At 33.6% G+C, this 125,382-nt stretch overlaps 1 protein-coding gene and 1 long non-coding RNA gene across 2 annotated transcripts; one reads left to right on the top strand and one right to left on the bottom strand.

Annotated features, from left to right (window-relative positions):
* Positions 1-38,665: 38,665 nt before the first annotated feature.
* Positions 38,666-99,333, bottom strand: LOC143062003 (uncharacterized). The gene is made up of 12 exons (XM_076233855.1): positions 99,033-99,333; positions 93,261-93,344; positions 91,198-91,423; positions 85,542-85,754; positions 80,527-80,709; positions 76,139-76,326; positions 72,093-72,174; positions 50,823-50,957; positions 42,963-43,115; positions 41,319-41,477; positions 40,160-40,348; positions 38,666-38,719 (listed from the first exon to the last, which is right to left on the bottom strand). The coding sequence occupies exons 1-12, from the start codon at positions 99,194-99,196 to the stop codon at positions 38,666-38,668; spliced, it is 1,830 nt and encodes a 609-aa protein (XP_076089970.1). The 5' UTR covers positions 99,197-99,333.
* Positions 99,334-105,273: 5,940 nt separating this feature from the next.
* Positions 105,274-108,735, top strand: LOC143063186 (uncharacterized). Its single transcript, XR_012974962.1, has 2 exons — positions 105,274-105,594; positions 108,663-108,735. It is a non-coding gene; the product is annotated as an uncharacterized LOC143063186 (long non-coding RNA).
* Positions 108,736-125,382: the final 16,647 nt, after the last annotated feature.

The following is a 125,382-nucleotide window of genomic DNA, read 5'->3' as shown; positions in this document are numbered from 1 at the left end:
ATGAAAATGTAAATTTTCGTTGTTTTCACGATGCTACTACGTCCTCTCTACGCTTCTACAAAGATCCCGCTACGATTATACCACGTTCTCACCGCGCTTATTCTGCGACCTCACTACGCTTATCAAGATCTTTCTACGCTCTTCACGTTCTCACTACGACCATACCACGAGTTATCCGATTGCAACACGATCTTACTTACTGCGATTATAACACGTTCTTACCACGATTATACTACGTTCATAGCGCGATCTTACTACGTTCTCAGCAATAACGTCAACATCGTGTTCCATATCAATACAGTTCAATTCCTTCTATTTCTGATTAAATCGTAGATTTCTCGGAAACAATACAGTCATGCCACCAAAATCTACCAGAACACGTGGGCATGGTGATGGGAGTTGATGTAGAGGCATAGGGGGCAAAGTAACGAATCCTGATCAAGCAGAGATGTCGGACCGACCAATCCAACCTAAATTACAACCTATTGCTGGTCAATAAAGCTCAATGACGATATTTTAGTGAACGATAGCAGAGATGACATAGATGTATCAATATATATATAGGAAGATATGGTATGAGTGCCAATGAGACAACTCTCCATCCAAGTAACAATTTATAAAAGTAAACCATTATAGGCCAAGGTACGGCCTTCAACGTGGAGCCTTGGCTCACATCAATCAGCACGCTATAAAGGACCCAAAATATTACTAGTGTTAAACCATTTAAACGGGAAAAATAACGGTCTAATCTATATAAAAACGAGAAGCATGGTTGAGCCGTTAGAGCAAATGGATAATTACATTCAAACAAACAAAATCTAGGGAGCTTTTTTATATATTTTATGTGAAAATGACAATGAGAATGATGGTCGTAGTGTGAACGTAGTCATGTCGTAAGATGAGCGTGATGAGGACGGCAAGGGCGTGCTAGAATCGTACTATGGTCGTGAACAGCCTGGTATTGTCGTAGTGGAAGCGTAGTTGGGTCGCAGTGAGAACGTGATGGTCGTAGTGAGGTCGTGATAACGTCGCTCTGTGATCGTAGCGCAGTCTCTCCAAATAGAATCACGCTTTCACTATGCTCTCGCTACGATTGTACAGCGACCTTTGCGATCTTACTACGATCTTAGTGCGCTCTCACTACGCTTCTTCTACGACCTGATTTCGCCACGACCACACCACGATTGTTTTGAACATGTTTAAAGTTGGCCACGCTCTTCACGATCTTGAAGACCTCACCACGACCGTGATAAGACCTTACTGCGATCTACACGATCGCACTACGATCATCAAAATTTGCATTTTTTTCACAGATCGTAGTGCGATCGTGGTCTAGTGGGACTGGTGTATAAGCTCATCCAATTCTGTAATACCCTAGTCCCACTAGGCCACGATCGCACTACGATCTGTGAAAAAAATGCAAATTTTGATGATCGTAGTGCGATCGTGTAGATCGCAGTAAGGTCGTATCACGGTCGTGGTGAGGTCTTCAAGATCATGAAGAGCGTGGCCAACTTTGAACATGTTCAAAACAATCGTGGTGCGGTCGTGGCGAAATCAGGTCGTAGTAAAAGCGTAGTGAGAGCGCACTAAGATCGTAGTAAGATCGCAAAGGTCGCTGTACAATCGTAGCGAGAGCGTAGCGAAAGCGTGATTCTATTCGGAGAGACTGCGCTACGATCGTACAGCGACGTGATCACGACCTCACAACGACCATCACGTTCTCACTGCGACCCAACTACGCTTCCACTACGACTAAACCACGCTTTTCAAGACCATAGTACGATTCTAGCACGCCCTTGTCGTCCTTATCACGCTCTTCTTACGACATGACTACGTTCACACTACGACCATCATTCTCATTGTCATTTTCACATAAAATATATAAAAAAAGCTCCCTAGATTTTGTTTGTTTGAATGTAATTATCCATTTACTCTAACGGCTCAACCATGATTCTCGTTTTTATATAGATTAGACCGTTGGTTTTCCCGTTTAAATGGTTTAACACTGGTAATATTTTGGGTCCTTTATAACGTTCTGATTGATGTGAGACAAGGCTCCGTGTTGAAGGCCGTACCTTGGCCTATAATGGTTTACTTTTATAAATTGTTACTTGGATGGAGAGTTGTCTCATTGGCTCTCATACCACATCTTCCTATATATATTGATACATCTATGTCATCTCTGCTATCGTTCACTAAAATATCGTCATTGAGCTTCATGGACCAGCAATAGGTTGTAATTTAGGTTGGATTGGTCGGTCCGACATCTTTGCTTGATCAGGATTCGTTACTTTGCTCCCTCTGCCTCTACATCAACTCCTACCACTTTGCCTACGTGTTCTGGTAGATTTTGGTGGCATGACTGTATTGTTTCCGAGAAATCTACGATTTAATCAGAAATAGAAGGAATTGAACTGCATTGATATGGAACACGATGTTGACGTTATTGCTGAGAACGTAGTAAGATCCCGCTATGAACGTAGTATAATCGTGGTAGGAACGTGTAATAATCGCAGTAAGATCGTGTTGCAATCGGATAACTCGTGGTATGGTCGTAGTGAGAACGTGAAGAGCGTAGAAAGATCTTGATAAGCGTAGTGAGGTCGCAGAATAAGCGCGGTGAGAACGTGGTATAATCGTAGTGGGATCTTTGTAGAAGCGTAGAGAGGACGTAGTAGCATCGTGAAAGCAACGAAAATATACATTTTCATGCCGCTCATACCGCGACCTCACCACGATCTAAATTTATTTTAGATCGCGGTGAGCGTGGTGCGATCGTGGTCTAGTGGGACTGGGGCTTAAACAACAACTTTCAATGAAATGTTGGATTAAGTACCCACTAAATGTCTGTGTTGATATGCAAATGATCCAAATTAAGGTCATGGAATAAATATTTGTGATTTTCACCAGAGTAGACCTTTTTTTAACTTAAAACATTGAAATAAATCATCCTGCTCCTTGAAGGAAGCCATTAATTGACCACCGCCATGAACTATTAAGTTTCAACTGTAATTTTCTTATTTTAAAGCATAGAAACAAATTTCAGAAAACGCTCCATGGCTGCGACAATTTTCTTGTTCATAGGCCCTGTCATTTCAATTAGAAAACGATTTTAAAAATACCAACAAAACGATGCCTTGAGTTCTTGAGGCATCATTGGGCCAATGCCAGGCGATGCCTTGAGGCATCGTTGGGCATGCGCCAGGCAATGCCTCAAGGGAATCGTAGGGGATGAAAGAGTTTACTACAAATTTGGAGCCAACGGTAAACTATCATAAATGTTCCTGTTTAAATTGAAACTACCTTTTGCCTAGCATTGGCATTAATTCTTTCCTTTAGCATTTCAAGCTGTGGTGACAGTATTTTATCTTTCACTTTGTCAGACAGTTTCCTTATATAAACTCTTATGGTTTTATCCAGAATGATGTCATTATAATTATTTAGTATCTTCCATAAATCTTCACTGAAATTAGAAAAAAAAAATATTTAATAAAAAACCTTATGAATTCATTATTTATATCATTTATGATTATTATACGACTGCAGTTTGTATAATGCTATGATGTTATCATCTATGGCGTCGTCGTCCAAAGACACATATTTTTTTTAAAGATTTATATATATTTTATTGAATTTTTTACATTTGTTAGTTTAAAACATCGATTACCGGTACCTTATCTCGGCCTCGTTAACATTAGTAATTTCATTTCTTCCCTATTTTTCTTCTCTCTTCTCTCCCTTTTTTAATGCAATAAATGTTTAAATGATTTTATTTAAATTTTAACTCCTCCTCCCTCCCAAGAAAAATTTTAAAAAAATTCGTAAGGGTTCCACGGAACCCGGTGTCTCGCCTACTTTTTCTGTTAATCGCAGACTCAACAAAAATGAGGAAAAACATCAATAAAATTTCCCTCATGATACTGTCTTTTGATTGAAAGAAGCTTCCAAGTTTGGGAAAAAAATCCAGGATAGTTTATGAATCTAATAAATGTTTTATAAACTTTAACTGCAGACTGTATGTAATGTTAACTGGAAGAAAAACTAAGTCCATTTATAAGTAAAATACGGAAAAAAGTGAATTTGTTTTTTACAAAATTTACTTCTGAATAATATCTTATGATCAGAAATAAGCTTTTGTCTAAGTTTGGTAGAAATCCAGGATAGTTTAAGAACATTATAAAAATTTTAAAAACTTAAACCACAGAGTGAATGTTTTGTTTCTGGCAAAAAAACTAAGTCCATTTATAAGTAAAATACGGAAAAGTGGAAATTTATTTTTACAAAATTTTCTTCTTGATACTATCTTATGATCATAAACAAGCTTCTGTCCAAGTTTGGTACAAATCAAGGATAGTTTATGAAAGTTATTAAAATTTTAAAAACTTTAACCACAGAGTGAATGCAATGTTTCCTCGCAGAAAAACTAAGTCCATTTATAAGTAAAATACGGAAAAAATGGAATTTTATTTTTACAAAATTTACTTCTGGATACTTTCTTATGATCATAAACAAGCTTCTGTCCAAGTTTTGTAGAAATTCAGTATAGTTTAAGAAAGTTATTAAAATTTCAAAAACTTTAACCACAGAGTGAATATATTTGTGGAAGCCGCCGACGACGACGGAATGTAGGATCGCTTAGTCTCGCTTTTTCGACTAAAGTCGAAGGCTCGACAAAAATGAAATAAGATAAAGTTAAATAACTAAGATAAACTTTAAAACACACTGAAAGTAATTAAGAAATAAAAAAAAAAAGAAAAAAAAGGAAAGGAAAGGGTAAAAATGTATGAATAGATAAATAAATATCAGGAAATACCAATGTAAAGAGGTAAATAGAAAAAAGAAATGAGAACCACTTGCATTCACTATCACTTTCTCCCAGTCTCTCATACACACATACAATTCTTACTTACATATACACATACATTACTTACTTATGTACATAGTTATTGTTTACAATTTTATGCATCAAAGTATAAACAAAATCTTATCCAAAAAAATAAAATTGCTCACAGATTAATATCATACTCTATAGTGGAAATATGTATTGTAATGGGGTCCAAAATTTTTCATATACATCAACATTATTATTTTCCTTTGCAATATAATATTCATATGACTGATATTGTTTTATTCTATTTTGAAAACCAACAATATTAGGAGTAAGTTCCTTAAACTTACATTTATATATATAATTTTTTGCTACTATAAATAAAAGATTTATGAATAAGCTTTCTGAATAGAAACCAAGGAATATCTGCTTTTTACGGATGGCAAAATCCCTGCTATACAATCTTATTTGCTGTAATAATGATGACCAAAATTGATATGTTATTGGACAATCATAGAAAAAATGTACAATATTTCTAGTTTTACAAAAAGTACATGAACTAGAATCTTTCTTATTTATCTTGTACAAAAAAGAGTTTGTAGGAATTATTTGGTGCAGTATTTTGTATTGAAAACTTTTTAAGTAGGTATCTTTGCAAGACTTCCTTAGTAGCATAAAATATTTTTGCAAATTTTCAATTTCTGAGTCTATCAGCTGCTCCCATTTCTGAAATTTTTCAAGGGGAGGTTGAAATATATGATCAATAAGACTCTTATACACAAATTTTGGTTTCTTATTATTAATAATCTGAGTACAAAAAGCATCAGAGATGTTGACATTTTCAATCTGTTGAGAATCACAGTATTCTTTTATTTGATCTTTAATAAATTTTGGAATATTGGAGATTAGACTGTAATATTTTAGAAAATAATTTGTGAGAATCTTATGTCTAATCTTTTGAAATGTAAAGAAGTCTTTGTTTTGACCATTTACAAGGTCTTTTATATACTGTACACCAAAGTCCTTCCATTGCATATAGTGTTATCTGAAAGTGGCACAAAATTTAAAATATCTAGCAATAATATATCATTTGTACAAGCCTTAGTATAAGGCTTTGCAGTATGTAAGCAAACTAATACATCTTTCCAAAAAGGATTCTTAACATAGCCATGAATTTCTAGCAGTTTTTCTTTTTGTAAAGAAAAGACTCTGTCACCACCAAATTTGGTTAATTCAGACAGTAATAATGTCTGCCATGATCCCTCTAAATTCAAAAGAAGTCTCCTAACCCAGCTTATTTTTAGATACCGGTATGTACTAAAAGATGACAAATGCACCATGTTCATACCTCCCTGCATAAAATCCCCAATGAGTGTATTGCGTTTTATACGTTCTAATTTCCCATTCCAAATAAAATTATAAAAGAGAATATTTAACTCTTTAATTTTAATCTGGGAGAGATTTGGTAAAGCTGTGAAAAAATGAATTATCTTTGGTAATGCCAGAGTCTTAATAACAGTAATTTACCCTAGCACTGTAAGTTTTCTGTGTTCCCAAGCCTTAAGTATTGATGACATTTCCTTGATTTTCTTTGTGAAATTTATATCTAACATAGCTTGTAAATCTAATGAAAAATCTATTCCTAAAAGTTTGAAATTTGACTTTGTCTATTGAAGATTATAATTAGGACAAAGTATATGGTCTGAATATTTTTTGGTTCCAATCCAAACAGCTTTGGTCTTGGATGCATTCATTTTTAGCCCAGATAATAATAATCTTTATTCTCATAAACCATAAGGTACAACGGTACAGAGATATACATACATATAGCAATGAAAACAAACTTATTTATAATAACATCTTGTACACAAACATACATACACACAGGCATACACTAACTATCGTTAAATACACACATACACATATATCAGTATGTACAGAATATACAAAATGGGGGTTATGTTATCGCCTAGAGAACAAATGATTTATTTATTTGGCGTATAAATCTACATAGTTTTTCTAATTTAATTTGTTAGTACAACTCATTATTTCTTTAAATTTCAAAATATTTGGCCTTTGCCACAAATTTTTATCAATTAGTTTTTTTCTGTCATTTTCAAATAATTTACATTCCAGAATATAATGATATTTGTCACCAATACAGTTATCATTACATTTCAAACCATTTCTATTTTCCCTTTCTATACCATTCCACCGTCCTGTTTCTATAGGAAATCTATGATTTGTGGTTCTAAACTTACACAGCGTATATATAGATATCTTTATCTTCCAATATATTTAAAAAAAACATTTAAACTGAAGTGTCTCCTTAAATAATCTATAATTTATAGATTTTGGTGAATTTAACATAAGTGAATGCCATTCCTGTCTAAATTGATCATGTAGGCGCATCTTTATCGAAGGGATAAGCCAATCTGAGCTAGGAAAAAGCTGAGTTGTCCAAATATAGGAAAAGCCAGTATTATCAAAAACGTTTCTTAAAAACTTTAACCATGGCGATTCAAAATGATTGTCGACCGACAATTTGTATAATAATTGATAAGCTAAATGAGACAGTTTTGAATCCTTTCCAGATAAAAGTCGTGTCCAAAATGCAATAAATTTTAGTTTGATATCGAGTTGAACTGGAAAAATGCCAAGTTCACCATAAATCATATAGTTTGGGATGAACTATATCTATATCTGCCCCATTTAAGGACAAATTCAAATCTGCACAAGGCCTTCCCCTGGAAAATACCATGACTTTGGTTTTGTTAACATTCACCTTCAGTCTCCATATATATATATCGGTACTCTCCAAATTTGTTTAATATTTTTTGTAAGTCTTCTTTTGATTCAGACATTAGGACCGTATCGTCTGCATTTAGCAGAACAAAAAGTTTCAGGTAAATGTTTAACTTATCTTCTAGTAAATCTGAAATCACGTTAAGACCCTGAAGATTTTCCGTTATCTTGCAAATCGTTCAAAAATAAGGCAAACAGAAAAGGCGACAAATCCTCACCTTGCCGTACACCAATATCACATGAGAAATAGTCTGATTTCTGTTTATTATATGTATTACAGGATTTAATATCTTTATACATATTTAAAATAACATTATATATTTTCCCTTTAATACCATTTAAAAGAAGTTTATACCAGAGAGCCTCTCTCCAAACTGTGTCAAACGCCTTTTCAAAATCGACGAATGCACAAAACAGATTTTTATTTCTATATTTCAAAATTTCAAAAAATGAGTATAGAGCAAACCAACTGTCAGTTGTCGAGTATGATTTTCGACATCCAAATTGATTTTCATTTAGCAAGAGTGTTTTTTCAGAGAAAAGACATAATCTTTCATTAAGTATAGCTGTAAATAATTTACAAAGGCAACTCAAAATTGTTATCGGACGGAAATTGTTTTGATCAAACTGGTTGCCTTTACCTTTATATATAGGTTTTATATTTCCAATTAGCCAAATATCGGGCAAAACGCCGGAGTCAAATATGAGATTAAATAGCTTCTCATAGATCGGAAGAAATAAATCTGCAGTAGATTTCATGTATTCATTTACTACATAATCTTCACCACAGGCCTTGTTATTCTTCTGATTTTTAATGCATTTAGCTATTTCTTCTCTGGAAATGTAGGCATTAATGTGATCGTTTAAATTATCAATATCAACATTATCAAATATATCTGTATTAGACATTTCTGGACTAGGAGGTTCTTCAACCGTTTGGTTCAGTTTAAAAAAAAAGTCGAATAAGTCCTCGAGCGGAAGATTTGGTTGCTTTTTCTTTTTACCCCTATTCAAAAGGTTCCAATACTCTTTCGGGTCAGAAGTTTTCATATATTTAAGTTTACTATGCATTTGCTTTCTATACTTTTATCTATTCGCATCGAGTGTCTTTTTATATCGTTTCTCTGTTTCTGAAACCTCTCGTTTAAGTGTATCTGTTTTTCTAAACTTAAGCTTTCTTTTAAGTTTACGATAGTTTTGTCTTTCGAATCTACATTCTTTGTTAAACCAAGGTTTATCTCCCTTAGGCTTCTTATTTGTAGATTTTCGTTTTTGGGTATCTTTTCGGGAACCAAAAGTATTCTTTGCACTTTCAAGAGACCTTGTGAAAAGAATCAAAACATTTTAAAGTCTCCTCTAAAGATTTTTCCTTTCCATCCAAAACAAGAAATGTGTCATCAGCATACTGGCTCAACAATAACTCTTTGTTGTCAATATAAATACCATGGATGTCAGATGTAGATTTAAGTCTTAGGGCTAATAATTCAACAGCTAAAATAAATAAATATGGGGATAGGGGTCACCTTGACTACAGCCTCGCCCAAGATTAAAGAAATTTGACAAATTACCATTATTTATTACACAGCTTTTAGCTTCGGAATAGAGAGTCTCAAACCATTTGCGTATAGATGGTCCGAAATTAAAGTTTTTTAGAGCTTTTACTAGAAAATCTCAATCAACAAAATCAAATGCTTTCTCAAAATCAACAAGTAACAGTAAACCAGTCATATTATGCCCTCCAGATAGTGCATAAGATCATATAATAAGCGAATGTTTCCCCCAATGAACCTATCTTTAATAAACCCATTCTGAGTGTCACTTATAATAAAAGGCAATACTGGTTTGAGTCTGTTAGCTATAGCTGCTGAAGCTATTTTAATGTCAGTATTCAGTAAACTGATGGGTCGCCAATTACTCATATATCTCCTATCTTTTCCATCTTTTGGAAGGCAAGTAATGACACTCTGATATTGAAAACAAGAAAAATTTCTATGCTCATACCCAAAATATAAAGATCAATATACAAATGGAGCGAGATCTCTCCAATTTTTTTTTTTTTATAAAAATCAACTGTAAATCTATCGGAACCAGGACTCTTACCATTTGTCATATGTTTCAGTGCCAAAGCACATTCATCAAATGTCAAGTTACCCTCACACAGATCACTTTGTTCCTGTTTGAATTTAACATTATGGTTATACAAAGAGTTGTCTTCCCTGACAGATCTTCTGCTTGAATACAGAGTTTTATAAAATTTCTGTTGTTCAAAAAGAATGCTTGACTGTTCAGAAATATGTTTACCTTGGTCATCAATCAATTCAGCCATTGTTGTTGTTGTTGTGCTGGTAAATTCCTCCGTTGACCTTGGAGCACCCTGTCGTAAACAGGTATAAGGTTACCAATTGAAAAGATTGGTGGTGGTGTTCGGGAAAAAAAAAATATATCACTAAAAGTTCCTTTGTCTAAACTATTGTCTCACACGATATAAAGTTCACAGATTGTTTTTATAATTTATTAAGGTTCACTGCCCTAAGATTGTGCAATTCATAAATTAAATTTCTGCTGATTTCTTCAATGTCTCTGATAATGTCACTTTGTATTTCAATATAACCCATTCTGGTTAACATTGAGCAGTCCAGAATACAGTGCATGAGAAGCTCTTCGTCGGTAAATATTTCTTCTGCTGTGTCAGTACTGATTTTCCTAGCCAAAATCTGCTTTAATAGAGATAAATGCTTTGAACGTGGTGACTCTAGTACTGTGCATTTAAGGATGAAATGGCATCTGTCCTCAGTGTGTGTTTTACAAAGAAGGCAGGTTTCAGACACTGCATGTTGATTGAATCTTTTGCGATCAGCTTGGAGAGTATAGGTACCTGTGAGAAGGCGAGCTTTGATTGTGGCTTCTGAGATGTCCCTGATGTTGTTCTGAGTTGTTTTCCAGATATTGTGTGGATGTTTGGTAGCCAGTTCTTGTAGGTTCAGATATTTTAATGATTTTTTCTTTTCAATCTCATCTCTCCAGGACTCTACCCACTATTTGTTGATAGCTGAATCGATTTGCTTCTTACATAGGGTTTTACTTGGTGGATTGTTCATAATTTCGAATGCTGTTGGAAGGCTATATTTCTGTAGGATGATCCTTATATGTGTAAACAAGCTGTTACTTGTTTCATCCTTCATTGCTAACTGCCGTCTGGCAATCTCATGTTCTATGAACTCTGATTGTGAAGCAATGTTGAAAAAGGTTTCAAAGAGTTTCGCTCTATATGGACTGTAATTGGAGTTGTCCCTAGTAAAGCATACACTGCAACGTTAGCGCATCTGTCAGGGAGCCCTTGGATCTGTTTCAGTAGTTTCCGCTCGTAGATTTCGAAAGCGTTGAGTTCTTTCTGCTGTAATTTTACTACTTTAAGTCCATATGTTATTCTGGGCCTGCTAAATGTTGTAAATATTTTATTCGTTACTACAGGATTGATACCATTTTTCCCGTGTAAGCCAGCACCTAGTAAGGCAGACATTGTACGTCGTCCTTTCTCTATTCTGCTTTCGATATCATTTTTCTTGTTGGCATTTCTCACTATCCCAATATGAGTATTTTCCTGGACTTCTGCTATTGTTTCGTTTCCAATTTTCCATTCCTGTGGCTCCCTTCCTCTTTTGGTGTTAAAGATCAATGCATCGCTTTTGAAGGAGTTTATTGTGACTTTGTCTATTTTGGTTGAGTCGTTCACTATATTCAGTGCACACTGTAGATCTATAGGGTTGAAAGCAATCAGAGCAATGTCATCAGCTACTGTAGGTGCCCCGATAAATGAGTATTTGGTGGTCGAGTTTATCGAATGCCTTTTCTGCGTCAAGGGTTGGTTACCACTCCAGCAGAGATGTTTTGGTCACAGGCTTCATTAATACCTTCTGTTACTACCAGACCAGCATTAACAGGTGATGTCTCTTCTGTAAACCCCCCGCTGTAATCTACTTTGTGTGGCTTTTAGTTCATCATTTGTGTCATCTTGGAGAACAGTTTCAAGTATCTTACTTTTTATCTTAGTTTTTGGTTGAATTCTTGAGATTCCATAATGTTATTGTATTTGGTTTCTCTTATTTTGGATTGTGCTTGTCGTTGGAGTTGTCTAAATTTCTTTTTCTTACTTTTCATATCTTGATATAGTTGCATGGTTGTTGGGGTTTCTTTGTGAACCAGTTGTTTTCCACTTGTGGTATGCAATTTTTGCCGCCTCTGAAGCTTCCTCTATTTCGTAGTTCCATGTCCCTCTGCCTTTTGTTCTTGTGACATTCTGTTTTTGAGCATTGTATTTTGGAACGGATGCAGTTCCTGCTTCATGTAGAACATTTGTCAGGTGCATTACATCTAGTGCAATGTCAAATTTACAATGTACAGGTGCCTTGTTCATTTCAAGCAGCTCTTCAATTGTTTGGTTGTATACTTGTTTGTCACATTTATCCCATTTTGGCTTTTTGAATGTTATTTGGTTGGCAGTGTCTGCGCGTACCCGCATGTGGGTACGAATAGTCAAATTGCCTTTCTGGGCTGCACGTACCCACATCCGGTTTTATAATAAAATGCCGTCGGATCGGGAATGAAACGTGAAATATATACGGAATTTGTTGCAATTAGTGAATAAATTGATTAAAACTACTCAGAATTTTTATAAATATACACATATATATATAGGCAAGTGAACAGTTTTTTCTCAGTTAGTAAATATTCTTAAAATGGAAGAGAGTGATATTATAACTGTGGGGAAGACATTTCAGACTTATAATGAATTAGAAAGATTTGTACAGAACTATCAGGCGTTAATTAGTCATACAATTGTATAAAAGAAATTCGCAGTCTATAGCAGCCGCAGAGAAAAGAAGAACCGGGAGCACAAAAATTAAAGAAGATTTAAAGTATAACAGAATAAATTTTTCCTGCATTCATGGTGGGGAAAAATTCCAAACAAATTCGACAGGAAAAAGGCCGAATACAAGGTATTTGTTTTAAATTGTAGTTTTTAATCGAATCATTGCCGCGCTTCTTTTCAGTTTTCTTTTTATGTCGATTATTTCTAGTTTTTGTATTGTAAATCGTTCTTGATATTAAGGATATGTCTAATTTCAGTACTTTCCAAATGGAATGTCCTTTCCACATTAAACTTGGTGTAACTAAAGATGGGCAAAACCTGATTGTGAGGGAATCACACCGTTCTCACAATCATGAGATCAATAACTGTCTATTTGAGCATCTGCCTAGACAAAGGAAACTAGATGACCATACACTAGAAGGTGTCAAAAACATGCTTAAAATGAAGGCAAATAAAAAACTCCTCCAATATGATCTATCGTCAACTGGGAAAGTAACCTGAATATGAATACCTGAAATATTTTATTATATTTCAGGTGCAACAGTAGAAGTAGTAAAAGATGAATCTGGTGTTTTGAATGGAATATTTTTCCAGGATAAACCAATGCAAAATTTCTTTGATAAATATCCTGAAGTCTTACTTATTGACGCAACATATAAATTGAATGACTTACGACTGCCTCTTTTTGTTCTTATGTGCGTTGACGGAAATGGCGAAAGCGAAATTACAGGGTTGTGGATAGTGACTGATGAATCAAAAGACACTATACAAAATATGATGCAAATTTTCAAAAGGTATAACCCTAAATGGGAAAATGTAAAATGTATTATGGCGGATAAAAACACGAACGAAAGAGACACATTGTGTCTAGAGCTTCCAAGTGCTGTCATTCAAATCGGTCTATTTCACGTATTGAAAACATTTAAACGTGAAATTACATGTGAAAAATTGAAAATGTCAGCCGATGAGCGGTTACATGCGTTAGAGCTGCTTTAGAAGCTTACATACAGCAAATCTGAAACTTCATACTTTGAACTGTATGCAGAATTGAAAGATACTCATTTACATAGAGTTTTAGAATATTATGACAAAAATTTATTTTCTAGTTCTAGTTTCTTCCCATATAAAGTAGCTTGAACATTAATATTTGGTGACATATTCATAATATTTTCTAATTGTTCAACCTCTTTTTCAAGCTTAGATGTATGTTCCCTATCCTCTCTATTTTTTCAATACTATAAGAAATGGACAAAGTCCTGATCTTCATCTTCAGGATTTCAAAAAATAATTGATCATTACATGTAAGTTTAACATCGAGACAATTTTGAATGTCACCTGAAAGATAATACTCAGAGATAGTGTCCTTTATACATGTCTTAATTTTCTCAACATACTCAACATCTCTTACAAGTTGTGAATTAAATTTCCAATACCCCTTTCCCCGCTTAGCAAGACTGGCAGAAAAAGTAAAGACAATGGCAGAATGATCTGTCTTATAACCGGTTATAATCTTCGTGTTTTTCATAAGAGAATATATGTCCTCAGTAACTAAGAAATAGTCTCGTCAACTTTGTTTAATAGGAGATGGTTGACGCCAAGTAAAATTTCTGTCAGTAGGGTGACATGTTCGCCAAGGATCCAATAATTCTAATTTTTCAATAATTTCTTCAATCTTTTCACGAGATTTGGGATTTCTTTTATGTAAAATAATATATGTATCTAAATTGCAGTCCTGGACAACATTCCAATCACCACATAATAAAATACTAGTATTAGCATACAATGCTATTTTATGTAATATATCATCAAATAATAATGGTTCATCCGTATTATATCCATATAGACATACTTAAGTCAATCTCTGTTCATATAAAGTGATATCAATAACAATATAACGACCATTCTGGTCAAATTTAGTGTCATGAATAGTAAAATCTAAACCCTTTTTAAACATGATACTAACTCCAGCGCTTCTATTGTTATGATGACAAAAGATGCAAGTATTGCCCCATTCTTCTTCCCATATTTTTTCAACATCTTTACTGCTATGTGTTTCTTGAAAACATATAATTGAAGCATGTTTGCCCTTTGCCCAATCAAAGACATCCAATCTTTTCTTCTTATTAGAAAATAAACCCCTTACATTCATAGATAGTATAGTAATATTATTATCTATTCCCATAGGTTATGTATATATAATTTAAATTTGGATGTAAGACGTCTTCTGATTGGCTGACGTTATTTGTTATGAGCCCATAGACATAATTTAGTCATGTGGCCGTGACGTTATCAACGTTTTTTCATGGTTTTCTACGGTTTAAAATGGAATTTAGAATTAAATTATAAGAAATGACTGTAATATTTTTTCTGTCTATTCGAAATAACATAAAAATGTGGTGCACACTATTAAATAACGCGCTTGTTATCTTGAAAAATATTTTGAATTATCTCCTTTATCCTCAAAACTTCCAACTATGCTCATAAACAATGGAATGGAGATGTAACATAAACAGATGAGACCAACATTTTTACAATTAAAAAAAAAAGAGGTAGAGTTATCTCACTTCTTAAGATCAATATCTCAAAACAACTCATGAAGCTGTTTTCTTTCTAATTTTCTCTTCTATATTGTCAAACAAGTCAAACTTTATTCTTTGGTTACCACTTTTACTGTTCTGGAGCTTCCCATAAACACTACAGTTATAAAACCAAACATTCTCTACTTTCCCAGTTAGGTTTAGTCTTGACATCTGTCCTAAGTTCTTCTGGGTGATATCATCATGGAACTTTATATCTTTTTTCAATCCTTTTTTGCTCCTCATGATCTTAATTTTCGTATCTGTGTTTCTTACTTTGGCATTGATTGGTCGTATTTCCCCTTCTGGTCCGAGACCACAATTATTTCGTAGTGCATTTCTTTTAGAACATAAATGAAAATAAAAAAAATCCCACCTGCGCTTTCTCAAAGAAACTTTTACAGTGTGTTGTACTACTTTTGGGACAAATTATATCAAAATTATAGAAAACTTCATCGCCTCTAACTCAAAATATGGACAATTTTATCTTTAGGGCGTCTTGAAATCTTTTGACAGCTTACGAAGTGCTATTTTTCAACCTTTTTCACCTGGACCAAATCACTACTTTCCTTTAAAATTCTGGACCCAAATTTTTTTACAGTGTAATTTCAACCCCCTACTTGCAATATGAAGCATTAAACATGGAGAAATAAATTTGGAAGGGGTATAAAAATTAATGGCAAGTAACCCACTGTCAACACTAGGGACTATATTTGTGAACAACGAAAATCAAGGGACGACAATTGTGGTCTCGGACCTAATAGGATAGAAAGAGTTGACAAATCTTAAAACAAACTTGGTATGATCAAAGTTTAATGAATTATAACACTGCTTACAAAGTTTTATGACAATAGGATGTATATTATAGACAATAAGTTAAGTTCTATACTCATCTTTGCGTGTAAAATTTTGACGTTAAAATGGAAACATTTCAACTATCAACATTTGGGGCTTTAAAAATTAAAATATTGCAAAACAAGAATGTGTCCACAGTACACGGATGCCCCACTCACACTATCATTTTCTATGTTTAAAGGACTGTGAAATTGGAATAAATTCTCTAATTTGGCATTAAAATTAGAATGATCTTATCAAAGGGAACATGTATACTAAGTTTCAAGTTGATTGGACTTCTACTTTATCAAAAACTACCTTGACCAAAAACTTTAACCTGAAATTTGCACTATCATTTTCTATGTTCAGTGAACCGTAAAATTGGGGTCAAAACTCTAATTTGGCATTTAAATTAGAAAGATCATATCATAGGGCACATGTATACTAAGTTTCAAGTTGATTGGACTTCAACTTCATCAAAAACTACCTTGACCAAAAACTTTAACCTGAAGCCAAAAACTTTAACCTGAAATTTGCACTATCATTTTCTATGTTCAGTGAACCGTAAAATTGGGGTCAAAACTCTAATTTGGCATTTAAATTAGAAAGATCATATCATAGGGCACATGTATACTAAGTTTCAAGTTGATTGGACTTCAACTTCATCAAAAACTACCTTGACCAAAAACTTTAACCTGAAATTTGCACTATCATTTTCTATGTTCAGCGAACCGTAAAATTGGGGTCAAAACTCTAATTTGGCATTTAAATTAGAAAGATCATATCATAGGGCACATGTATACTAAGTTTCAAGTTGATTGGACTTCAACTTCATCAAAAACTACCTTGACCAAAAACTTTAACCTGAAGCCAAAAACTTTAACCTGAAATTTGCGCTATCATTTTCTATGTTCAGTGAACCGTAAAATTGGGGTCAAAACTCTAATTTGGCATTTAAATTAGAAAGATCATATCATAGGGCACATGTATACTAAGTTTCAAGTTGATTGGACTTCAACTTCATCAAAAACTACCTTGACCAAAAACTTTAACCTGAAGCCAAAAACTTTAACCTGAAATTTGCACTATCATTTTCTATCAGTGAACCGTAAAATTGGGGTCAAAACTCTAATTTGGCATTTAAATTAGAAAGATCATATCATAAGGAACATGTGTACTAAGTTTCAAGTTGATTGGACTTCAACTTCATCAAAAACTACCTTGACCAAAAACTTTAACCTGAAGCGGGACAGACAGACGAACGAACAGACGAACGAACGAACGAACGAACAGACGGACGAACGGACGCACAGACCAGAAAACATAATGCCCCTCTACTATCGTAGGTGGGGCATAAAAATACTTTTTAAATGCCTTAATATATAACTTATCATGTACTAAAAGCAATAGAGTACTCATTTGATTTATCAGACTTGGAACGAACGAACAGACGAACGAACGAACGAACGAACAGACGGACGAACGGACGCACAGACCAGAAAACATAATGCCCCTCTACTATCGTAGGTGGGGCATAAAAATACTTTTTAAATGCCTTAATATATAACTTATCATGTACTAAAAGCAATAGAGTACTCATTTGATTTATCAGACTTGGCATAATTATTCAAAAGTCAAATTTATATGAGTCTGTGCCTAAAAATTGAGGTTTTTCAATGAAGGGGGGCCTTACATGAAGATGTAATATTTTCCAGCAATTTTAAATTTGTGAAGCTTTTTGGTTATAAATAATCCTTACATATGTTTTGAAAGTACTTTAAATGGAAAGAAAAGTTACAAATAACATATCATATTAGTTTAAAAGGGTCTTAGGCCAAGTAAGACTGGAAAAAATTTAGGGTCAATTTAGGCCGTGCCACATATTTACATTAAAAAATGCATATTGAGGCTATAAGAAATAAAATTTTGTGTTTTTTTTTTATCATTTCTATACTCATGTGACATGATTAAACAAATCTGAGCACAAAAAGACTCTTGCAATTAACTTTTCTTACAAGCAGTATGGTCTGATACAAAGATTTTTGCATTTTTAGGGAAAAACTTGCATGCAATTTATTCTCAACAGGCTTATATTTAAACCACTTGCTATCATACAGAAGAAAAGAAAGACATTATGTGAAATGGAACAGGTACAATAGACATTGTAAAGTGTTTTTGATACAAATTTAGTGAGTTCTTTATTATGAACTTCAAATTTTATGTACCAAGCTCCCCACTTTTGACTTCATCCAAACAGGGCGCTAGACAAGGGTCTTTTATAAAACACATTTTGCACATATTTTCTGAGATAATCTTCTTTTCTGTAGATTCAGAGTTCATAAATAAGTAAAAGAACTAGATAAAGGCATAGAAACACAAATATTGACACATGAAAACCTGTCAGATAGAAAGTCAGGATGCCATTTATGCATCAATATTGAAAAAGCTATAAATGCCTATTTTGACCATAAAATGCCAAAATTGGTCATTTTTGCAGAAATTCTATAAAATAAAAGTTTAAATCCTTTAGTTTCATGCTATTTGACAGATTGACACCATCAAATCATTTAGGGAAGTTGCCAAAGTACAGATTCTATATTTACAGATTTCACCTCTTAGGTCCGAGACCACAATTATTTCGTAGTGCATTTCTTTTAGAACATAAATGAAAATAAAAAAAATCCCACCTGCGCTTTCTCAAAGAAACTTTTACAGTGTGTTGTACTACTTTTGGGACAAATTATATCAAAATTATAGAAAACTTCATCGCCTCTAACTCAAAATATGGACAATTTTATCTTTAGGGCGTCTTGAAATCTTTTGACAGCTTACGAAGTGCTATTTTTCAACCTTTTTCACCTGGACCAAATCACTACTTTCCTTTAAAATTCTGGACCCAAATTGTTTTACAGTGTAATTTCAACCATTTGCAATATGAGGCATTAAACATGGAGAAATAAATTTGGAAGGGGTATAAAAATTAATGGCAAGTAACCCACTGTCAACACTAGGGACTATATTTGTGAACAACGAAAATCAAGGGACGACAATTGTGGTCTCGGACCTTCTTTTCCAGGAAGGCGATGTATGGCAATTAAATAAGTAGGCTCCAAATTAATCTTCAAGTCTTTTTTGATAAGGTTGATAAATTAAGCATGTAGATTTTCAATGTTTTTTTTCTGGAATGCGAATGTTGTGCTTCCTTGAATATTGCTTGTTGTAATTTGCAGATTTCAAAGCATCCACACTTCTTAAATTACAATCCTCCACTTTTTCATCCAACTCCTTAATCTTAATTTCTTTCTCCCTTAGTTTCTCCTTCAGAAGGTGATTTTCCAGGTTTAGAGAATCAACATTGTCTTGCAACTGTCTTCTTTTTCTCTTAACTTACTATTGAATTCTGCAGTGATAGAATCTTTTAGTGTATTCAATAATTGACTAACAATACTTGTAACAAGTTCTTTTAAGTCGCTTTGTTTGACTAACGATTCTAAATCAGATTTGATCACTGTGTCCTGAAGGGATTTTTTAATATCTTTTAAGTCTGAGTGAATGCTCATAATGTCAATGTTGTCAATACTTTCCTCAGACACATCTGAATGGGTTTGTTTGTTTCGCTTTGGTGGTTTTTCTTGTTGATCTTTGTTACCTCCAGGTTTTTTGGCATTTAACAATGATTGTACAGTCTTGGCACCTGCCTGGTTTTTTTAATAGTTATCCCATAAGGACGCGGTGTGTCAGTGAAGATCATCCCGATGGCCGGAGGCCAGAGGGTGATCTTACACTGACACACCAAGTCCGAATGGGATAACTATTTTACATCCCAGCTTTTTTTTTAGATTAGACGAAAACCCATTTACAATTCATAAAATCTAGTTTAGAACGCCACACAACCATTATTATATACTTTATATATTACTATATGATGTATACCCTTTATGACCCCCTAACACGATGAGTAGATATCAAACAATGTCAACTCGCCCCACTGGCCAATCGCCCCACACTATATCGCCACTTTATGAAAAAATCGCCCCACTCTTGTAACCGACTCGCCCAACTTTAAAAAAGTGTAAAATCAAATTGAACAATCAGTCTGACAACTCATTTATTTAACGAAAAGGGTTTAAACCCCACTGAGTAAAGGTCTGCCAACTCGCCCCAGTTATAAAATATCTTGCTTCTTTTAAGTATGTTAAATTTCTGATAGTTCGTATCCAGTAGTCCTGGTGAAGTGGTATGTGTCGTGGCTTGATATGCTAAAGGTCTTGAGTTCGAATTCCAGCATATACACTGGATTTTTTCTACGTGAATTTTGATAGATAGTCTTCTCCGTATAATTAATTATAAGTTTTATACTGTTTTTGACATTCCCGCCAAAATGTTACAGAAAAAGGAAAGCATGTATAACAAAGAAACTTAAACTGGGGTGATCAGGTAGGGGTGATCCGGCTCAGATCACCCCTGTTAGAACAAAGGAGCTGGGATGTAAGCCTAGAGACATATTGTGGTAGTAATGGATAACAATGGATACTAATGAAATTAAATCCAATTTTGCACACAAAAAATTTATACCCTCTGTATCTTTTTCAAATGAATATATTTTTCACAATTAAGTCCAGAAACAGATAGACACATTTGGTTTCGGAACAATAACTTTTGTTTAAGTGAATGGATCTCTATGAAATTTTACCGAAAGGTTCAAAACCACAAAAAGAAGGTTGGGATTAATTGTGGTGACTGTGTACCAACAGTTTAGGAATAATGGCCCAAAAAGGGCAAAAAAACAAATTTTGGTAATTGTAAGTGTACAGATTTGTCTGAAATTGTACCACAAGGTTCCATATCACAAAGAGAAGGCTAGGATTGAGTTTGGGGCTAATTGTCCGAAATGTTCAGGAATTAGGGGCAAAAAAGGGGCCAAAAAATAAGCATTTTTCTAGTTTCCGTGTTTAAGTGTAGGGATATCTCTAAATTTGTACTACAAGGTTTCATATCACAAAAGGAAGGCTGGGATTGAGGTTATGGGTAATAACTCCAAAGAGGGGGATTTGTTTTATTCAAATTAAATTTCATCATGAACAAAACTTCATGGGTTAATTTGTCACAAAAAAGCCAACAAAATGATTGCTTGAGGTATGAAAGATCAACTTTTTAGAATTAAAATTTAGTTTTGTAAATTAAATACTCATCTTCATAAATTTAGATATCAGTCCACTGGCTGCATTATACAACCGGAAACCAGCCAGAAAAAGAACCATGACCCCGTGACAACCTCTCGCACCTGACACCTGTGCGTCCTAAACCTTCATCATTTATTCCTTAAAATGCTAGGCACTAAGGGGATAGAGGGGAGGGGGAGGGACCTCTGATTTATGAAGGTGAGTATTTAATTTACAAAACTAAATTTTAATTCTAAAAATTTGATTTTTATTACATTAAATACCTCACCTTTATAAATTTAGATAACAGAATTTAACGAAGCGCTGAATCCCCATCACTAGGAGGAGGAAAAAGCAACCTGTTGAGCAGCAACTAAAGGCCCTAAAGAATAGAGGTTGTCACAATGAAGAGGCATGGACCGTAAATAATGGTTGTAAAAGGCAATATCAAACCTCCAAAAACCAGCTGACATGATTTCCGACATAGAGGAGGAATTAATGAAAGTGCTGGATAGCACCTGTGGAAAGTTTGCAACGGAAGATTGTAATATTTCAAATAGATTGTAAATGTGTAGATTGCATGGTTAACTTTTTTTTTCATACTTAAATAAAAAGAAAAAACTTTTATCAAGAAATAATTGTAACAGGATGCTGCTATGAAGTCTCCCAAACAAAGCTCTCAAAATTAGTCATACAAATTGGTCTGGTCTAGTAAAGTGATATGCACAAGTGACATCCATGTATTACACCTGCATGTCATTCAAATCTTCTTGAAATCATGTACAGTAATATTCATGATTGAGGGGTGGGGATCTAGACAGTTTACAAGTTCTCAAACAGGCAGGAGGTAGGGGTAAGAGTGACCCCAGGGGACTAGCCTGTTGTTTCATCTGATTTGTTTTATTATTATTCCGTACAAGAATATATGTTGTTTCAGTGTGGGGATTTCGACACTTTTCAAGTTTTCGAAAAGAAGGGGGGTATCTTAACTGTTTACAAGTTCTCAAAACAGGATGGGGTTGGGTTACACCGAGGGACTCTCCTTATATTTCATTTTATTCGTTTTATTGTCCAATACAAGAATATATATGGTTAAGGGTTGGGGATCTCAACCGTTTACAAGTTCTCAAACATGAGGGGTTGGGGATGACCCAGAGGGACTCCCACTATATTTCATTTGTTTTGTTTTGTTGCCCCATAAAAGAATATGTATGGTTTAGGGGTGGGGATCTCGACCGTTTACAAGTTTTCAAAAAGAAGGGGGGTCGGGTCACCCCTGTGAACTTCTTCTATATTTCATTTGATTTAATTTATTGTCCCATACAAAAATATATGTGGTGTGTTGGTGGGGATCTCAACTGCTTACAAGTTCTCAAATAAAAAGGGGGTGGGAGCGACCTCTGGGGACTCGCCTTCTTTTGCATTTGATTTGATTTATTGTCCAGTAAAAAAATATATATGGTTAAGGGGTGGGGATCTTGACCGTTTCAAAGTTGTCATACAACAGGGGGTGGGGCTGACCGAAAGGGACTCCCATTTTATTTTATTTGATTTGTTTTGTTACCCCATACAAAAATATATATGGTTTATGGGTGGGGATCTCGACCGTTTCCAAGTTCACAAACATGAGGGGGTAGAGGCTGACCCAAAGGGACACACACTTTATTTCATTTTTTTTGTTTTTTGCCCCATAAAAGAATATATATGGTTTAGGGGTGGGGATCTCGACCGTTTACGAGTTTTCAAAAAGAAAGGTTGGGATGACTGACCCCTCTGGAGTTTCTCTATATTTCATTTGATTTATTTCATTGTCCCATACAATAATATATATGATATATGGGTGGGGATCTCAACTATTAACAAGTTCTCAAACAACCAGGGAGTGAGAGTGACCCCAGGGGACTCGCCTTTTATTTCATTTGATTTGTTTTATTGTAACATATAAGAATATATATAGTTTAGGGGTGGGGATCTGACTGTTTTTAAGTTCTCAAACATGAGGGGTTGGGTCGGGTGACACCATGGACTCAAACTAAATTTAATTAATTTGATTTGTTTTATGGTCCTGTGATCATTACTGAAAACCATGTGTGTCTGTCATTTACTGTTTTCAAGTTATAAAATTTATTATTGTTATTGAAAATTGAAAAAAATCCCATAGGGTTCTATAGTAAATTCCTCCCTTCTGTTGGCCCCTCAAAATACAACTAAATAGACCCCAAGAAGAAAAATAATCAGAACTGAGCAAAAACTTTGTTTAGGAGTCTTAATAGCAATTAGTATAATTAAAAACAAATTGTTCAGAGAAAAAAAAATGTATTTTAATATGAAAGTTGTAAAATTAAGTTTAAAATGCCATTTCAATCGTCAAATGATAGCTTATTGTAAGCTGATTCCAAAAATATATGGTTTCTATACAACATTTTTTAAATAAGGGAGATTATTTGTTACTTCCGATTTGAAAAATGTTACTTCCGATAATATTTGAATATTTAATTGACACTGATTCCAAAAATATCTGGTTCTATATACTTTAATATTAATAAAGTACAAAAAATAGCTACTTCCGGTTTACACAAGGTCTCTTCCGGTAGTCTCAAGGTTAAATGGTTTGATATCTTTTGCCAAAAGTCTCATGGCTTTATCATGTATACATATGGGGTAAAAGCAAAGGTGTTGGAAAAGAGGTGAAAATAAGCCAAAATCAAAATTAGGAAATGACCTTGACCTTTGACCTTGACCCTATTTTCTTTTTTTTTTGGACCAAGGACCTGAAATCAAAAGAACCTAGGTCTCTATCACTTATGGTTTACCAATCACAATCACATTTTAACTATTTTAAATACAGAAGGGGAAATAACTCTCTTATGGAGTTTCCAGACCGATTTGGTCAAAATTATTTTTTAAGATCCCGAGGATATAACGAGCATATTGGTGAAATAATTTTGTCGTAATCTTTAACGGTTGCGAGGGAGATTTGTACACAAGAAAAACAGTGTTTGGGGAGATAACTCTTACAATAAAAAGTGTTCGGCTCAACAGGGTCAGTTTCAAAATCGTTATAACTGTTCAATATCATATGCAAAAAATCTAAGCGACATCTTGTGAAACAAAAAAGCAACATCAGAAAAAAGTAGCGGAAGAAGAAAAAAATAAATAATTAAAAACCAATTGTTCTCTGAAATTAAAAACCAATTGTTCTCTGAACAATTGGTTTTTAATTATTTATTTTTTTCTTCTTCCGCTACTTTTTTCTGATGTTGCTTTCCACATCAAAGAAATTTTGATAAGAAGATAGTTTCTTCATACTGATGCGATAAATAATGGTTTAATTATATTTTTGAGTGATATAAGGGAGATAATATGCTACTTCCGGTGAAATGCATGTCACTTCCGGTCTCAAATGATAGCTTCTTTCACACTGATTCCAAAAATATATAGTTTCTATATATTTTGTTTGTAGAATGGGAGATAATTGGCCACTTCCGGTTTGTTGGAAGTCATTTTTAGTCTCCAGTATTCAGTCAATGTATCTATAGGACAAAATATATGGATTCTGAGTACTTTTATATGAAAAAAAGTTGCAAAATAGCTACTTCCGGTTTTCTCAAGGTCACTTTCGGTAGTCATTTTTCAAGGTCATTTGTCACCTAACCTTTTGTACAAGGTGAAATGCCTTTATAATGAACTTAGTTGAAGTTATAATCAAATAACCTCATATCAAGACATTTCAGGGGCACTAACTCCTATAAGATGCCATTAAATTGTATAAGACTTAATGTAGCATATCTTCATTACAATAAAGCAGACATTTTGCACTTGTTCTTTTCTATGTATCTTTCAAAGTGTCGGAGAAAATGCAAATACAAGTAAAAGTCACATTTGAGAACTTGACCTTGACTTTGACCTTGACCTCATTTTCTAAGTTAGGACCTAGGGGCCTCAAATAAAAACATTTCAGGGTTATACGGTTAACTGTTTATGACTTAAAAAAACATACCGACAAATTTATTTTGTAAAGGTAGATAACTCTTATAAAATTTCATCGAATCGCTTCGATCCAAATTAGCCAAAAATTCCTGAGGATGTAAAGAACAATTTGTAAAAGGAATTTTGTCGCTATCTTCTTTTGTTACAATGAAATGCACACACATAATAAACAGTGAATAGGGAGATAACTCTTACATTTAAAATGGTTTGCCTTAGCAGGGTGAAATTTAAAAGCGCATAAACTATACTATACCATATGAGAAATATCTAAGCAACATATTGCGAAACAAACATTTATCGCAAGAACAAAATTTGGCGGAAGAAAAAAGAAAAATCAGAAGAAGAAAAACAATAAGTCTTTCCACAGAAAAGTGGAAAGACTTATAATCAGAAGAAAAACAATAGTTCTTTCCACAGAAAAGTGGAAAGACCTAATTACGAATTTTGTTATATTCCGATTTATAATGCCGAATATGTAAAAGCCCGAGTTTATTAGCTCACCTGGCCCAAAGGGCCAAGTGAGCTTTTCTCATCACTTGTCGTCCGTCGTCGTCCGTTGTTAACTTTTACAAAAATCTTCTCCTCTGAAACTACTAGGCCAAATTTAACCAAACTTGGCCACAATCATCATTGTTGGATCTAGTTTAAACCAGGTGCTCCGCAGGGCGCAGCTTTATACGACCGCAGAGGTCGATCCCTGAACAGTTGGGGCAGGTATGGACAAAACATTTAAGCGTGATACAGCTTTGAATTTGGATTGTGATCAAATTTTTGACATTATATGGTTTTTTTACACAAAACAAATGTCAAGATTTTACAAATCAATTAAAGATTTCTTCTTCAAACTTATTTAAATCTAAAATTAAATAGTTGACACAGCATAGGTTTCTGACACAGAATGAATGTGGTCTAATGAACTTAACATTTTTTTTGCCTTTGAGCAATTCACTATGCTGTTGAATATTAATCCTGTCAAAAAAATGTTTGAAGAAATTTTCTTTTTATTTATGAAATCTGAAATGAGAACAAGTATGGACACAACTTTTAAGTTTGATACAGCTATAAATGTGGATTGTGATTAAATAGTTGACACAACATAGGTTTATGTCACATTATGAATTTGGTTTAAGAAATGAAAATTAGAATTTAAAGTTTTTAAATTTAATATTAAACTATTATGGTTCAATATCCAAAATGTAAATAGTCATGTCTGGCAAATGTCCAACATACATTATCTAAAAACATTTTAGATAAGATAAGGAAAAAAAGCTTCATCAGCAACATTTTATATTGGCAAATTTCCAATGAAGTTATTTACATAAAGTTATTGGCAAATAAAAATAGAAAATGACATCATAGTCATGTCTGGCAAATTTCCAACATATATTATCAACTACTATTCTATACAAAGAAAGATAACTCCAATTGAAAATTAATTGCTATTGCACAATATTGTGCAATTAGATATTTCTTGCTATTGTGCAATACTGTGCAATTGAAAATGTCTTGCTATTGCACAATACTTGATATGGAATCCTGATTTGGACCAACTTGAAAACTGGGCCCATAATCAAAAATCAAAGTACATGTTTAGATAAAGCATATCAAATAAGCCCAAGAATTTAATTTTTGTTAAAATCAAACTTAGTTAATTTTGGACCCTTTGGACCTTAATGTAGACCAATTTGAAAACGGGACCAAAAATTAAGAATCTACATACACAGATAGATTTGGCATATCAAAGAACCCATTTATTCAATTTTTGATGAAATCAAACAAAGTTTAATTTTGGACCCCCATTTGGACCAACTTGAAAACTAGGCCAATAATTAAAAATTTAAGTACATTTTTAAATTCAGCATATCAAAGAACCCCAAGGATTCAATTTTTGTTAAAATCAAACTAAGTTTAATTTTGGACCCTTTGGACCTTAATGTAGACCAATTTGAAAACGGGACCAAAAATTAAGAATCTACATACATAGTTAGATTCGGCATATCAAAGAACCCCAATTTTCAATTTTTGATGAAATCACACAAAGTTCAATTTTGGACCCTTTTGGCCCCTTAGTCCTAAACTGTTGGGACCAAAACTCCCAAAATCAAACCCAAGCTTTCTTTTATGGTCATAAACCTTGTGTTTAAATTTCATAGATTTCTATTTACTTATACTAAAGTTATGGTGCAAAAACCAAAAATAATGCTTATTTGGGCCCCTTTTTGGCCCCTAATTCATAAACTGTTGTTACCTCAACTCCAAAAATCAATCCCAACCTTCCTTTTGTGGTCATAAACCTTGTGTTTAAATTTCATTGATTTCTATTCACTTATACTAAAGTTATTGTGCGAAAACCAAGAATAATGCTTATTTGGGCCCTTTTTTGGCCCTTAATTCCTAAACTGTTGGAACCAAAACTCCCAAAATCAATCCCAACCGTCCTTTTGTGGTCATAAACCTGGTGTCAAAATTTCATAGATTTCTATGCACTTAAACTAAAGTTATAGTGCGAAAACCAAGAAAATGCTTATTTGGGCCCTTTTTGGCCCTTAATTCCTAAAATGTTGGGACCAAAACTCCTTAAATCAATCCCAACCTTCCTTTTGTGGTCATAAACCTTGTGTTAAAATTTCATTGATTTCTATTCACTTTTACTAAAGTTAGAGTGCGAAAACTAAAAGTATTCGGACGACGACGACGACGACGCAGGACGACGACGACGCCAACGTGATAGCAATATACGACCAAAAAATGAAAATTTTTGCGGTCGTATAAAAATGTGTCTGGTGACCCGGCCAACCAACCAAGATGGCCGCCATTGCTAAAGATAGAACATAGGGGTAAAATGCAGTTTTTGGCTTATAACTCTAAAACCAAAGTATTTAGAGCAAATCTGACATGCAGTAAAATTGTTTATCAGGTCAAGATCTATCTGCCCTGAAATTTTTAGATGAATCGGACAACCTGTTGTTGGGTTGCTGCCCCTGAATTGTTAATTTTAAGGAATTTTTGCTGTTTTTGTTTATTATCTTGAATATTGTTATAAATAGAGATAAACTGTAAACAGCAATAATGTTCAGCAAAGTAAGATTTACAAATAAGTCAACATGATCGAAATGGTCAGTTGACCCCTTTAGGAGTTATTGCCCTTTATAGTCAATTTTTAACCATTTTTCGTAAATCTTAGTAATCTTTTACAAAAATCTTCTCCTCTGAAACTACTGAGCCAAAATAATCCAAACTTGGCCACAATCATCATTGGGGTATCTTGTTAAAAAATGTGTGGCGTGACTCTGCCAACCAACCAAGATGGCCGCCATGGCTAAAAATAGAACATAGGGGGTAAAATGTAGATTTTGGCTTATAACTCTAAAACTAAAGCATTTAGAGCAAATCTGATATGGGGTAAAATAGGTCAGGATTTATCTGCCCTGAAATTTTCAGACAAATCGGACAACCCGTTGTTGGGTTGGTGCCCCTGAATTAGTAATTTTAAGGAAATTTTGCAGTTTGCTTATTATCTTGAATAATATTATAGATAGAGATAAACTGTAAACAGCAATAATGTTTAGCAAAGTAAGATCTACAAATAAGTCAACATAACCAAAATAATCAGTTGACCCATTAAGGAGTTATTGCCGTTTATAGTCAATTTTTAACCATTTTTCTAAAATTTTAGTATTCTTTTAGAAAATCTTCTCCTCTGAAATACTGGGCCAAATTTAACCAAACTTGGCCACAATCATTATTTCGGTATCTAGTTTTAAAATGTGTGGCGTGACCCTGCCAACCAACCAAGATGGCCACCATGGCTAAAAATAGTACATAGGGGCGAAATGTAGATTTTGGCTTATATCTCTGAAAGCAAAGCATTTAGAGCAAATCTGACATGGGTAAAATTGTTTATCAGGCCTAAATCTATCTGCCCTGAAATTTTCAGACAAAACAGACAACCTGTTGTTGGGTTGCTTCTAGAATAAGTAATTTTAAGGAAATTTTGCAGTTTTTGGTTATTATCTTGAATATTATAATAGATAGAGATAAACTGTAAACAGCAATTATGTTCAGCAAAGTAAGATCTACAAATAAGACAACATGACCAAAATTGTCAGTTGACCCATTAAGGAGTTATTTCCCTTTATAGTCATTTTTTAACAATTTTTGTAAATTTTTGTAAATTTTTAGAATATATTTTCCACTGTAATTACTGGGCCAAGTTCATTATAGATAGAGATAATTGTAGCAAGAAGAATGTCCAGTAAAGTAAGATCTACAAACACATCATGATCACCAAAACACAATTTTGTCATGAATTTATCTGTGTCCATTGTTTAAGATGCACATAGACCAAGGTGAGCGACACATGCTCTTGAGAGCCTCTAGTTATAGTCCGAGTTTGTTGTGGGCGGAGATGAGATGAGATACCATGATTCTTCCGATACTCTCGGGCTTTAACATATTGAATAAACATTTGTAAAAGTCGTAGTAAGCGACGAAAAATGTTCATTGACTGTGTTACATTCATGAAATATTTTAAACACGGTATCAATTTTCTCTTCAACCGGAGGAAGGTAGGAAACCTTTGAAACCGGGAATATAGAACTCCCGTTTCGAGGCACACATATATGGATCTGACACATGTCTGGAGAATACAGATAAAATCATAACTTGCGTAGAAACTGCTGTCTCGTGTGTGTATTGATTTTACTTTCCGCGTAGCGCAGATCAGCGAAGTAGTGTTTGTTCGTCATTTTCAAATGAAGTTGAATTATTTGATTTATCGATGAAAATTCAGTACATTTTAATTCAAGCTGTATGCTTTTAAAATAGAAGATCTCAAAATTTCAAAAGCATCTTTCTATTATTAGTTTTCAAACACCAGTACTACATTATCTTGAAGTAGGACACACTTCCTAAAGTATGATAGTCTGTGTCTTTTCCGGTTAGAGGCCAATGCCTTAAGAAAGTTTATTGCTATAGCAAGCTATAGCAAATTTTCCAAAAATGTTCCAAGAAGAGGCTAAAGCTCTTACTTCATGTGCTTTAACTTGATGTTTAACTAAAACTTCAGAAGAAGCAGACTTATAAGCCAAAATGACAGTATTGCAAATCCAGGTAGAAATGGTTTTAGCAGAAATGTCAGAAATTCCTTTTTAAATAGGAATGAACAACCTAGAAGAACCAGCATATCTTAATTTAGCTGAAGAAGCTAGGTAAACAAGCAAGGCTTTCACTGGACACAAAACCTGATTATCCGCCGTGGGAGGTAATGCAGGAATAGTAATGAAACCAGAACCTTTATCAGGTAACTGGTTCTTTGCTAAAAAAGATGGATCAGTGAGAAGAGTAACTGAAGACTTATCAGCCGCAAAGCGGAGACAAGACTCAGAAATTAACAAGGCATGAATCTCACTCCTTCTGCGACCAGTAGCCAAAGCTATCAGAAAACAACATTTATAAGATAAAAATTTCAAGGAGGCTGAATGTAAAGGTTCAAAAGGCGGAAACTGAAGAACCTTCAAAACTAAAACTAAGTCCCAAGAAGGAACCAAACGCCTTTGACGAGGACTATTAAGGCAAAAATTTTATCAACAAAGACAAAAACTCATTGTCACCAAAATCAGAGCCTCCTGAAAGTGATATTGTTCTGGCTATGGCAGATCTATATCCCTTTATAGAAGAAGGAGAATAACCCTTTTCTTCAAAAAGATGAAGGAAAAAATCCGCTAACTGTTGGACAGTAACTGTGATAAGATCAATCTGTTTCGACAGACACCAAGTACAGAAAATTGACCATTTGGAGTCATACACTGCTCATGTAGATTGTCAGTCTGATCCTGAGATACGCTTGGTTGCTCCCTCAGAAAAGCCTCCCTTTCTGGGGGACTTCCTGACAGCAACCAAGCGTGCAGATGGAGATTCTCTAGACCCTGATGAAGTTTTCTTCCTTTGAATTGAGACAGTAGATCCTCTCTTCGAGAAAGACGAAGAGGCTTCGCACATCACAGAAGTAGTAGTTCTTGGAACCAAGACTGTCTTGGCCAAGCCGGAGCAATAAGAATGGTCTTGCAAAGATCCCTCTGAATCTTGTGCAAGATCTTTGGAAGAAGACGAAAAGGAGGGAACATGTAACTGAACATTCCCTTCCAAGATAGGGTCATAGCATCTACTGCCCAGGCTTTCTCGTCTGGAATGGGAGAAACGTAAGTCGCCAACTTGTGATTCAGACTGGTGGCAAAAAGATCTATATGAGGACGATCCCAACAAAGAATGATCACCTGAAAAACTGATGGATGAATTTCCCATTCTGTGTTCACTGGAACACGGGAACGGGAGAGAGCATCCGCCAGAAGATTTTGACTGCCTGGAACATAATTATATCGAGACTGTGACACAGAAGAAGAATTTCCTTGCTCAGATGATACAGAGAAAGGGAATGGGTCTCCCCTTGATTCTGAAGATAAGCCACTACTGTGGAGTTGTCCGTGGCAACCAGTTGTGACTGACCCTGAATCACAGCCTGAAACTGACGGAGAGAAAGGAACACAGCTCTCATCTCTAGCAGATTGATGTGTTCCTCCAACTGAGCACCTGACCAAAGGCCTGATGCTGTCCTGCCCTCCAGATAAGCTCCCCAACCCATCAGACTCGCATCTGTGAACAAAGTTAGGCTGGGGTCTAGAGGATCCAACAAAACTCCCTTCCAAAGATGTTTTTCCTGAAGCCACCATTGAAGATGAGGTAACAACCGAGGAAGAATTGGAACAGGTGCCTCCCACAACTGAGAAATTGGGTGCCAAAACTCCGACAGATACAACTGGGTTGGACGAATGTGTAGACGTCCTAGTAGAATGACATCCATGATCGAAATCAAGAAACCCACCAGCTGAAGCAATTGACAAGCTGGGACAGATGAAAACTGAGACAGAGCATTGACTAACTGACGTACCTTGATTACCTTCTTTCTGGAGGAAGCACTAGACACAAATCTGTCCGAAAATGTTCTCCCAGGAATTTGAAACTCTGACTGGGAATTATCTCTGATTTTTTACATGAAATCAAAAAACCCAGTCTCAGGAGTAAAAGGATAGACAAATTGGTGTGTTCCTCCAAAAGAGATCGGCAATGATTCTTGATAAGAGAATCGTCTAGGTAGGAGTGAATGAGTACTGCCTGAGTATGAAGATAAGACACCAGCGTCTGAAAAATCCTGGTAAAAACTAGGGGTGCAATAGCTAGGCCAAAAGGCATAGCCTTGAAACTGTAAACCTTGTCTGCCCAAACCAGTCTCAGGAAATCACGAAACTTGTGAGAAATTGGGATGTGAAAATAGGCATCCATCAAATCTAGAGAGGTTGTCCAAGTTCCTAGATGAATAGTCGACCTGATAGACCTGTTGGTCTTCATTTTGAAATGTGGGACCACTAGATACTGATTGAAAACAGAAAAATCTAGAACTGGTCTCATTTTCCCGTTCTTCTTGGGAACCAAGAACAGCCAGGAATAAAACCCTAGATGAAAAGGATAATTGACCTCCTCCAACACACCCTTCTGAATAAGCATGTTCACTTCGTCTTGTAACAACTGATTCTTTTGAGAATCCTTTGTCACTGACAGATTGATTGGAACAAGAGAAAGAGAAGGCTGTTCCAGAAACTGAAGTTCCAATCCCCTCCGTAAAATCGAAAGTACCCACTTGTCTGAAGTTATCAGAGTCCATTGATCTAGAAAGTGGGACAGCCTGCCCCCCACTGGAAGACCAGGAAGAGGAGAAGTATAATTTCTCTCTTCCAGTGGGGAACGATTCAACGGAGGGGACAACACATCACTTACCCTGCTTCTTTCCCTTAACAACTTTAGCTTTCTTCCCACTAGAATAGTTGGGACGAGAAAAAGCTGGTCTCTTCGTAGGCTGTAAAGAAGAAGAGGTAGAAGCCTTGGGTTGATGAGAAGAAGAAGGATTGTTAACCTGAGTAGTCTTGACAAATCTTTTCCCATCAGTGACCTTCACATCCACCCTTGACCATAGGAGGGGCTTTATTCACATCCTCCTGTAACTGCTCTAAGGAAACAGAGAACAACTTGTCCTTAGACAAAGGAGAACTGACAAGTCTCTGCTGAAGCGCTTCAGAGACAGTCGATTTATCAAGAATCTCCTGTCTCTTAGCAAGAGTAAAGTTGGCCACAGTACCAAGAAGAAGTAATTGAGACATTCCAAGACTATTGTCTACCTGAAGCAGCATAGACCTCAAGTCTGAAAATTCCTCCCCTTTGTCCTTTAAAAGAGACCCAGCTTCTGACAAAAAGTGCACAGCTGTCTCAAAAACAAAAGTCAAACACCTCAGATTATTCTCTGACTTGACACAAGAAGCTTGAGAAAGTCTGAGGCCAGCCAAAGGTTTCGAACCAAGTAAACTAGAAAAAGCCCTGTCACAAGTAGGAGCCGAAATACCCAAGGAAGATCCATGGATCTCAAAGTCCTTATATCTACATCTCCCTGAGTAAGAGGCAGGTCTGAAACCAGAGAACTTACTACCACCAGTTTTGCTAGTGTTAGCAAGATTCTCAACCAGAGAAGAGTTTACAAAAGACAAAGCAGTTGTAAAGTGCCCCGACTCTGGGAAAGAATAATACCCCTTAGACTCTGGCTTGACTATACCTGAGCAAGCCATTAAATCCGAAGGAGTAGAAGAAACCCTAGGTGGAGACGACATGGGCATATCTGACATATCCCTGCTAATAGAGAAGACCAGACTCCTAAGGCAATCCGAGTTGCCTGAAGAAGGCTCCTTAGGAATGAAAGCATGTCCCTCTGTGCTTACTACACTGTCAACATCTGAAATACCACCTTGGTCATCCAAAAAGTTACCTTCCTGACTTCTAGGAGCTAAAGACACCGAATCCTCTTCCAACAACTGTCTAGGAGGTCTGGGAGGGTCCTGTGCAGGATCCTGAGACAGACCCCTAGACTCCATCAGATCAAGTCTGTTATCAAACTCCAAGAACTTAGCATTAACAGTAGCTTGAATCTTGTGTATGGAAGTGGTAAGACTCCTCATCTCATCCTTAAAAGAGGATGACTCTGAAGAGGGTCTACCACCAAACCCCTGACCAGACAAAACTGATTGAGCCGAATACGGATCAAAGGGCTGGGGATAAGGCGGCAAGTTTTGCATACCCATAAGCATGGGAGGGTAGACAAAATTCATGGGCCACCTAGTCCTGGAAAAGGGGTCACTCCTGATGCCAGCTGGAAGAGTCTCCTGCCTACTTGTCGTGCAAGACACAGGAGACGTTGGTATCTCTGCAGGCCTAGTTACGGTATGTGATACCCTGCTAGGCCTAGATAGCCTCAACTGACTAGCACTAGGAGTGAACGGCAAAGTCCTGACAGGAACAGGTTCTGAGTCCTGTTCCATACCAACACCTGAAACACCTGGAATAAATTCTATCCCAAAAGTCATCAGAATGGGTGGCCGAACAACAAGGGGACAACAAATTACTATTGGAAGTGTGTATTTGACTGTCACTTACCTCTTGGTTAGCCAAAGCTTGAATTTTATCCATAATTGTCAGATAAAATTATGATAAATTTATCTAAATATACTTATATTAAACAAAAATATCAATCTAAATTTCTATATATATAAATAAACAACTTGTTTGCAAAAATAAACTTTTTCCTCCTCCACAAAAGCGTGCAGCATGCGTTAATGAACTTGAAAAAATGATGAAGGTTTAGGACGCACAGGTGTCAGGTGGGAGAGGTTGTCACGGGGTCGTGGTTCTTTTTCTGTCTGGTTTCCGGTTGAATAATGCAGCGAGTGGACTGATATCTAAATTTATGAAGGTGAGGTATTTAATGTAATCATGGTAATAAAATTTGGTTCTTATACAAACGAGAAAGGTTTAACTAAATTTGGAGTGAATGTTTTCAAGCATGTTGTGTAGGTAGGATGAGTACAATATAGTACAACATTTAAGAAGACTATTATTATACTTACTTGAAGAAATATTTCCACCTTATCATAATACTTATTATCAATGGAGAGACTAATTGGTAGTTAAAATCGATTTCTCCAACAGATCTTGATTTATAAACACCATGTCTGTTGACTGCAGCCTTGTATGTCTGCCCATGGTACGATTCCCCCTGAAATATAATATAAGGTTTAAGAAATAACCACAGACTATATTCTTTTCAAATTGTTTTTTTTTTGTACTTACATCACTATTGAATATGTATTGCTATATACATGATATAGTTATGGACACTTTTAGCCCAACATCTTGTGGATACTTATATTTTGGAATAGCACAAGAGTTCATGTTTTTCTCAGACTGTTTCTGATACATTAAAATATTCAATACATGTGATGTGCTCAGATTGATATTTTAGTTTGGGAATACAAATGTTCACGATTTTTTTATTTGTTGTTATTTGTTAGGAAATAGCTTCCAGTTATCAGGAGTACTCTAAGATTGTTACTTTCTGTCTTTCTGTCTTTTAGTTAGTTGTTTTTGTGTTTCATACATAGCTGCCATTTGTACTCTTGAATTATAATATAGTCAAACAGGGGTTAACCAAACTGTAAATAAACTGGTTTTCTCTCCAATATGACCAAAAATTGAAGTCCCATTTTTCTCATTCTAATTTTTTGTAAAACTACCCCCTGCAAACCGACCCTGTGTAGTCCCAATAGTAGTCCTATCATGCAGTCCCAATACTCATGTTGTTTAGATGCATTTCTGTTTGTATTGATTTGATGAGATATGCCCTATTCAACTGATTTTTATAGTTAATTCTTTGTTGTACTGTTACAACACTGCCCTGGGTTATTTGGAGGGTTGGCTCCTTCAAATAAGTTTAACTCCGCCACTTTCTGTATGTGCCTGTCTTGAGCCAGGAGCCTGTAATTCGTGTTTGTAGGTTGTTGCTGTGTAACATATTTGTTTTTCGTTCATTATTTGGTACATAAGTTAGGTCTTTATTTTTTCTTGTTTGAATTGTTTTACATTTTTCATATCGGTGCCTTTTAAACTGGAAATTCGGTATTGGCTTTCGTTATCAATAAAGAAAGTTGTTGGTTCAGGTGAATCTGACATTGGATGTAAGCAGTCTGCAATAGTGCAGAGTCAGAATGTTGTATTAATGTCCCCTAGTATAGATGCAAATACTAGTGGAAACATCTCTATCAACAAGTTCGTGTAGAGGGTAGAATATAAATGAGTTTATACTCTTTTAAATTGCATGCATTATTTCTTTATTAATTTAAAAACTTTACATAGAAAATGTTTGTAAAATTACGGTATTGACTTTTGTTTTATAAATAACGTAACAGTGTAGATATATTTGATAAATCAGAGATATTATATTTTTTAAATCAAAAGTGCTTTCGTCTAAACATGCTAAATGGTTTAAAAAACATTTTTTTTATACTTTTATTAAATTGATATTTTATACTTTTATAAAATAAATATTTTATACTGTTATAAAATTTATAAAATTGATGTTTAATGTGCAATAATTAATTGTTGATTATTTAGCAAAACAAACAACAGTTACCTTGTTTATATAAGAATATTTCACTTCATAAAATAATGTGGGACAATCAGAACTCTAAAATTTTAACTAGAGGCTCTCAAGAGCCTGTGTCGCTCACCTTGGTGCATATTAAACAATGGACACAAATAAATGCATGACGAAATTGTGTTTTGGTGATCGTGATGTGTTTGTAGATCTTCCTTTACTGTACATTCTTGTTGCTACAATTATCTCTATCTATAATGAACTTGGCCCAGTAATTACAGTGGAAAATATATTCTAAAAATTTACAAAAATTTACACAAATATATGAAAATTGTTAAAAAAAAGACTATAAAGGGCAATAACTCCTTAAGGGGTAAACTGACAATTTTGGTCATTTGAATTATTTGTAGATCTTACTTTGCTGAATATTATTGCTGTTTACAGTTTATCTCTATCTATTATAATATTCAAGATAATAACCAAAAACTGCAAAATTACCTTACAATTACTAATTCTGGGGCAGCAACCCAACAACGGGTTGTCTTTTTTGTCTGAAAATTTCAAGGCTGATAGATCTTGACCTGATAAACAATTTATCTATGACAGATTCGCTCTAAATGCTTTGGTTTCAGAGATAAAAGCCAAAATCTACATTTCGCCCCTATGTACTATTTTTAGTCATGGCGGCCATCTTGGTTGGTTGGCAGGGTCACGCCACACATTTTTAAAACTAGATACCCAAATTATGATTGTGGCCAAGTTTGGTCAAATTTGACCCAGTAGTTTCTGAGGAGAAGATTTTTTAAAAGAATACTAAAATTTTGGAAAAATAGTTAAAAATTGACTATAAAGGGCAATTATTCCTAAATTGGTCAACTGACCATTTTGGTCATGTTGACTTATTTGTAAATCTTACTTTGCTGAACATTATTGCTGTTTACAGTTTATCTCCATTTATAATAATATTCAAGATAATAACCAAAAACAGCAAAAATTCCCTAAAATTACCAATTCAGGGGCAGCAACCCAACAACCAGTCGTCTGATTCATCTGAAAATTTCAGGGAAGATAGATCTTGACCTGACAAACATTATTTCCCATGTCATATTTGCTCTAAATGCTTTGGTTTTTGAGTTATAAGCCAAAAACTGCATTTTACCCCTATGTTCTATTTTTAGCCATGGCGTCCATCTTGGTTGGTTGGCCGGGTCACGCCACACATTTTTTAAACTAGATACCCCAATGATGATAGTGGCCAAGTTTAGTTTAATTTGCCCCAGTAGTTTCAGAGGAGAAGATTTTTGTAAAAGTTAACGACAACGACGATGCCGGACGCCAAGTGATGGGAAAAGCTCACTTGGCCCTTTGGGCCAGGTGAGCTAAAAAGTGGGACAATCGGAAATAAACCAATTATTTTAACAGATTTATATGCATTTGATATATATTTCAAATTCCAGAGTAAGAAAGGACAAGGTATGATAAGGGGTACTTTTGGCCCCCTTTCCCGAATAAGTTTATATATAGATCATTGATAGCCTTAGTATAGTATCTATTCAAAACTATGATTTTTTTATGTTCCAGTGAAAGGAAGGTTGCTAGCAACGGTTTTATTAAATAGCCAAATTATCACTTATGTATTGCTTTCTCATTACAGATTAGCATAATTTAAAGCAGTATTGTTTGTTTAACAATAACTTGAAGTTGCAAATGAATAGTCACTTTAAAAAATCCTTAGCAATAACATAATAACACAAATATTGCCTAGCAACGATTCAAAAATTTGTAAATTCGGCAATCTGAGGTATAAATATAGCAATTTTTTAAGATTTAGCTGCAGTAAATGATCATTCATCATTATTTTTTTTAAGAAGTTCATATTGACCATAGCAACCCAAAAGTTGCTTAGTAACAGCCAAAAAAGATAAAAAATGAAATTGAACTACAAAAAATACATATTTGTTTTAATTGTACAAATTAGAGTAAAATAAGATCAGATTGTTTAATGCATGCAAGAATAACTAGCCGTATGAAATGAAAGTAAGTCAATTGTATATCATGCTGATAAACAAATTAGTATCCAAAATAGTACTTAGCAACGGTTAAATAATGGGTTTTTTTATATACCTGAAGTAGGATTTTGGCATCATTATTCTATTTTGATGCAGTAAATGTTGAGCATATTAACTGATATGCTGTTACCCAAAACAGAAAAAAAACCAGTATTAAATAAGAGACAGCTACCAAGGAATTGGTCAGATTATTTGACAACCAGATGCTCTGCAGGGCACAGCTTTATACGACCACAGAGGTTGAACCCTGAACGGTTGGGGCAAGTATTCAATTTTTGTTGAAATCAAACAAAGTTTAATTTTGGACCCCGATTTGGACCAACTTGAAAACTGGGCCAATAATCAAAAATCTAAGTACATTTTTAGATTCAGCATATCAAAGAACCCCAAGGATTCAATTTTTGTTAAAATCAAACTTAGTTTAATTTTGGACCCTTTGGACCTTAATGTAGACCAATTTCAAAACGGGACCAAAAATTAAGAATCTACATACACAGTTAGATTCGGCATATCAAAAAACCCCAACTTTTTCAATCTTTGATGAAATCAAACAAAGTTAATTTGGGACCCTTTTGGCATTTCTAAACTGTTGGACCAAAACTCCCAAAATCAATCCCAACCTTCTTTTTATGGTCATTAACCTTTTGTTTAAATTTCATAGATTTCTATTTACTTATACTAAAGCTATGGTGTGAAAACCAAAAAAAATGCTTATTTGGGCCCCTTTCTGGCCCCTAATTCCTAAACTGTTGGGACATCAACTCCCAAAATCAATCCCAACCTTCCTTTTTGTGGTCATAAACCTTGTGTTTAAATTTCAATGATTTCTATTTATTTATACTAAAGTTAGTGTGCGAAAACCAAGAATAATGCTTATTTGGGCCCTTTTTTGGCCCTTAATTCCTAAACAGTTGAAACCAAAACTCCCAAAATCAATCCCAACCTTCCTTTTGTGGTCATACACCTTTTGTCAAAGTTTCATAGATTTCTATTTACTTAAACTAAAGTTATAGTGCGAAAACCAAGAAAATGCTTATTTGGGCCCTTTTTGGCCCCTAATTCCTAAACTGTTGGGACCAAAACTTCCAAAATCAATCCCAACCTTCCTTTTGTGGTCATAAACCTTCTGTTAAAATTTCATAGATTTCTATATACTTAATACTAAAGTTATAGTGTAAAAACCAAATGTCTTTGGACGACAACGACGCCAACGTGATACAATAATGTACCAATATACGACCAAAATTTTTCAATTTTAACGGTCGTATAAAAAACAGAATTAAATGCATCGTCATTCCAGTCCAATTGTAGGAACTTGTTGTTTCCGCTGTTCAGATAATTTTCTGCTATAAAGACATGTGAACCAAGTAAACTCAAACTGAGTCAGAATAATTGAATGCACACAGGAGGTGATTGTTAAACAGCTGTCATTCTACAGGTTTTAGATTAGAGCCTTTTTGCGCTGATGCATGGCAATTGACAGTAAATATCTTACCCAACTTTTACACACTGCCATAGCTGTTTCCTCAGAACTTTTAACACCCTTTGCCAGATTTTTCTCAGTCTTTGATATCTCTTTTCTTAACTCGGATAGGAGATTTTCTGAGGTTTTCTGTAGTTCCTGTTGTAGTTCTTTACAAACTTTTTCAACTTCAGATTTCACAATCTCAGAGTCATCTTTGAACTGAAAAAAAATAATAAATTAGAAGTTAAAGAACCTGATCAGCATACTCACATACCCCACGACCCCACATTGTCATTGGGCAAACTATATTTCAACAGATTCCTTAGTTCAAAGACTCACTTATCCTACAAAAGTCAACTGATAAAGATTTCTTGTGGTAAATCACATCTATATACATTTATTACGACCTTATTATATACAAAGTTCCATAAAACTCTGTTGTGTAGTTTCAGAGGAGTTGTGATGACTGTTGCAGTAGTATATCTAGGCCAAAAATCGAAGTTTAAAGTGGCTTAACTCCAAGAAAATAATCAAATCATAGTGTCCCATTGATATTCACATATCTACATAGTGTGTTCTGATCATCTACAAAGTTCATAAAATTCTATTGAGTGGTGTCAGAGTATCACAGGACTGACAGAGTGACAGACTGAAGGACTGTTGGACGGTTTGACAGATGGACAGACTGGCATACAGACAAATAGAAAGACAGGTGGGTCAAAAACTTTATACCCTACTGCATTTTGTTTCTAGAGTATACCAATATACGACCAAAACTTTTCAATTTTTGTGGTCGTATAAAAATATGAAACAAACAAAAAATGGTTTGCGTGTCACACAGGAATATAAACTTTTATGTTTGCCAATTGAAATGTCTTTACAGTACATATCTAAAGGGGCCTCAATGGAAAATGGGTCTAAGTAGTTGAGCTAATGTATCACTAGCCTGTCAACACTGAGGTTGTGAGATCAAATCCCACATGTGGCAGGTGGACTGGACTCAAATCTTGATTGACTAGGATTGTCAGTTTTCCTCCTTAAAGTCAGTGGTTCTCTCGGGGCACTCCAGCTTCCTCTACTAATAAAACTAACCTTCACAAAATAGAACAATAGTTCTGAAAGTGGTGTTAAACAACAATCAATAAAACAATACATATCTAGAGTCATATCAACTCTTAAAGACTTTTACCTGCACATCATTTTCCGTCAGGTAATTTTTTATATTGTTTAGAAATAAAGCTAGATCTGACATCAAAAGTTTTGTAACAGCCTGTTTCTTTCTTTCTCCCATTTCTTTGATCCACTTTTGTAATTTGGGAATTTCTGTGTCTTCTACATTGTCAAAAACCTGAAAGAAAAATTGATACCATTTATATATTTTTGTGTTTATGATTACAAACCATTGCTATCTTGCATATAAATACATTGCTCTGGGTGCAGTAATACAACAAGTACTGGAAGTGATAGAAAGTATTTCATAAAAAGTATTTTTCTAAAATAACATATGATCAATCTGTAAAGTCAATGCTTTTACAACATTTATAAAGATAGAATTTGCTTATGTCTATTATAGGATGTTTGCATGGTTTCTGCTGGCGGTCACTATTTTTCGCATTTTGCGTAAAAATAAAAATTGTGGCTATTAAAATTCATTAATGGCGAAAGAATCTGGAGAAATAAATATAACAATTTGATTTCATCCATAATCCATAGTGTATATTTTTTTGGGTTTCTTGGACTTTACCTGATCAGACTATATTCGGAATAAACCTTGAACTCGTTACAACTTTGACAGAAAATCAATAATCAGCTGAGTGCATTTTATAGCTGTAGGCAACAATGGACTAATTAATAAAGGTGTTTATTGTATTATTTTACGATGATGTGGTTAAATGGCACCTGAAACTTTGCAACACACATGTTTGAAGCATAGCTTTACGTCTCCTCGTTTTCTAAAAGATGGCGCAGAAAAGAAAACTGTTATGACCTAAACTGTTCAAAAACAAGAAAGATATCTGACTTTATAAACTTTTTCTCTGACTTTGACAAAAATAATGATTTGAAGTGGGTACCATTACTCTACAACCGTTTGGCGACACACATGTTTCAAGCATAGTTATACATCAACGGTCTTAATTTTATCATGTTACAATGGACCAGTAAGAAAACATTTGCAACGAAGGAAAAATTGAATTGTAAGAAAAATCTCTGACTTTCGTCTTTATCCTTCAACTAGACAGGAAAATATATATCCAATACACTTATTGAAAATGTATCTGGTGTTTCAGAAGTCAAAAATTATGATTTCATGATCTATATTTCAATTTTACAGTATTTTTTTTAAAGTAAATGTTAAGTGTTAAGGGGCAAACTGATTTTTTTTTTGTTAGAAAGAAGCAAAATGTAAAAAAAATATGTCTATGTTAGTTGTTTGTTGCCGAAAAAAATTGAAAGTGGTAAAAAAGTGTATTGTTTTGATGAAAGAGGTGGCGAAAAAGAAATTTGACTCAGGGGAAACCCTGGATGTTTGACATTGTTATTTGCATCCACTGTTCTTTTTCTTAACAATTTGTTCGACTGCCCATGTAAAATGTAATCTGGAAACAGACAGGAAGTTGATATGCTAAAAGTCAGGAAACAATCAATCTCAATCGATTATCGACATCCCCAAGCCCAACAAACTGATTTCAGACTTATTCCAATAGTCAGACCAGCTCTACTATTAACCATCATTCAGACGGCAAGACGTCCAGATGTAGTGACAGGCAGACAAAGTCAAGAGGTTACTAGAACGACTTTCCCCTCTGGCAACACAGGTTTAAAGTTTACATACCGTTGGTAGCTCATTTACTTCTTTTATACATTGATAGTCATTTGTACTGACACAGAAAACTCTAAGATTATCATCATTGTTGTCATATCCATCATCATCGTCTTCATCTTCATCTTCATCATCTTCATCTATTTCTTGTTTCCTCTTCATGTCCTGGTAAAATAATTGTCAACTAATTACATCGTTCCATTATATATTGGTGATGGGTTGTTACTGCTGGTGACGGGACTGTTAGACATTGAGGATGCAAATTAAGGAATAACAGTACTGTAGTTGAAGAGTTGCCACCGTCAAATCAAAATTGACATTGGCAACTCTTCAACAACAGTACTGTTATTCCAATTCTAATGCATTACAAAAAAAATAATATGTTAGAGCCTGAAAAAATGTATAAATTTGACATACAAAAAAAATCCGTAAAACTTCATAAATAATTTTGGCGCAAAGACATTATGGCTAAACGTGACGTCATACAAATGAAGACTTACAAACTGGAGGTTATAACATTACTTCTACGATTCAAATTTGAATAAAATCACATTAAAACGGCGAATTCAAGGTAGGTGTTGTTTTATTTTCGATAATATTGTAGTAATTGAACATTTGTTGATACAGTCAATTCAATATGGCGAGTTCGTCCTTAGTTACGCCTGGTCAACTGTGAATTTTATGGTAACTTTTAGCCAATGAAACTAAAGGCTCTTTAGAGCCTGTGTCGCTCACCTTGGTCTATGTGCATATTAAACAAAGATCACAGATGGATTCATGACAAAATTGTGTTTTACTGAACAGTCTTGCTACTTACAATTTTCTCTATCTATAATAAACTTTGCCCTTTCGTTACAGAGGAAAACATTTTGTAAAAATTTACAAACATTTACCAAATTAATAAAAATTGTTAATCAAAGAGCTGAATAGCTCTGAGGGGAAAGACGGCCCTTGTTTCATTTTTTTCTTTGGGGGGGAGGGGTATCTTTTGATAGTCTTCATATAAAGAATGAAAAAAAGAACAGCTAGAACATGTAGAAAGTTGACAATATTGAAATCAATTGTTGTTTAATGTAATTTCGTTTCCTTAGTTTAGGATTCAATTTGGACCATGGAAGAGATCTGCATCTTCTTAATCTAAACATTCGATTAAAGTTGATAGTAAATTATCTAAAATTCAACTGAATTATGTCATTTAACAACAACTACAATATTTTTTTGAAATCTTAATTGTGTACCACTGAACTGCAGGCTAGGGTCATTTTCCATTTTTCGTGACAGTACTCTTAAGATTTTTAATTTTTTTCTTAAGAAAGTTAGGACTGAAAAATCTATTCAGTTTTAAATTTCCATTGATAAAGTTCCCAGTTACAACTCTCATCACTGGGACACAGGTACTAATAAAAAACAATATGATCCTACATTTTGAAATATTTGTAAATTTCATGAATAAATAGGTTTAATACGGTGTTTATATTTCACAACTTGTTCGCTATGCCCGTGTCTGTTGTGACGTTTTTGATTTTAACGAACGCAACCTATGTATTACTGGCAAATTATTAAACCAGGGATATCGTTACCATAAATTACTGAAAACCTTTCCTAAATTTTTCCATAGATATAAAGATTTGGTTTTGAAGTTTGGATGTACCTGTAGAAAACTTATTTCAAATGGGATAGCACATCCTCATTTTTACGCAAATGTTGTTAACCGTGCCCGGAAATTTAGAAGTGATCCATGTAAACTTGTCGCTCCTTTGAAAAAACTTATTCTAAAAGGTTACCTATTCAACACCGTAATAAGATCATTGAATATTGTTTTTATTGGAATAAATATTGATTTTGTTATCAGTAGATTAAAAGCTAACTAAATTTTATTAGTATGTTATATATATACATATTCATGGATCTACAATCTGTCGATACCTGTAACTTGGCATTGCACAAGGTCATGTTTTTCTCTGGCTGTTTATGATGTCTTCACACTAAATCCATTGGATGTTGGATGTGTACGGATTGATAGTTTAGTCTTAGATGCATGATTTTTTTTTATTAGTTGTTAGTGGCTTTGAACTAGCTGTCAGATAACTGCGAGTACTCTCAGATCTGTTCATTGTGTCTCTTTGTGTCGGGATGTATAAGTACCCGGCCACGTCCACTTATATTTTTGTCCATCTGATGAGTTAAGCCTTTTTCAACTGATTTTTATCGTTCGTTCTTATGTTGTACTGTTATACCACTGTCCCAGGTTAGGGGAGGGTTGGGATCCCGCTAACATGTTTAATCCCGCCACATTATTTATGTATGTGCCTGTCCCAAGTCAGGAGCCTGTATATTCAGTGGTTGTAGTTTGTTTATGTGTTACATATTTGTTTTTCGTTCATTTTTTTACATAAATAAGGCCGTTAGTTTTCTCGTTTGAATTCTTTTACATTGTCTTATCAGGGCCTTTTATAGCTGACTATGCCGTATGGGCTTTGCTCATTGTTGAAGGCCGTACGGTGACCTATAGTTGTTAATGTCTGTGTCATTTTGGTCTTTTGTGGATAGTTGTCTCATTGGCAATCATACCACATCTTCTTTTTTATATTAAACTACAAAATGCAACATTTTTTTTTTTTACCATTTCAATTATTATGTTGGTACACAAAATTTAGTTTAAATGGAAGACTACTTATCATATACTAAATGTCACATTTTAAGTGTTCAGATACATTAACTTTCATTTTAGTGGATAATTACTCATCCATTGAGGTGCTCCTGAATTGGAGGAAGATTCTCAAAACAGAATTTTACAGAAAAAAATGAATAAAATCGTTTCTCTCCCCGATCTCATGTATCCCTATGGTCTTTGTTTACTTTGAAGGTTGTTGACCTACAAATTAAAGTATTGCATGTTTGAATCATCAACAGCAAACATAATAATGTTTAAATTTAACAAATACCAATTTTTAATCAGTGCACGAACTTTGAGAATGATTTAAATAACTAGTGAAGGATATCCCTGCTTCTGCGTAGTGTGGCATTCCTACAATGACGTCACTATTGAATATAATGTAGGTTGGATATATTTAGAATATCTCGTCATACTAATTTTTCCGGATTGATAAAGAAACATAAATAGTGTAAAGGAGAGCTCAAGATACAATACTCCCGCGAGAAACAGAAGTGAAATGTGTAAAAAAGTGTTTAAAGTCAATCTATTCATTTGTGTGTCTCCTTCTCATCAATCTCAGTAAGATTTGTTGGGGGTTTTTCCACACTATACAAACAAAATGAATGATGTGAGGGGATGTCATTCTGGTCGACCCCATAGGGGATTGACGGCTTGAAGCTGTCTTTCCCCAAAAATTGATTATAAAGGGCAATAACTCCTTAAGGGGTCAACTGACCATTTTGGTCATGTTGACTTATTTGTAGATCATACTTTGCTAAACATTATTGCTGTTTACAATTTATCTCTATCTATAAAAGTATTCAAGATAATAACCAACTAGAGGCTCTAAAGAGCCTGTGTCGCTCACCTTGGTCTTGTGCATATTAAACAATGGACACGGATAAATTCATGACATAATTGTGTTTTGGTGATAGTGATGTGTTTGTAGATCTTACTTTACTGAACATTCTTGTTGCTACAATTATTTCTATCTATAATGAACTTGGCCCAGTAATTACAGTGGAAAATATTTTCTAAAAATTAACAAAAATTTATGAAAAATGTTAAAAATTAACTATAAAGTGCAATAACTCCTTAAGGGGTCAATTGACTATTTTAGTCATGTAAACTTATTTGTAGATCTTATTTTGCTGAACGTTATTGCTGTATACAGTTTATCTCTATCTATAATAATATTCAAGATAATAACAAAAAACGGCAAAATTTCCTTAAAATTACCAATTCAGGACAGTAACCTTACAACGAGTTATCCGATCCATGTGAAAACATTAGGGCAGATAGATCTTGACCTGATAAACAATTAAACCCTGTCAGATTTTCTCTTAATGCTTCGGTTTTTGAGTTATAAGCCAAAAACTGCATTTTACCCCTATGTTCTATTATTAGCCGTGGCAGCCATTTTGGTTGATTGGCCAGGTCACGCCACACATTTTTTAAACAAGTTACCCCAATGATGACTGTGGCCAAGTTTAGTTTAATTTGGCCCAGTAGTTTCAGAGAAGAAGATTTTTGTAAAAGATTACTAAGATTTACGAAAAAATGGTTAAAAATTGACTATAAAGGGCAATAACTCCTTCAGGGGTCAACTGACCATTTTGGTCATGCTGACTTATTTGTAAATATTACTTTGCTGAACATTATTGCTGTTTACAGTTTATCTCTATCTATAATAATATTCAAGATAATAGCCAAAAACAGCAAAAATTACCTAAAATTACCAGTTCAGGGGCAGCAACCCAATGACGGGTTGTCGGATTCATCTGAAAATTTGAAAGCAGATAAATCATGACCTGATAAACAATTTTACCCCATGTCAGATTTGCTCCAAATGCTTTGGTTTTTGAGTTATAAGCCAAAAACTGCATTTTGCCCCTATGTTCTATTTTTAGCCATGGCAGCCATCTTGGTTGGTTGGCCGGGTCACGCCACACATTTTTTAAACCAGATACCCCAATGATGATTGTGGCCAAGTTTGGTTTAATTTGGCCCAGTAGTTTCAAAGGAGAAGATTTTTGTAAAAGTTAACGACGACGGACGACGGACGACGACGATGACGGACGACGGACGCCAAGTGATGGGAAAACAAGTGAGCTAAAAATGGCAAAATTTCTTTAAAAATTACCAATTGGGGGGCAGCAACCCAACAACCAGTTGTCCAATTCATCTGAAAATTTCATATTGACTTGATAAACAATTTAACTGCTTGTCAGATTGCTCTAAATGCTTTGGTTTCAGAGTTATCAGCCAAAATCTATATTTTACCCCATGTTCTATTTTAGCAATGGCGGCTATCTTGGTTGGTTGGCTGGGTTACCGCACACATTTTTCAAACAAGATACCCTAATAATGATTGTGGCTAAGTTTGATAAAATTTGGCTCAGTAGTTTCAGAGGAGAAGATTTTTGTAAGAGATTACAAAAATTGGTAAAAAATGACTATAAAGGGCAATAACTCCTTAAGGGGTCAACTGACCATTTTATCTCTATCTATAATAATATTCAAGATAATAACCAAAAACTGCAATTTTTCCTTGAAATTACTAATTCTGGGGCAGCAACCCAACAACGGTTTGTCTGTTTGTCTGAAAATTTCAGAGTAGATAGACCTTGACCTGATAAACAATTTAGCCCCTGTCAGATTTGCTCTTAATGCTTAGCTTTCAGAGCTATAAGCCAAAATCTACATTTTACCCCTATGTTCTATTTTTAGCCATGGTGGCCATCTTGGTTGGTTGGCAAGGTCACGCCACACGTTTTTTAAACTAGATACCCCTTTGATGATTGTGGCTAAGTTTGATTAAATTTGGCCTGGTAGTTTCAGAGAAGAAGACTTTTTAAAAGAATACATACATTTTAGAAAAATGGTTAAAAATTGACTATAAAGGGCAATAACTCCTAAAGGGGTCAACTGACAATTTTGGTCATGTTGACCTATTTGCTGAACATCATTGCTGTTTACAGTTTATCTATATCTATAATAATATTCAATATAATAACCAAAAACTGCAAAATTTCCTTAAAATTACCAATTCTAGGGCAGCAACCTAACAATAGGTTGTCTGATTCATCTGAAAATTTCAGGGCAGATAGATCTTGACCTGATAAACAATTTTACCTCATGTCAGATTTGCTTTAAATGCTTTGGTTTTTTTAGTTATAAGCCAAAAACTGCATTTTACCCCTTTGTTTTATTTTTAGCCATGGCCACCATCTTGGTTGGTTGGCCAGGTCATCGGACACCTTTTTTAAACTAGATACCCCAATGATGATTGTGGTCAAGTTTGGTTAAATTTGGCTGAGTAGAGGAGAAGATTTTTTTTTAAGTTTACGGCGACGGATGATGGACGCCAAGTGATGAGAAAAGCTCACTTGACCTTTCAGGTCAGGTGAGCTAACTAGATACCCCAATGATGATTGTGGCCAAGTTTGGTTAAATTTGGCCAAGTAGTTTCAGTGGAGAAGATTTTTGTAAAAGTTAATGACGACGGATAATGACGGACGCTGGACGCCCAGTGATGAGAAAAGCTCACTTGGCCCTTCGGATCAGGTGAGCTAAAAAATGTTACATAAAAAATGCATTTGAATAGAAGTTTGACCGTTACTGTTAGTCACAGAGGATATCCTTCTCCCAGCAGTCAATGTACTGGCATTGGCCCAAAATTAGCTGATTGAATTAAATAGGTTCTTTAATTTTTTTTTACTCAAATTTTTTTAGTCTCAGAGGGTATCCTTCTCCCAGCAGTCAATGTACTGGCATTGGCCCAAAATTAGCTGATTGAATTAAATAGATTCTTTAAATTTTTATTACTCAAATATATGTTTATTTAAATCCATATGCAAAACAAGTATTAGCCTTTCAAAAAGGGCTAGTCGACTCGCTTTGTAGATTCATTTACTAGAATAGCCAGGTGCATCAATCAACAAATTTTACCACACACGTGAGGTCACACGTTATGAAGTAGTATATATCGTTTAACGTTGTTGTTTACGAAAGTCCAGAAGATTCGACTATTTAAAAGTTACTTGTGTACCAATATCATGAATATGCATGATTAATGACCAGGCAAAATCTAATTGCTAAAATAGAGAGGACAAATCCGATACTCTACGGGATTGAAGGACATTTACTAGGTTTGGATTGTCCTAACCAATCAATAAACTTTGATTATTCACGTCTCGTAATATCTTCCAATCAGGTAGCAAGAAAAATTCACACAATGATTGTCCATCGTTCAATTCTAATATCGACTCCTGTCGATAATGATAATTTTTAAGCAGAAAAAAATAGATTTTTTTTTATCAATTCAAAACCATGCTCTTTTCTTTGATCTTAGATACTGAAAAATAAGGTCACTGATTTATCGATTTATTCAATAATTTTAATTAGGAACATAAGTGTTATGACATATTTTGAAATGAATGAAATCTACACATGGGTTAAACTGGTAGATATATACTGACAAGATACTGTAAATGGCCATGTGCTATGTCACACACTTTGTAAAATTTTGCATTCATCTCTTTATTCTCTGAAATATTACTGATAAAATTGGATAAAAAGATTCTGAATTTGTCCTTAAATCATCATATCTCTAATTTCAAATCCATACATAATAACATATTTCTTCAGCAATATTTGTTGTTGATAAATAATTTTCTGTTTAAATGATGTAAAATAATCATATGGTCACTGACTGTGATGTTGGAATATCATCTAATCTGTTAACTAGGTAGTTCACCTTTTTGAAAGAATCAGTAATATTTCTGAGAATAAAATAGGTATATGAATTATTTTTTTCAGTTATTGATTATAGTTCAACAAAGTTGTATATAACATTTTACCAAAACCTGTGACAGCTCATTGTAACTTAACCTTAACCTACCTAATAAAAGTATTTCATTAATTTCTGGTTGAATTAAGTCATATTTCCCCTTAGAAACAAAATAGCCAGCAGTACGATTCTATAATCATGATAATGTGTTTATTTATTTCATTTCTATATCATTTTTTCAAAAAAGAAATCTGAAAATTCAAATTTTTACTTCATAACATACAACATTATTGTTTTAAATATTTCTCAACTAGAATATCAAAGTTATACTGACATCAGAATTTACAACAATCAATTTTAAAATGATGAATGACTTCTGAAAGATCCACTTTCTACAAAATTTACAAATTAATCCACACATTACCCTGAGTCCTGATTTGTAATCTTCTTTCAGCTGCTTCCGTGCTTTTTCTGATCGTGCTTTTCCACATATAACTTTCATAGCCTGCTGTGTTTGGCTCAAGTCGTTCTTTATTTGAAATCTCTCATTTTCAGGAACCTTTCAAAAGTTAAAAGACATACATTTATAAATAAGTGCAGTGATGTCAATAGATTTTGTAGGAGCAGGCTGCCTATAAGGCCGGTCTCCAGAAGCTCTGGTATTAAATGGTGTCAAATTCTGTATTCTAACACTCTTCTGGCACCTGATTTTTCTTATAAAACAGCTTTTTTAAGTGAATTCTAATGATTTATTATTTAAACATATTGAAATTCAATGACTCGATCTTGCTTCATTACAGATGCACAAATTGTGGAATGCCAAATTTCTCCACTAGCTTATTCAATAACCAATCAAGCATATCATTAAATTCTAGTAGTAATTGGAGTATGAGTGATACATCACTCAATAACAGCCTAGGTGCTCCTCAGGCATCTTCATCGCCTATGGCTAAGACTAAATCAAAACCGAAAGTCAAAACATCACAAAAATCCACTACTAAAAATCAAAAACCTATCAGGATACTTAACATAAACTTTCAATCAATACGAAATAAAAAAGAAGATCTCAATCAGTTAATTGATTCATCAAAACCTGTTATAATCATAGGCACTGAAACATGGCTAGACAAAAATATATCATCATATGAATTCTCTTCATCAGAACTATTTAATGTCTATAGATCAGACAGACCACCAAATAAAAATAACCAAAGTCATGGAGGTGTACTTATTGCTATTAATAAAGAACTTATAAGCACAGAAGTAAGCGAACTTAAAACTGACTGTGAAATAGTTTGGTCTCAAATAAACATGACTGGTAGTAAGAACTTATTAATAGGTGCATATTACAGACCACCATCAGATAAAGAAACATCTTTACAACAACTAGAACTATGACTTAGTAGAATCAACCAATCATCAAATACTAATAGCATGATTGGTGGTGACTTTAACCTAGGTCATATTGACTGGTCTATACCTCATGGTAAACCGGATGCTGAACATCACAATAATCTTTTAGAATTACTAGAAAATGTAATCCTACAACAAATAGTTAATACACCAACTAGAAAAGAAAGAATATTAGACTTAATCCTAGTTAACAATCCAACAACTGTTAACAAAGTAAACACACTTCCACCACTAGGACTAAGTGACCATGACATCGTCTACATAGAAACAGACACTTGGCTTCGTAAAGTCAGACAACATCCTAGAAAAATACTTAAATACGACAAAGCGAACTGGGAAAACATAGAAGCAGACCTTCAAAAAACACTTGAAGAGCTTACTGTTATGAATAATAACAACAACAGTACTATAAACGAAATGTGGGATTTATTTAAAAACAACATCACAAAATCAATAGATACAAACATCCCACATAAAATGTTAACATATAAACATCGACTTCCCTGGATGCACAACAATTTCAGAAAAATGATAAATAAAAAGAATAAATTGTACTCTAAAATGAAAAAGGACAAAAAACATATACTTAAATATAAAAAACTTAAACAACAAGTCCAACAAGAACAGAGACGTGCCTATTGTACATACATAGAAAAAATGATCCTTGACTTTCCAACAAAAGACCTTGACCAAAGTTACAGCAACCAATCGGAACCGAAAAAACTCTATTCTTACATTAAATCAATCAGAACTGACAATAGTGGAGTTGCTCCCCTGAAAAAAGAGGGACAATTAATAACTGATACAAAACAAAAAGCCAACATTTTAAATGAGCAATTCCAATCAGTCTTTACCACCGAAACAGCAAGTAATATGCCTGATAAAGGACCAAGTCCCCATCCAGTCATACCAACACTCACAATTACCACACCTGGCATACAAAAACTCTCACACAACATCAATCCGCACAAAGCCACTGGCCCAGATAACATCAGCGGCAGAGTTCTAAAACAACTTCAAAACATAACAGCACCTATCCTCACCATTATTTTCCAGAAATCACTTACATCTGGCTGTATACCATCTGACTGGAAACATGCAAATGTCGCACCAGCATACAAAAAAGGTGAAAAATACAACGCTGTTAACTACAGACCAATCTCTCTCGCTTGTATCAGTTGCAAACTAATGGGACATGTCATAACAATACATTTAATTAATCACTTAGAAAAAAAAAACTTATTAAACGACCTCCAGCACGGCTTCAGACACTCTAGATCATGTGAAACACAACTTCTATCTTTCATACAAGAACTGGCTTCAAATTCAGACAATAACACCCAAACAGACCTTGTAATTATGGACTTTGCCAAAGCCTTTGACAAAGTCCCACATCAAAGACTCTTATACAAACTACCCTTCTATGGAATACAAAATGGAACACTTAACTGGATCTCTGCCTTTTTATCAAACTGCACACAAACAGTTGTCCTGGATGGAGAGTCATCAGACGTTGCTCCAGTTACTTCTGGTGTCCCACAGGGAACAGTTCTGGGTCCGGTTCTATTTCTGGTTTACATAAACGACCTACCAGAATATCTGAAATCCAGTAAACTCAGACTGTTCGCCGACGACAGCATCATTTACAAAAGCATCAAATCTAAAGAAGATTGTGATAGCCTTCAGGAAGCTCTTGATGCTGCTGCAATGTGGGAAGAAGACTGGCTGATGGCTTTCCATCCAGACAAATGTACAGTTCTCACAGCCTCAAATAAGAAAAATACAATTAAACAAGACTACATCCTTCACGGTCATACCCTAGAATCTGTCTCCTCCGCTAAATATCTTGGTATAACACTGCAATCTGACTTAAAATGGAACCAGCATACAAACAACATCATTGGCAATGCAAATAAAAGTCTAGGATTTCTAAAAAGAAATCTAAAAACATCAATCACAAACATTAAGTCCCAGGCATACCTAGCACTTGTCTGACCAAAACTAGAATATGCTTGTTCGGTTTGGAACCCTCATACCGCTGAACAATGCAATAAACTTGAGATGGTCAAGGTCAGATGAACCATGCCAGGCAGACATGTACAGCTAACAATGCTTCAATACAACAAATATAGTTGACCTATTGCTTATAGTTTAAGAAAAATAGACCAAAACACAAAAACTTAACACTGAGCAATGAACTGTGAAAATGAGGTCAAGGTCAAATAAAACCTGCACGACTGACATATCGATCATAAAGTATTTCCATACACCAAATATAGTTGACCTATGATAAAAAGACCAAAACTCAAAAACTTGACTTTGACCACTGAACCATGAAAATGAGGTCAAGGTCAGATGACATCTACCCGCTAGACATGTACACCTAACAATCATTCCATACAACAAATATAGTAGACCTATTGCATAAAGTATGAGAAAAACAGACCAAAACACAAAATCTTTACTATATCCACTGAACCATGAAAATGAGGTTACGGTCAGATGACACCTGCCAGTTGGACATGTACACCTTACAGTCCTTCCATACACCGAATATACTAGACCTATTATAGTATCTGAGATATGGACTTGACCACCAAAACTTAACCTTGTTCAATGATCAATCAAATGAGGTCTAGGTCAAGTGAAAACTGTCTGACGGGCATGAGGACCTTGCAAGGTACGCACATACTAAATATTGTTATCCTATTACTTATAATAAGAGAGAATTCAACATTACAAAAAATCTGAACTTTTTTTCAAGTGGTTACTGAACCATGAAAATGAGGTCAAGGACATTGGACATGTGACTGACAGAAACTTCGTAACATGAGTCATCTATATACAAAGTATGAAGCATCCAGGTCTTCTACCTTCTAAAATATAAAGCTTTTAAGAAGTTAGCAAACGCCGCCGCCGACAGTGAAACCATATAACAAATATTAAATCAATATCTTCAAGAACGAAGAAAAAAAGTGTGGAAAGCTGATTCGCCTTCTTTGCCTGATTGACGGACGGAGGGACGGAAGGACGGACGGACGGACAGACAGACAGACAGACAGACAGACAGACAGACGGACAGACAGACAGACAGACAGACAGACAGACAGACAGACAGACAGACAGACAGACAGACAGACAGACAGACAGACAGACAGACAGACAGACAGACAGACAGACAGACAGACAGACAGATTCTGTTCCACTCTGGTGTGCAAATGTTATTCATGAGTCTCATGAATAACATTTGCACACCAGAGAGGAATAGACTGATACAGAATCACCTTGATGCTATAATGAGGATTTACAGTGATGGCCCTGGAACTCTCACAGATGAGAATTTAAACAAACTGGTTGATATGTTCAAATTAGAACATGAAACAAGGAATTTTAAATTTAAAATAAAATGCTCTCCTGGGTGCAGCTTGATACGACCACAGAGGTCGAACCCTGAACAGTTGGGGCAAGTATGGGCACAACATTCAAGCTTGATACAGCTCTGAATTTGGATTGTGATGAAATATTTGACACAGCATAGGTTTCTGCCACAGAATGAATGAAGTCTAAGAATTTAAATTTTTTTAATTTACCTATTATGATCCAATATAAGCCCATTTAAATACATCATAAAAGTGTTAAAATAGAAAATGACATCATAGTCATGGCTAAAATTAAAAAACCTTAATCAGCAAAATTTTATAGTAATATCTAACTAGAGGCTCTAAAGAGCCTGTGTCGCTCACCTTGGTCTATGTGAATATTAAACAAAGGAAGCAAATGGATTCATCACAAAATTGTGTTTTGGTGATGGTGATGTGTTTGTACATCTTACTGTACTGAACATTCTTGCTGCTTACAATTATCTCTAACTATAACAAACTTGGCCCAGTAGTTTCAGTGGAAAATGTTAGTAAAAATTTACAAATTTTATGAAAATTGTTAAAAATTGACTATAAAGGACAATTACTTCTTTAAGGGGGTCAATTGACCATTTTGGTCATGTTGACTTATTTTTAGGTCTTACTTTGCTGAACATTATTGCTGTTTACAGTTTATCTCTATCTATAATAATATTCAAGATAATAACCAAAAACAGCAAAATTTCCTTCAAAATTTCCAATTCAGGGGCAGCAACCCAACAAAAAGATGTCGGATTCATCTGAAAATTTCAGGGTAGATAGATCTTGACTTGCAAAACAATTTATCCCCCATGTCTGAATTGCTCTTAATGCTTTGGTTTCAGAGTTATAAGCCAAAATCTACATTTTACCCCTATGTTCTATGTTTAGCCATGGCGGCCATCTTGGTTGGTTGGCTGGGTCACTGAACATATTTATTAAACGAGATACCTCAATGATGATTAAGGCCAAGTATAGTTAAATTTGGAAAAGTAATTTTAGAGGAGAAGATTTTTGTAAAAGATTAGAAAAAAATACGAAAAATTGGTAAAAAATGACTATTAAGGGCAATAACTCCTTAAGGGTCAACTGATCATTTTAGTCATATGAACTTATTTGTAGATCTTACTTTGCTGAACATTATTGCTGTTTACAGTTTATCTCTATCTATAATAATATTCAAGATAATAGCCAAAAAACGGTATAATTTCCTTAAAATTACCAATTCAGGGGCAGCAACCCAACAACCGGTTGTCCGATTCGTCTGCAATTTTACGGCAGATAGATCTTTACCTGATAAACAATTTTACCCCATGTCAGATTTGCTCTAAATGCTTTGGTTTCAGAACTATAAGCCAAATTCTACATTTTACCCCTATGTTCTATTTTTAGCCATAACAGCCATCTTGGTTGGTTGGCCGGGTCACGCCACACATTTTATTAACTAGATACCCCAATGATGATTGTGGCCAAGTTTGGTTTAATTTGGTCCAGTAGTTTCAGAGGAGAAGATTTTTGTAAAAGTTAACAAAGACGGACAACGACGAAGGACGATAAAGGACGACGGACGCCAAGTGATGAGAAAAGCTCTCTTGGCCCTTTCAGGCCAGGTGAGCGAAAAAACTGCAAAATTTCCTTAAAATTACCAATTCAGGGGCAGCAACCCAACAACCGGTTGTCCGATCCATCTGCAAATTTCAGGGCAGATAGATCTTGACCTGATTAACAATTTAACCCAGTCAGATTTGCTCTAAATGCTTTGGTTTTTGAGTTATAAGCCAAAAACTGCATTTTACCCCTATGTTTTATTTTTAGCCGTGGCAGCCATCTTGGTTGACCCAGTAGCTTCACAGGAGAAGATTTTTGTAAAAGATTAATAAGATTCACGAAAAATGGTTAAAAATTGACTATAAAGGGCAATAACTCCTGAAGGGGTCAATTGACCATTTTGGTCATCCCCACTTATTTGGAAATCTTACTTTGCTGAACATTATTGCTGTTTACAGTTTATCTCTATCTATAATAGTATTCAAGATAATAACCAAAAACGGATAAATTTCTTTAAAAATTACCGATTGGGGGTAGCAACCCAACAACCAGTTGTCCAATTCATCTGAAAATTTCAGGTCAGATAGATTTTTAGATAAACAAGTTAAGCCCTTGTAAGATTTGGTTTAAATGCTTTCGTTTCAGAGTTATAAGCCAAAATTTACATTTTACCCTTATGTTCTATTTTTAGCCATGTCGGCCATCTTGGTTGGTGGGCCGGGTCACCGTACACATTTTTTAAACAAGATACCCTAATAATGATTGTGGCTAAGTTTGGTTTATTTGGTTCAGTAGTTTCAGAGGAGAAAATTTTTGTAAAAAATTAAAGATAAGATAAGATAAATTTTATTTTCCAAATTAGGTCCCCAGGGGGGAATATACACATAAAATATATAATTGATACAACATACAGTATTTTACATAACATTGTAAAATAAACTATTGAAATAAAGTCATAAAGGTATTATTTGAAAAGTATTCAAGAGTTACTACTCCAGAGATGTGGCAAACTTTTTATTTTTTCATTTATTTTTTTTCTCACTAGATTTGATAATATTAGCTGGTAAATGTATACATATAAATGATTGGTTAGCTGTAACAGACACCAAGGGACGATGCTCTAGGATTGTGATCTTAAAAGCTCTTACAATCCCCCTCATATCTGATGCAGAAAAACAAACACAAACGTAAAAAGTTCATGTATATTCACAGCAAATAAAATATACTGCAGTCATAGGTATTGAGAATAGTGTAGGTTTCCCTACTGCAACAGACACCAAGGGACGGTACTCAAGGAGCTGTGTTATTTGCACAGTCCTACTTGTGTCTGAGGCAGACAAGAAAGCCACATAATTAACAATTTTTCGAAATAAATTTACATGCAGCAGTGAGAATAGACTTATCTTCTGTGTTCATAAGCCATATCAGTTTATCTCTTGCGTTAAGAGTTAACCAGATGCTCCGCAGGGCATAGCTTTATACGACCGCAGAGGTTGAACCCTGAACGGTTGGGGCAAGTATGGACACAACATTCAAGCTGGATTCAGCTCTAAATTTGGATTGTGATTAAATAGTTGACACAGCATAGGTTTCAGACACAGAATGAATGTGGTCTAATGAACTTAAAAATTTTGCCTTTGAGCAATTCACTATGCTGTTGAATATTAATCCTCTCAAAAAAATGTTTGAAGAAATTTTCTTTTTATTTATGAAATCTGAAATTAGAAAAATTGAACCTCCCTCCCCAAATTTTTTTTCACATCCCCCTTTCCCTTATTCCAAAACTGATCTCAATTCAAATTTCTAATGGAGTTTGCAACAATAACTACTCATTTATATACATCATAAAATATTAAAATGTAAAAAAAGTGCTTGTTATCACTGAATGGTAAAGATTGTTTTAAATTATCAGTTGGTAGTAAAAGTGAATATACATTGTATATTGTAAAAAACAATGATTTATGTTGATTCAACTACTATTCTGGACAAAGAAAGATAACTCCAATTGAAAATTTCTTGCTACGCGCAATATTGTGCAATTAGATATTTCTTGCTATTGTGCAATACTGTGCAATTGAAAATACTTGTTATTGCTCAATACAGTACAATTGAAGATTTCTTGCTATTACGCAATACCCTGCAATTGAAAATTTTTGGCCCCTAATTCCTAAACTGTTGGGACAATAGCTCTCTGCATATTAAAGAACCCCCATAATTCAATTTTTAATGAAATCAAACAAAGTTAAATTTTGGACCCTTCGGACCTCAATGTGGATAAATTTAAAAACAAGGCTCAAAATCCAAAAATCTAAACACACGGTTAGATTCAGCATATCAAAGAACCCCATATATTCATTTTTTGTTGAAATCAAACAAAGTGTAATTTTGGACCCTGATTTGGACCAACTTGAAAACTGGGCCCATAATCAAAAATCTAAATACATGTTTAGATCCAGCATATCCAAGAATTCAATTTTTGCTAAAATCAAAATAAAGTTTAATTTTGGACCCTTTGGACCTTAATTTAGACCAATATAAAAAGGGGGCTTAAATCAAACTAGAGGCTCTAAAGAGCCTGTGTCGCTCACCTTGGTCTATGTGACTATTAAACAAAGGAAGCAGATGGATTCATGACAAAATTGTATTTTGGTGATGGTGATGTGTTTGTACATCTTACTTATGAACTTGGCCAAGTAGTTTCAGTGGAAAATGTTAGTAAAAATTTACAAATTTTATAAAAATTGTTGAACATTGACTATAAAGGACAATAACTCCTTAGGGGTCAATTGACCATTTCGGTCATGTTGACTTATTTGTAAATCTTACTTTGCTGAACATTATTGCTGTTTACAGTTTATCTCTATCTATAATAATATTCAAGACAATAACCAAAAACAGAAAAATTTCCTTAAACTACCAATTCAGGGGCACCAACCCAACAACGGGTTGTCCCATGCATCTGAAAATTTCGGGGCAGATAGATCTTGACCTAATAAACAATTTAACCCCATGTCATATTTGCTCTAAACGCTTTGGTTTTTGAGTTATAAGCCAAAAACTGCATTTTACCCCTATGTTCTATTTTTAGCCATGGTGGCCATCTTGGTTGGAAGGCCAGGTCATCGGACACATTTTTTAAACTAAATACCCCAAAGATGGTTGTGGATAAGTTTGGATTAATTTTGCCCAGTAGTTTCAGAGGAGAAGATTTTTGTACAAGATTACTAAGATTTACGAAAAATGGTTAAAAATTGACTATAAAGGGCAATAACTCGAATATGGGTCAACTGACCATTTCGGTCATGTTGACTTATTTGTAAATCTTACTTTGCTGAACATAATGGCAGTTTACAGTTTATCTCTATCTATAATAATATACAAGATAATAACCAAAAAACAGCAAAATTTCCTTAAAATTACCAATTCAGGGGCAGCAACCCAACAACAGGTTGTCAGATTCATCTGAAAATTTCAGGGCAGATAGATCTTGACCTGATAAACAATTTTACCCCATGTCAGATTTGCTTTAAATGCTTTGGTTTTTAAGTTATAAGCCAAAAACTGCATTTTACCCCTATGTTCTATTTTTAAACATGGCGGCCATCTTGGTTGGATGGCTGGGTCATCGGACACATTTTTTAAACTAGATACCCCAAAGATGATTGTGGATAAGTTTGGATTAATTTGGCCCAGTAGTTTCAGAGGAGAAGATTTTTGTAAAAGATTACTAAGATTTACGAAAAATGGTTAAAAATTGACTATAAAGGACAATAACTCCTAAAGGGGTCAAATGACCATTTCGGTCATGTTGACTTATTTGTAAATCTTACTTTGCTGAACATAATGGCTGTTTACAGTTTATCTCTATCTATAATAATATACAAGATAATAACCAAAAACAGCAAAATTTCCTTAAAATTACCAATTCAGGGGCAGCAACCCAACAACAGGTTGTCAGATTCATCTGAAAATTTCAGGGTAGATAGATCTTGACCTGATAAACAATTTTACCCCATGTCAGATTTGCTCTAAATGCTTTGGTTTTTAAGTTATAAGCCAAAAACTGCATTTTCCCCTATGTTCTATTTTTAGCCAAGGCGGCCATCTTGGTTGGTTGGCCGGGTCACCGGACACATTTTTTAAACTAGATACCCCAAAGATAATTGTGTCCAAGTTTGGATAAATTTAGCTTAGTAGTTTCAGAGGAGAAGATTTTTGTAAAAGATTACTAAGATTTACGAAAAATGGTTAAAAATTGACTATAAAGGGCAACAACTCGTATATGGGTCAACTGACCATTTCGGTCATGTTGACTTATTTGTAAATCTTACTTTGCTGAACATTATTGCTGTTTACAGTTTATTTCTATCAATAATAATTTTCAAGATAATAACCAACTAGAGGCTCTCAAGAGCCTGTGTCGCTCACCTTGGTCTATGTGCATATTAAACAATGGACACAGATAAATTCATGACATAATTGTGTTTTGGTGATGGTGATGTGTTTGTAGATCTTACTTTACTGAACATTCTTGTTGCTACAATTATCTTTATCTATAATGAACTTGGCCCAGTAATTACAGTGGAAAATATTTTCTAAAAATTTACAAAAATTTATGAAAAATGCTTAAAATTAACTATAAAGGGCAATAACTCCTTAAGGGGTCAATTGACTATTTTGGTCATGTTGACTTATTTGTAAATCTTACTTTGCTGAACATTATTGCTGTTTACAGTTTATCTCTATCTATAATAATATTCAAGATAATAACCAAAAACAGCAAAAATTCCCTAAAATTACCAATTCAGGGGAAGCAACAACACAACGGGTTGTCGGATTCATCTGAAAATTTGAGGGCAGAAAGATCTTGACCTGATAAACAATTTTACCTCATGTCAGATTTGCTCTAAATGCTTTGGTTTTTGAGTTATAAGCCAAAAACTGCATTTTACCCCTATGTTCTATTTTTAGCCATGGCGGCCATCTTGGTTGGTTGGCCGGGTCACGCCACATATTTTTTAAACTAGATACCCCAATGACGATTGTGGCCAAGTTTGGTTTAATTTGGCCCAGTAGATTCAGAGGAGAAGATTTTTGTAAAAGATTACTAAGATTTACGAAAAAATGGTTAAAATTTGACTATAAAGGGTAATAACTCCTAAAGGGGTCAGCTGACCATTTCCTTTGCATTGACATATTTGTAAATCTTACTTTGCTGAACATTATTGCTGTTTACAGTTTATCTCTATCTATAATAATATTCAAGATAATAACCAAAAACAGCAAAATTTCCTTAAAAATACCAATTCAGGGGCAGCAACCCAACAACAGATGGCCCGAGAACACAGTTATTTCGTAGTGCATTTCTTTTAGACAATAAATTCAAATTAAAAAAATCGCACCTGCTCTTTCTCAAAAAGATTTTTACAGTGTAGTGTACTACCAGTGAGACAAATAATATCAAAATTATAGAAACTTCTACCAGCTCTAACTCAAAATATTGACAATTCTGTGTTAAGGGGGTGTAAAATTCAGTTTGACAGCTTCAGACGTGCTAAAATTTGACCTTTTAGAACTGGACCAATTTACTTCTTAACATAAAGATTCAGCACCCAATTTTTTTTTACATGTAATTACATCCCCCTACTTGATATTTCATGCATTTAATATCAAGAAATAAATTGGGAAAGTGTATCAAATAAGACATGCAAGTTATACACTGTTTACACTAGGGACTATATTCGTAGACAACGAAAACCAAAGGACGATAACTGTGTCCTTGGACCAGATTGTCCGATTCATCTGAAAATTTCAGGACAGATAGATCTTGACCTGATAAACACTTTTAACCTTTGTCAGATTTGCTCTAAATGCTTTGGTTTTTGAGTTATAAGCCAACAACTGCATTTTACCCCTATGTTCTATTTTTAGCCATGGCAGCCATCTTGGTTGGTTGGCCAGGTCACGCCACACATTTTTTAAACTAGATACCCCAATGACGATTGTGGCCAAGTTTGGTTTAATTTTGCCCAGTAGTTTCAGAGGAGAAGATTTTTGTAAAAGATAACTAAGATTTACGAAAAATGGTTAAAAATTGACTATAAAGGGCAATAACTCCTAAAGGGGTCAACTGACCATTTCGGTCATGTTGACTTATTTGTAAATCTTACTTTGCTGAACATTATTGCTGTTTACAGTTTATATCTATCTATAATAATATTCAAGATAATAACCAAAAACAGCAAAAATTCCCTAAAATTACCAATTCAGGGGCAGCAACCCAACAACGGGTTGTCGGATTTATCTGAAAATTTGAGGGCAGAAAGATCTTGACCTGATAAACAATTTTACCACATGTCAGATTTGCTCTAAATGCTTTGGTTTTTGAGTTATAAGCTAAAAACTGCATTTTATCCCTATGTTCTATTTTTAGCCATGGCGGCCATCTTGGTTGGTTGGCCGGGTCACGTCACACATTTTAAACTAGATACCCCAATGATGATTGTGGCCAAGTTTGGATTAATTTGGCCCAGTAGTTTCAGAGGAGAAGATTTTTGTAAAATTTAAAGACAACGGACGACGACGACGACGACGACGCCGGACGCCGGACGCCGGACGCCAAGTGATAGGAAAAGCTCACTTGGCCCTTTGGGCCAGGTGAGCTAAAAACAGTAAAATTTCCTTAAAATTACCAATTCAGGGGCAGGAACCCAACAACAAGTTATCCGATTCATCTGAAAATTTCAGGGCAGATAGATCTTGACCTGATAAACAATTTTACAACATGTCAGATTAGCTCTAAATTCTTTGGTTTTTGAGTTATAAGCCAAAAACTGCATTTTACCCCTATGTTCTATTTTTAGCCATGGCGGCCATCTTGGTTGGTTGGCCGGGTCACCGGACACATTTTTTAAACTAGATACCCCAATGATGATTGTGGCCAAGTTTGGTTAAATTTGGCCCAGTAGTTTCAGAGGAGAAGATTTTTGTAAAAGTTAACGCAGGACGACGACGGACGCCGGACGCCGGACGCCAAGTGTTGGGAAAAGCTCACTTGGCCCTTCGGGCCCGGTGAGCTAAAAAATTAACACACGCTTAGATTCAGCATATCAAAGTACCCCAAGAATTCTAAGTTTAATTTTGGACCCTTTGGACCTTAATGTAGACCAATTTGAAAACAGGACCAAAAAGTAAGAATCTAAATACACGGTTAGATACAGCATATCAAAGAACCTCAATATTTGAATTTTTGATGTAATCAAACCATATCATTATTATTTGCTTTTATATGTAAATCGGAAATAAAAAAAAAAAAAAGGAAAAAAAATACCCCCACCAAATTTTTTGAACCCCCTTATGAATCATCACCCCCAAACTCAATCCCACCCTTCCTTTTGTGGTATGGTACCTTGCAGTACAAAACAGAAAGATCCATACACTTGAACACAAGTTATTGTGTGGAAACTAGAAAATGCTTATTTTTGGCCCCTAATTCCAAAACGTTTTGGGCAATTACCCCCAAACTCAATTCCAGCTTTCCCATTAATCAAATGTCATGATTATAAACATGATAAACATAACATACTTTTTAACATCAACTTCCCCTATAAACTAACAATGAAACAATTTTCTGATTTAGATAACTGTTTGTGTTATGTTTCAAAAACACATACAAGACTAATTATTTGCATTTTTTAGCAATAGAGGTCTTATCTGTTGAAAAATTTAAAGTCCAAACTTGAAAAAAGATATGACATACAAATGTACCTCAAACAACCAACACATGACTTCTCCAAGAACATTTAAAATAGGTAAAAACAAAACATACAACACAAGGTACCGATAGAATTTGAGAAAAACTTAATACAAGCACAAAATATTGTAAAGCTATAAAATAAGAAAATCTCCTCCTTTGCCTATATGTAACAAAAGTAAAACAAACAAGATTGCACACTCTGAAATGTCTTGCCAGGTTTACTGATCATGATTGAATGTATTTACTACAGATATTACATTAATTTAAAAGCAATCAAAGACCTAAGAAAATGAAGTCAAGGTCAAATAAATCGTGCCAGTTGGACATGTACACCTTACAATTAATCTATACAGCACATATCTTTGACCTTTTGAAGAAAGAATTTTAGTAAAGGACATACAGTAATAACAAAACAGTGTCGATCATGATCACTGTACCAAGAAGTGAAGTTATAGTTAAGCAATTGAGGTCTAATGGATATGTATATCTTACAATCTTCCATTTACTAAAAACAGTTAATCTTTTGCTTATCATATCTGAAAAAAGTAAAACAAAAAATACACCGAACTCCAATAAAAATTAACGGAAAATTTCTTATCAAATGGCAAAATCAAAAGCTCAAACACATCAAACAAATGGAATACACAAAAAAAAGCAGATCTTATTACTAAACTGAAAATCGACCAATAAACCATTGAAATGAGCTCATGCATCAAATACTGACTGAAAGTGTTTGATACAATACAACGGGGATCAACAATATATTACTCTTTAGGTCACCAGTGTGGTAAATCTGTAAAGGAAATAATCAAAATAATATGATCAACATAATAAGATCCTTTATTTTGTGGTTGCACAATATGTTTATTTGTAGAAAAAATAAACTGTTGACATGGAGATATTGTCCAATCTGTCATCAGAAAAATCAGAAAAAGACATTTTGATGGACTGAAACATTGCTAATTGATTTGAGATTGATGGAACATGAAGTAGGGAGCGGTCCTCAAAACGGTCAACAAACTGAGATGTATTGATGATAAAGCATTCTAATGTCAATGAATGTCTGGCACTATTTATTTATATTTATTTAGTTAATGCATAAAATGTTAATTGATTAATGCAGAAAAGCTAGTTTCTGCAATCAAATGACTGTATTCCTGTCACAGGATAAAAGTCTTCTTAAACTGTACTGTGCCTGATAACCTAGACCACTTAGCCAGCTAAGCTATATAAAATATCAGTTTCATCTAGGTTTGTCATACAGTACAAGATGTAAGGAGGCACTTGCAGATCACCCTTTTTTGTCAGTCATATATATGTCGTGTACATGTTATTATTTTTTATAGGTTATTACTTGTACAAACATTTTATACAAGTAATTACTTGTATGAAGCCATCATACAAGTTATTACTTGTACAAATACAATAACTTTTGATACTCTTCATATCAAGAATGAAAAAAAGAACAGCTAGAACATGTAGAAAGTTTGACAGTATTGAAGTCAATTGTTGTTGTTTAATCTAATTTTGTTTCCTTAGTTTAGGATTCAATTTGGACCAAGAGATCTGCATCTTCTAAATCTAAACATTCGATTAAAGTTGATAGTTAATTATGTAAAATTCAACTGATTTCTGTCATTTAACAATAACTACAATGTTTTCTGAAATCTTAATAGTGTACCACTGAACTGCAGGCTAGGCCATTTTCCATTTTTTGTGACAGTACTCTAAGATTTTTAATTATTTTCTTAAGAAAGTTAGGACTGAAAAATCCATTTAGTTTTAAATTTCCATTGATAAAGTTCCCAGTTACAACTCTCATCACAGGGATACAGGTACTTATAAAAAATAATATGATTGATGTAAACTGTGTGAAGCTTGTTTCCAGATCCTACATTTTGAAATATTTGTAAATTTCATGAATAAATAGGTTTAAACTATAAAATTCAACTTTTTTTTTATTTTATTTTTTACCATTACAATGATTTACTTGTTGGTACACACAATTTAGTTTTAATGGAAGACTACTAATCATATACTAAATGTCACATTTCCAAGTTTTATTTTAGTGGATAATTACTCATCAATTGAGGTGCTCCTGATTTGGAGGAAGATTCACAAAACAGAATTTTACAGAAAAAATGAAAAAAATCGTTTCTCTCCCCAATCTCATGTATCTCCACGAACTTTGTTTACTTTGAAAGTTGTTGACCTACAAATTAAAGTATTGCATGTTGATGTTTGAATCATCTACAGCAAACATAATTATGTTTAAATTTAACAAATAACAATTCATAATAAGTGCACGAACTCTGAGAATGATTTAAATAACCAGTGAAGGATATCCCTGCTTCTGCATAGTGAGGCATTCCAACAATGACGTCATTATAAAATATAATGTAGGTTGGATATATTTAGAATATCTCGTCATACTGATTTTTCCGGATTGTAAAAGAAACGTAAATAGTGTAAAAGAGAGCTCAAAATACGATAATTTCGCTAGAAACAGAAGGGAAATGTGTAGAAAAGTGTTTAAAGTCAATCTATTCATTTGTGTGTTTCCTTCTCATTAATCTCAGTAAGATTTGTTGGGGGATTTTCCACACTATAAAAACAAAATGAATGATGTGAGGGAATGTCATTCTGGTCAACCCCATAGGGGATTGACGGCTTGAAGCCGTCTTTCCCAAAAAACAAGTCAAAACTTAAGTGTAAGATGAAAAACAGTGTAGAAAAAAATAGCAAGTAATATTTAAATCTAATAATCCGCTTTCAAATGCGTAAGATAGTACAGAGAGAATATTAGTCATGTAAAGGAAGTCAAATTCAGTTCCAAAGGACCGCACTCAGAGATTTCGTATGACAGAATGGTGTTTTGAATGTACCAGTAATTGAAAAACACATTCGTAAAGGAGACACCTTGTTTATATGGTGCAGTTGATGAACTTTACACTTTGATAAGAACAGCAAATGCCAAAAGATGATTGAAAGATTTGGAAATTGGAGATAATGTTACAGTGAAAGACTGATTGACTGTAGAAATATCAAAGGAGTTGCACTGAATATTGAAGAAAGTTGAAAAATAGGAACAAAGTTGAAATCATGATTGGTTTAATGAGTCGAAAGCAAATCGAAAAGATTCAGAGAAAGGATTAAACAATGTTGGACATAACAGAGAGCACTGAGGTATACGTCATGGAAGCATTACAAGTGCTTTCTTTAAGTGGTGACCAATATCATGTTCACTGCAGTTGTCGGGGTGGCTGTAAGTCAGGCAAATGTAAATGAAAAGATCGAGCTTATTGTGTAATTCCAGATTTCATGCTTCCTTGTCTTGTGCAAACAAATAGATTATTTGATCTATTAGGTTTAACGTTTAATTCCAATATAAGATATTACATATGCAACTTTTTATCATGATTTATTTTTGAAAATAAATTGTAGAAGGGTCCTATTTTATTTTTGCTTTAAACGACTCTAACACTTTGCACCAGTAGTCAGTATTTAAGTGGCAACAAGTTGTTAAGCAAAATTTGCTCAATGTCTCATGCTAGGTTATGTTGTTACACTGCGTTCGTCCTGTGTCTGAATTCGTCTTACATTTCAAAAATAATACTAATATAAAAACTAGAGGCTCTCAAGAGCCTGTGTCGCTCACCTGTTACTGTATTTACTGATGTCGGCCATCTTGGTTGGTAGGCAGGGTCATTAGACACTTTTTTTTTAAATAGATACCCTAGTTATGATTGTGGCCTAGTTTGGTTAAATTTGGCTCATAGTTTTAGAAAAGAAGATTTTTGTACAAGTTACAAAAATGACGAAAAGTTGTTCAATATTGCCTATAAAGGGCTATAACTCCATAAGGGGTCCTCTAACAATTTTGATCATGTTCACTTATTTGTAGATCTTACTTTGCTGAACATTATTGCTGTTTACAGTTTATCTCTATCTATAATAGTATTCAAGATAATAACCAAAAACTGCAAAATTTCCTTAAAATTACCAATTTTAGGGCAGCAACCCAACAACGGGTTGTCCAATTTGTCTGAAAATTTGTAAGGGGATAGATCTTATTCTGATGGACATTTAAATCTTGAAAGATTTGCCCTAAATGTCTTAGTTTCAAAGATATAAAGCAAAAACTGCATTTTACCACTATGTTCTAATTTTAGCCATGCTATTTTGTTTGGTAGGCGGGGTCATCGGACACATTTTTTAAACTATATCCCACAATTATAATTGTGGCCAACTGTGGTTAAATTTAGCCCAGTAGTTTCAGAGAAGAAGATTTTTGTACAAGTTACAAACCAGATGCTCCGCAGGGTGCAGCTTTATACGACCGCAGAGGTTGAACCCTGAACGGTTGGGGCAAGTATTGACACAACATTCAAGCTGGATTCAGCTCTAAATTTGGATTGTGATTAAATAGTTGACACAGCATAGGTTTCAGACACAGAATGAATGTGGACTAATGAACTTAAAATATTTTTTTTGCCTTTGAGCAATTCACTATGCTGTTGAATATTAATCCTCTCAAAAAAATGTTTTAAGAAATTTTCTTTTTATTTATGAAATCTGAAATGAGAAAAATTTAACCAACCCCGCACCCCCAACCCCCCCCCCCCTCCCCAGCCCCCCAATTTTTTTTCACATCCACCTTTCCCTTTTTCATAAACTGATCTCAATTTAAATTTCTAATGGAGTTTGCAACAATAACTACTCATTTAAACACATCATAAAATATTAAAATGTAACAAAAGGTGCTTGTTATCACTGAATGGTAAAGATTGTTTTAATTTATCAGTTGGTAGTAAAAGTGAATATACTGTATATTGTATAAAACAATGATTTAAGTTGATTCAGAATCTTAATACATAGTTAGATTCGGCATATCAAAGAACCCCAATTATTCAATTTTTGATGAAATCAAACAAAGTTTAATTTTGGACCCCGATTTGGACCAACTTGAAAACTAGGCCAATAATCAAAAATCTTAGTTCATTTTTAGATTCAGCATATCAAAGAACCCCAAGGATTCATTTTTTGTTAAAACAAAACTAAGTTTAATTTTGGAACCTTTCCACCTTAATGTAGACCAATTTGAAAACGGGACCAAAAATTAAGAATCTACATACACAGTTAGATTCGGCATTTCAAAGAACCCCAATTATTCAATTTTTGATCAAATCAAACAAAGTTTAATTTTGGACCCCGATTTGGACCAACTGGAAAACTGGGCCAATAATCAAAAATCTAAGTTCATTTTTAGATTCAGCATATCAAAGAACCCCAAGGATTCATTTTTTGTTAAAATCAAACTAAGTTTAATTTTGGAACCTTTGGACCTTAATGTAGACCAATTTGAAAACGGGACCAAAAATTAAGAATCTACATACACAGTTAGATTTGGCATATCAAAGAACCCAAATTATTCAATTTTTGATCAAATCAAACAAAGTTCAATTTTCGACCCTTTGGGCCCCTTATTCCTAAACTGTTGGGACCAAAACTCCCAAAATCAATCCCAACCTTCCTTTTGTGGTCATAAACCTTGGGTTTAAATTTCATTGATTTCTATTTACTTATACTAAAGTTATTGTGCGAAAACAAAGAAAAATGCTTATTTGGGCCCTTTTTGGCCCCTAATTCCTAAACTGTTGGGACCAAAACTCCCAAAATCAATCCCAATCTTCCTTTTGTGGTCATAAACCTTGTGTTTAAATTTCATTGATTTCTATTTACTTATACTAAAATTATTGTGCGAAAACCAAGAATAATGCTTATTTGGGCCCTTTTTTGGCCCCTAATTCCTAAACTGTTTGCACTCAAACTCCCAAAATCAATCCCAACCTTCCTTTTGTGGTCATTAACCTTAGCTTGTGTCAAAATTTTATAGATTTCTATTTACTTAAACTAAAGTTATAGTGCGAAAACCAAGAAAATGCTTATTTGGGCCCTTTTTGGCCCCTAATTCCTAAACTGTTAGGACCAAAATTCCCAAAATCAATCCCAACCTTCCTTTTGTGGTCATAAACCTTATGTCAAAATTTCGTAGATTTCTATTCACTTTTACTAAAGTTAGAGTGCGAAAACTAAAAGTATTCGTACAACGACGACGACGCAGACGACGACACAGACGACGACGCCAACGTGATACCAATATACGACCAAAAAAATTTTCAATTCTTCGGGTCGTGTAAAAATGACGAAAAAGTTGTTAAAAATTGACTATAAAGGATAATAACTCCTTAAGGGGTTGACTGACAAAATTGGTCATGTTGACTTATTCGTAGGTCTAACTTTGCTGAACATTATTGCTGTTTACAGTTAATCTCTATCTATAATAGTATTCAAAGATAATAACCAAAAACTGCTCAAAAATTAACCAATAACCAATTCAGGGGCAGCAACCCAACAACAGGTTGTCCGATTCGTCTAAAAATTTTAGGGCAGATAGATCTTGACCTGATCAACAATTTTACCCTATCAGATTTGCTCTAAATGCTTTGGTTTTTGAGTTATAAGCCAAAAACTGCATTTTACCCCTATGTTCTATTTTAAGCTGTGGCGGTCATCTTGATTTTATGGCTGGGTCACCGGACACATTTTTTAAACAAGATACCCCAAAGATGATTGTGGCCAAGTTTGGATTAATTTGGCCAAGTAGTTTCAGAGGAGAAGATTTTTGTAAATGATAACCAAGATTTACGAAAAATTGTTAAAAATTGACAATAAAGGGCAATAACTCCTAAAGGGGTCAACTGACCATTTCGGTCACATTGACTTATTTGTAAATCTTACTTTGCTGAACATAATGGCTGTTAACAGTTTATCTCTATCCATAATAACATTCAAGATAATAACCAAAAACAGCAAAATTTCCTTAAAATTACCAATTCAGGGGCAGCAACCCAACAACAGATTGTCCAATTCATCTGAAAATTTCAGGGCAGATAGATCTTGACCTGATAAACAGTTTTACCCATGTCAAATTTGCTTTAAATGCTTTGGTTTTTGAGTTATAAGCCAAAAACTGCATTTTACCCCTATGTTCTATTTTTAGCCATGGCGGCCATCTTGGTTGGTTGTCCGGGTCACCGGACACATTTTTTAAACTAGATACCCCAATGATGATTGTGGCCAAGTTTGGTTTAATTTGGCCCAGTTGTTTCAGAGGAGAAGATTTTTGTAAAAGTTAACAACGACGACGGACGACGGACGCAAAGTGATGGGAAAAGCTCACTTGGCCCTATGGGCCAGGTGAGCTAAAAAGCATGAAATGCCAATTTTATTTTTATTCTGCAAATCGGAAACATAGGGTCGGCGGATCAGTAAACCAACAAATTAAAAAACCCTGGCCTTATTTGTTTAATAAATTATATAAAATGTGATAAAGCTCAAACTCAAGTCAAAACTATTATGAACTACGCATCATGGCTAATCATCCTATATATTAACTGTGAGAACTATTGGAAGAATAATATAAGAAAAGTGATACTCAAGTGGTACTTTAAATTTCATAAGGCTTTATGGTCATAACTTAGCAAAGAAATATTATCTTGCAGGGCTACAAACTTACTGTGATATTAAGAGCTTCCTTTAATTTTTCTGATTCATTCTTCAGAGACATCATTTCGACATTTTTATCCAGTTTCAATTCCCTAAAATGACAATAAATGACATAAATAATGGTTTAAACAAATAGTTTTTAATCTAATTAATAAATATCACATTTCAATAACATCTGTAGTACTGTACAACGACAAAAATAAATCTGGAACAATATTAAACTAGAGGCTCTCAAGAGCTTGTATCGCTCACCTGACTCAATTTGGGTTTTTGAAATCATATAAAAAAAGATAAAATTTTGCTACAAAGTTACAAAACTTGGTCCGCACCTCATAAGGATCATTCATGCTATGTTGGGTTCCATTCCATTCAGTGGTTCTCTAAAAGAAGACTTTTGTATGCATTTCCAATAGGGTCCTATGTTAAACTAAACCCCCGCTGGCGGCCATCTTGGATGATGGATTGGCTACAAAGTAACAACACTTTGTCAGCATCTCATAAGAAACATTTATGCTATGTTTGATTTCATTCCATTCAGTGGTTCAATTTGAATGTATTTCCCATAGGGTCCTATGTTAAACTAAGTCCCCCCACTGGCGACCATCTTGGATGATTGATCGGCTACAAAGTAACAACACTTGGTCAGCATCTCATTAGGAACATTCATGCTATGTTTTGTTTCATTCTTTTCAGTGGTTCTCTAAAAGAAGTCATTTGTACGCATTTCCCATAGGGTCCTATGTTAAACTGAGTCCCCCGCTGGTTGCCATCTTGGATGATGGATCGGCTACAAAGAAACAACACTTCGTCAGCACCTCATAAGGAATATTCATGCCATGTTAAGTTTTATTCCATTCAGTGGTTCTCTAAAAGAAGTCATTTGTATGCATTTCCCAAAGGGTCCTATGTTAAACTAAGTCCCCCGCTGACGGCCATCTTAGATGATGGATCAGCTACAAAGTAACAACACTTGGTCAGCACCTCATAAGGAATATTCATGCCATGTTTGGTTTCATTCCATTTAGTGGTTCTCTAAAAGAAGTCATTTGTATGCATTTCCCATAGGGACCTATGTTAAACTAAGTCCCCTGCTGGCGGCCATCTTGGATGATGGATCGGCAACAAAGTAACAACACTTGGTCAGCACCTCATTAGCACATTCATGCCATGTTTGGTTTCATTCTTTTCAGAGGTTCTCTAAAAGAATTCATTTGTATGCATTTCCCATAGGGTCCTATGTTAAACTAAGTTCCCCGCTGACAGCCATCTTGGATGGTGGATCAACTACAAAGTAACAATTCTTGGTCAGCACATCATAAGGAACATTCATGCCATGTTTGGTTTCATTCAATTCAGTGGGGTTCTCTAGAAGAAACCATTTGTATGCATTTCCCAAAGGGTCCTATGTTAAACTGAGTCCCCCGCTGGTTGCCATCTTGGATGATGGATCGGCTACAAAGAAACAACACTTGGTCAGCACCTCATAAGGTATATTCATGCCATGTTAAGTTTTATTTCATTGAGTGGTTCTCTAAAAGAAGTCATTTGTATGCATTTCCCATAGGGACCTATGTTAAACTAAGTCCCATGCTGGCAGCCATCAGTAACAAAGTAACAACACTTGGTCAGCACCTCATTAGGCACATTCATGCCATGTTTGGTTTCATTCTTTTCAGTGGTTCTCTAAAAGAAGTCATTTGTACGCATTTCCCATAGGGTCCTATGTTAAACTGAGTCCCCCGCTGGTTGCCATCTTGGATGATGGATCGGCTACAAAGAAACAACACTTCGTCAGCACCTCATAAGGAATATTCATGCCATGTTAAGTTTTATTCCATTCAGTGGTTCTCTAAAAGAAGTCATTTGTATGCATTTCCCAAAGGGTCCTATGTTAAACTAAGTCCCCCGCTGACGGCCATCTTAGATGATGGATCAGCTACAAAGTAACAACACTTGGTCAGCACCTCATAAGGAATATTCATGCCATGTTTGGTTTCATTCCATTTAGTGGTTCTCTAAAAGAAGTCATTTGTATGCATTTCCCATAGGGACCTATGTTAAACTAAGTCCCCTGCTGGCGGCCATCTTGGATGATGGATCGGCAACAAAGTAACAACACTTGGTCAGCACCTCATTAGCACATTCATGCCATGTTTGGTTTCATTCTTTTCAGAGGTTCTCTAAAAGAATTCATTTGTATGCATTTCCCATAGGGTCCTATGTTAAACTAAGTTCCCCGCTGACAGCCATCTTGGATGGTGGATCAACTACAAAGTAACAATTCTTGGTCAGCACATCATAAGGAACATTCATGCCATGTTTGGTTTCATTCCATTCAGTGGGGTTCTCTAGAAGAAACCATTTGTATGCATTTCCCAAAGGGTCCTATGTTAAACTGAGTCCCCCGCTGGTTGCCATCTTGGATGATGGATCGGCTACAAAGAAACAACACTTGGTCAGCACCTCATAAGGTATATTCATGCCATGTTAAGTTTTATTTCATTGAGTGGTTCTCTTAAAAGAAATCATTTGTATGCATTTCCCATAGGGACCTATGTTAAACTAAGTCCCCTGCTGGCGGCCATCTTGGATGATGGATCAGTATTAAAGTAACAACATTTGGTCAGCACCTCATTAGGCACATTCATGCCATGTTTGGTTTCATTCTTTTCAGTGGTTCTCTAAAAGAAGTCATTTGTACGCATTTCCCATAGGGTCCTATGTTAAACTGAGTCCCCCGCTGGTTGCCATCTTGGATGATGGATCGGCTACAAAGTAACAACACTTGTCAGCATCTCATAAGGAACATTCATGCCATGTTTGGTTTTATTCCATTCAGTGGTTCTCTAAAAGAGGTCATTTGTATGCATTTCCCAAAGGGTCCTATGTTAAACTAAGTCCCCCGCTGACGGCCATCTTAGATGATGGATCAGCTACAAAGTAACAACACTTGGTCAGCACCTCATAAGGAATATTCATGCCATGTTTGGTTTCATTCCATTTAGTGGTTCTCTAAAAGAAGTCATTTGTATGCATTTCCCATAGGGACCCATGTTAAACTAAGTCCCCTGCTGGCGGCCATCTTGGATGATGGATCGGCAACAAAGTAACAACACTTGGTCAGCACCTCATTAGGCACATTCATGCCATGTTTGGTTTCATTCTTTTTAGAGGTTCTCTAAAAGAAGCCATTTGTATGCATTTCCCATAGGGTCCTATGTTAAACTAAGTTCCCCGCTGGCAGCCATCTTGGATGATGGATCGGCTACAAAGTAACAACACTTGTCAGCATCTCATAAGGAACATTCATGCCATGTTTGGTTCCATTCCATTCAGTGGTTCTCTAGAAAAAGTTCAAAATGTAAAATGTTAACGAAGACGACGATGGACGTAGACGATGATGGACGTAATGAGAAAAGCTCACTTGGCCCTTTGGGCGAAGTGAGCTAAAAATATGCCAATTTGATATTTTTTTTTTCTTTATTGCGATTAGTTATGTTTGCTTATATTTGTAGATCTTTTATAGTGATAGAAAAACAAAAGATATGGGGTATCCATTCATGACACAAAATCAACACATGCACAGCAAAATAACACAAAACAAGAGCTGTCAGAATGACAGTAAACCAGATTTTTTAACATTTATTTGTGTTCTGGCATTTATCACTATCACAAGGACCAAAACTCCTAAATGGTAAAAGTTACAATCATCAATATCAAACTTGACCTCCATTTTTTCATCATTAACAACATATTTAAGTTTAATAATCATTGGTTGAACAGTTCATGAGTAAATGCTGCACAGACACGACTGGAAACGCCATTTTTTCAATAGTTCAAGAACCGTAACTCCCGAACACACAACCTCAATGTTGACAGGCTAGTGATAAATAAAGTCATTTTGTTCAGCAATACCTTGGAAAAGAGGGACAGCAATATTTGTTAGACAAACAGATGAAATGATGGATGGATCAGCAATGTAAATGCATTATAGCAATATCACTATAGACAATGTAAAATCATAGATTCAAACAAGAAGTGTAAAAGATAATATACCTTGTTAATTCTGTACAGTTCAAGTGGTCATTCTTTGTACATACAAATGCTATATTATCACTGGAATAGTTCCCATCCATATATAATTGTCGACGGAAACTCTCTCCCATTAACTCTTTGGCTATTTTACTACTAAAGGCCCGGTGCACCTCTGCCACAACCAGTATGTTTGAACAGTTTTTTAAATGCTAACAATATAATATTAGTCATAAAATGTGATATATATTGCAAATAGTAACCAAATAAAAAAAATACGCAAATTTTCTTGTTTTTCTTGTTTAAGGGCTATTTTCAAGATTATAATCATATAATAAGCATGATCAGAATCCTGAAAAGGGTGTTATTTTTCTAATCGTTTAATTTGTTTTTTTTATGTTTTCAAGTCATATTATTTAAACAAAATGTTTTAGGATCAGGGATGAAGGTGAATGCGACTTACCCGTATGTTAACGGCTTCGTCATAAATTATGGAAAAAAATGGACATTTACTAACTTTGGTACAAAAAAATTGCACAATTAGAGGTGCCAAAAAGAAGTTACCTGGTATGTAACAAATTAAAGTAATATCACAACTTTTTCTATGTGAAATTTTTAATATTTTGGCATGATTTAATAAACAGCTGCGCCATGAGCGCATGATACGCCCGTCGCGTTTTCAAAGAATAAAGTTCAATAACTTCTCAATGTCATATCAGAAATTTATAAAAAACTAAAGGGAGGTTGTCTCAATAGATGTAAATTAGTCAGCAAAGTTTAATGAAAACTGCTCAAAGCCCTTTAGGGATATTGTCCGAAACTTGAAAATCACCCCTTGTTTATCAATAAAATCCTATAACTCAGAAAAGTAAAATTTAAAATTTATAAAAATCGAATGGGAGCTTACAACAATAGATATAAACAATTTACCAAAGTTACATGAAAACTGCTGAAAGCATTTTTGAGTTTTTGTCCGAAAACTGGAAATTCCCTTTTTTTTTAATTATTAAAACCCCATGACTAGTAAACGTAAAATCTGAAATTTATAAAAATCGAAAAAAGGGAGCTTACGTCAATAGATATAAACAATTCATTAAAATTTCAGGAAAAATGCTCAAAGCATTTTTGAGTTATTTTCTGAAAACTGGAAAATCCCCCTTTTTTGTAATGAATAAAACCCCATAACTCGGAAACGTAAAATCTAAAATTTATAAAAATCGAAAGGGAGCTCATGTCAATATATATAAACAATTCAGTAAAAATTCTTGCAAATTGGTGAAAGTGTTTTTGAGTTATTGTATGAAAACTGGAAAATCCTCCTTTTTGTAATGAATAAAACCCCAAAACTCAGAAACGTAAAATCTAAAATTTATAAAAAATGAAAAGGAGCTCACGTCAATAGATATAAACAATTCAGCAAAGTTTCATGCAAATTGGTTAAAGAATTTTTGAGTTAATGTCTGACATGTTGACGACGGACGAACAGACGGACGGACAACGGTATACCATAATACGTCCCGTAAACGGGCTATTAAAAAAACATAAAACTTAGGGCCTAATCAAGCCCTTTGTGAACCTTCCTCCTTATATATCTTTAATCTCATTGCTTATAATTACCAACTGTTAGCATAGACCTAATACTGGCATGTTTACTTAATCTGTTGTGACTAGCCAGGCCTCTACAATATTTTTTTTTCAACTTGCCCAATAGGACAAGTACATACCAAAACTTACTTGTCCGAATGGAATTGTAACTTGTCCAAACAAAACAACCTTTGTATTAACCTTTTTTGCATTTTAGGTTGATTCAATGAACAAAATGAATTTAAAACAATAGAACAGAATTTGGTTTATATCTCTTGATATCCTTTTTCAAAATATGAGTTGAGAACACTGAACTGAATCTAGTCATGTCTAGTCACAGGACTTGGGTTTTAGTTTTCATCAATGCCAATGTCTCATCAAACTCTGCACATCAGGCACAGTCTGGTAGGCCTGTCAGTCTACACTCATTTGGTTTGTATTCTGGTCTTTTATGATAACATATTGATTACAAATGTATTAATATTACAATCAGCTTTGTTTTTAATATATTAAAATGTTTGTGACCAGTGAACCAACACCTTCTAACGGAAAAGCTGGTAGAGTAACCAAGATGGATACCGAAGTATGCTGCGGTTGTCTTAAAACCTCATGGAAATATAATATGTAGAGACAACAACATCTGGGTTACCGCAAGGTGATAGTTTTATGGAGTCGACATGTTTCGCCGCTAATGCGGCATCATCAGGACAATATTACAGAGTTTACATGTTCATAAAGTGTATATAATGCGGTTGTATTAATTATGACGTAAAAGAATAAAAGTGAAAGTAAAAATGTAAAATAGTGTTCATAATGTAGCAAGAATAAAAGTTAAAAATAGAAATAAAAACAAATGTTTATCTTGACTGGTATGTTCCGTAGTCACTGTGATTGAGGTTCATATATAAATAGAAAGTGAAAGTGAAATTAAAATAAGAATCTAGTATAGTTAAAAGTGAAAGTTAGTCAATAAAGTTATTAACGATGTGGTTAGCTGCTATTCTTGCACGTCTAACATGTAAAACCCAGATGTTGTTGTCTCTACATATTATATTTCCATGAGGTTTTAAGACAACCGCAGCATACTTCGGTATCCATCTTGGTTACTCTACCAGCTTTTCCGTTAGAAGGTGTTGGTTCACTGGTCACAAATTATTTATTTTTCTGTGAACCCCTGCATCCGCACACGATCCACCTTAGCCGTCCTGCGTTGTAGTTACAACCGTCAGCCTCATGTCTACCGACCAGTTCCATTCTACCACCAACCTCACTGAAGAAACAGCCCATACCTCGAAGAAAAGAAAAACCCGCGACGAAGATATGGAAGATAATACAACCGCACCCGCAACCGCACCCGCTCCTACTACGATAACCATCCAAGAGAAAAACTTAGCCCACTTTAGAACCTTACGGAAATTGAACATTAAATTCATCCGCAGCATACCTAAGTACACAAAGTCAAAGTAATTCGGAATACCAGGCATTTTACTTTAAGAAAAAGGGAAGGAACCAGAACCAGGATGAACCACATAAACCACAAACCTAATTTACAAAGAAAAGCCTGATCCACGGACATTTTATTATCAAAGTTAATTTTTATGAACATATCTACCAAGATTTACAATTCCCAAAATTGCGGCAATCATACACCTCACCCTTTACTACCTCAATGGAAGCAGTACCTCCCTCGGAGCGAAGCCAGTTGAATTGGTACGGGATGGCCAATGGGGTTGTCCTATTTGGAAATGAACTGACATTTTATAAACCACTATGAGGACCTCTACACAGACGTGCAAGAATAGCAGCTAACCACATCGTTAATAACTTTATTGACTAACTTTCACTTTTAACTATACTAGATTCTTATTTTAATTTCACTTTCACTTTCTATTTATATATGAACCTCAATCACAGTGACTACGGAACATACCAGTCAAGATAAACATTTGTTTTTATTTCTATTTTTAACTTTTATTCTTGCTACATTATGAACACTATTTTACATTTTTACTTTCACTTTTATTCTTTTACGTCATAATTAATACAACCGCATTATATACACTTTATGAACATGTAAACTCTGTAATATTGTCCTGATGATGCCGCATTAGCGGCGAAACATGTCGACTCCATAAAACTATCACCTTGCGGTAACCCAGATGTTGTTGTCTCTACATATTATATTAAAATGTTTATTCAAACACAATAAAATATTATTTGTCTAAATATATCAAATATGATTTTTGGAATTTTATGGTCAATTATTTCTTCATTTTAATTTTTTTAAATATTTTTGCTAAATAAAATTTATCATATATATAATTATCATAAAGCAACAGAATAATGTAGGGAAACGCTGTACTGGTTTGTCTTGTTCCCGAAATGTCTCCAACAGTGATGAACTGTCTATTAAACATGGAGTCGATTCGTTTCCTCGCCGGTGCCGAACTGTCTTGTTACCTTATTTACAAAATGCACCGCTGATTCCAATTGGTAAGACTGGTTTACGAGTTTAGTATGCCTTTTATCTATTATAAAGTATCTGACAAAGAACAAGACAAAGTTTTAAATTATTGATCGCAAGTAAACATGTCAAATTAAAATTTGTTTTTATCTTTTTTTCTTGTTTTTTGTTTATTTCTTTGATCATCAAAGTTGGATGTTATTTATTTTCTACAGAATAATTTTACTTGTCCCGTCGGACAAGCTTGGTATGGCTTTTACTTATTTCTTTCATTTTTTCTCTCTGGTAACGGACAATCAGACAAGCGTAAATGTCGAGCCCTGCTAGCAATTAACTTTTAAGATTAAATTAATGTTTAACTTACTTCTTGTGCTATCCTATCTCTAGCAGCATTAGCATCACCTACTCCTGGCAAGTCTACTAATGTACACCCAGTAAAAAAATTGGGAATTCGTATCGTCACTGACTTAATGATCGGCCATAAGTGTTGTCCTTCTTCCTCAGTACTTATAATATACTTTTCTATATTAAAACTGAATTCTTTTAACTGAAATAATGAGGGTGTATTAATATGTGAGTATAAAAGATACCTTAAAACAGATTATTCAACATGTTCAATGGTTATTTATAATGTGACAAAACATATAGAAAACACACCATACGTTATGGCAGAAATCAAACAACAAAAAAACTTCCTATAGGTTGCACTTTGTAAATACAACTGTTTCTCAAACCACGCCTCTTTTGGGGAGATATAGAATATTCATAGAAAATTAATTCTGTTTACCTACTGGTTCCCATACATGATCTCTATGTTTTATCTCGTAGAGACATAACTTGGGAATGTTACCAGTAAATATACATATTCATTTTGGTCAAATTGAAATCTGTGGGAACCCTTAAGTCAAGGTTAGGGTAGGACATAATTTTAGTGTAAGTTTAAACTCTTAGAAGTTCGGGGCATATAAACGATTTTGACATTGGAAAAAAATAGAAGTGCATATGAACTTTTCATTCTCATGTCCAAATGGACACAGATGATGCCCCGGCTAGCATATAACGTTATAAAGGGACATAACTCAAGAACTGTAAAAGTGAAGCTGCCAAAAATTGAACTTAAACTGAGTTTAGAGGTAATAAGCATTATATACACTTTTCATTAAATTTAGTTGAGACAAACTTAAGTTAAGAGAACAGAAACGTAATTCTTCAATTTTTCAACTTGTAAAGGGGCATAACCCTAGAATGGTAATCAAACCGAATGGTAAAGATTGCTAAAATTAATCAGTTGGTAGTAAAAGTGAATATTGCATTGTATATTGTATATAGCATTGATTTAAGTTGATTCAACAATCATTCTGGACAAAGAAAGATAACTCCAATTTATTGTCTTGAAACTACAATAATGCTTGTTTTTGGCCCTTTATTCCTAGACTGTTTGCCACGTATCCTTTAAAATATATCCCAACCTTCTACTCATGGTATTAAACATTGTGGTACAATTTCAGAACAATTGAAATACTTATACACAACTTATTGTCCTGACACTAGATAAATGCTTGTTTTGGGCCCCTTTGGGCCCCTAATTTCTAAACCTTAGGGACCATAACCCCCAAAATCAATCCCAAACTTCCTTTTGTGGTTATAAACATTGTGTTAAAATTTTATTGATTTCTATTTACTTATACTAAAGTTATTATCCAGAAACCATCCGTCTTCGGACGACGACGACGTGATACCATTGTAGGACCACAAAAAATTTTGCGGTCGTATAAAAATACAAGCTAGAAATACCAAAATACCTCAATAAAACTAACAATAATGTGTTCTATCCTAATTATGTTCTAAATATTCCATATTGCAAGAAACAGCAGAATAATTTAGGAAATTTGAGGCCCCAGGGACAAAAAACAGAGAAAAAAGCCTACCCCCTCGGTCAAAAAACAAATAATTTAACTAGTAAATGCTATGATTTTATTATTTTAAAGGTCTTTTGTATTGAAAACAATAACTGTGCTTGGGAGTTATGCAAAAACCAGATGTCAGCAGTCATTTCTATAAAACTTTTTGTGAACTCATGCATCAAACTGGTATCTTCAAATTTTGCAAATATGGCTTTGTTTAAACACTTCTAGTTCATATATTAGCTAAAATTTAGCTTAATTATGTTAGATATATGGTTAGAGATTATACTGTTGTGACAAGATGTCTAAACTGACCATTTGAGGTAGAAATTGTGAACTTTCATTGAAAAATAGGCATACAGTAAGATGTGGACTGGAGACAGAGGCAGGATTGGATACTTTATATAATCTTGAATGTTGGAATGATTAACTGCTAAACATTACATTTATAGATTTCTGAAATGCTTTCAATTTGTTATCAGCATGATCAGAATAGTTTCAAACAGGTTCTGGACATTTCATGTCAGAAAACATGCACATAGGGTCAGCTGGCAATAATTAAAGCCTTGATTTTAAAAAATTGAAACAGGGGTGAGGGTTTTAAATGTACTGTAAAAAAAACCTTATAGTATATGCAGTGATTTCTTTAAGTCTTTAATTCTGATAAATCAGTATTGTTGTGAAAAAAAGTGTTTTTAGAGAGTTATCTATTTGAATAAATGTTAGTATAGGTTGCACTTTGTAAATACAGCTGTTTCTCAAACCACGCCTCTTTTGGGAAGATATAGAATATTCATAGAAAATTAATTCTGTTTACCTACTGGTTCCCATACATGATCTCTATGTTTTATCTCGTAGAGACATAACTTGGGAATGTTACCAGTAAATATACATATTCATTTTGGTCAAATTGAAATCTGTGGGAACCCTTAAGTCAAGGTAAGGGTAGGACATAATTTTAGTGTAAGTTTAAACTCTTAGAAGTTCAGGGCATATAAACGATTTTGACCTTGGAGATAAATAGAAGTGCATATGAACTTTTCATTCTAGGAAATAATTTTTTTCAAAACTTCATAGTAAAAGTGGTACAGTTTTAGCCGTAAAAGGAGTTCCTATGGGAAATTTCATTGTCGATATTTACAGAAATGCAACCTATAAGATTCAAGAGGTTGTCCAGCTTTAATAGCCATTTTAAGTCTTAGTCATTATTAAAGACCATAAGACTAAAGTTTACATTCATTTAAATTTTATTTCAATAAAATGCTTTGCTGAGCGCAGCCTGATACGACTGCAGAGATCGAACCCTGAACAGTTGGGGCAAGTTTGGACACAATATTCAAGCTTGATACTGTCTGAATTTGGATTGTGATCAAATTTTGGACATAATATAGGTTTCTGACACAAAATAAATGTGGTAAAAGGTCTTAAAAGTTTGAAATGGGTTGAAATATTTGTATTAATTTTCAATTGAAGAATTCTTGCTATTGCGCAATACTATGCAATTGAATATTTCTTGCTATTGTGCAATACTGTGCAATTTGATATTTCTTGCTATTGCGCAATAAAATGTACTATGCAATTGGAGATTTCTTGCTATTGCGCAGTATTGTGCTATTGTGCAATACTGTGCAATGGGATATACCTTGCTATTGCGCAATACTGTGCAATTGAAGATGTCTTGCTATTGCACAATACTGTGCAATTGAAGATGTCTTGCTATTGCCCAATACTGTGCAATTGAAGATTTCTTGCTATTGTGCTATTGAGCAATTCTGTGCAATTGAAGATTTCAGTACTGTGCTATAGCGCAATACTATGCAATTGAAGATTTCCTGCTATTGTGCAATACTGTGCTATTGCACAATACTTCATATAATTTACACATCATGTTTGGTGTATCTCCTGCCATATCAGTATTTTTGCTTTTATGTATATAAATCAGAAAGAATCAATGTAAAAATTGAAAATTTTAAGGAAAAAAACCCAAAAATTATGAAAAAAAATCCCCCCCATTTTTTTAACCCCCCTTTTAGTAATTACCCCCAAACTCAATCCCAGCTTTCCCTTTATGGTATGGTACCTTGCAGTACAATTTCAGAGAGATCCATACACTTAAACACAAGTTATTGTCTGGAAACTAGAAAAATGCTTGTTTTTGGCCCCTAATTCCTGAACATTTGGGGCAATTACCCTCAAACTCAATCCCAGCCTTCCCTTTGTGGTATGGTACCTTGCATTACAATTTCAGAGAGATCCATACACTTAAACACAAGTTATTGTCTGGAAACTAGAATAAACAGCTTCGCTGAGGCAACTGGATACGCCCACAGAGGTCCAACCCTGAACAGTTGAGGCAAAAATGGACACAATATTCAAGCTTGATACAGGTCTGAATTTGGATTTGTAATTAAATATTTTACATATTAAAGGTTTCTGAATAAATGTAGTAAAAAAAATTGAAATTGGTTATATGAATTGAATTTATATTCAATTAAAGATTTCTTGCTATTGTGCAATACACTGTGCTGTTGCACAATACTTAGTAAATCTGTTGTCAGACTATAAACAAATAAAGTTCAATTTCTTCTCAATGTCATATTTGAAATTTATGAAAATCAATAGGGAGATTACATCAATAGCTATAACTACTTCACCAAAGTTTCATGAGAACTGCTGACAGCATTTTTGAGTTACTGTCTAAAAACTGGAAATTGCCCCCTTTTTTAATAAATAAAACCCCATAACTCAGAAATGTAAAATCTAAATTTATAAAATTCTAAAGGGAGCTTACATCAAAAGATATAAACAATTCACCAAAATTTCTTGCAAGTTGGTGAAAGCATTCTTGAGTTATTGTCAGAAAACTGGAAAATCCCCCCCTTTTTTAATGAATAAAACCCCAAAACTCGGAAACGGTAAATCTGAAATTTATAAAAAAACAAAAGGGAGCTCATGTCAATAGATATAAACAATTCACCAAAGTTTCATGCATATCGGTTAAAGCGTTTTTGAGTTAATGTCCGTCATGTTGACAACGGACGGACGGACAGATGGACGAAGGGACAGACGGACAGACGTTCAACGGTATACCATAATACGTAAAGGGCGTATAAAAATGCATGTTTTGGCCCCTTTTTGGCCCTTAATTTCCAAACTGTTGGTACCATAACCCCTTTTGTGGTACTGAACCTGTCAGTAAAATTTCACAGAGATCCATTAACTTAAACTAAAGTTATTGTCCGGAAACCATTTTTTTTTGGCTGTCGTATAAAAATGAGGCATTTTCTAATATATTACATGTATTATTTGCTTAAAATTTACGAAATGGCTGCTGCTAAGTGGCAATAGGGGTGGGTTTAGTTTTTTCTTTCGTGTTGATTCACACTTCAATAAGCATTATATTAACTCATGCTTATACACACTTCAATAAGCATTATAGTTGCTTATGTTCCTTATACATGAATATTTTGTTTACCGTATTTGATTTAATATTTTTCATTGTTCCCAGGTGAGAAGTGATGTCGTTTTCTCCGTTCAAGTCATCAAGAGATGAGAACTGTCCATAAACTGCTCTCATTTTTAAGATAGCCACTCCAGCTTCAGATTGTTCATCTGATCTATAAGTTTTCATTGTTCCATCATTCTTGGTCATATCTTTGATTAGGACATCATATTCTTTCTGCCATTCCTGCAAATATTGCCATCAATATAAAATAGAATAAGACTCTGTTCTTCTCTATCATGATGAAAATTTTGCTAATAGATAAAATACTGAAAATAACTTTTAGAATAAATTATAAAATACTATTGCAATATGATCACATAAAATACAAAGTTTATGTTGCATATTATATAGACACCTATGATATCTATTGTTGAAGACTGTTCACTGACCTGTAGACATATTTTTTGGTGTTGTTGGGCTTCAGTATGATTAAGGTTAAACTTACTTATAAGACATATTCTAATAAAGTACAAAGAATTTCTGAAGGATTTGCCTTCAACTGCAATTATATTGTATGCTGACGAAACAAAACTATCCATAGCCGCTACATGTTTATGAACCTGTCCTGATTGATTCAGGGGCCTGTCGTTTAGCAGTTATCGTTTGTTGATGTTGTTCATTGGTATTTTCCCGTTTGAATATATATAAATTAGATCGTTGGTTTTCCTGTTCGAATTGTGTACGCTAATAATTTTGGGGTCCTTTATATAGCTTGCTGTTTGGTCTGTATCAAAGCCCTGTGTAAAAGGCCATACTTTGAACTGTGTTTGTTATTATCAGGTTGAGAACAACCCTCCCTCAGACAAGGGGTCATTTTACTGATGTAGAAAAGAAAATAGAAATACCAAGGATTTGTATAGTTTTTCTATACAAAACCTTTGAAAAATTAGAATTTTGTACTCACAAAGAGGAGAGTTACATCATATTTTAAACAACTTTTTCTAAAAGAGGGGTCCACTTATTTTGAATAATATTAAACTGTTATAAAAGTAAATGTGTTAATTTAACATGGTTAAAGTCCAGGAATAATACAAAAAATACCAGATAGATATATAGTTCTTTGAGAAAATATGAGCCCTTTTGTACAAACAAATATATTATAACTTATATTGATCCCTCATTAAACATTTAAAAGGGATATTTAGAACATTAAGCGGTTGCCCCCAAACTGATTATGACTTGGATGGAGAATTGTCTCATTGTCAGTCACACATACATAGACCAGATTTAATTATTTCTTGGTGAACAGGGAAAAAATACTTCAGAAATTAAAGAAATGTCAAAGAACAAGTGATAAATCAAGTTTTAATATTGTCAAAACCTACTATATTATGTTTACAAAAAAAAATTATAATTACTTGCCTTTACTTTTCAAGCTTCGCCTCAAAAATTTGCAAATTAAATATTCTTTTATTAAAATTTTCAAATTGCTCGCTCGCCCCAAATTTTGGAGTCCAAAAATCCGTAGAACAAGAAATGAAATTGGTGTGGCCAAAGTTCAATTTTAGACCCTTTAGACCTCAATGTGGACCAATTTGGATAACCAGGGCCCAAATGTTAAAAATCTAAATACATGGTTAGATTTAGCATATTGAAAAACCCCATATATTTTATTTTTGTTGAAATCAAACAAAGTTTAATTTTTGACCCTTTGGACCTTAATGTAGACCAATTTGAAAACGGGACAATACTGTGCAATTGAATATTTCTTGCTGTTGCGCAAAACTGTGCAATTGAAAATTTCTTGCTACTGCGCAATATTGTGCAATTAGATATTTCTTGCTATTGCACAATACTGTGCAATTGAAGATTTCTTGCTATTGAGCAATACTGTGCAATTGAAAATTTCTTGCTATTGCACAATACTGTGCAATTGAAGATTTCTTGCTATTGCACAATACTGTGCAATTGAAAATTTCTTGCTATTGCACAATACTTAAAGGGAAAATTCACGATTTTTTACTTATGGTTTAAATATGTTCATTATGACATAATATATATATTCACAAAGTTTTATCGCTATATGTGCAGTAATAAAGGAGAAATTCAATAATTAATGAAAAAATATCAACTACTTCCTGTAGGTCGTGACGTTTTCTCCTGATTTTTGCATGCCGGGATTTAAAATACAATCATTAAAAGTCTTGGTTTTTAATCATATTTTAACGTAATCGTAAGCGCGCCGATGACTTATGCTTTATCTAATAACCATCCGATAATAAGAAGATAAAACGCACAGACGTTCAATTGTACTCATTCGTGAGATAAATTATCTATGTTAAACGTATATATTCGAATTATGTTTGTAGACAACACAAAAAGTTATAAATTTATTTTTAATAAATGCATTTTCGGACTGATAAGGTGAACAAATTAAAGTACAATAATCTGTAAAGACAATATGTTGGTGTACTCATGATTATTGACCTTTTACTATCTCTGCTATGACTAGGTTTATACGATGTGTGTATTCACGGTTCTGTGGCAATACTCGTAGATGGCTTGTTGAAAGGTAAATTGTTATTTGCACTTCGGTATTTAACCACGCCTCTAGGGCACACCTTGCCAGGTGTGACTGTCTATTCGGATCAGTGGGAGCATTTAATACACACATTAAAAATACATATTCAAGTTGGTGACAAATAAAAATTGGTCGCCGTGGAATTATTTAATTATATTTGGTGCTATTATTTATTTGAATTCAAATAAGTTAATTTACTAAGAAATACACAATTTTCGGTTAAAGACGGGAAACTTAATTCATATGTCAGAATGAAATGATATACAAGTCTTGTCCTTGATTTATGTCTCATAAAAAAGGGGGACTTAGAAATTAGAAATAGCTTTACTAAATCATTTTTATTTGTCTTTATTGGGCGAAAAAATGTACGAGAACACTTACATTTAGACTTTTGAAAGCCATGTATTAATTAATATATGAAACTATCTGAAGATAACTCTACCGAAGCGGAATATAATATGTACGAATAAAGAAAAAATACTTTTGTATTGGAATGGAATCGAAAAATTACGAATAGATATTCTTTTCAAGTGTGAAAAACGTCAACCAAATTTATTCATAATCGGGAACGTCCTTATTAAAATCTGAGACTACTATAATAATCGTCGTCTCCCAACGTATATATATACTTAAATAACTATTTGACCAACGATGTTTAAAATTAAAAGACAACGAATTTAATGTTATCATTCCCTATTTTTGAATGTTATTATAAGTCTGTTCAACTTGCAAGAATACCCCTAAAGCGGACAAATATCCGACAAGCAGTTTATTCTTTAAATTGCTGTCATTGAATATCAAGAAAGAAAATAAATCCCGAAATTGATACTCAATAGTTTTCCTAGAAAATATTCACATCCCTTGGGGATTATTAGTGTACGTCCAGTTGCATATATTTTACATGAATGTTGGAACAATTGTGATGATGACAAATTTCGTCCTTTATTCGAGAACAATCTAATTGATATATAAATCTGTGAGTTTACTATGTTCTTAACTTCGATGAACCAAAGCAAGTTATAAATTGACCTGTATTTAAATCAAATTGTTTCTTTTTTTTTCTTCTTCTTCTTTTGGTATACAATAGTCTATCGAATTCGTTGATTACATACTGTTGGCATACGTGGACTAGTCTATAATAATTTACAAAACTTTTACCACAATTTACACAAAATGTATGTTTCTTTTTTATGTTCAATGTATACATGTATACATATTTTAAATTGCGCTACTGACTATAGTTCCGTAACTTTCTACCCAGGCGTATGTATACACGAATCGTCGACAAGTGCGCACATTTTTTTAAATCAATAATTCTGGTATGTTCCAATCTGTCCTAAACTATTGACAATGAGTATATATTACATTTTCCCAAATTAACCCTTGGAAAAATATGTAAATAGATTTGTATTTCTTCAATTTTTTTTTTTTGTATTAATTTTTTTTTATAAATAATATTCTTTACACCAGAAATGTTATTTATAAACAAGCGTATGAGTTCAGTAATGACTAGTATAAATATAACTTTCGGACACGCAAGACAAAAATGTATATTATACATGCACCTGATAGTTCAAAAAGGAAAGTTATAAGTAACGGTCGTGTACACTGATCAATACCTACAGAAGTGAAACGATGCATGAACTTGCAAGCCAGCCGGACAGGAAATCGATTGAATACCTGGACGTGTCACCTTACACCCCTTCCAATACCTTTGGGAGTAATACCTTTAGCCATGCTGGTGATCAGATGAGGGCAGATCCGAATTTATTTAAATAAAGTTTATTACTTGAAAGAATTATGAACGAATTAGATTTTCGAAACAATTTCCACGGAACACTTATTTATGAACTTTGACTTTTTAACTAATTACAATATTATCAGTTTAAAAATAACAGACTATATGGTTATTTAAAAATATAAGACCATTTTCCGTATCAAGTTAGTCAGTCAGATAAAACAACCGTACGATTGACAAGATATCGACACGCAATTACGACTACATCGTTTACTGTAGTTTTGTTCCTTTGTGGTTTATAGACATATCGGGATTTTTCATCGGAGAAGGTGACAAGATGGCGGAATAAAACTTTAATATCTATAAATTTGAGCATTTTTATACAGAATGGACATAATATCAATTTTTGATTTTTTTGCGAAGTTTCCCTTTAATATAATAATTTTGGACCCCTGATTTGGACCAACTTGAAAACTGGGCCCATAATCAAAAATCTAAGTACATGTTTAGATTCAGCATATCAAAGAACCCCAAGAATTCAATTTTTGTTAAAATCAAACTAAGTTTAATTTTGGACCCTTTGGACCTTAATGTAGACCAATTTGAAAACGGGACCAAAAATTAAGAATCTAAATACAAGGTTAGATTTGGTATATCAAAGAACCCCAATAGTTCAATTTTTGATGAAATCAAACAAAGTTTAATTTTGGACCCTTTTGGCCCCTAATTCGTTGGGACCAAAACTCCCATAATCAATCCAAACCTTCCTTTTGTGGTCATAAACCTTGTGTTAAAATTTCATAGATTTCTATTAACTTATACTAAAGTTATTGTGCAAAAACCAAGAAAAATGCTTATTTTGGGACCTGTTTTAGGCCCCTTATTCTTAACTGTTGGGACTTAAATTCCCAAAATCAATCCCAACCTTCTTTTTGTGGTCATAGACCTTATGTTAAAATTTCATAGATTTCTGTTTACTTATTCTAAAGTTATTGTGCGAAAACCAAGAAAAATGCTTATTTTGGCCCTTTTTGGCCCCAATTCCTAAAAAGTTGGAACCAAAACACTCAAAATCAATTTTAACCTTCCTTTTATGGTCATAAACCTTGTGTTTAAATTTCATAGATTTCTATTTACTTTTACTAAAGTTAGAGTGCGAAAACCAAATGTCTTCGGACGACGACGACGCCAACATGATACCAATATACGACCAAAAGTCGTATAAAAATGACTGAAATAAAATAAAATAAAATAAAAGTCTTGATATGTAATATTTGTTTATATACATAACCTCTGTTACACAAATGTTAAATGAACCTTTTAAAATCCCATATACAAACTGTAAGAAATGCACTATAGTCACATACCTCCCTGGATAAAAACTCTATGTCTGTTTCATACTGTTCCCCATCTTCATTGTTTTCTATCTTTACCACCACAGAGGTACATGCTTGTGTTCCTGATGTTGGTAAAACACTAAACTGATCTACCAAAGCATTGATCAGGCTAGATTTACCTGCGCCAGTAGCTCCTACTACTGCTATGGTCACTTTTGGTATAACTAGCTGCTTCTCAAGTTTTTCCAAATCTTTTCTAGAAATCAAAAATTGTGAAAAAATTGTAAAATTTTATCAGTTAGATTATTTTTTACAGCTGGATTACTTTCCTTAAAAATGTGCATTTTTCTTGTCATAAAAGTAGCATGAGTAATTGTTGCAAAAATTATATCATCAGTATCAATCAACTTATTTTTGTTTTGTTTTTTTCATTTAATATGTAACATGTTTAAGGGAAGATCCAAGTTTGATATGAAGGGACAATTTATATTGCTATATTTTTCTACTCACAAAAGTTCTGTAAATTATTTAGTATACAGTTAATAATAATAAAATACCCTGCAATCAAAAAAGTTCCCAGTGACAAGGATTAATTGGATGCACGGCAGACCTGATTTTAATCAGTATACCTGAAAATTCATGTGTATGCAAGGTATTACATGTACCAGACATATTAAATATACATTTCTGAAATTGATTCTCATGTTTGAGAAATATGCTTGTTAATTTTGTTCTGGCAAAATGACTTTATTCGTCAAAAACATGAAATCTATCAGAATTTAGGTTTTCTGGGGAAACCTTGTCTGTTGACAGAACCCCATTATTTACTTACATGAAATTCAAAGTGTTTTAAGTTCTATTGCAAAAAGAGCCCCATCCCTTTTAAGAAAACACATATTTTATGATTTAACAGTTTAATTAGTATGCTATTGTTTTATTTCGGTTTATTACATATTGGAATCAGTGGACATTTCATGCATCAAAGGATTACCTGTGGCATAAAAAATCAAGAATGTGTCCATAGTAAACGAATGCCACACTCACACTATTATTTCTTATGTTCAGTAAACTGTGAAATTTGGGTCAAAACTCTATTAAAATTAGAAAATCATATTACAGGGAACATGTGTACTAAGTTTCAAGTTGATTGGACTTCAACTTCATCCAAAAATACCTTGACCAAAAACTTTAACCTAAAGCTGGACAGCCGAACGAATAAATGGAAGAACGGACACACAAATCGAAAAACATAATGCCCTAGGTGAGACTTAAAAACAATATAAAAAACACAACTAATCAGATCCATGTGTTGTTACACAATTCCTTACCCAAAGCTTTGTTTACCAGCTGTTGACTAGATTAGTTGGAATTGGTACACAGCAATATTTTTTTGCCAAGTAAAAAAGGTTCTTTGTCAAGTTAAAAAGGTTCTTTGTCAAGTTAAAAAGATTCTTTGTCAAGTTAAAAAGGTTCTTTGTCAAGTTAAAAAGGTTCTTTGGTGCATATAAATAAATACCTAGGGCTTGGTAAAGAAGTAAAAAGCTTCACTCTGCCAACTGATGCTTCACAAAAGGCACATTTATCATGTGTATTTACACAGAGAACATGCAGAAAACATTTTGATGTTAAGGGTTGAAACGAATGTTTTTCAAAAAATACTTTTCAAAATTTTGCACTCTATTCCATGTATATGCTGGTGTCTTTTGATCATAAAAAGCTACCACGAAGTTTCATACAGTTTCATGAAAGTTTGACAAAGTTATTGATGTTTAAAAAAAACTATAAAATCAGATTGTGCCTAAATGTTGATACTGCTGCAGTAGACTCCAACAATAGAATGCAGGAACACTTAGTCTTGCTTAAGCAAAAAATATTGCAGGCTCAACAAAAGTAATTCAGTTTATTCATCATATGTGCTCATGAAAAAGAGGAAAAACATTTTTCCGTTATTATAGTCAAATTTGAGATTTTAACATGGTTGCTAGAGCACTTATTTTCAAAATCTAAAATTTAATATCTCTAATACAAATTAAAATCAAATTGTATTATAACTATGATAACTGTTAACAGAAGCAGATTTTGTATTGTCTTACTTCCAATTATCCAATGTTTCTTTACATTTGTTCTTCTTCTGTTTAGATAAAGAATTTTTGATATTCAATATCAACTGTCTACACCTGGAAGATAAAATACATATAATTAAAAGAAGAGTGGATATAAGAAGATGCATTATATACAGAAAATACATAGTCAACTGATACATCAGCAATGTAACATGTACATGTACTCATGTACTTGTTCTTGAAAATGTGATAAATAATTATGTATCATAAAAATGAGATTTCATTTAGATGTACCTATTAAATTAATCAACATACAATGTAACTACACAGGTACTGTTCATGTCTGGAGCAAGGCTCGCAAAATAATAACCCAGCCCCTTGCAAAGTCCATGTACAAAAAAAATTCGTAAGGGTTCCATGGAACCCAGTGTCTCGCCTACTTTTGCTGTTAATCGCAGACTCAACAAAAATGAGGAAAAACATCAATAAAAATTTCCCTCTCGATACTGTCTTTTAATTGAAAGAAGCTTCCAGGTTTGGTAAAAAATCCAGGATAGTTTATGAATCTAATAAAAGTTTTATAAACTTTAACTGCAGACTGTATACATGTAATGTTAACTGGAAGAAAAACTAAGTCCATTTATAAGTAAAATACGGAAAAAGTGAATTTTTTTTTTTTACAAAATTTACTTCTCAATAATATCTTATGATCAGAAACAAGCTTTTGTCTAAGTTTGGTAGAAATCCCGGATAGTTTAAGAACATTATAAAAATTTTAAAAACTTAAACCACAGAATGAATGTTTTGTTTCTGGCAAAAAAACTAAGTCCATTTATAAGTAAAATACGGAAAAGTGGAAATTTATTTTTACAAAATTTTCTTCTTGATACTATCTAATGATCATAAACAAGCTTCTGTCCAAGTTTGGTACAAATCAAGGATAGTTTATGAAAGTAATTAAAATTTTAAAAACTTTAACCACAGAGTGAATGTAATGTTTCCTCGCAGAAAAATTAAGTCTATTTATAAGTAAAATACGGAAAAGTGGAAATTTATTTTTACAAAATTTTCTCCTTGATACTATCTTATGATCATAAACAAACTTCTGTCCAAGTTTGGTACAAATCAAGGATAGTTTATGAAAGTTATTAAAATTTTAAAAACTTTAACCGCAGAGTGAATGTAATGTTTCCTCGCAGAAAAACTAAGTCCAATTATAAGTAAAATACGGAAAAAATGGAATTTTATTTTTACAAAATTTACTTCTGGATACTTTCTTATGATCATAAACAAGCTTCTGTCCAAGTTTGGTAGAAATTTAGTATAGTTTAAAAAAGTGATTAAAATTTCAAAAACTTTAACCACAGAGTGAATATTTGTGGACGCTGCCGCCGACAACGCCGACGACGACGGAATGTAGGATCGCTTAGTCTCGCTTTTTCGACTAAAGTCGAAGGCTCGACAAAAATGTATTGGTATGGGAAATCCCAAAAATGATTCTGATCAAAAGCAAAATATGTAGGATGTGCACAAAAGTGTTACATGGTTACTACTGTGTGAAAGTTTCCAGAAATAGTAATAAAAGGTTTAGGAGGTGTTACTGATACAAAATGGTCATGGGTTATTGGGTACCCTCGAAATAAAGCAATGTCAAAGTCTATGCTTTGGAGATGGAAACCTAAAAAAAATGATTCAGATCAAAAAGAACCAGATGCTCCGCAGGGTGCAGCTTTATACTACCGCAGAGGTCGAACCCTGAACAGTTGGGGCAAGTATGGACATAACATTTAAGCTTGATACAGCTCTGAATTTGGATTGTGATTGAATAGTTGACACAACATAGGTTTCTGACACAGAATGAATGTGGTCTAAGAACTTAAACTTAAAAACTTAAAAATTTTAAATTGGACATTTACCTAAAATGGTCCAATATCCAAAGTCTAAATACATGGTTAGATTCAGCATATCATACATGTAGAAACCCAAGAATTCAATTTTTGATGAAATCAAATAATGTTCAATTTTAGACCCTTTAGACCTCAATTTGGACCAATTTGAGAACCGGGCCCAAATATTAAAAATCTAAATAAATGGTTAGATTCAGCATATTGAAGAACACCATATATTGAATTTTTGATGAAATCAAACAAAGTTTAATTTTTGACCCTTTGGACCTTAATGTAGAACAATTTGAAAACGGGACAATACTATGCAAGTGGATATTTCTTGCTATTGCACAATACTGTGCAATTGAAGATTTCTTGCTATTGCACAATACCGTGCGATTTAAGATTTCTTGCTATTGCACAATACTGTGCAATTGAAGATTTCTTGCTATTGCGCAATACTGTGCAATTAAAAATTTCTTGCTATTGCACAATACTGTGCAATTGAAGATTTCTTGCTATTCCGGAATACTGTACAATTGAAAATTTCTTGCTATTGCAATACTGAATATAATAATTTTGGACCCCGATTTGGACCAACTGGACAACTGGGCCCATAATCATGATAATCAAAAATCTAAGTGCATGTTTAGATTCAGCATATCAAAGAACCCCAAGAATTCAATTTTTGTTAAAATCAAGCTAAGTTTAATTTTGGACCTTTTGGACCTTAATGTAGACCAATTTGAAAACAGGACCAAAAATTAAAAATCTGAATACATGGTTAGATTTGGCATATCAAAGAACCCTAATAATTCATTTTTTGATGAAATCAAACAAAGTTTAATTTTGGACCCTTTTGGCCTCTAATTTGTTAGGACCAAAACACCCAAAATCAATCCAAACCTTCCGTTTGTGGTCATAATCCTTGTGTTAAAATTTCATAGATTTCTATTGACTTATACTAAAGTTATTGTGCAAAAACCAAAAAAATGCTTATTTGGGACCTGTTTTTGGCCCCTACATGTAATTCTTAACTGTTAAGGACTTAAACTCCCAAAATTAATCCCAACCTTCCTTTTGTGGTCATAGGCCTTATTTTAAATTTCATAGATTTCTGTTTACTTATACTAAAGTTATTGTGCGAAAACCAAGAAAAATGCTTATTTGGGCCCTGATTGGCCCCTAATTCCCGAACTGTTGGGACCAACACACCCAAAATCAATCCCAACCTTCCTTTTATGGTCATAAACCTTGTGTTTAAATTTCATAGATTTCTATTTACTTTTAGGAAAGTTAGAGTGCGAAAACCAAATGTCTTCGGACGAAGACGACGCCAACGTGATACCAATATACGACCAAAAATTTTTCAATTATGCGGTCCTATAAAAATAGGAGGTGAACAAAAGCATGATATGGTTATATGATTGTGAGAAAGTTTAGTGAATGGTGAAAAGTTATAAAGGAGGATCCTGAGATGTGTATACAAAATGGGTACACCAAATGTGTACTATAATAATACATGTAATAATAATTTTTTTATTTAAACATGTTAAAGAGGGTAAACTCGGAGTAAGTTAAAATAAACTAATCTTCCCTGAGGCCCTCAATGTTAAGTGTTGAGATATGTGTCCATGTCAGCCCAAAGCTAAAACTCTTTTCAGAGGAGGATATGAAATAGGAGATGCAAAAGAGCTTTATCATGATTAAGCAATCATTAAGGAATCTGAGAAAGTTTTAAATAGTTCTGTCAAGTGGTTCAGGAGGAGGTGGTGATACAAAGTGTGATAGAAGGATGAAAAGACAGAAAAAGAATTTACCTGTAAAATTATGTTGGGTTCGGGGAATAGGTGTAAGTATTTATCACAACAAAAGATCACAAAAGTGCATGTCTATCAAATCAATTATACTAATTAAAAGAAGATAAATTCATTATTGTCAGCAGTCCTTTTGAGCCAATTACTGTTTTTCAGGGGTATCATTTGCTGCCGGCAGGGATTTCCCTTGAAATTGAAGTAGAAGGCTGAATTAAAATTATAGGCGGCTGTAACATGCGTTCGGCGAAGCCGGACGACCACCAAGCTTACTGCCGGGGTCTGGGGGCCGCTCAAGGCCGCCGCTCAAGGCCCCCGAAGCTCTGGCATAAATAGAACAAAATCCAGCATTCTCGCAATCTCCTGGCACCTAATTTCATCTTTCAAATGACCATTTTTTATGTATGAAATTAAAGAAAGAAAAAAAAATCTCAAAGAAATTTCCTTTTTTTTTATGTTATAGTTTTTTATTTTTATTATCGTATGCTTAAAATTCATTTACTTTTAAAGGAGTTTTATTTACATAATAATTCGGTTTGTTAGAAATCTTGATCGATTTATTTTGCATAACTACGTGCATTTGTAAACAGGGGCTTGTTTAGGTATCAGGTCCGTTCGCGCCCAATATACTTTCGCACCCTACACGTTCGCACCTCGCACGTTCGCACCCAAGGTCCGTTCGCACTCTACACGTTCGCGCCCAATCTTAATTCAAATTCCAGTTGAATAATTGGAAAATCATCATTGTTGTTTCTAATTGCTTTCGTGTAAATACTGAATGTATTTATAGCTTGGTATGAGAAAAAAATTGAAGATTATAAATGAAAAACACAAAAGATAATTGTTTTTAACAGCTTGGTCCCTTTGATCTGAAACAATGAAACAATAAAATATAGCAATACACTATTATAACCAAAACATGATAAAATTTATTCAAGACTCAAAAAAAAACGTAGTCAGAATCTCACTTCATTTTGAAACAAGTCAACGAAACAAAGTTATAGTAATACACTAACCAAAACATTGAAATGTTATTCGAGGTCGTGTCGACAATAATGATATTCTATGCATTATTACTATTTGTATACCAGTTGTATGGGCCATTGCCAATTATTGTAATTGTGTTTGTGCCAATAAAATATTTGTATTTGTATTCGTAAAAAAAAATATTCTACTTTCGTTTTTGACCTTGATTCTCTGAACACCACGTGGGTTTTGAAAAATGAACTTCAAAAGATACTGTTTTCCAGATTCTGAACAATATGATCTACTACACTTTCTTTAATGTGACTGATATTATTCCATAACATAAGATTGTCATCCTATCTGATTGTCTTCACGTTTTAAAAGCAAAAAAAAAGCCAACGAATTAATGACCATCGGAACGTCTCTATTGTTATCTTTCAATGACCACCGGAACGTCTCTCTTGTTATCTTTGAAAAGAAACGATGCATTCTGACTTTAAATAGACAACCAATCAGTGACCTGAATTCATGTGAACTATATTTAGCCCAAGGTAAACACTGACTTTTCATCCTTGTTTATCGTGACCGCGACTTTGCGACTGAATACATCTCTCGGCTGCCTGTAAACATTTGAAAAAGACATTTTTTTCTTTTTGAATTTATATTTTTGTCAGTGAAGTAGCCGGAACTTGAAGCCACCGTAAACGGCGGATTATAACACACTGACTTCAGTGGCGGATCCAGAAATTTTCACAAGTGGGGGCCCACTGACTGACCTAAGAGGGGGCCCACTCCAGTCACGCTTCAATGATTCCCTAAATAAGCAACCAAATTTTTTTCCCAAAAAGGGGGGGGGGCGGGTCCTTCGAAGTAAGGCGTCAAAGAAAAAAATTATAATAGCCTTTCAAGACGTCATAATTATTTGGACTAGAAAACACCATGCACACACATCAAACCAAACACGAGAAAACGAGGAAATAAAACTTCCAAAACGAAAAAACATGCGAGATAAAAAGGCTGAAAACGTTGTGCACACGAAAATAAACCTTTACCACCCTCTTATTATATCATGATTGTCAAAGCAAGCATTCAAATAAAAAGAGAAGATAATAAGTAAAACAAAGTGTTATTCATACTTATATAAGACGTGTCCTTCCTTTGATTTAATTCTGGTAGATCCATTCACATCTATACAATTACTTTCAGAAGCTGTATCAACTGTTTCTACTTTCACTTTCTTTGTTGCAGGACTTTCTTGCTCATTTATCGGTTCAACGTTTTCTCTCTTAATCTTTGACATCTTTCAGATATAACCAGACTTCACTAGAAACAGTGCCTATTATGTAACATCCAAGTTCGTTGTAGAATAGTCTCACATAAGACTTAGATCATAGTTGTATTTTTATAAATTCAAATTGCTAAAGCGTCTAGACTGGTTCTCTGTCCTTTATCTGTTTGGCGAGGTATATTATATACAAGGTTCCTGATTTAGTAACCGTAACTATTACCGTGATTTGTGCACATGCGCAAGAAACGCCCACCGAATTTCCTACTTTCATTTTTGAAAAATGTTCTATTTGGAGATAGATTTGTACGCATTTATTTATATTTTATCGGCAAAAGAAAATATGCTTGCTCCGTTGCTGAAGTGGCTCTCTTTCTAGTCATTAAGAGCACCAGAGACATATATACACATATGTGTATATATGTCTCCAGAGACATATAATACAAGAGATTGGCCAATCTCCCATGCAGAGTTCTCGGTCTGACCGAGAACTCTGCATGGGAGATTGGAGATTGGCAACTCGGCGAAATCCCGTAATATCACTCGGCCAGATTTAAATCTCGCGAGATCTCTTTGGATAATAGAGTCATTAATATGAGGAAGGCGCTACCTTAAATGCCAGCTTTGTACTAAGACAATGTCCTAAATATAGATTAGGTTGTTGGTTGTTTAACGTCCAGTGGCAAATATTTCATGCATGTTCAGAACGAATGTCCTAGGCTATACATTAATATATTGTTTATATCTAAAATAAAATTATAAGTTCAGATGGAAAATGTGTAGGGAACGAACATTGAACTTGAAAAGGCATGAGGGGTAATGGTATTTTTCCTGAAAAAAATATTCTGATTCCCAAATTGATGAATAAAAAATCTATTCAAGCATACGACAAAAAAAATATTTTGATATTGACCAAAAATGATTTTATCTTTCAGAAATGCAAAATAAATTGAACTTTTATATATCTAAAAACATAAAACTTCCCAAACCGCACATGGAACTCCGTACACAGTAGTTTTTAAGGTGATAATAAGGCTGTATTTGCCAATTTGTTATGATATACCTTTAAACTAGTGTTAAATTTTGACTAAATAAGTTTAATTGATAGCGCTGAAGGGCTTTCGTAAAAAAAGATCAGACTCTAATAAACAAACATTTGTAATTCTGATCATCGTCAGTTTGTGAGTTCTACATCAATTTTTTGTACTAATTAAGAGTCGGTTTTATGTTATTTTTTGCATATATATTTTTTTTTGTTACATGTACAGGATGTAGCTTACTTTTCAAGTTTTTAAATGGCAGCAAAATAAAATTGAGAATGGAAATGGGAAATACAATTATTTTTGTATGTGCCTGTCCCAAGTCAGGAGCCTGTAATTCAGTGGTTGTCGTTTGTTTATGTGTTACATATTTGTTTTTCTTTCATTTTTTTACATAAATAAGGCCGTTAGTTTTCTTGTTTGAATTGTTTTACATTGTCTTATCGGGACCTTTTATAGCTGACAATGTGGTTTGGGCTTTGCTCATTGTTGAAGGTCGTACGGTTACCTATAGTTGTTAATGTTTGTGTCATTTTTGTCTTTTGTGGATAGTTGTCTCATTGGCAAATACCACATCTTCTTTTTTTATAATACAAGCATACAAAAGTAATCATGTCATATTTTTGTGTCATAGTTGTTTTCAAGAAGACACATTTGGTTTCTAGACAATAACTTGAGTATAAGTGAATGGATCTCTATGAAACTTTAATACACAAAAGGAAGATTAGAATTGATTTTGGTACAACATTATTGGGGAGGGTTCTTTTCCAAATTTTGGGGTTTTCTTCCAAAAATTACCTTATTTACATTGATTATACTCGTCTAGTATTATATATAGATGCAACAAATAGTGATTTGGCAGGAGATGCACTCAAAATAGGGTATTTTTTATTTAATATTTTATCTGTAATTTGTGCACTTTTCCAATGATATGTACTTCTTGATAATGTCTATGTGAGTATCATGATGAAGAAAATATATTTAGTAAGTATATATTCACAATTGACCTGCTCAAGTGCACTGCAAAAGGATCTTCTTTGATTCCCTTCAATTCCAAAAATTACACATGATTGTTTGTTCTCACAGAAACACATGAGTTATTTGGTAAATAAAACACTTGTCATTGTTTGAAACTTTCAGTAATAAAATTTAGTTTAGCCTGTTTGAAAGTTTCACTGATTATGAACATTTTTAACAGAAAATGTACAAAACACTTGATAAAATAGACCACTTTCGAGTTCATCCGTCACCGGAAAAAACTCGTCAATTATACGCGCCTTTATGACGTCATTTACCAGATAGAGGGGGTCGCCTGTATCCCTGCACTATTTACGTTCATCAAGCGTCTTGGTGATCGTCATAGTGCAGGATAAACTAGAAATAATGGTAGTTCTGTAGGTACTTAATGACAATTCCCTAATGACATCAATGCTGATTGTCAATTTTGAGAATTCAATTTGTCGTATAATTCGTACAATATAGAATTATAGTTTTCCAACCACTCGCTCAACATTGGAATGGAAGTGACGACGCCCCTAAACGCACAAATGACGTTCACTAAAACCAGAGTTTTTGACGGAAATGCATCGAACTCGAAAGTTGTCTATTGCATTATCTGCAGAATTATTGATATCTTTCCTCACAATATATTCACAAGTACATTAGAACTAACATATTGTCCATGCTATTCTGATCTGAGTTTTTATTCATACATATACTGGCATGGCTGGTGCTGTTTTAAGTTCTCTTCTTTTTCTGTTTCTTGAGAAGTATTTGTTTAACCTGTTCAGTCACTATAAAGTGTTACAATTCTTATTTAGACGCAACACATAAATAGTGACCAAAAAGGTACTGCTTTCACATGAGAGAAGCTAGAAAAAAAATTAAATGTACACATTTTCAATATTTTTTTAGGACTTACTATCATATGAAATTAAGGAGATATGTAGTTAGAGACTGCTGCTGAATAGAAATATGTGGGTTCACCTGATACCTGTTTTTAAATTAGTCCATATTTAAGTTTAAAGGATCCAAAATTAAAACATGTTTGATTCTAACTGACATAAATATATTTTATATGCTAAACATACATCTGAGGTTGTATCAGGCTGTGCATGGCGAAGCATTTTATTGCCTTTAGGTTTGTACTTTTTTTTGTTTTGGTCATGAAAACAAATTTGTAGTTCTGTTGTGAAGTTGCTAACATGAGAATACCCAAATTGCACCTAAATTGTCAGTTTTTTACCAACTTTTTTTATGTACCAGACAAAAGTTTATTCTATGCTAATTTTGTAGACTATCCTTGTTTACAATATAGATACACCATTTTAATTTTGAGTCCATGTAGAGTCATTGAAAAATGGGTTTGAAATTACATCTAAACAATCCATGATACTGTAATGAGGTGAGTACCCAAATTCCATACATCATTACATGTATGGTTACTTTCAAATCCTTAAAACTGGGATATAAACATAAATTTTATTTTATTTCTTCCAATATTTCAAACAATTTGACATTATTTAATACTTTAAACTATTTTTTTTTAAGAAAAGGATGCTGGTAACAAATTTAATTTGCTCATTTTAAAAAGATGATAATAAGATAACTTCACATGGTGAAAGCAAACTTAGTAAAATTTTTGAAGGGTTTTTTTGCTGAATAGGTGCAATTTGGTTACTGAGTATAATTTTGGTACTGTGAGGTTATATAACCATAAGTGTGTATTGCTAAATAGGTTGAAATGTGAACCTGATAGTGATATAGCGATAAAGTACTTGGTAGAGTGAAAATGTTTTGATCAGGTTTAAACTGATGCATAAAATATGCAGGCCACTGTTGTAGCTTGAATTTTAAAGGATGTAGCCCACATACTTCCAAGTAACATGCCCTGTATATGTAACGGTTTATTTCTTCCTCTGTGATATTTTATCCTGAGGATAATTTGTCCCGGTAATTTTTTTCCAGGCATGGTATTTCACAGGTTGATTTTTTCCAGAGGAGTGAAAATCTATCTGTGTTATGCGGATAGTATGTACCGGTATATATTTGCCGTACTATATTTCACAGAACCGTGTGAAATAGAGTCCCATTAACTACTATGTTTCAGTTACTCACAATCAATATTCACCTGACTATAATTATAAAATGTTTCACAAAGGTAGACTAAATTTGCATAATTTATCAAAGGGAGGTAATTATGAGCAATTTATATTTTAAAGACATTAATATATAATATATTTCTAAATCTATTTTATAGCGAAATTTTTCTTTGAATCTTATTTTTTATATATTCATTTATATAAAAAGATGACTTACAACTTGATTTAATAAGACAGATAACATTTCACAGGTAAAAACTATCCAGCTGTTAAACATGCTATTGTTCCAATATATTGTTATGCTATGATTTATCTGATTTCCATATAATCAACAACTACATCTCTGTCCCCAGACAAAACTATTTATATAGTTAAAAATATCATCATAATCGAATTCTTCTATTATATATATAATATGCAACTATATTTCTACCCTACTTTTAAATTTATATTTGTACTGAGATCTGAAAACAACTTACTTTTACATGAATTTCACTAACCTTATTTAATCATGATATTATTTTCACAATTACAACCTTTGAAATTACTTCTGATTTTCTTCCCTATGTTTCATGATAATTTTCTCTTTAAAAGGATGATATTGACTTGAATATTTCAGGAAATTTTTTCAAGGATAATTTGTGAAATTATTTCCCATTATAAGATATTTTTTTTTAACAATTTCGCTTTATTTCAAATACACTATTATTATTTCATTGTATTTTTAAAGGATAATTTTTTTCTAATAACTATTCACTAAGTTAACTACCCAGATAGAATTTCACGGCAAAGGATAAAATATCCCAGGGAAATAGTTTCCTCTGGATAAAAAAATAACAACAACTACTGTGACATTTTTTCCTCCGGATCAAATTTCACCCGGATATAATTTTGCTTTACATATATACCTATCAAAGTTCTCATTCTCATGGGTTAAAATAAATCCATCTTCAAATAAAAGCCAATTTTGGACAATATGGGAGCATACAATAGTTCTAAATGTACTACTCAGACTCAAGTCTCCTTTTATGAATAAACTAAGAGGGAGAAAACAAAACAGTTTCCATCTCCTGGGACTGTACATGCTGTATAAGGTGTGACATAATCATAGAAAAGATTTGTTGAGATTTTGCCAAAGAAGTACAGAATTAGAAGATTGTGAATTATTTGAATATTTGTTTGTGTTCTAAACTTTTGTTAAGTTTTGAATTAGTCTGTGGGCTACCATAGGATCCAGAGGGGGCGGTCCGTGGGAAAAAAATGTTGATTATATAGGTAATCACTGAAGCCTGAAGCATGACTGGAGCACCCTGTCAGCGCCCCCCCCCCCCCCCTTTTATGAAAAATGCTGGATTCGCCATTGACTCCATGAATAACCGTGACAACCAGTCAACAGTATAATTATCACTGTTCCTTGATTTGGGGAATAATGTGGCAGATGAACATAAGTAGTCGTGGTCAACCAGTGCACCGTAGTTTACCCCGCATGCCGCATGGCCATTATAAAAAAAAATCCGAAATGTATTGCTTGCGGAGTTCTTTTCTGTGTTCCCATGCCTGGACGGAACTTTTACACTAAATATGTTATCGTTAACTGAGATTGTGTGACTTTTAAATGAAGTACCTGTGATTTTTAGGTAATTTGTTTTGACTTCACTGATAATGGAATGTTGAAGCAGACGAAACATGGCGTCAGATGTTGTTGTCCTCACTTCGGTAATTTCCGTGGTACAATTAAATTTAAATAAGCTTCACAAGTTACAAAAATTTCTGAATTCTTGTTTTTGCAAACAAATAGAAATTCGTGTCGTATTAAACATTGAAATTTTTCCGATCTGCCCCGTTTTTACAAGATCGCGTTGAAACGTTAAATTTGGCCGCCATTAAAATAGACTGGTTCGCCTGTCTAGATCAATGTGCATATTACATATTTCATATATCAAGATAGTCTCGATCATCCAGCCGCTTTATTTTTCAAAGTAGAGCGTCTGGATGACAAGTGATATAAAAATGGTAATTTATGACATTCGGAATAGTATCGGCTTTTTTAGCTTGTTGTCAAAGATAATGTCCAAGACGAATAACCAAGAAGTTGGTTATTGACTTCGGAAGAAATGACATTACGATAATATTATTGAAAAGCCCGAGTGTACCGATTGTTGTTTAAAGCTATTTATATATTTTTATGACGACATACAATTCATGGAAAACACCATACAGCATGGCTTACATGGACATGGAGGCGAAGTAAAAACCAGCACATCCAACCTTGGTAAGATGTTATAACAACACACACTGTAACATAAGGGTGCAATCAACAGTTTTTTACGTGACGTCATTCTGTAACAGGGCATGTAATAGTGGACCCATCATGCAGAAGTCAGATATTCATAGTTATATAGATATCTATACATCAATGGAAAGATAATTCTATGAACTTTCTGAATAAATAAAAAAAAATCCAACATCTCTTGTTTAAACATGCAAATTGGTACAAGTTATCAGCTGGAAATTAGGCATTTTCCCCCTAAAAAACCTTAAAAACAGACCACCTTTGGACACACGGATCAGTAACCTGTGCATATATTTGAGATTTCTTATGATATGCATTTCGAAGAGCTTATCCGGCTGATTTAAGAAAATGTAGTTTCAGCCTACGTTCGCCTGCTCCGAAAGGAGCTATCTTACCTTGCAAATCAAAGTGCTTTTTGCAACAGGTGAAAATCAGCTGTTTATGGAGTTGCCTCCCATATAGTAGGAAGTCACAAAAACATTTTTTTTTTTTAAATCTTGACAAAAGTGGCATTTTAATTGAACTTCAATATATGTTTTTCACATTGAACATAAAAAACAATCAACTTTTTCATTTAGTGGTATATAAATAGCAGGGAATTCCATCAGTATGTAAATCTCACTGGGGAAATACCCCTAGTTTTTAGTACGAAACTGTTTATAGCACCCTTAAGCAAAACCTTGTATGCGATATATAAAAAATTCTCAGCTTTTCTAAATCTGTACACTATACCGATTAAAATGATGTCTTACTTTAAGGATTGTGACCACAAATAGTGAAACTACAGCTCTTTTTTTATGTCGCGCGGTAGTGGCATATTGGCCAGTGGCAAACAGTTTAACTGGCAAATCCCAAACATTTCCTGTATCACATTTTCATCAGTTTTACAAAGAAAATAAATCATAAAATAGGGTTTCTTTTAAATAAATAGAATAAAAACTATGAAATAGGCATGAATAAAGTTACTTTAAATAGATTTTGTTCCTAGTACTATATGAACTAAGTTATAGCTGAGTTGAGAAAATATTGAAATAGTGTTTTTCTTAGGAATGGCATGTGTACCTTTTTGACTATAAAAAGTACCAAATATATATTATAATGAATAAAACTTTATGTAACACTGATCAGGAGTAAAGGTCAAAGTAGAAAAAATCTACACTTTTCATATGCAACTTTTGGTTCCAAATATATGAGAGATTGAATAAAAATATCATGACGTCGCAAAAAATTAAAAAACTTCAATATTCGCACAGAGTCTGGTTTTCTTATATCTGGTTGCTATGTACAAATCTGTAATATTTGCATTAAATATACCAAACTGATGCTTTTAAATTAATGTATACATGCCGTACAATATTTTTCAGAATTATTTTACTCCATTCGCAAACACATTTCTATGCTAAAACATCACTAATATTTTGTATTTGTCCCTTAAGGGTGCAATCAACAGTTTTTTACGTGACGTCATTCTGTAACAGGGCATGTAATAGTGGACCCATCATGCAGAAGTCAGATATTCATAGTTATATAGATATCTATACATCAATGGAAAGATAATTCTATGAACTTTCTGAATAAATAAAAAAAAATCCAACATCTCTTGTTTAAACATGCAAATTGGTACAAGTTATCAGCTGGAAATTAGGCATTTTCCCCCTAAAAAACCTTAAAAACAGACCACCTTTGGACACACGGATCAGTAACCTGTGCATATATATGAGATTTCTTATGATATGCATTTCGAAGAGCTTATCCGGCTGATTTAAGAAAATGTAGTTTCAGCCTACGTTCGCCTGCTCCGAAAGGAGCTATCTTACCTTGCAAATCAAAGTGCTTTTTGCAACAGGTGAAAATCAGCTGTTTATGGAGTTGCCTCCCATATAGTAGGAAGTCACAAAAACATTTTTTTTTTTTAAATCTTGACAAAAGTGGCATTTTAATTGAACTTCAATATATGTTTTTCACATTGAACATAAAAAACAATCAACTTTTTCATTTAGTGGTATATAAATAGCAGGGAATTCCATCAGTATGTAAATCTCACTGGGGAAATACCCCTAGTTTTTAGTACGAAACTGTTTATAGCACCCTAAATTGCAAGTAGTAGTTATATTCTTTCATGCATGTCCGTGCAACGAAAACCAGTTTATAATTATACAATAAATGTCAATTATTATGTTGACTGGGACCACTCGATCAGTCGTATACGTTATAAATACATTTTGGGTTGATGTGTAGTATAGTTAACTTTATTAATACTTGATGGAAAACTGCTAAGACGCCGAAATTTCACCTTCATCCAAGATATGTTTGTTGTATCTATATAAATCTTGATATGTGTAAAAAAAAAAGGGGGGGGAGGAGAGATACACAATGATGTACACTTTCAAAGAAAAACAAACAAAGTGTATCTAAAAGATGCTAGACGATTTTATACTAAACGGTCAAAATGATTTGTACATTCAATTTTCTGCAAAACAAAAGACAGTTAAACAATATATTCAGCATCAATGAAAAGAGGTGTAAATGAGGCAGCAACCAGTGAATCCAATGCCATAAAATACCAAAAGTAGTCTAGAAATCGTCATGATTAACAGTTTATCATGAAGACTAAAACAAAAAGTGAAGATAAAATTGCCAAAAGCTCAATATTACACAAATAAGGAGATGTGGTATGAATACCAATGTGAACTATCCACTCAAGTTGAAATCAATTGGATGTGAGTAATTATAGGCAACTGTATGGCCTTCAACAATGAGAAAAATCCATGCATGGTTTGGATAGAGAAAATAAACAGGGAATGTGTCAAAGAGACACTGGGAAACCCGACAAAAAAGCAGTAAACAGTTCGATGCCACCAATGGGTCGTGTCTTCAACGCAGCAATATAATCTTGCACCCTGATGCGGGATTAAGCTTGCCCCAGGACAATCATTTATACAATATATTTCTATGATGGTTTTTTTAAACAAATTTTTTTTCCATATATATATGCTATACTGGTGACTAAAAATTAATATGATTTTAATATTTACTTTCTTTTGTAGACAAACCAATGATGATTTATGGACACAGATTTTATGTGTAAAATGTGAAGAATTAAAAAACATGTAATATTCAGGATTTTCATTGTTTCATAACCATGCTTCAATTTTATAAGAACAAAGTTCAAACCGAAAGATTTTTTTTTAATTACTGAAGCATCAATCAGTATAAATGGATCACATTACCAAACATGTTAGGTATACATTATTTTGACAGCCGCCACAAATCGAAAAAAATACACAGACGTATATTGATTAAATGAAACAAATATCAAGAAACATATTGTTGTCAGACATGGTAGGGAAATTAGATTTGTATTAACAAATTAAAAATCATATGAACAATTAAAGAGTTAGTTTTTACGGTTGAATTGTATCTCATTTTCATGTGGGGTCTTTTTATAGTTGAATATATGGTACGGAGTTTTCTTGATATTGAAGGTCATGTAGTGATCACATTTGCGTATATCCATGTCATTTGAACTCTGCTGGGTTGCTGCCTCGTTAGAAATCATACCAATTTCCTTATATTTATTTAAAAGGTTCACATGAGAAGTTTTTGTTCTTGTGAATCTATCCTTTATTTCATGCTAATACATGATGAATATTATAAGAGTTGAAGAATTAGAATACACTTTTGAGTTAATTTTTTTTTTACAAGTTACTATGCAGTATGAGATAAATCCCATTCCATCTTTTCCATGTACATGATTCAAACATGCATTCAAAGAGTATTGGGTTTCATGACTGACTGTTTAAGTTCTATATTTCTCCATGGACACGGGCTACACTCGCAAAGTGGTTTTGTGTGAAGGTTGGTTCCTACATATTTTCTTCCTAAAAGGATTAGGCGATTATTGGTGAAACAGCTAAGAAACATTCAGACTATTCTGTCGTTTGCAGTTTAAAGATCAGTTAATTTTGTAAATAAAAATTGAGTTGGCTTATTGTGTGATTTCGCTGATCTGCCAGTTATACCTGTTAAGGAAGTTTTTCTACATACGCAGTCTTATAGTATTTTTATGAGATGTTTTTCTTTACATAGATGTAACTTGATGTGTGCTTTTTGGTAAGGTGAGTGCATCAGATTTTTTTAAAAAAGGACATCATAAGGGACGACATCAAAGGTTCAATGAAGGATACAAAACTTAATTCACACAGTTTTGTCACTGACCCCCCTAACCCCCTCTTAACTTAATTTGGGAAAAATTGATTGACCCATATGGATATATGTAAAAATCAATGTCGGATAACCAAATCTTGCAGCAGTTCAACCCCCACCCCCAAACTATTTGAATTAAGTTTTTTTTTATCTTACATTGATCTTTTGATGTCGTCCCTAAGTTATTACAGGAATTTACAGGAATGAGAATAATGAGACAAAACGAGGAAAAATGGATAAAAAATAAAGAATAGAGACTAACGGTGACACAATATACTGATGGTTGTTTGCTTAACGTCCAGTGACAAATATTTCATGCATGTTTAGGATGATGTAATAAAATACAAAGAGAGAATAATGGTACTTTATAGTATGAAGATAAGGGAATAAAGTGGACAGGTGTGCAATAAAATAAAAATAGTTTAATCTTTGGTTGCTTTTTTATCGTCTTGTGGTAAATAATGGTAATGTTCATGATGAAAAGAAATTAACAATAATTATACTGTAAAGGAGGTCCTAATTTATAGCCCGTTCGGAATACACGGGTTGAAGAAATTATGACTCACTAAAAAATAAGGGTATATTGTATTGAAGCAGAAATATAGATTTAAGTATAACGGTCAACCTACGGACCCCTTTTGAAGCGTACAGAGAGCGTGGTATCCTCTATACACGAACAGTGGCGGATCCAGAACTTGTTATTAACTACACACACTCTTGCTACAGTGTTTCCCTACATAATCAACCACATTTTTCCTACGAAAAAAATGGGGTGGATCCGCCTATGACGAGTGCTATGATATTCAGTTACACAGGGCCGTAACTAGGCCTCAGAATAAATCGAGGAGGGCGTTTGGGTGCCGCCGTCTGCGGTACCCAGGTAATGGGGAAACCAGCCTGAGGGGTGACACAACCAGCCAAAAACTAGAAAAGTAGTTAATGATCAAGTCGAAGATAAAAACCATGACAAAAAATGAGTAAAACTTGTATAAAGTACTTTTCATCAACGATAAAAATTATCTGAATATATTTAAGCACGGCCAATTAAAGCTTAATTTTGACTCTTATATCTTTATTAAATGTTTATAAATCACTCAGTTTCAGACACAGGCACTTGTCGCAGGAAAAAAATTCCTATGATACATTTTTGTACCTTAATATAACGCATTTAAGGCCTGTGGTTTCAGACAAGAACTCCGAGAACAGGAATACGTGTGAAATGTTTTTTTAAGCAGTTTTATTTATTTGACGTTTTACCACCAGCAAGTTAGTTGGCCAACATAGAGTGAGCTACAAGAATGTCATATGTAAACATGTCCATATACTACATTTTTTCTGCTGTTGTTTTTTTTAAAAAAAAATTATGTTGGGGATAACGGAAGTGCTATTTATAGATATGTTCTATATTTAATTATTTGTTACGCCCCCTATAAATATTTGACCAGTCCGGTTAATCACCCCAGACGCTATATTTAAATATGCGTCTGGGTAATCGAGACTAATATCAAGACAGGTAGGGTATAACGCCATCTTTTTATTTGAAATCGAGGTTGTTCTAAATTTAAAAATATTGACGTCATCAAAATAGGAAAGCCGGTGTTTTCTCCCGGCATGCATTTGTAAATGACAACAATAAACAATATGGCAGCAGACGATGTGAAAGATTTTAAAGAAAAACTTAAGAATGTCTTGATACATAAAATTGCCTTAACTAAGATCAACTGTACGCGAAACGTTAATTTAACCTACTTGAAACCTTTGCAATTGCAAAGTATTCAAGGTGCAATGAAAAGTGATGCGTTGATCATGCTACCCACTGGCTATGGGAAGTCATTAATTTTTGAAATGCTTGGAAAAATGAATAGGCCTAACACCAAATGCATAATAATCAGCCCCTTAAATGCCATTATTGAAGAGCAGACAAGAAAGCTGGGTAGAAAGGCTGTTAATGTTAATTCAGCGCTAATAAATAGTCTTGAAGGTATTTGTAATATTCATTCATTCCATTCTTGACTGCAGTGTCATTGAGACACTTTTTAATTTTAGGGAAACTCAAGTATGAAACAGATAAACAGAGACACCAAAAATATTCATACAGATATATGTTTGATATTATTGTTATAAATACCAATAGATATAAATAAATGATATTATATTTAAATTGTGTTCCAGTTTTGCAGAATATTAAACATGTTAAAGGAAGAACAAATTATATTTATAAATGTATATTTATTTGTTCTTCAACAGAAAATATGTTGTGTAAGGGAACAACCATTTCATGGTGGGGGGTGAAATAAATAACTAAAAAAGAAGATGTGGTAATTGATTGCCAATGAGACAACTATCCAAAAGAGACCAAAATGACACAGACATTAACAACTATAGGTCACCATACAGCCTTCAACAATGAGCAAAGCCCATACTGCATAGTCACCTATAAAAGGCCCCTATATGACAATGTAAAATTATTCAAAACAAGAAAACTAACGGCCTTACATTATTTGTATAAAAAAATGAATGAAAATCTAATATGTAACACAAACAAACGACAACCACTGAATTACAGGCTCCTGACTTGGGACAGGCAAATACATATATAATGTGTTGAGTTAAACATGTTGGCAGAATCCCCCTCCCCTAACATGGGGCTGCCTTGATAATCACAAAAATAAATGGTTTGTTCTGTGGTAATTTGTAAAAACTAATCTGACTTGCAATGTTTTACTATTGAAAATAAATAACTCAGCAGGTCTTTTAAGCCATTTCATAAATGCTATTCATAGTTTGATACTTTGAGAGGGCACCAGATTATTTATAATATTCATCTTTTTAAAAAAAAAATCTGCAAAAAATTCCCATATCTTTTATTTAAAAAAGAATAAATATTAATTAGATACAATTGAAATGTCTGCATTGAAGGGAAAAGGGGGGGTAGGAGGGGTTGTGATCCCCAAATCCTGGACTTAAAAAACATGAAATCCTGAAGTCCAAAATCAAAACAAATCATAATCATGAAATTTTGAAAAAAGAATTCCTTTATCCTGAAAGGGTCAATCCCATAATCATGAGCTTACAAACACTAAACACCTGATCCTGGATTCTTTTTTGCATACCTTTTAGTTTTATATTATATAGCTAATATAAAATTACAACTTTTCAACTACTAAAAATTGTATCCAAGTTTATAGGAGCTACATCAAATTGTAATTGAAATGTGTTATAAAAACTTACTTGACATAGTTATATCAATGATATTCAGCCCCTCTTGACTTATTTGAATTTTTTTTTAATAATTTACAGGTATAAAAGATTAAAATTATGCAAGCTGAAACAGTCACACACACACACAAAAAAAAAGGAAAACCCAGTGGCCACATGCTGAACTATGTGAATTACATTTTTGCTTTATCCTAAATATTTTTCTTTAGATGTTGTCCCTAGAAACTAAAGTCTTACACAGATTCTATACATTTTGCTTTGAGTCCAAAATATAAACAATTTTGAAACAGAACACATTCAAGCTTTCAGATTAAGACAGGGTCTGGGAAACACTCAGAAAGCATGATTCCTTCGTTTATTATTTTTAGCCTCGCTACACTTTGCAGAAAAATGTTTCGGCAATACTTTTTAAAATAGGCTAGTGACTTGTATTGATAGTTGCCTCATTGGACCTCTTACTACATCTTATGTATAATAAGTTCAAGTACTGTTGCATGACACATTTAACCTGGCAACAATGAGTTGGGTGGTGCCCAATGATACCCCTGCCATTATGGCAGATAATACAGATTCTTGATATAATCTGGGGGACCAGGAACCGTTGATGTGCTTATTGCTTTATATAACCAAAAATTGATAAGTTTAATTTTATATTTCATGTTAAAATACTTGTCTTCAATCATTTATTAAAACAAAATTGCACATGCTGAACTGTCTTTCCTGCTTTTCAAACCAAATGTTTTATGCAATGATATTCATAAATTAAAAATTTAACTACAAGTATTAAACCAAAATTTTATTTTGGATGTAACAAGTCTTATGATTAGCTGACAGTGTTTTGTCTATCAGCTCATACATGTAGACATAATTTTGAAATGTGACTGTGACGTCATCAACCTTTTCAAAATTAGAATAAAATTATGGACAAATAACAATAAAAAATGTGGTGCACACTTTAGTATAACACATATACAGGTTATTCAGTGTGCAGCACCTTTTTTTATAACATTTCTTCATAGACCGAAAAAATGTTACAGTCATAAAATTCCCTAAATAAAATAAACCAAAATTTTAATGTCAGATAACCAAGATGGAAATACATGTACACTTCACAATCATTTCATATATAGAATATTGATTGCAGCTAGTTATAGAAATAGAAACATGAAATGAGACCAATGTCAAATGAATCCTGTGGGCAATACATTACCTTACATTCATGCATCTGTTTCTAAAGAATTAAACTGTTAATAATATTTTTACATTAAATCTGTAAATACATATTAATCTTATTATTAATCAAAGTCTAAAAATAAATGGTGTTTATGTACCAAAAAGGTTTAATTTTTATATTTCAGGACCAGAGGCAGCAGATTTCAAGGATGGTAAATTTGAGTACATTTTTGGCCACCCTGAACAAATTCTAAAAAAAGAAGTTTGCACCATTTTTAAGCAGAAGAGTTGGGAAAATGTGTCACACATTGTAGTAGACGAGGCTCATTGTGTGGTTCAATGGGGACACGATTTTCGTCCAGATTTCAGAAACATTTCAAAATTACGTGCAATATTGCCACAGGCAAAAATCCTAGCACTTACAGCAACAGCAACACCGAAAATGAGGAAAGAGATACAACAACAACTTTGTATGAAAGATGTGTTTTCCCTATCAGGTCCAGTTGATAGACCAAACATCAAACTTATAGTTCAAAAACGTTTACCTCTCACTGGAGGTAAAACAACAGCAGAAGGTTCATATCAAGATGTGTTAAACCCATATATTGAGGAACTTTGTAGTCAGATCTGGAATGTTCCCAAAACTATTGTTTATTCAAAACTGAAATGGTGTGGAGTAGGCTATGACATGGTGTCACAGGCAGCCCGCCTGGAAGACAATACCGATGAAATACTTTCAGCAGTGTCACAGTTCCATGCACCTTGCACAGATGAGGTTATTTTAAATATTAATAAAGCATTCCTTTTATAATCTACTAAGAAATCAAACATAGACAAGCAAACTCCAGGCAAACTTTCAAAAAAAGGAATGGATTCAAATCTGGTATACTGACTCCACAGGAGTACAAGTATTTTTTCTATTTTCATTTTGGTCTGATGTTTTTGTACATATTTTTGTAATAAATAATACTTCCATTCTTAAGGTAGAAGATTTTTCTTTTAATTTCATAATATGGTTTACAAGAAATAAGCATATTTCAGAAATATTTTTTTTAAGAGTTGAAAAATAAACCAATCATTAGATGTGCCCATCACTAATATTGTCCAACAAATTATGACAGTGACATCCATTGGTTACTACTTATATTATGAATTTTCATTTTAACTTAATGCGGTCATATACTCATAACGCTCATGCATTTAGTGCTTTTGACTTTGATTTAATTTTAATATTTGGCCATGGACAGAACCCTTATTCATCTTTGTACATGGATTCAAAAAAAAACAGTTTAATTGTTACAGAACATTAATGTCCATGTCCACTTTATTCAACATATTTCATTAGTATTAAACAATAAACAACGAATTGAATGAAACAGTATTTTACATGTATAAAGAAAAATGAAATCATTATAAATCATTTGCATTTGAAATAAATTGTATAATTCTAGATGAAAAAAAATATAGCACAGAACATGGCAGACACACATGGATCCATAAAGTTGCTTTTTGCCACTCAAGCTTATGGTATGGGCACTGATGCCCCAGATGTGGAAAGGGTTTGCCACATTGGACCACCAAGTTCTTTGGAATGCAAGTATTAAGGCTATATAACGTATTACACTAAAGGTTATTAGGGTTTCAAAATTTCATACAATATGATAACAATGAAATAATAATATAATAAAATACAACATTATAAAACACTGAATACATAATTGATATGGGAGACAATCAGTATCATATGTAAGGATTATTCCCCTTTAGACTGTGTCTATTAATACCAACAGAACCATGGTGTTCAGAGCTGCATAAAAAGCAGACTCAACTGATAAAATATAAGGGTAGTTATCTCCCATCTACATATGGAAACATAAAACTAACTATTTATGTTAACAGTTTATAATATTTAAATTGCAAGAATTGGATCATAAGCACCTTAAAAAATTTGACTGCCGTCTAATACATATATATTACACAATTGCATATTTATAAATATAAATAAATTTATCTAAATAGAAAAGTTCTGGATTATGCATATATTAATTAATTTTCACAAAGACTTTCATATTTTACAACAAGTGAAAGGCCAATAATTGTAACTATATATATATATATACATAGAGGCCTAAAAATCATACACTTCATCCTTTTGTGATATTCCAAATATCATAACACTTTGTAAAAAAAGATGAAAAGTCATAGGTCACAAGTATTTACAATACAAAAATCCATATTTTCACCTTGAGATCAAAAGCCAATGCTGTATGTTGGTCACATTTTCATATGCTGATACACCAACATGCAAAAAAACATGAGACTTTAACAGAAAATGAAAAAAAAAAACATTTCACTATGACTAATTGAACCCCTAGTTCTTAGAAAAAAATTGCAGTTCTAAGATTTGAAATATGTAATATTGTTTTGTTTTTTTCATGAATGTCAGAACCAAAAATTTGAAAAATGAAAGGAAATGATTTAACAAAAACAATTATTGTTTACTCGTTTAGGTTATCTACAAGAAATTGGTAGAGCTGGTAGAGATGGTCGACAAAGCAGTGCATATATGCATTACAATATGAGTGATATTGCCACCAACACAATTGTACAACCAGAAGTGAGAGAATTCTGCCTCCTAAAAACATGCAGAAGAAAGTTTCTAAGCCAGTATTTTGAGACAAAGGTTGATTTAGATTCAATACTTAAGCATAACTGCTGTGATGTATGTGAAAAAGAGTGTGAATGTGATCATTGTCTTGTAAGTGAAGTGGAAAAGTGTGACGTCATAGATAATTGTCAATGTGCTGATGAACCTGATTGTACACAATTAAAGGAAATGCTAGAATCTTATTTCAATGCAGAAAATGATCAAATAAACATGTTAAACCAACAACTTGTGACAGGATTGACCCAAACTTTGTGTGACAAAATTGTTTTGAACTACAAAGACATTAAATGTGAAGAGGACATCCAGGGCTTATTTCCTTATGTTCACCTAAAGCAGCATTATTTGAGTAACATTTTACTCATTGTACAAAAATTAAATTAAATCTACACAATTTAAAACTGCATATTAATAGTCGAAAGTTAAAATGGATTGACTGGGCTATTTCATTGTTTAAACAAATTTTTATAAAAAAAAAACACAAGAAAATGGGCCTATCTTGTTATGATTTTCAGAAGTAAACAAATAATTAAGTTGAAGAACACCTAATTTGCCACCTTTCAATTAAAATGTTTGACTGTTAGAAATAAAATGTACCACTAATACTTCATTCACAAAAAGTTGGTCAAAACAATGGGAGATAACTCCAAATTTTCAGATTCAGATTAGATAAGTAATATAACATAAGTATTCTCCATTAAATGTCATACATGTATGATATCATACAAAAAAAAATTTCAATGTTTCACATGTTATACAATTGTAACCCTCCTTTTATGAATTGTTTCCTATGTCTAATGCATCTCTGACAAATTTGAATAAATGATTACATGTACATTCAGTAATATTTTGTGGATTTAAAAGTTTAGAAAATGATTATTTCATGAATCTTTTAAATTTAAGCCATAAGATTGGTAAACAATGTGCCTTATATTTTGTAATATAATCTGGTACCTTTAAACACTTTATATTCATCACAAGATTTTTATAAATCTTCTTCAGTCTGTACTGAGTGAAAAACGTAGTTATCTTGGAATTTTGGGTTTATTGTATCTTCCCATTTTAAAATTTAAAAACTGAGCACATACATGTAAGTGTGTAATTTTACTTTTCATATTTTTGAAAAGATTAGTTTGAAGATAGTACTGGGAACAAAATTTGAAACAAAAATATTACTAAAAAACACCAGGTTTCTGTCCACAGCTCCAGATATGATTATTTGTGGTTGTAAGACAGATTGCTGATTATATTATCTTATAAGAGTTTTTATTGTCAATTTTTTTGTATTAAGTTTAAGTACTTTAACATTTTATTCAGTGTAGAAAACAAGCATTTTAAGTTTTCATGAGATAATTATTGACCTGCATTAAATGCACTATATAATATTCTAGCTATATTTATTTTAAGTATTGTTTTATGATAACTATACATTAAACAAAATTAATAAACAACATTGGATTCCTGTTACATTCAAGTCTACTAGACATATTTGATGACTATGTTTTGACCCTCAGAATATATTCCCACATCTTTTGTTGTATTCTATCAGTTGGTAGATTGTCAAAATTATTCAAATTTATGTAATGATCAAATAACCACATTTCACTACCATATGTGAAAAAAGGTTTAATCAGACTTTCAAAAAGTTTAAGGTGGTACCTAACACTACAGGGAGATAACTCTGTAAAATCAGTTAAACGTTTTAATTACGTTGTGTTGTAAAAGGAATATTTAGCTTCTCAATGATCAAAATTGGAGTTTGTCAAATTGCTATATAACCAGTGTATTTTTTCTGACAAAACGGTTGGTTCAAAAAAATTAAATTTTTTATATATTTATCAAAGTCTCAAAGTAAATACTTTGACGAAATTTTATGAAAATTAAACCAACCAAATTAATTTTAGTGAAAGTGTTGGGTACCACCTTAAGACAGGTTTTCAAGGGTACCTCACAGAAATTACAATTATATACTTTTAACGGAGAAAAAGACTTGTAGAGCTTTATTAAAGAGATCATCTGTGGCATTTTTTAAATTTCAATAAAAAATAAATACAATAACTACCGGTAAAATACTCTAAATATCTGTATCTTTCCACTATTTTAATTTGTGAATTATTTTGACAAAAAAAATAATTTTGAATAATCATTTTTGCCTTTGCTAATATCAAAAAAAAAAAGGTGAATATTTTATTTCCAATCTAAAGTAATTATTGCTGGTCTATCATATGAAACAGCAAAGAAAATGTCCAATATTCTCTACATTGTATATGGTAACTGTAGATTTTTAAACTAAAGAAAACAGTGTAAGTAATCGTGCATTTTCTTTATAATAGGTAAAAAATGTTTCATGTAACTAGTTAAAAAGTTGAAAAAATTTGTAGTATATAAAAAGCTATATGCATATTGTATGTTAGTTCTTTTGATTTTATGTTTACCATTAACCAGGTTTAAAAAAAAAACTGTATGACCTTTACATATCAAATATCAATACAAACCACAGGTGGAATATATTTGAAGAAAAAATGATTGATTGGATAAAAGCTATATAGTAGTTTTAATTAAGAAGAACTGTCATAAAAATATGGAGATGTGGTAAGATTGCCAATGAGACAACTCTCATGACCAAAGTTCAAAAGAATTAAATGTAAGCAATCAAATAAGTATAGCCTTTAACAATGAGATAAACCTATAGTCAGCTATAAAAGGTCCCACTTGAAAAAAGTGAGATTTTTTTTTTAGAAAACTAAGTGCTCTATTTCATATAAAAAAATAAAAAAAAATACAAATATTAGATCAACCAACAACAACAGACTATGGTTGGGTTTAACTAGTTTGAAGGTGTCAAACCCTTCACCCAACCAGGGAAAATCGTGTAATTATCAAATACATCATAACAACAATCTACAAAAATCTGATGAAATATCTTCAATCTTCAGATCAATCCAAAGAAAACAAGTTACAAAAAAACAAATTGGACCTGGCAAATTACAGACTATTAATAGTCATTTGATTATGTCAATGTTTAGTTCCCATTTTCCAAAGCAAATTTAACTTTTCTGGTATTGATCCAATTGTGATAATGGTCCACATCAAGGTTTTGAACAACAGATGATGACATTTCTCCAAAACATGAATGTTTCCTACCAGGTTGACAATGAAATGGTCTAATATCTCGTAAATCTGATAAAATAGCCAGTTCATCTTCCTTAGATGATTTGTCGGAATGTTTTTTTGAGCGTATAATTACCCCTGACTGTTGGTCAAAATTCACTGAAATTTCACGAATTCCAGATATTGCCCTGGTACGGTTTGAAATATTCTCTTCTGTTTTGTTGGAGTACATATGCTTAAGGCGAAGTGTACGTAATTAAACTACACAATGGATTTTTTTTAAATTTTACATGTAGATTCTGCTTGTAAAAATAAATCGGAAAATAAAATTAAAAAAAGGGGTAACCGTTATCGTTTTTGAGATACGAGCTGTTGAAGTTAACAGCATCATACACCAAAATTACAAAGGATATATAGGGAAAATCGTGAAATTCGGCAGGAATTGTTACATTTCCAAGATTTTCTATTATATTAGACAATCGATTTTTTTTTTAATTTATGAGACGATTCTAAAATGTCTGAGGAATCGATTGGTGCAAAGAAAGTCCTTAGCAACCGTGCTACTTTTCAAGCTATACCCTGTTAAAGTTGAATCTTGAGTGTGAAAAAACAAAAAACAACGAAAACGTTATTGACGTCGCCGCAACAGTTACGACGCTTCATATAGTCCTATACTTGTATGAAATGTATACCGTTTTGTTGGCGTTCGTGTTGCTCGGTCTTTAGTTCTTTATGTTACGTTTTGTGTACTATTGTATTGTATTTGTCTATTATATTCGGGTGCGTGCGGAGATCTCCAAGCTAGAAAACGGTTGACATTTTCTTCATTACGAACTAGAACTATTTTCGACCTTGGTGCCTTATTTTTTGTTAAAATCTAAACACTGGGACGTGTTTTCAAAATCTTTGTTCCCATAAAACTTCATTTCATCAAGGTCTCTTCTCAGAATATCAGCCATCTGTCTGGCACAGGATAACAAACCAATATTTAAGTAAATTTAAGTTGCGTGGTTATTCTTAGTACATTTGGGTAAATTAGTCTTATCTTTGTGCCGCATAAAGCATCTTTATAATTCAACACATCCCTGAGCCACAACATTATATATTTTATGCATTGCATGCGCTTCTTTTTATCACAATCCAGACCGGCTAGTAACCGTTGTATAACTTTACACGTATGAAGACGAATATTTGCGTAAAACATTTTTGTATGATTTTTATTTCTGGAAATCAATCTGAAATCTACAACAGTTACTACATTTCCGAAAGTCGGGCTGGACCTTTACTTTTATGCACAAATTGTAACCCGAATAATTCAGTCGTATTATTCAGCTGATGTACGAATGCTACATTTCTCAGTCGTGTGGGAGAAAATCGGACATGGAAAGGGCTTGAATTATTCGAGTCACTCAAATTGAAACTCGGGAATATATTTCTAGCTGTTCGGAATTCGCGGAAACAAATGATTGTTTTTCGGCATTACGGTATTGAATCAATAGAGATACCAATTATTTCTTTTAACAAATTCGAATACCAGTCAGTTTATAGGACTTAAGTTTGAAATAGGGGCGCCAATCCATTCATTTTATCCAATCAATTGGAAAGGAATGTAAATTTTATGAACTCCAAAGTCTCATATTATAAGAATAGTAAAACACAGGCTTCTCAATTCTTGTATGATCATGAACTAGGTGAAAACCTAGAGCTGACCGAGTGCGAGACCCTCATGGATAATCATCGAGGTCGTTAAACACCCCTTGCAGTAAACTTTGGTTAAATTTAAAAAAGAATCGAAATATAATAGTCTGAACACATTTCACCTCTCATTCCACTAAATATTAAATTGCAGTTACAAGTATCACAAAACTTTCCTGACCTGAAGGAGGGATCCAGATCCCGAAATCCCTGGCTTAAAAAACACGAAATCCGACGAGGTCCCGAATTAAAAAAAAAATAAATTCCGACTACCCGAAATTCGGAAATAGAATTCCCGGATCCCGAAAGGGTCAATCCCGAAATCCCGAGCTTAAAAACACTCGATCTCGGAGTTCCGATAAAGGTCCTACCCCTCCCCCCTCCGTTATTATATATTCTATTCATTCATAATCTTGAATTGAGACTTGATACTTCAAAATTACATTCTCTTATTTTGAATGATGCACACAGGCACAATAAAAGAAAACAGATTTCGCTATATATCTCTTCGAAATTGGAATTTGTGAAAGAAGAAATGACATGTTATATTTTATCTTACATGTGTACTTTCAATTTCAATATGGTTCTAAATTTAGACTTAGTTTTCCCATAAATTGCGGACGGAATAGAAGACACCTGTTTATTTTCTGCACATGTAGAAAAAGTTGAAAACTGGGAGTTGAATGACATAATTTCTACTTATTTTAAGATAAATGTTAGAGTGAGACAATTTTTAAGTTACTGAGTAATTTTTGGGGCATAATTTGTTTATTTTTTGTTTGTTTTCCATCTTAGTTCTTCCGACTGGTAAGTTTTGCACTAGTGGTCAAATTATTCTCTTGGTATCGTCTGATTTCTTATATGAATATAAATCATGTCCTTAAATTTTCAAATTGCACAAAATACGAACATTTCAACGTCTTTTTAATTAAACAATTAAATTCACACGTCTTTCATTAATTATTTGTAACCTATATTAAAACTTTACGTTGAGTACTGTGTCTTTCGTTCAAGTCTACGGCTTTTTAAAACGATATTGTTGGGTCAGGTTTCATTTTAATTAATTTGATATCAATAGAAGAAAAATTGTTACATGTTTATTTGTTTATTTGTTTATAATTTTGTTGTGAGACGTTTTTTCTTTCTGTTGATATCATAAACACGAAATGCCTTCTCCTACGCGTCTAAAACAAAAACAAAAAAACAGTGTTTTTAAGTCAGGCTGCACACAGAACAACGTACAGAATGCTGTCATTTCTAATTGGAGTTATTTAGATAATTTCTATGAGGTTTAAGACAGTTGAGGCGTGCTTGTTGGTTTCATTATAGACCGCAGAAAGTAGTTTCTCTTTCGTGTGTCCTTTCTTGGAGTAAGGGAGATAACTTGCGTAACTAACGACGAACGTTTTTAATCCCGTATTCCGCTAGAGGCGTGCAATTACGTACACTTCGCCTTAACATGTTGTTTCACTTCTTTGACAAGGTACTCCATTCTTCGATCAGCAGGTATATGTGTTTCAAATTTTCCTCCTGTATTCACAAACATGGCGTAGAACTCCTCATTGGAGCCTCTCTCAGACAAAGTACATAACTGATGTACCAGGAGTCTGAGTATTTCTAAGGGATACTTAGATAGATTATTATAGATTTTAAAATACATCATTGCAAGTTTCAACAAACGTAGCCCTCTTACTCTTTCTGGCATATGTATCATATCTATCAAATCTTTAAATAACAATCCTAGTTGGAGTATTTGATTTCCATAATTACTAATCTGATCACCTTTCTTTGACTTTGATATTGTTTTTTTCATGAGTGTGATGGTTTTCCCATTCGCCAAAACCAACCGGAATACTTGACCATCAACTGTAAAGAATTAGTTTTCAAAATTAGATATATTTTTTAAATCAATATCACAATCAAATTTGAATAAAAATTACTATCCAATTAAGGAATGACTGTATTATTTTTTCTGTCTATGAAGAAATAACATAAAAAATTTGGTGCACACTGAATAACGCGCGTAGCGGGTTATTTAACAGTGTGCACCACATTTTATATGTTATTTCGAATAGACAGAAAAAATATTACAGTCATTTCTTATAATTTAATTCTAAATTCCATTTTACACCGTACAAAACCATGAAAAAACGTTGATGACGTCACGGTCATATGACTAAATTATGTCTATGGGCTAATAACAAAATAACGTCAGCCAATCAGAAGACACGTTACATCCAAAATTAAATTATTCATGTATATAATCACAATGAGAACAGATTTTGAAGTTTAGAATTCTGTCATAATTAATTAATCAAAAAAACAAATCTGTTTTCTTACTTATTCATGCTGAAAGTTAGTTTATAGTTTGATCAGTGTTAATTGAAACATCTATAGTAAAAATTCAAATCTTACGCCCAATTTATATAACCCTTGCTGCCTGTCTAAACCTGCTTTATATGTCAGTGTGTCTGATCAAGGATTCAGTATATATGTTTAATTTGACCAAGGTGAATTGTAATGTACACATCAAGTGTATTTGGACAAACAGTTGCTTTTATCAGTATTTTATAATGATGGTTAGTGAACTTAGTTCATTTAATGTTTCATGCTCACACACACATATATGTATATAAATATATATACCTTCCAGCATTTGTTGTTTTGCACCTGTGGTAATAGTTTGGAGGAAAACATGTTGTTTGACTATCATCTCCACAGTACTGAAATACCATTCCTTCATTTCATAATTTGTGTTAAAGGTTGGTGGCACATGTTTAGTTGGCGTTGAATATTTATCTTCCATACCAAAAAACTCCAAGAAACACTCCACAATGTACATGTCAGTAACAGAAATAAAAAAGTCTTTATTTGCTTCATAGTGATCATTCACATTGTCACCAATATTTTTTCTGGAAAGTCTATCTTGGAGTGATTTCAAGGTTCCAATATCCTGACCACTTTCTTGTTTGTATGTGAGGTTCAATGACATTTTGAGGTAGGACATCAACATGTGGAAAAGTTCAAAAGTTATTGGACTCAAGTGGGTGAATTTGTCACTAGGATTAAGATGGTGTGCTCTGAGTGACTTTGCTCCTGAGAATCTCTCTCGTGTCAGCTGGTCTCCTCCTATCTGATATGTCTGATTATGAAGTTGTTTTCCTGCTTTATCATGCGCATCTTTTAAACATTTCTCATAGAAGTCAAGTATCCCTACGACATCTTGATAGTATTGCTCATTTTTGAACAGAACAGGTAATGGTATGACTTCTGACTTTTTTTTCAAATTAGGACTACATGGTGTGCTGATGTTAATTGGAACAATATCTGAAAATTTTTTGAAGTATGGAATGTGTTCAAAAACAACCCTTGACATTAGAATGATGTAGTCAGTTGTTATAAGGTTGTAATCTTCCTCTGATGGTATGAAGTTTTGAACTGGTGTTTGACTATAAAGCTGTTGTGGTACAACTCTGTCTAGATTGGTGAAGGTCAGGTTTTGTACTATCACTGCTGAACCAAAAGCATGCATCATTTTCTGTTTGTTGTTAATTCGTTGGTCATGAACACCAACAGTCCAATTGATGTTGTCACCAATAATTCGGAAACGAGTGTTGTCCTTTACCAGCTGCACTACCTTATCATTGAAATGGCCTCCAATCATCTCTACAATTTGTAGGCTTCTTTCATAACTTAGG

The sequence above is a fragment of the Mytilus galloprovincialis genome, chromosome 2, assembly GCF_965363235.1.
Source record: "Mytilus galloprovincialis chromosome 2, xbMytGall1.hap1.1, whole genome shotgun sequence".
Taxonomy (NCBI): Eukaryota; Metazoa; Mollusca; class Bivalvia; order Mytilida; family Mytilidae; genus Mytilus; species Mytilus galloprovincialis.
The sequence above is the reverse complement of the archived record's forward strand: the minus strand, read 5'-3'. Positions and strand labels throughout refer to the sequence as shown.

Bases quoted from the DNA above. Each gene is read 5' to 3' on its own strand.
- LOC143062003 (XM_076233855.1), bottom strand. From the start codon at position 99,196: ATGTCAAAGATTAAGAGAGAAAACGTTGAACCGATAAATGAGCAAGAA. The intron at 76,327-80,526 runs GTAAGTTAAACA...TTATATTGTTAG, and splicing joins GAGATAGGATAGCACAAGAA to CATTTAAAAAACTGTTCAAA. The intron at 72,175-76,138 runs GTATATTATCTT...TTGTCATTTTAG, and splicing joins AACTGTACAGAATTAACAAG to GGAATTGAAACTGGATAAAA.